Source organism: Micromys minutus (assembly GCF_963924665.1).
Source record: "Micromys minutus genome assembly, chromosome: 11".
NCBI lineage: Eukaryota > Metazoa > Chordata > Mammalia > Rodentia > Muridae > Micromys > Micromys minutus.
The window spans coordinates 31114789-31252021 of record NC_137980.1 but is presented as its reverse complement, the minus strand read 5'-3'; the positions used below and the strand labels follow the sequence as shown (position 1 = coordinate 31252021).

At 43.1% G+C, this 137233-nt stretch overlaps 1 protein-coding gene and 1 pseudogene across 4 annotated transcripts; both read right to left on the bottom strand.

Moving 5' to 3' along the window:
• Window positions 1–18152: 18152 nt before the first annotated feature.
• Window positions 18153–65409, bottom strand: LOC308427385 (60S ribosome subunit biogenesis protein NIP7 homolog; annotated as a pseudogene). Its single transcript has 3 exons — window positions 65355–65409; window positions 54169–54309; window positions 18153–18729 (listed from the first exon to the last, which is right to left on the bottom strand). The product of its transcript is annotated as a 60S ribosome subunit biogenesis protein NIP7 homolog (transcript).
• A 21317-nt stretch (window positions 65410–86726) lies between these two features.
• On the bottom strand, window positions 86727–109392 carry RASGEF1B (RasGEF domain family member 1B; the record flags this gene model as incomplete). 3 transcript variants are annotated; one of them, XM_080924856.1, is made up of 13 exons in its annotated part: window positions 86727–86833; window positions 88383–88455; window positions 89296–89419; window positions 89880–89975; window positions 94780–94875; window positions 96131–96210; window positions 98491–98593; window positions 98695–98790; window positions 100143–100217; window positions 100705–100920; window positions 107128–107265; window positions 107682–107804; window positions 109210–109392. In XM_080924856.1, the coding sequence occupies 13 exons, from the start codon at window positions 109384–109386 to the stop codon at window positions 86809–86811; spliced, it is 1422 nt and encodes a 473-aa protein (XP_080780982.1). In that variant the 3' UTR covers window positions 86727–86808. The 3 variants fall into 3 exon arrangements, with proteins under 3 accessions (XP_080780982.1, XP_080780981.1, XP_080780983.1); XM_080924855.1 differs by having other exon boundaries at window positions 100705–100917; XM_080924857.1 differs by lacking the exon at window positions 107682–107804 and having other exon boundaries at window positions 100705–100917; window positions 109210–109386.
• Between the last annotated feature and the right edge of the window lie 27841 nt (window positions 109393–137233).

Here is a 137233-nt window from a genome sequence, read left to right as displayed (position 1 = left end):
CCCCCTAGTCCTGTGTCTATGAGGAGTGGAGCTCTTTGTGAAGAGATTAGAAGGCTTGGGAGGTGGGTTCTTGTTGTAAGAAGTACATCAATGGGGGTGGGCTTTATGGTTTCTAAAGCACAAGGCAGGCCCAGTCTTACTCTGCCTACTGTCTGTGGTTCAGGATGGAGCTCTCAGTAACTGCTCCAGCACCATGCTCTCCTCTGTGATGATAATGGACTGACCATTTAAAATTGTAAGCAAGTCTCCAACTAGACGCTTTCTTTTATAAGAGTTGCCATGGTCATAGATTTTCCTCAAAGATGCTTCTTCTTGCAGTAAATAGATATTAACATAGAGTACCACAAATTTGGAGTGTTCCATGCTAAATGGGATGTCTTCATCAAAGTCTTATCCTCAAGGCTCAGGGAATCTATGAGGAAGCAGAGGCAGAAAGATAGTAAGAGCCAGAGGAAAGACACACAATAGGGCCATTGCACACAAACTCACAGAGACTATGACAGCATACATAAGACTTTCCAAGTTCAAACCAGACGAAATCCCAGCATGAAAAAGAAGTACTCAGGATGTCCCACCCCTAGCCAAAATGCTATCCACAATTAATAGTTACCAAAAGCAGAGAAATCACTTTTCTCTCCAGTGGAGTAATGCTGGTTCAAACTCCTTGAAAATTGGGTTAAGAAGAAGGGTCAGCCATAGGAGAAATTTTGGTAGATACTTTTTTTTAAAAATGAAATTAGTTGAAAGAAAAAATTAAAACTGATTAGAAAAAGTTTTTAAAAAATCATAAACTGCCCTTGGTTTATTTCGAAGTTATACTTGAGATTTGTTCTTGAATACAGTGTTGTCCTATTTAAATTTAAATCATTTAATAAAGCGGCTTTCTCCCAAAAATATGGGTTGAGTGGAACCTTTGATTGAGAGATTAAGACTGTTTGCATTCCATAACCATCCTCATGCTTCTCGTGGGTAGACCGCCAACACCTCACAGTTTAATTCCGACGAGTAAATAAAACTACACCTAGATATAAACCTAAGTACAGAGCAACCAGGAACATCAATGGCATTGATACACATGCACACGAAATGCTTACCCTCTCATGTCCCCTCCAACACCGAGGTGAAGAACCTTGTTCACCTCTGCTGTACCCAGCATTTTCCTTGATACGTGGCTTATACGATTAGAAAGCGTTCAGAGTATATGAAGAAGTGCTATGAAAGGCAAATCATGTCCTAATAAAATCAGCACTATTTCTTGCAGCAGATTACTGGCTATGGCAAATGTTACTCATAAAATACCTGTCAACAGACCAGAAAGAAAATCTAATTGTGAAATTGGTAGAAGCTACATCCATTTTGTTTTGTTTAAAGAATCTCCGTTATGTTCTGTGGAATCTTTAAGCTTCTATATAAATCAGAGTGCATTTTGTATATGGGGTACACAGAAGATAAAGTACAATCTCTCATACAAGCATAAAGGCAACCCTTGTGCTCTATTAAATAGCATCATATGTTTTTATGTTTCTAAACAACAAATAGGAAAGAACCTAAAATGTATTCTTGAATGGATAATCTTTGTTGATGCATACACAGACAGACAGACACAACTATTTATCATGAGCATATATATATATGGGAGTATACACAAATATTATATATACATATATTTGCACAATAAAGAAACACTAAACACTGCTGGTCACAGACTGTTGAAATTTGAAATCTGTGTTTATCTTCTTATTAATCTTTTCGCATCCTCATTAGCTGTGTCTACTTTTCTTATGTCTGTCACACATGGGTGTCTTTAGTCACTATGCAAACCCCTGGAGGTAGATACTGAAGCCCCTGGAGAGGTATTTCTTTGTACTTTATACCAATTAATAATTAGTATGATTTGGATCTCAGTCAGGTTTTTCTCTCATCCAAAGGAAACCATCCTTAGCAAAAGCTAAAATAATATCATAAATTAGATCTCACAGAAATATAAAACTTTTGTATTGCACAAGATGCCATTAAGGCAATAAAAATATAGATCCACAGGGAAGGGGGAGGTGTGGTGAGAAGTACCTTCTCAGAGGCAAAGGGTAGGAGGAATGGGGTGAGGAGCTGTGGGAGGGGGACCAGGAGCAGGAGACAGTGGCTGGAATGTAAGTGAATAAAAGAATAATGAAAACATGGACCCACAGAGTGGGAAAAATGTTTTTCCAATGTTGTGTTTGGTGAGAGACTCACATCTCTATTATAAAAAGAATACTAGGAACTCAGTAACAATAGGGTAGCACAGAGTTTAAATTAACTAAGACTTTGAACAGACATTTCTCTAAAGAAAAGAAATAGTGCCATATAAGTCTATAAAAAGACTGTCAACTTGTCGGTTATCAGAGAAGCTTCATTCATACCCACCAGGATAAAAATACCCCTGCATGGCTGCTGGAGGTATAAGATGGTTTAACTATCCTGAAGGGTCAGGAAAAGCCTTGGGTGGCTAAAGAGGAAGACTTACAAGGTTCAGTAACTCAACTCCTCCATATACAGCCACCCGAACTGTCCACATAAGCATGCGCACATGTTCATAGCAGTACTAGCCACAGAAGATTGTAAAATAGAAAAATGGAGTTTGAGACGGGCCTCAGTAGTTAGAGCATGTGCTGCTTTACTAGGGAACCTAAATTCAATTCTGGTACCCACATTGGGGAGCTGAAAACTACCTGTAAATCCAGCTCCAGGGAATCCAAGACAGTCTTCCAGACTCCAGAGTTATGTGCTCACACATGTGTGCACATACAACCATTTTAAAAATTTTTACACACACACACACACACATATACATAAATAACAAATTTAACATAAACATTTTTAAATGAAACCAAAATCTGGTATATCTGTACAAGGGAATATTATTTGGCAGTAAAGAGACATTAAGTACTCACAGATGCTTTAATAAATAAACCTTGAAAACACTTTATTATATCAAAGGCTCACCAAGAACTTTGTGCTCCAGGCCTCCATTTAAGTGGAATGTCAAGAATGAGCAATCTTTAATGTTAGAAAGCAGGTCAGTGATTTCATATAATGGGGGATGGGTAGTTGGAATGATGATAAAATATGCTGAAGGAATCCTCCCTGTCCCCAATGCTTCTCCCCACCCCAATCCTACTCCTCACCTCCAATCCTTCTCCCCACCCCCAGTCCTTCCCCTTACCCACCCAGTGCTTCTCCCTACCCCAATTCTCCCCACCTCCCCAAAACAGTGAGGAACACTAATTGATCAACCCAGTCTCATGGAAATCCCACATATTTGCCTATTCCTTTGTAGTGGAGAAGTTCTGAATTTAGTATCCAAAGCCCTGAGCTTTGTGTCTTAATTTTTAATTGTATGATTTTTAAGGAATTCATTTCACCTTTCAGTCTCATAAGAAATACCTCACAGACACTGATGGTCAAATATCACAGCAAGCTAAGGAGATTTGGAAGCTATAAATGAATATAAATGCATAAAATTGCAAGTGATTACTATCGTCAGTTCTATAGACCTGGAGAAGTCAGGCCCACAGAGACCTGATGTGTAAGACTCTTGTGCCACAGACATAGACACGAAAGCTTAGACCTGAACTCTCAGTAAAAATTTCACCACCAAGCAGGGGACAGTGCCACACGGTCCCCTCATTTCCTCACCAATAGATAGGGATCTGCTGGTGAAGCTCACTTATCACTTCCGAGTGGCTAAGAGAACCAGGACTAGGGGAAGACTTGACTACCCGGGAAGCATTACCATGAAGACCCAGCAATCTGATAACCACCTTGCTTCTCAGATCTGCAAGCAAACTCAACATCATTGTCTTCGGTTGAAGGCTGCTTACAAGTAACCGTAACCATTTCTGCTGCCTTTTTTTCCAGGCTCCTGCCTGAGTTTCCAAAAGTGCCTCAGCATCATCTGTCCTCTGGATTTCCACATAGCTGCAAAGAGCTGTATTGCTTACTATTTTCATCTCTTTGGCAATATACCCCAAGGAACAAGGAAAAGAGGTCCACTTTGACACAGTTTCATAGGACACAATCTGAAAGGACCAGTATCAGCACAAGACAACCCAAGACTAAGTTCTCCACACAAAAGAGGTATATTTGCTCCTAAAGACACAAAGACAGGGGGGGGAGGTTGAGGGAGAAGGGTAAAGGAAGAAGGGAGAAGAGATATTTGTCCTGGGGACAAAGGACTGCCTTTGGATAGATAAAAGACAGCTGTGGACCATAGGCAAATGATGGTTTATAAAGGTACAAAGGGAAATCCTGTTAGGACGAGGTATTTAATTTTAATTGAGCGTGTTAATTAGGTGACCAGAAGGGAGGCTTTTGATTGCTGAACTTCAGTACTTTGATACCTGGACCTTGGTGGTCAGCCACAGGAGGAGGAAGTAGCCAAATAAGGAAATAGATGCTGAAGCTAGCTTTAGGAATGTAATCTAATGGTTTTTAGCAGCACAGAGGGAATGGGGAGAAGGACAAGACCTGCCGGAGCCTTGTTTGCCAGGCCCAGGCTGGCTCAAGTTCGTTCACAATCCATCCTGGTGGGGAGGTCTGGCCGCTGAGCCATTCATGGCAGCAGGGGTATAAGAAGGTGACTTTTCCACACACTCAGACGAGAGCCAGAGGCAGGTATAACAGTCCAGCCTCGCCTCAGGGAGACCTACTTGCTCCAGCTAGCTTTACTCCTAACAGCTCTGTAGTCTCCCAAAACAGGGCTGCCAGCCTGGGAGCCCAGATGCAAGCACATTAGCCTGTGGGGAGCCTTCAAACTCAAACTGGAAGAGCCCAATTACCAGTTCCGAGCTTCTTTCACACTTAACTGTCTTTGCAGACAGATGGCTTCTCTCATGACTGTTTGGAATCCAGTCCCTACTCTCTCTAGAAATGTTGATCTAATGCAAGTGCTACGGAGAAATCTGAGCGTGTCTCTACAGAATGGCTTATTCTCTGGTCCAGTTGTCTTCCAGAATATTTTTCTGTGACCTACAGTCATTCAACTAATGTGAGTTACTACAACCACTACAGAGTCCTGCAAGAGCCCTGAGAGGCCTCGGTGGTTGGTTGCAGCAGCATGAATTGTCCTAAGGGGAAGCAGAGCCCTGGCCTCTAACCCACCTGCCTTCCTAGCATACACAGATGCCTACTTTCTAAAAACTTAGCCTTTCCCTGAATAATTTCAACAGTAGAAGAAGGAAATCTCTCTGAGCCTTGGCCACAGCATTCATTTTTAGTCTCACTAGGAGGCCTTTCTCCGACAAAAGAAATGAAGGGTTAGCAGATACATGGAATCTTCCCAGAGATGGAGACATCATTAGGAGTGCAGAATAATAGTAGAAAGAATACAGAATTTTGAGTTAAAGACACTTGTTCTGAGTTCTAGTCTGACCTCTCCTGACTAGTACATTCTGCTCTGGGTACTTAAGAATGCTGAACCAGCTGCTGTCCATGGCGACTGTGTTCCCTAAGGGTGTCCTATAAGTCAGCTACTTTTCTTGTCCTTGTGAGCAAACATTGACAGAAATAACTTAGGGTCACAGGGACTTGTCCTGGCTCACATTTTCACGGGGTACAGTCCTTTGTGACAGTGATGGTCTGGGGGTTAAGTAATGTGGCTCTGACTTCGATGGAAGGAGCCTAAAGTACAGCTTTCTTGTGTCTTGGTAGATCAGGAAGCAGAAATCTAGATCCAGAACCTGAGGTAGACATAATCCTCAAGGCTTGTCTGTTACCCTACATGTGCTAGTTCCAAGAGGGTCCATAATCTCCCCAAAGAGCACCTCCAGCTGGTAACATGTTCAATCACCAGAGCCTTTAGAGGACTCTTTGCATTTGCCCCTTAACATCCAGTTAACAGTGAAAATCCACCAAGGTAGCACGTAGCAAAGAGGTAAGCATGCTGCAAAAACATCACAGAGGATAGCTACAGTTGCTAGGACCTTTGCTTGCTCTGAAGAGACTTCTATCATCATGAATATAAAGTCAGCATTGACCTTGGCTTGCTATGAGACCTTCCAAAAGTATGACATCATAGTCATTATTTCTAAAGTAAAGGGTAACAGTCATTTTCCACATTTGAAAGGAATAACAGTACAGTGTGGTTTAAATTTGTATTAGCACACTGAATATTCTTTTTCCTAAGCATTCCCCAAAATGGGTTCAGTGCAATATAGAAGCTGAGTTGGGTTTATGGGGCAAGCTCTTAAGAAATTACCTTCTATGTAGGGAACACAAACAGTATCTGTAGAAATCTTGTCTGATCTCATCTGCTATTTTAGGAAGGAGAGAGAGAAAGAGAGAGAGGCAGATCACAGCATTGCAGGCCTCTGACTTCAAAGCCTCTTCAATTTAAACCACTGTTTGACTTGGAAAAACCATGGTCAGATGCCTGGGCTTTTTTTAACAAATCAAATAGCTCTTAAAGCCCCAGTAACTCATTGCCTGGGTTTTCAAACCACATCTTTTCCAGAAATGAAAGGATGAGCAGTCTGAGAGGTACTGTGTAATGAAACATATATAGCTAGTCAAGTCCTTTACTTGGTCAGGTGGTCTCTGTGCTAATGACACTGGACAAACAGATGAGAAGAAACGGGAATCTCCAAATAAACACCAAGCTTTGCACACTCAGAGGAAATCCGGATGCCTCTTCCAGTTCTTCTTTAGGTCATATATCAGACTCTTCATGCTCTCAGACTGGCCTTCAGATTTCAGAAACCTGCCCTAACCTCTCTTGACATGCTTCCACTACCCAAGCAAGTTGGCCCCCTATTTTCCATTTCAAACGTTTCAAACTCGTTGTTGGTAACTTTCAGAACAAGCCATTAATATCTGGTGGCTTAATTAAAGGATTTTTTCCCCACAGCTCTGAAGGCAAATAGCCATGATTAGCAGTCTTCTGGTGACAGCCATCCTCCCAGGAGGGAGAAAGATTGTAAGAGCCAATGGGTGTGGAGGGAGGGCACCACAGAAACAGAGTCTTCTAGACACAACAGGACTGATGCATGCACAAACTCCCAGAGTTTGCTGCAGCATGCACAGGACCTGCATTGACCTCATCAGATCCCTGGGGGGCCAGAGCTGAGAGGAGAAGGGGGCACAAGTCCACATTGCTAACCCAGAAGCTATCTCCAATCAATAACCACTAATAAAAGAAAAATTTATTTTTCTCTACTGGAGTCTCGAGGGTATAAAAACTACACTTAGGGCAGGGCCCATGGTCAATTAAAAACAAACTTCACGGTATTTTTGAAGGTTTTATTTTTTTCTTTGTCTCATAATATTTTGCTCGGACTTATTTAAAAAAAAGATTATCTATCATTTGCTTATATATTATGATTTGTAGTTTTATTTTCTTGTGGAATTTTCATGTGTGTGAATGCTTATTGTCTCCACTTCTCTGTCTCTGTGATTTTTTTCCTTTGGCTCTCTTTTCTTCTGTTTATTTGTTATTCTATTCTAGGAAGTTTGCCAGCAAAGAGCCTAACACCCAGGAGCAATCTCCCTCCTGAACCCACAGGCCCTCTGACCCACGAGAGAGACAAGCTCCAGTCAGAGTCAACAAGATCACCTAACATCATAGATAACAAGATGGCAAGAGGAAAGCATAAGAACCTAAGTAACAGAAACCAAGACAACCTGGCACCATCAGAACCCAGTTCACCCATCACAGCAAATAGTGGATTTTCCAACACACCAGAAAAACAAGATATGGACTTAAAATCATACTTCATGATGATGATGAAGGTCATCCAGAAGCACATGAATAACTCCCTTAAACAATTACAGGAGAACTAGGAGAACACATGTAAACAAGTAAACAAGTTTCCCTTAAAGAGGAAACACAAAAATCACTCAAAGAGCTACAGGAAAACACAACCAAACAGGTGAAAGAATTTAAAATGGAAATAAAAACAATAAAGAAATCAAAAAAGGAGACAATCATGGAGATAGGTAATCTAGGAAAGAAATTAGAAGTCATAGTTGCAAGTATTACCAACAGAATACAAGAGATGGAAGAGAGGATTTCAGGGGAAGAAGATAAGAAAAAAGATTGACACAACAGTCAGAGAAAATGCAAAAATCAAAAAACTCCTAACCTGAAACATTCAGGATTTCCAGGACACAATGAGAAGACCAAACCTAAGGATAGTAAGTATAGAAGAGTGCGAAGACTCCCAAATAAAAGGCTCAGTAAATATTTTCAACAAAATCATAGAAGAAAACTTCCCTAACCTTAAGAACAAGATGACCATGAACATAGAAGAAGCTTACAGAGCCCCAAATAGATGGGACCAGAAAAGAAACTCCTCCTAACACATAATAGTCAAAACATAGAATATTCAAAACAAAAAAAGAATACTAAAAGCAGTAAGGGGAAAGGACAAGTAACATATAAAGGCAGACCAATCAGAATTACAACAGACTTCTCAACAGAGACTATGAAAGATCCTGGACAGATGTCATACAGATCCTAAGAGAACCCCAGGTTACTATGTCCAGCAAAACTCTTAATTAACATAAATGGAGAAACAAAAGTACTCCAGGACAAAGCCAAATTTACACAATATCTGTCAACAAATCTAGCCCTACAAAGGATAATAGATGGAAAACTCCAACACAAAAAGGGTAACTACACCCTAAGAAAAGCAATAAACAAACAAACAAACAAATAATCATGCAAGAAAACCAAAAGAAGAAAAACACACAAACACAATTCTACCTCTAACAACAAAAATAACAAAAAACAACAATCACTATTCCTTAATATCTCTTAACATCAATGGACTCAATTCTCCAATAAAAAGACATAGACTATCAGACTGGATTTGCAAACAGGATCCAGCATTTTACTATATACAGGAAACTCATCTCAGAGACAAAGGTAGACACTACCTCAGAGTAAAAGACTGGGAAAAAACCTTCCAAGCAAATGGTCTCAAAAAAAAAAAAAAAATGCTGGAGTAGCCATTCTAATATTGAATAAATTAGATTTTCAACCAAAAGTCATCAAAAAAGACAAGGAAGGACACTTTTTACTTATCAAAGAAAAATCCATCAAGACAAATTCTCAATCATGAAGATCTATGCTCCAAATACAAGGGTACCCACATTCATAGAAGAAACTTTACTAAAGCTCAAAACATATATTGTACCACACACAATAATAGTGGGGAACTTCAACACCCCACTCTCATTAATGGACATATCATGAAAACAGAAACTGAACAGAGACACAGTAAAACTAGCAGAGAGGTTATGAACCAATTGGATTTAACAGACATCTATAAAACATTTCATCCAAAAATAAAAGAATATACCTTTTTCTCAGTACCTCATGGTACATTCTCTAAAACTGACCATATAGTCAGTCACAAAAGAGGCCTCAACATATATAAGAATATTGAAATATTCCCATGCATTCTATCAGATCACCATGGACTAAGGCTGGTCTCTAATAATAACAAAAATTTAAAAAGCTCACATACACATGGAAGCTGAACAATGCTCTACTCAATAATAACAATGGTAAAGGAAAAAAATAAAATAAATTAAGGATTTTTTAGAATTTAATGAAAATGAAGGCACAATATACCGAAACTTATGGGATGCAATGAAAGAGGTACTGAAAGAAAAACTCATAGCTCTGGGTGCCTCCAAAAAGAAACTGGAGAGAGCATACACTAGCAGTTTGATAGCACACCTGAATGCTCTAGAAAAAAAAGAAGATACACTAAAGAGAAGTAGATGGCAGGAAATAATCAAACTCAAAGCAGAAATCAACCAAGTAGAAACAAAAAAAAAAAAAAAAAAAAAAAAAAAAACTATACCAGGAGCTGGCTCTTTTTGAGAAAATTAGCAAGATTGATAAACCCTTAGCCAGACTAACTAGAAGGCACAGAAAGAGTATCCAAATTAACAAAATCAGAAATGAAAGGGGAGACATAACAACAGAAGCTGAGGGAATTCAAGAAATCATCAGATCCTACTACAAAAGCCTATACTCAACAAAACTGGAAAATCCAGAGGAAATGGACAAATTTCTAGACAGATACCAGATACCAAAGTTAAATCATGACCAGATAAACCATCTAAACAGTCCCATAACACCTAAAGAAATAGAAATAGTCAACAAATCCTCCCAAGAAAAAAAAAAAAACAAAAAGTCCAAGACCAAATGGGTTCATTACAGAACTCTATCAGACTTTCATAGAAGACCTAATAACAATACTCTCCAAACTATTCTACAAAATATAAACAGAAAGAACACTATACAACTCTTCCTTCAAAGCCACAATTAAGCTCATACCTCAACCACACAAAGACCCTACAAAGAAAGAGAACTTCACACCAATTTTCCTCCTAAACATCAATGCAAAAATACTCAATAAAATTCTTGTAAATGGAATCCAAGCACACATCAAAACAAACATTCACCATGATTAAGTAGGCTTCATCCTAGGGATGCAGGGATGGTTCAATAGATGGAAATCCATCAACACAATCCACTATATAGACAAACTCAAAGAAAAAAACATGTGATCATCTCACTAGATGCTGAGAAAGCATTTGATAAAATTTAACACCCCTTTATGTGAAAAGTCTTGGAAAGATCAAGAATTCAAGGCCCATACATAAAAATAGTAAAATCAATATACAGCAAACTGGTAGCCAACACCAAACTAAATGGTGAGAAACTTGAAGCAATCCCACTAAAATCAGGGGCTAGACAAGGCTGCTCACTCTTCCCCTACCTATTCAACATATTACTGGCTGGAGCAATTAGACAGCAAAAGGAAGTCAAAGGAATACAAGTAGTAAAGGAAGAAGTCAAAATATCACTATTTGCAGATGACATGATAGTATACTTAAGTTACCCCAAAAATTCCACCAGAAAACCCCTACAGCTGATAAACAACTTCAGCAAAGTGGCTAGTTATAAAATTAACTCAAACAAATCAGTAGCCTTCCTCTCCTCAAAGGATAAGCATGCTGAGAAAGAAACTAGGTAAAAGACACCCTTCACAATAGTCACAAACAATATGAAATACCTTGATGTGATCCTAACTAAGCAAGTGATAGACCTGTGTGACAAAAACTTCAACTCTCTGAAGAAGAAAATTGAAGATCTCAGAAGATGGAAAGATCTTCCCTGCTCAAGGATTGAAAGGATCAACATTGTAAAAATGGCCACCTTCAATGCAATCCTCATCAAAATTCCAACTCAATTCTTCATAGTGTTGGAAAGAGCAATTTTCAAATCCATCTTGTTTAACAAAAATCTAGGATAGTGAAATCTGTTCTCAACAATAAAAGAACTTCCAGGGGAATCACCATCCCTGACCTCAAGCTACATTGCAAAGCAATTGTGATTAAAACAAAAAGAAACATGGTATTGGTACAGAGATAGGTAAGTAGATCAATGGAACAGAATTGAAGACCCAGAAATGAACCAGCACACTTATGGTCACTTGATCTTTGACAAAGGAGCTAAAAACATTCAATGGAAAAAGAACAGCCTCTTCAACAAATACTACTAGTTCAACTGGCAGTCAGCATGCAGAAGAATGCAAATCAATCCATTCTTATATCCTTGAACAAAGCTCAAGTGCAAGTGGATCAAAGACCTCCACATAAAACCAGGCACATTAAAACAATTAGAAGAGAAAGTGAGGAAAAGCTTAGAATTCATAGGCACAGGGGAAATTTTCATGAACAGAACACCAATGACTTATACTCTAAATAAGATCAAGAATCAACAAATGGGACCTCATGAAATTGCAAAGTTTTTGTAAGGTTAAGGACACTGTCAAGGAGACAAAATGGCAGCCAACAGATTGGGAAAGGGTCTTTACCAATCCTACATCTGATAGAGGCATAATATCCAATATATATAAAAAACTCAAGAAATTAGACTTCAGAGAATAAGACAATCCTATTTTAAAAAATGGGGTATAGATCTAAACAAAGAATTTTCAACTGAGAAATAATGAATGACCAAGAAGCACCTAAAGAAATGCTCAACATCTCTAGTCATCAGGAAAATGCAAATCAAAACAACCCTGAGATTTTACCTTACACCAGTCAGAATGGCTAAGATAAAAAAACTCAGATGGCAACAGATTCTGGTGAGGTTGTGAAAAAAGAGGAACATTCCTTCATTGTTGGTGGGATTGTAAGCTGGTACAACAACTCTGGAAATCAGTCTGGTGGTTTATCAGAAAATTGGACATAGTACTACCTGAAGACCCAGCTATTCTACTCCTGGGCATATACCCAAAAGACGCTCCAACATATAACAAAGACACATGCTCTACCATGTTTATAGCAGCCTTATTTATAATAGTCAGAAGCTGGAAAGAACCCAGATGTTCTTCAACAGAGGAATGGATACAGAAATTATGGTACATTTACACAATGAAGTACTACTCAGATATTTAAAACAATGACTTTATGAAATTCCTAGGCAAATTGGTGGAAATAGAAACTAGCATCCTGAGTGAGGTAACCCAGTCACAAAAGAACATATATGGTACGCACTCACTGATAAGTGGATACTAGCCCCAGAAAGCTCTGAATACCCAAGAAACAATTCACTAACCTTATGACACTCAAAAATAAGGAAGGCCAAAAGCAGACACCTCAGTCCTTCTTAGAAGGGAGAATAAAACACTCACGGGAGAAAATACAGTGTCAAATAGAAGAGAATGGATTGAAGAAAAGATCATTTAGAGACTGCCACACCTTGGGATCCATCCCATATACAGCCACCAAACCCAGCCACTATTGCTGATGCCAAGATGTACTTTCTGGCAGGAACTAGATATGGATGCCTCCTCAGAGGCTCTGTCAGAGTCATACAAATACAGCTGAACATGCTTGCAACTAATCATTGGATTAAGCATGGGGACTCCAATGAAGGTGCTAGAGAAAGGACTTAAGGAGCTGAAAGAGTTTGCTACCTCATGGGAAGAACAACATAATCAACCAACCAAACCCTCCACAACTCCCAGGGACTAAAACACCAACCATTGAGCACTCATTGAGAGGCCCATGGCTCGAGATGCATATGCAGCAGAGGATAGCAGTGTCTGGCATCAATGTGAGAAAAGGCCTTTGGTCCAGTGAGGGTGCGTTTTCCCAATGTAGGGGAATGCCAAAGCCCTGAAGTGGAGAGGGTGATTGGGAGAGAGTGTACCTCCATGGTGACAAGTAGAGGGGGAGGGGGAACGGTAGTGTGGGGGGTAGGGGATAAAATTTGAAATGTAAATACAGAGAGTATCTAATAAAATAAATAAATAAATAAATAAATAAATAAATAAATAAATAAATTTCTAAAAATGCCATTCTACCAAAATCTACAGCAATCTACAGATTCCGTGCAATCCCTATTAAAATTCCCAGATAATCCTTAACAGATCTTGAAAAGACTATTTTTAGCTTCCCACAAAAATAAAATAAAAGAAATAGCAGGAGAGCTAAAACAATCCTGAATAATAAAATACATACTAGAGGTATCACCAACACCAAACTGAAAACATACTACTACAGAGCTATAGTAATAACTACATAATGGTATTGGCACAAAAACAGACATATTGATTGACAGAATCGAATTGAAGACCTAAACATAAATCCACATACCTATGGTCACCTGATTTCTCATAAGGCAGTCAGAAATACACTCTGGGGAGAAAAGCATTTTCAACAAATGGTGCTGGTCAAACTGGATGTTGACATGTAGATGTATCAAAATAGATCCATATTTATCACCCAGCAAACACACAAAAAAATGAACTCCATATGGATCAAAGACCTCAACATAAAAGCCAGATACACTAAACCTGATAGATTAAGAAAGGAGAGATTTTCCATTGAACTCATTGGCAGAGGAAAATACCTTCTGAAGAAAACCATTAACACAGCACTAAGATCAACAGTTCATACATGTGACCTCATAAAATTGTGTAGCTTCTGCACAGCGAAGGACACTGCCATCTTCTGTGGAACTGAAAGTTCTGTGGCTCGCTGGTCTGGCCACAAACAGCCAAAGTGTTACAGCTCTCTGTTGGGAAGCATGTGCAGGGCAGGTAGCCGGGCTACAGAGGCAGGAGTAGTGGCAGCAACTGGGGGTGAGGTGGCTGTGACAAATAGGAGGGATGGCAGGGACACGAACCTGGCCTGCCAGGCTGCCATCTATGAATGCTTCAGGAGAGAACACTCTTCCCTAACGTGTTATAGCTCAGTAAAACAGCCACTCGAGACAATTCTTGGTGAACTCGCTTGCGCACTTTATTCCATAGGTATAGGGACTTTATAAACATAGAAGAGTCGGGTGGGATCCGGGGATAGATGTTTCCCATTGGCTCAGTTTGAGATGCTCTATTAGCATGATGAAAGGCTTCAGGTGTTTCCCTTCATGACTGATTGTCATGATCCTCTCAGTAGGGTGTCATGGTTACATGGTCCAGATCAGGTAGAGTTTGGGAGGGAGCTGGCCCCATGTCTACTGTACTCCTGAGTTTCACTGGGTTAGGCTCACCCAACCTTACCAGTTTTTCTGTCTGGTGGCACTGTCTTGCCCCACAGGACACTGTTACAGACAAAGAATGGGGGAGGAAGCCTACAGAATAGGAAAAGGGTTTTAACCAACCACACATCAGTTAGAGGGCTAATATCTACATATTGACCTCTAAGTATGTGTGTCAGCACTTGAGTCTTGCATACATACTGATAGGTTAGCTAACTTATTCTTAATTGAGTCTTTTAACTTTGGTATTCATCAAGTCTAGTCCACATTCAGTCACTTTCCTTATTATTAATATCCTCACTCTATGAATGATACAGTATCTCTTTCCAGTTTGTTTTTATAATAATCTGGTTTTTGTTCCTGGATTGCCCATTTTAAAGAATGCTCCTGAGCCTGGATAGATGGCTCAGCAGATAAGAGTACTAGCTGTTCTTCCAGGAGACCCAGGTTAAATTCCCGGCACTCACATGGTGGCTCACAATTATATGAATTCCAGTTCTAGGAGATCTGACATCCCTTTTTGGCCTTTTCAGGCACCAGGCATGTATATGTTGTACAAACAAGCAAAATAACCTTACATAAAATAAGCTAGTCTTTTAAGCCAGGTGTGTTTGAGCATGCTTTTAACCAAAGCACTTGGGGGGCAGAGGCAGATGAATATGAGTCTGAGGCTAGCCTGGTCTACATAGAGAGACCTTGCCTCTAAGTAATATAATTAGGTAAGTAAAGCATCTTTGAAAGTACTTGTGCATCTATTTGGGTAAAAAAAAGAAAAAAAAAAAGAATCAAACAGACATTTTAAAATTGAGAAAAGCCATCCATGTCCTTGTTTTAATTACAAATGACCACAATACATGACAATACTCATTAACTGAAAGATGAATGGTGTATGGGATCCAGCTGAAGTGCAGAGGGGAAACAGACTGGGAATCACACAAACAAGCTGCAGTGCTGACTTGTTCCTCCTCACTGAGTCCCAGTGGGGAGAATGCTGATAGTTCCTTAGCCCCAGGGACTCAGATTGGGGCAATCAGAGACATCCTTGAATTGGGCTTAGACCACAAGAGAGAGATGCTGTCTTATCCTGGCCTGGACCCATGGAGAAAGGTTAGCCTGGAGCTCCTGGGGTCAATAGCACTAAGAGAAGAAATTATTAGTCTCAGGTGGCTGCAAAGAACAATAGCTGTGTCCTGAACTGTTCAGTGTTTGAACAAATAATTTTCCTCTAGCTTTAAATGATGTCAGAGTAAGTGTTTTCTCATTCACAGCCAGAACCCTAACTATAAATATTCCTTTATTCTTATGAAGTCCCCAAATGCCTTACTTAGTTCATAGATTCCAAAAGAAAAAGGTCTATCTCAATGTGTGTGTATTCGTGCATGGGTGCATGTGGGGGGGTGGGAAGAGAGGAGAGGAGAGGGCAGATGACAGAAGAGGAGAGCAGAGGAGAGGAGGTGAGGGGAGGTGAGGGGAGGAATAGGGAAGGGGGAGGGGAGGGGGAGGGGGGAGGAGGAGGGGAGGGAAGGGGAGGGGAGGGGAGGAGAGGAGAGGAGAGGAGAGGAGAGGAGAGGAGAGGAGAGGAGAGGAGGAAAGAAATCTTTATTTCGGGCCTTTCTGAAACAAGAACTGGGAGCCGGGCTGGGATCTCCCAGGACATCTGTATTACATTCCTCCTATATCAGATCCCAACTGACCCATATCCATTGAGCAAGCCTCTGCATTCCTCTGTCCTTGGCTCATCCCATGGACCCCTAAGTTTAATATATGGTTTTAATTAACACACTAAAAGCTCAACTCTTAGAGGACAATGACCTTCTCTAGTGGAGGACCCATGGTTCCTTGAGGAATGTATCATATTCAAAGGCCTGTTTATTCCAACACTTCTGCTTCTGAGTAGAGAAAAAAGCTAATGTTCAATGTTCAGGTAGATCAGAAAGCTGACTTGCTCACATCTCTGTAACTTGACAAATGAAGCGCCTCAGCCTCTCCTGTTGAGTTGTCCCTTCCCTTTGCCTGGTCACAAATGGTACTCTAGGACCCCGTTCCGATCTGGGCAGAATCTGTTGAATTACACACATAAAAACTGCCTTCATTCAACCCCCCCCCCCCATTTAAAAACTCTTCCTTAATTCTTTACTGGAATTATGTTTTTTTTTTTAAGTGATGATATCTGTCTTTAATTCTTTGCTGTTTTATTCTTGGTGTCTCCTGTCCCCCACAATCCACATATACATAAATTTAAAGTCTAACAAGCAGGTTATAAGGCTGGCCCAGAAAAATTATGCTTTATTTTGTTTTTACAACATTTCTTCAAATGTCTTTGCTATGTGCAGTTAATACTAGGGGGTAATACATGACAACCCTCACTTCAAGATTCTCTTGAAAAGTCAGGCTATCTGTCACGCAGGCAGAAAAATGCTAAAGCAAGGTGGTCACCAACTCTTTCCTTAACCCTGGACCATATCACTCACTTACCCATCTCCCCTCCCACTCTGAGATTCAGGAAAACAGCACCATGCAGAGTAACTTCCAGGTGGACTAGAAAGCCTTCCACAGCCTATGGCCTATCTAGAGCCCAGAATCTTGCTGTGTGGTCTTAAGCAAGGCCAGAAGTATTTCAAAATGTCAGACTTAATGAGGTCTAGAACCCATAAACTGTGGTCTATGGATAATCATGCAACCAAAGAAATGTCAGTGGATAGCTCCAACGAGCACAGGAAGGCTGAGATCAGTAATCCCGGTGCCCCATCATCCGAAGAAACAGAATCATGGGAAAGGCAAAGCTGCATCATCAAGGCTAAAGGCTAATTCTTCTAGGACACGGGGGTGAGGGCCAATCTCCCTACACCAGCCATGCTGTTCACTAGTTCCCCAGCAAATCAGTGTGGTCAACTTTTATATATTATTATCTATACATTATTTTATATATTATTATCCACACATTATTTTATACATTATTATCTATACATTATTTTATACATTATTATTTATACTTTCATAGAAATCTCAAAATATTTTTCTCAGCATTTTGCTATAGGACATGTTATTTTCTCCAATGGTTCTTTTTTTTTAAATAAAAACATTAAAATTTATTAAATTCCATATGTAAACCCACAGGCATGGCCTACTATCCTTATATAGTGGTTTCTATCTTTAATATTAATAAATAATAGAAAGCCCACTGTGCTATTATAAGCCTGGAAAACAGTGTTATCATAGATAACAGTAAGATTACTCCTGTCTTCAGTGAAGTAACTTAGAAACCATCATTCAGAATAAGTCTTCTGATTCAGACAAGGACGATGCAGATACAAAATAGAAACACTCTACAGGTTCTGGTTTGTCTGTTTTAGATTTTTGAGACAAGTCTCACTAGGTAGCCCAGGCTAGCCTTGAACTTGCCAAGTAGCCTGAGCTGGCCTTATACTTGTGATCCACCTGCTTTTGACTCTAGAGGGCCAGAAACCCTACTTCTGAGTCATTTCTGTTGATAAGATCCAAGCTGCTTATCTCGGTGTCCTCCAGATTTAACATGATGGCCTGCACACAGGAAACAAAGCTAAGTCCTCTTCTCACACAGCAAAATGTTCTTGGGATGACCATCCTAAGTCAATGTCTCTTCGTGACGTACGTACTCCCCAATGTGTGCTTGATGGAACACCACAATTGCCATGGGGTCCACTTTTCTGCAGTCTTGGGTAGACTTTGCTGCCACCCCAAAACCCAAAGGAATGTCTGCCATGGAATAAACCACTACTCCCTGGTACTGAGATGTGTTTTCAGTAATTCGACCCAAACTGGATTTCAACACATGGTTTCCATACAAGAAGGACTGCTCTGCTCCAGGCTGTATCCACACTTTATACTTGGCATAGGGTGCAAGGTAATCCAGAGCTGTAACGTGCAACCGGAACTTGTGGGTCTTAGAAAACTTTCCAAACACGTCCCCAAGGACATTAACTTATCTCCGGAGATGTTGGCGGCCAGCTTTAGGATCATCTCACTCACACAGTACACTCGGTCGCTGTGCAGCCGGAAACAGTAGGTGCCGTCCGGTCTGTCCACCAGGAGTTGTAGATTCTCTCCAATGTATTTCACAATCTTTTCAAACGTGACCCGGGTCTCTTCTTCAAAGGCCTCATTTTCCCCGCTAGCTTGGCTCCCGGGATCCTCGTGCTTCTCTCCAATGGTTTTTTACCCTCAAGAACATTTGCATGATCTCCTGACACATCTGATTACCAGAAGAATATTTTTCAAAGTGTACATCTGTATACTTAAGAATGACCTGGGCCAGTTGTTGTTTATTTTTATTATTCTACTAACAAATGACTAGTGAAGGATGCAGCTTAAAACTGCCATTCCTAGGAGACACTTAAGATCCAAACTACAGCTGTGCTAATTTTAAGGGGAAACATTGAGGTTTCATCTGATGGTGTTTATGAAGCTTTGCGATGGTCTATGGGTGATCTATGGGACTTTACTCTTAATGTATGCCTCACCCCATTCTTCTTAGGCAGACCAAAATTACATTTACAATGCCAGCCACCTCAGAACATCCCATTTCATAAGTGCCTCTCCTTTAGTTCCTCAACTGGGAACAATCATGGCACCCTATAGTTACGTGCTCAATTTAACAGAGAGGAAAGGGCTAAATAATTCCTTCTGAACTTGACTTTCCTCTGTACTACAAGGAAAGTGAAAGAGGATTTGGAAGGCGTGGATCAGGTACAATCATCACATCATAGTGGATTTATATCTGGTATGAGGTCACATGTCTCATAGGCAATGTCACCCAATCTTTATCTGCAGTTCCCTCACTTTGATGTGCTTCCCTACGAACGTTCATTTGGGAAACTTGCTGCAGTAGGAGTATGTGTTCGCTGAGTTTTCCCAGAGGCAGACCTTGAGATGAACACTGAATGCATTCAGCTGATTCTGGAACTTGGGGGTGAGATGAGACAGTAGAGGGCAGCCAGTAGGGTTGAGATGTTGAGCCTGCTCTCCTTGGACAACTAGAATTTCCTCTGAATGGGAAACTCTGGAAAAGGCATGAAGTGCAGGTCAGAGTTCTTCTGCCACTATGTTCAGTGTTGGGAGTGTTTACATGCTCACCCTCCTGAAATATAAGCTCGATCCAGGGAAGATATGCTTAATTTCTTTATAGTTCAATAAGCAAGGTGGTTTCCAGCTGCCCAAGTGCAAGTGCTCTTCATTGTTAATTGGACCCAAGTGCAGAAAGATGGTTCTAGATTTTTAAAGATGAGAGAATAGCTCTTCAAAATGCTATATCTCACATCATGCTCTAGCTTCCTATGGACATCCAAGCTGGGAGCTACCAGTCCCTTTGCATTGTTTTGGTTTGTATACAGAACCTCCTTTTTCCTGGAGGCAAAGGCTAACTGAGAACTTCATTCCCTTTTATCTCTCAATGAGGAAAACAGCTGCTTATTGACAGAGGAATTGACTTCTGTGGCATCTGTGATGTGGTATCCAGATGTGAACCTTCCAGAGATGAACTGGCTGCATCCGGAGCACCACCCCACTGTAAGAGAACAAAGATGCAAAAAAACTGAAGAAAAAAAAATGATGCAAAAACTTGCGGGATATCTTTGCTTCCGTGAAGAACCATGGCTTTGTGGACCGCTTTGATGTCAGCTCTCCTGGTTTATTGCGTGATGTTTTATTTTACAAGCAAGGGAAACATCTGGGCAATTGAAGCTGGCTGCACTTGTAAGTAGTGTTCGGGACTGTTGTTTGGAAAAGGCAATGTTCAACCTAGCCAGTGATAACACATGCCCTGGCTTTGTTTCCTAATGCTCTCAACATTGCCTCAACAAGTCTCCAAGCCAGCCCTGTGCTGCCCAGATGACCCTTGGCTACTAGCCTCCATATTTGCTCTCATCAGAAGGTGAGGAGATTGCAAGATGTCTAATGTGCTTGGATGATAGTGCTTTGTATTTAATCATTACTCAAGCAAGACAGCGCTGTTGGAATGGGACTCAGTCCAGCTGGTTTTCTTTGATCTGTAAACCTATCCTGCTTACTAAGTGCATATCATTTCATCTCCAACCGAGACCTACTTTTTTTCTAGGTTGTTGCTATTTAAGGCCTTGGTGTGGAAATCTGTATTTGAAAAGATCCTTGAGACATAATGGCAGTGATGGGACGTGCCTCTTAATTTGCTTGTCTATGTATCTGCTCATCCTAGTTGCCTTGCCTTGTGAATCGGAGTCCTTTAGGTTCGTGCAGGCACTCAACAGGTCAAAAATGCTTTAGAGTATATTTTCATGGATAAAGATTATTATATTACATTTTATTATTGCAAACCAGAAGATAGAAACTTGATTGTGATGTTAAATCATATTACTCGAAGTCAGAAGGCAGAAACTAGATTGTGATGTTCAATTTCCTTTTTCTAGATCAGAGACAAGATTGGGTTAATGTGTATTATGTTAAGTCAGAAAACAGAAACTAAAAACTCACTGGGAAGTTTAGTATCTGTATAAATTTAGATCTACAGACATAGACCAATATAAAATTAATAAATAAATAAAAATAAATTCACATTTTATATATAATCAGGGCATATAATATAGATATTATACAATATACTTTGCTTGATTCTGAAAAATCTGAAATATCTATTAGATATACAGAATATCTTTATTAATATTAAATATACTAAATTTGGGTGTGTGTGTATATGTGTGTATATGTGTGTATGTGTGTGTGTGTATGAATGCACGTGTGCACACACACGCATCTCCAGATGTATGTAGGGGGCATGATGTGCATGCATTTGTGTGTGCACGAATGTAAAACCACAGGTCAACCTCAGATGTCACTTCTTATGAACAATCCATCTTTTTGATATAGGCTCTGCCACTGGTACCTGGGGCCTGCCAAGTAAGCCAGGATGGCTGACTGGCCAGCACCGAAGGTCCTGCTCTCACTACCCCCTCCTTAGCTCCTGTAATCACCTGCTATTCACCCTCCTCTGTAGGTCAGTTCTAGGGATCAAACTTAGGTGGTTCACAACAGGTATTTTATCTTACCAAATGAATTATCTCCTCAGCCCCTAAACTAAATTTAAAAGACAGCATTTAGATAAAGTTACATTTTAGTTATCCCTCATAAAAAACATTAAACATTTAACCTGTTGTTAAAACATCACATCTTATTTGCCAATATAAATTTTTCCCCCTACTCTTTTTCAAAAAGTTGAAGATTATGCATCACCAGGTCTCTTTACGTCCAGGGTTCGTGTGCTACAGCAAGAAAGCAATCCTCCCGCAGAAATGAGAAAGCCTGTCCATTTTGCCACAGTTTACCACCAACGGTTTGCCATTTTCTATGGGGACTCAATGCTGGTAACCAATATTTCTGTGAACACACGCTGCCCTTAGCGCTCCTGCGGGATGTGAGACTGACATTCTGGAGAAACGGAGAGTTATTTACTTATTGCTCATCTAGTACTTACACATTCATGAGTGAGCACCAGCTAACGGGCAAAGGAGAGCTTGTTCTATCGTATCCTGTAGCAATGCTGGGCTTTAGTCCCTTTGCATAGCCACTGCTGACACATGACTTGGACCACAGCCAGTAGCCCTAGGAGGGACGGTGAAGGGCTAGGTGACGAAAACAACAACGAAAGGCTGAGTTCATTGACAGAGACTCTTGGGACCTTCCTTTTCCAGGTCACAAAATACTTACAATAAGAGACCTACTGAATATTGGCTCTCAGATTGTAACCACCTGCAGTATATTAGTGTGTTATTTGGTGCCCACATGTCAGGAAACTGAGGTTCCTTCCCCATGCTATTAGTACTGTTCAAGTAAGAAAGTCTGTTTTTGATCCCCAGGTGAGGCAGTTTCCGGATGACCTTTTCTTCAGTCTCTGCTCTACTTGTTATCCCTGTGTTTCCTCCCATGAATATTTTGTTCTTCCTTCTAACAAGGACTGAAGCAACCACATTTTGGTCATTCCATATGCAGTCTCCAAACCCAGTCACTATAGCTGATACCTAGAAGTGCTTGCTGACAGGAGTCTGATATGGATGTCTCCTGAGAGGCTCTGCCAGAGCCATACAGATAGAGATGACAATGCTTGCAGCTAACCATCGGACTGAGCATGGAGATCCCAGTGGAGGAGTTAGAGAAAGGACTGAAGGAGCTGAAGGGATTTGCAACCTCATAAGAAGAACAACAATATCAACCAAAAAAACCCGACCAGAGCTCCCAGGGACTAAACACCAACCTTATTTATAATAGCCAGAAGCTGGAGGGAACCCAGATGTCCCTCAACAGAGGAATGGATACAGAAAATGTGGTACATTTACACAATGGAGTACTACTCATCTATTAAAAACAATGAAATTCTTAGGCAAATGGAGGGAACTAGAAAAATATCTTCCTGAGTGAGGTAACCCAATCACAAAAGAACACACATGGTATGCACTCACTGATAAGTGGATATTAGCCCAAAAAACTTGGAATACCCAAGATACAATCCACAGATCACATGAAGCTCAAGAGGATGGAAGATCAAAGAGTAGATGCTTGAGTCCTTAGAAAGGGGAACAAAATATTCACAGAAGAAAATACAAAGACAAAGTGTGGAGCAGAGATTGAAGGAAAGGTCATCAAGATGGCCCCACCTGGGGACCCATTCCATATACAGACAATATTGTGTGGATCCAAGAAGTGCATGCTGACAGGAGCCTGATATGACTGTCTTCTGAGAGGCTCTGCCAGAGCCTTGGAAATATAGAGTTGGATGCTCTTATTGGACTGAAAACAGGGTCCCCAATACAGGACTTGGAAAAAGGACTGAAGGAGAGCTGAAGGGGTTTTAAACACAATATGAAGAACAACAATATCAACCACCCAGACCACTTCTTCCTCCCAGAGCTTCCAGGGTCTAAACCACCAACCAATGAGTACACATGGAGAGACCCATGGCCCCAGCCACATATATAGCAGAGGATGGCATTGTGTGGCATTAATAGGAAGAGAAGCCCTTGGTCCTGTGAAGACTCATTTCCCAAGTGTAGGGGAATGCCAGGGCAATGAGGTAGGAGTGGGTGGGTGGGAGTAGGAACATTTTCATAGAAGCAAGAGGAAGGGGAGGAGGGATGAAAGAGGGGAGAAAGGGGATAACATTTGAAATGTAAATACATAAAATATTCAATAAAAATCTGACTCAATTTAGCTTTGTAGAAATAAATATCACTAATATGTAAAATAATTCAAAATTTCCAAAAGGTCCTTGCTTTATAATGCTTTCTTGTGCTTAGAAGAGACCCAGAAGAGAATCAAAAGAAATTAATTAAGAACCAGAGAAATTTGTTGATCAGGACTTCCACCTAGCCCAGTCGAGATCAGAGTGCTCCTGCCTAGTGATCAACTGAGGGACAGAGACAACACCCATTCCAGATTCTGTCTCCCTCCAGAGTCAACCATGCCAAGGAGAAATGGGAGACTAAGTCATAAGGCCTTCAGAGCAGAAACCTAAGATCTGAGCCAAAAAGAAAGCCCTCAAGAGACCATCTATGATGTTGAAGGAAAAGAAAAAACAATGCATAAAGTGAAGAATTTGTTTATTCTTCTGTTTTGTTAGCAGCAGATTCCCTTCTCACTCCAGCCTACAGTGCCTGACTTGACAAGCTGCGGAGGTTCTACCTTCAGGCTTTGGCTCTGCTGTGCAAGCGCTGTAGACACACTCGGGGCCCTTTTATGGCACAGAGTGAGTCTTCAGTAGCAAGTCACTGGATGGAGGAATAAATACAAGAGATGCTTGTGGGCTTATGTGTTTAGAAGCAGGGTTTTACAAATCAAAAGGCAGTCCTCCTAGGCTACCTATCACCTTGCACTTGGATACAGCTTCTGTTAGCATCCTGTCTAGACTCCATCCCACAGTTACCTGGCAACTATAAAAGGGGCTGCTTGCCCCCTCCTCACTCTCTTGCTTCTCTTGCTCTTGTCTTCCTGTTCTTTCTCTCCCCATTCTCTTTCCCCCTCTCTCTCTCCACATGCTCATGGCCAGCATCTTCTCCTCCTCCTCCTCCTCCTCTTCTTCTTCTGCTACCCCCTCTCTCTTCCTCTCCCCCGAGACTCCCCCATACCTCACCACACCTCCACAGGAGATCTCCCCATTTTCACTCTTTATCTTTTTCATAACATTGGTGCTGAAACCCAGAACATTTCTTTATCTTTTTGTAAACACATCAGCTTCTATCTCAGCAGAGTGCTTTAAAGGGGAGAAGAGAAGCAAGAACGCTGCTGCTATTGCTCCCCTCAGCCTCACTCTCCATCCCTCCAGCATGCTCACCTCCTGCCTTCTGTATGTGAGGAGCTTGGAAGACACAGCCTACCAGCTGGAACAGTTCTTATCTGGCCTGCAGGGCTCAGTTAACTCCAACCCTGGGCAGTGGAGTTAGGGAGTACACAGGTTAGCTCAACTACATAATCATTTCTCATTTCCTCCGTCTTCTCCAGCTGTGCCCATTTACTCCTAGTCTCCATATCTCCCTTGGGAGCTTGTCTCTAGAAATCAAAAGGCTTGGAAGGCAAGATTTATTCCCCCCAGCTGTGAGCTATAGGGACACTCGAATTTACTGAGGGGCCGGGCAGCTGAAGCAAGCTTCTCCAATGAGTCATTTCATTGGAGCCTCACACCTTCTCCATGACAGCAAGCATTATCCACACATCTCGGGCGAGCAAACCACCGCTCAGAAACTTCTCATTCCTTACCTTGTGCCAGAAAGCAGTGTAAACAGTGTAAATTAAGCAGTGTGAACCAGAAACTGTGCTTAAGTAGAGATCAACCTGGCTCAAAGCACTTTCAGACCCATTAGCCCGAATGAGTAGACCTATATACCCAACAACACCCCAGTGAGTAGACTCATATATCCCATCTTATTTTGGCCTTTGGCATGTTGCTGTCCCTTTAAGTGAATAACTGGTTCCCATTCTCTTTCATTATTTCGTGGACAATAAATATATTTGTAGATTGTCCTGAAGCTGTTTGTATTTTAATATTAATTCTACTTCCTCAAGAAGGGCTGCCCAGTCAAGGTGACTTCATCTGAATCTTCCCATTTTAATTAGTAAAATTAAGGAAAGCCTGTAACTGGGCGGGACAAGAGAAGTAGAGAGAGGAGAGGTCTAAGAGGTCAGGCAGAGGTGGTGGACGTCGTGGCAAGATGGAGGTTCCCAAGGACCAGCTAGACCCAGGTGATATTAATTGGCATTAAATAACTATGAACATTAAGGATTTCATAGGTCTAGTATCTCATATAGAAGGGCAGTCTGTATCTTTGTCTATTTGATGCAATCTTGTTGTGTAGAGGGTTTGTGAATTGAGAGTTGAATATATAAACCCGTATGAAAAGCTATCAGGTTATAGAGTTGTATTTATGTGAGTTTTAGGGTAAATGAACACCTGGGACGGAGGTGGAAGGCAGGCAGATGAAAACCGCCAAGGGAAGGGAGTTTTATGGACAGGGTTGGGCCGTGAGGGCTCAGACTGGGTGGCTCAGGCCAAGCAACAGAGGTGAGCGCAACTCCGTATCAGGGTCGGGCCTGAGGAGTGAGACCTCAGGGCCAATAGAGAGATAAACTATTTTTTATTTCACAATATTTGCTGCAACACATATTAATCTAATTTTCTCTAGAGAGCCACCATGAAATCTAGGGGAATGAGGTGATCTCTGTGCATGTTTATCAAGGGAATTGAGAAAATGCATTTTTGACTGTCTACTTCTTAAGATTCTCTTCTTGCTTACTCCAGGAACTTCCACCTGCAACCCCTAAGCAGACCAAAGCCATTCTAGGCTCTGTAAAGCAAGTGACTTGTAGCTGATCCACACTCTGTGCCATGCTGACCCCTAGTGGTGAAAGTAAACTTAGCTGCTCTCTCTCTCTCTCTCTCTCTCTCTCTCTCTCTCTCTCTCTCTCTCTCTCTCTCTCTATATATATATATATATATATATATATATATATATATATGTGTGTGTGTGTGTGTGTGTGTGTATGTATATATATATACATGTATATGTGTATGTATGTATATATATATGTATGTATATATACATGTATATGTGTATGTATGTATATATATGTATGTGTGTATATATATGTATATATATTCTAAAACTGTAGGTGTTTACAGGCCCAAATACACTAATTCAATGCTTGAAAATATTAACCTGCCTCTTAATGACACAGATTCTTTCTGCCTAACAACCCAGGACTGGGATGATGGGTTCAAAACTACTGTGCTACATTTCCATGTGAAACATGCTTGTTCTGTCCGTCATTGTTATCCCATAGATCAGAACTGCAGCAGTGTCTGTAATATGTGAAGATAGGGCTGATACCATGGCAAGTGGTGTGTGCGCCACAGGCAGGGCCACAGGCAGGGAGTGACAATCTGTCAGCACTGTGGCTGCAGCACTGAGTAATTATATATGCCACAGAGGAAAAAGGACAGGCCAGTAATGAGACTCCAGAGGGTGTCTTGGTCACAATCGTTAAGAGTCACTTGTTTATTGTAGCCCATTTTGGAACTGGCTTGTGAGAAAGCCAGCAGTCATATCTGTGAGAGGTTGCAGGGATGGCCATACTGCTTAAATCAACCCGTCCTCAACTTCCCTTCTCTGAATAGGCAGTTGTTCCAACAACTCAGATGACGAGACCAAACTACACGAGGCTGGATCACGGAGCTTGCAAAAGAGCTCACACGGGTGACCTTCACTTTGAGTTGCATGCAAAGCTAGAAATGGTGAGTTTACAGGGGTGCAAAGGTAGACGCAGGCTGCTGAAGCTTCCCCTGTCTATCCCCAGAGCATATCTAAAGTCAGCAGTGAGTTCAGTCTGCTTGGGTGATGTACTACCACTCGTGAAGAGGGAGCCAGACTCAGAGATGACAAGGAGCTCTTTATCCCACCTGGAAATCTTAAACTGAAGGAAAATAAAATGGCTGAGGGAGACTGTGGCTGCTTCTCTCGGAGAGACTGAAATGCTCTTCAGCTGAAAGCAACAAGCAGATGGGGAATGGTCCCTGGGAACAACAGTTACTTTCTAATCTAAAAGATCCCTGAATCTGCAAGTGGATGTACTTCTTTAGCTGCCCAAGGTCACCACATGCATAGTTCTAGCCAATGAAAAATAGAAATGCCTGGTGAGTTTTCCCAGCTGAAAAGGTAGTGTATCCTTGGGAAGATGGGACAGTCTTCGTCTTTCTTACATCACTTTTTTTTAATAGCTGGTAAACAGTCTGAAAGCCTGGAGGTGCTACATCCACTTTGTGACCATATAGACAAGGAGCACAGAAGGGAAGAATGTGCGGGGGGAAGGGGGGGAGTCGCAGCCCACTGCTGGCTACTCATCCCTGAAACTTTTGTGAGACAAACCCTAATGTTTAAGGCGTTCTTGTACAGGTTGCCTCAAATTGAACTGTAATAACAAACTACCACAGATCGGAGTGGTGTAAGCAAAAGAACTTCATTCTCCTCTGTGAAGGCTCAACGGCTAAGACAGGAGCTGGTAGACTGTTCCTGGTGAGGCCTCCCTTCTTGCCCTGAAGACAGTTGTCTCCTCGAAATAAGTGGATGGCCTTCCTGAATGTACATACCTGTGAGAGATGTCTCTGTGTCTGAAAAATTGTCGATCCAGTTATGCAGACCTTCAAGGCCTTAGAGCCAGCCACAATGTTCCTTCTTCAAATAGCATTGCAGTGCAGCCAGGGCTCTGAGGAATCAGTGGGCCTGTACAAGCATAACACACGCACGGCCACAAATCAGTGAGTCTCGGTTAGTTCAGCAGTTGCCACTATTTGCAGTTCTTGCAGAGACCCTGGGTCTATAGCTCCAGTCCCAGGGAATTTGGTGTCGTCTTCTGACCTCTGAGAGTACCTGTCCAGTACACACACGTGTGTAAGTAAAACATGCACATAAAATATGTTTTTGTAAAAGAATTTTTCCCATTTCCCCCTTTTCTGTGGTATGCACATGATGTGCTTAGAGCTGTCCTATAAGCCTTCATACTGGGAACAGGCACAATCAGGAAGATTATCCTTGTCAAGAATCAAAGGTTAGCATTTGAGAGGGTAGAAATTTTATCAAGACTCCTCATACTAGCCTAAGCCAGGTTGAAGAAATAGAAAATAGTTTGATATTTTAAAGGGCTCGTTTAACTATTTGAGTCATAACTTCAATTCTTTGCTGAGTTCAGGATATAAACAATCAAAAGCTCATTTCTGTGTGGCTATCTGTGTTAGAGATGTATGTCACATTTTTTTTAATGACTTCTAAAGCTTATGTACTGGAGACTATGTTAACACACCAATCTCATTCTGGTGTTCAGACTCCTGACGACAGTCTTCTCACAGCATCATGGGAGGAGTGATAAAGAGGCCACTGTGTAACCACCAAACCAGCCACCCCGCCAACAGCCCTTCTAGGATGACCACAGACTGTGAAGAGCCACACCGCAGTATGATACAAGATGATTCTGTGTAAATTCCACCAGAAAGAGGGATCTGGGGGTCATTTAAAGTGAGCCACTCCCATTATAAGAGATTCATAGTTATGTAAGACTCATGATCGCAATTACAGGCCATACTAGGTCTTCTTTCATGTATGTCCTATATATAAGAACATATATCGAGCTATATGTTCTTATTTTTCTGTTGCATAAATAAAGCAGAGATTTGTAAGAGCATTTTAAAAACATTTTGCTGGACTTCTGCAATTCTTTTATTCATAACAGTTATTTTTTAAAAAGGACTACATAATTCCCCCAGCAGATCCACAAAAATCACACAGCATTATATAAGCATTCACTAGGCTTGTAACCAAAGATTTTATGTTCCATAGGAGGTTGGTCCTTTCCTTAGCATATAAGCTAACACCTTCTTACTCTGGTAAAGGTTGAATCCAGGGTAAAGGTTACTTAGTTGTTTTGGAGGATACATATCCTCAGAAACTGCATGAGGGAAGAGATTACTGAAGACTGAGACTTAGACATCTTTTTGTGAAAGCATTTTTTCCTTCCTTCCTTTTGTTGTTGTTGGGGTTTTTTTGTTTTGTTTTTGTATTTTGTTTGTTTGTTGGTTGGTTGGTTGGTTGGTTGGTTGGTTGGTTGGTTTGTTGGTTGGTTGGTTAGTTGGTTGGTTTTTGAGACAGAGTTTCTCCCTGTACCTCTGTCTGTCCTGGAACTTGCTCTGTGGACCAGCCTGACCTCAAACTCAAGTAAATCCACCTGCCTCTGTCTCCCAAGTACTAGGACTAAAGGCTTGTGCTGTGCGAAGACATTTTTTATCACCTTGAAGTGATTAAGTCAAAATATGTCACCCGGGTGTGCTGAATGGCTAATTCCGTTTGTACTCTATGCTTGGTGAATACACTACAGTCTCCTGCTTTGAACAATACCCATGAGCCTTGGGACTTAGAGAGTTTGGTGGGTGAGTCATCACATCCTCCCTTTCACCTCTCCTCATCCCCTGTGTGAAGCATCAGGAATTAGGTTGAGTCGCTACTCGAGTATCCTACAACTTCTTATTCCATGGTCATAAATGAAACTGTGCTACAGATAAACAGTAAACTTGAGCACATTTATTCTGCTTCAAAGGAATTTCAGATTCGCAACTAAAAATAATAACAAGGTTATGAGGTACATTTTTCTACATATATTTATTTTAATAAAAACCATTACAGGAGAAATACATGAAATGGAAGCTGTAAGGTGTCATTGCTGTTAAAAATATCATCCCCGTCCATCCAGATCTTTTCCAATTAAATCAAATTCACTGGGGTTTGTGATGCATGGATGTATAGTTTCAATGTGTTTTCTTCACCTGCAGAAGGATGACCACACTGGGGAGGTGTTGGGTTGTGTGTGTGTGTGTGTGTGTGTTTTTTAATTCCATGCCTGTGAACCACATTGTACTAAACACTCTAGAGAAATAAATGTATAATTTATTCTTATAACAGATACCACCTGCAAAATGGAAAACACCACAGCTCTCCACCCCTGGCCTCATCCATGGCTCCTTCTGGAGTTTCAGCACAGGCAAGGACTTGGGGGAAGGAGAAACCCTAATTTGTGGCACATAAACGTGAGATGGAATCACAGTAACTAAAGTAACTCTTACCCACATGTAAAACCAGAGGTATGATAAGGTATCCCAGTGACATTTTACACCAAGTAATATATCTGTGGGTCCCCTAACCCTCCTTCAGTCATCAGTCGTGTGCCTGTTTCCTCTTTACCCCTATATAGAAATTATATTCATATTAGTGCCTGAATATGATTGTAAACATCTGTGTATGTGCAGGCAAGACGGGAGTTGCTATAAGCATTAGAGATGTATGTTTAAGTAATTGTGAGAGATGTATGTTTAAGTAAGTGTTAACTGGCAGCTCTGGGGCCATATAAAACTAGTCTACCCATGGACTAGCAAATATTTCCCAAAGTATATTCTGCTTGCTCATCGAAGTTTAAGTAAACAAGAGCCTATATGCCATCTCCACCAAAAACAAGTTCCCTAAATTACTCTTATCTGTACCAGGGTTTGTGAGTTACAAGGTGTGGTCATTTCCTCATTTATTCATTCATTCATTTGTCCACCAAATATTTACTTAGCTTCCATTAAGTACTGGATGCTGGCTCTCTGCTCCTGCCTGTTCCCCAGACAGCCACATCTCATGCCGTGCCAGCCATATCCCTTAGATAAGATGGTGAAGGTCGGTGTGAACGGATTTGGCCGTATTGGGTGCCTGGTTACCAGGGCTGCCTTCTGCTCAGGATCTGGCAAAGTGGAGATTGTCGCCATCAATGACCCCCTCATTGACCTCAGCTACATGGTCTACATGTTCCAGTATGACTCCACCCATGGCAAATGCAATGGCACAGTCAAGGCTGAGAATGGGAAGCTTGTCATCAATGGGAAGCCCATCACCATCTTCCAGGAACGAGAACCGGCTAAAATAAAATGGGGTGATGCTGGTGCTGAGTATGTTGTGGAGTCTGCTGGAGTCTTCATCATCATGGAGAAGGCTGGGGCCCACTTGATGCCCCCATGTTTGTGATGCATGTAAACCATGAGAAATATGACAACTCCCTCAAGACTTTCAGAATGCACCCTCCACCACCAACTGCTTAGCCCCCTTGGTTAAGGTCATCCATGACAACTTTGACATTGCAGAAGAGCTCATGACCACAGTTCATGCCATTCAAAAGACTTGTGGATGGCCCCTCTGGAAAGCTGTAGCATGATGGCCATGAGGCAGCCCAGAACATCATCCCTGCATCCACTGATGCTGCTAAGGCTGTGGGCAAGGTCATTCCAGAGCTGAGTGGGAAGCTCACTGGCATGGCCTTCTGTGTTTCTACCTCCAACGTATCTGTTGTGGATCTGACATGCCGCCTGGAGAAGCCTGCTAAGTATGATGACATCAAGAGGTTGTGAAGCAGGCAGCTGAGGGCCCACTAAAGGGCATCCTGGGCTACACTGAGGACCAGGTTGTCTCCTGTGACTTCAACAGCAACTCCCACTCTTCCACCTTTGATGCTGGAGCTGGCATTGTTCTCAATGACAACTTTGTGAAGCTCATTTCCTGCTATGACAATGAATACAGCTACAACAACAGGGTGGTGGACCTCATGGCCTATATGGCCTCTAAGGAGTAAGAAATGCTGGACCACCTACCCCCCAGCAAGGACACTGAGAGCAAGAGAGAGGCCCTCAGCTGCTGAAGAGTCCCATCCCCACTCAGCCCCCAACACTGAGCATCTCCCTCACAATTTCCATTCCAGACCCCCATAATAATAAGAGGGGCCTAGGGAGCCCGCCCTACTCTCTTGAATACCATCAATAAAGTTCCACCGCACCCACAAAAAATAAGTACTGGATGCAACAAAACAACATGATAATTATAGTCCCTGTCTTCAGAGGCCTCATATTTGCTGAACTATGTTGTGCTGTCCCCAGTGGTATCTTCTGAGACATTAATGATTGTTACAAAAATGCTGAACGACCCTTTCTGCTAAATAAAAGGAAAGATATCAACAACCGGAAGATTAAAGAATGTAGACAATGTAAACATTGTTGGAGACGAGGTTTTCATTATCTCAAGGACTTGGGAAGTGAAAGGCAAAGGATAGCACCATTACCAATGCTATCTCTGTGCAGAACTGGAAGGGGTGTGGCAAGAGGAGTGGAAGTATGTAGGACAGTACCTTGGGGGCTTCTGATGAATAGAGAGGTTGCTTATTCTCCACAAATACAAAGTTAAATAAGGTACTAATTGCAACTCTCTTCAAGATGCCCTGTAATGAGACTAAGGAGACATCCCCAGGGGCTGAAGTGCTTACTGGTCAAAAATGAGGACTTGAACTTAGATCTCCAGAACCTACGTAAAGACAGGCATGAAAGCTTGTGTCTGTAACCCCAGGCCTTGGCCCTGGGGAAACAGGTGGATCACTGGAGTTCATGGACCAACTGATCCTGAAGAGTCAGTGAGCCACAAGTTTAGTGTGATATGTCTTGAAATAAGCTGAAGAGAGATAGACACATCAAGACTATAACTTCTGGTGGCACACACACACAAATGACATACCTTTAAAGGAGAGATTTAAGCCTTGTTCCTCCCATCTTCTCCTCCTCTTCTTCTGAAAGATAGGAGATACTTCAAGATCAGGTCTCACTATGTACCTCAGGCTGGCCTCATTTTTTGAGCTATTCTTCTGCCTCAGTCTCTCAAGTACAGTGTTTACAGATGTGAGGTATCAAACCCAGCTTAATGCCTATTTCCTGTGTCTGTTCCTGAGCTGTCAGCCTGGCTGAAGAGAGTTAGCAAGGGTAAGGAGGAAATGAGTGACTGCAGCTAGCCACACCCCCCACTGAGGTATCTGAGACATTGTAACAGTGAAACATTGTAACCATGCATGCTTCTCTTGCAAGGCCCACTACCTCTGGAGTTTCCAGAGGTAGGGGTCTTAAGAAGTTATCATGCAATTTAGACTAAGCCAAATTAGAAGTTCAAAGGGCACAGTGTGGTAAATATCTGACATCCAAGAAAAGTGAACCAGGGCCAAATGAGAGCCTTGGCCTATAGGTGAGTGCTTTGAGAAGTCACATGCAAGGCTCCGAAGCTGACAAGTAGTCCCCTAAACCCCACACAGCACACAATAGCATATTGATTTGCATTTCTCTTAGTTCTTAAGAAGAGAATACTTGATCCTTGTGAAACAGCATCTGGGAGTAGAAAGGTGAAGTGAGAGCTCAGGCTAAGCTCCTGTCTGTCTTCTCTGCACATCTCTGCATGGCAAAGGCATATCATAGAACATCAGAAAAGAAACCTAGGCTTTTGACTGGATTTGACCAGACCCAAGTAATTACAAAAGTACAGTGTCTGACCATAACTTTATGACGGAAGTAAAAAAAAAATTGTCAAAGTCAAAAACTGAAAATTATTAAGAATGTTCTTCACCAGCTTTACCACACACACATATAGGTATTCTACGATTAAACTGTGTTCTTTTCTCGAATAAGATTGAGATGCAAGGTGAAATAGTCTCTACACACAGACATACCTATATGGTGAAAATGGCAGTGACAGGCAGCGCACTGAAGTCTAGGGAGTAGTGTGAACAGGCTTTTCTGCTATACTCAAGTCAGTATTTCTTTGTCTTGTGTGTGTGTATGTGTTTGTGTATGTGGTATGTGTGTATGCACACCTCTGTGTATATGTCTCTATATGTAGCTGTGTGTTTGTATATGTGTGCCTGTGTGAATTTGTATGTCTGTGTGTCTAAGTGCGTGTGTTTGTGCTTGTATGTATGTGCGTACATGCACCTGTGTGTATCTATGTATGTTTTTCTGTGTGTGGCTGTGTGTTTGAATGTATTTGTGTGTGTGCATGTGTATTTGTATGTGCCTATGTGTGTCTGTGTATGTGTGTGTGTGTGTGTTTAAATGTATATATGTCTTGTTATGTCTTACAGGATGCTAATGTTCCACAGAGGACCATTTTAGAAACAAGTGCTAGGGTGAATACTATAAGATGCAATGGTTTCATGAAGCCATAGATGAAAGAGATTGCCTGTAGTATTAGATTTTAAATATTGTTTTATTGTGTTAGCATTATAGTTTGTAAAAGTAACTTTGAAAGGATTATCATTCATAAAGTAACAATAACTAATCTTTATTGTTACTGTATATCTTCTGGAGATTTGTCTAAGCATCTTACAGGTATTGCCACATTTAAGCATCTTACAGGTATCGCCACATTTAATCTTCCCAAGAGCCTTCCAAAGTAGTAACATTTATCTCCTGATTACAGCTGAAAAGATAGAAACCTGGGTCACTGCTGGATACTCTTAAGCCCATGACTGTCAGAGTTCAGCTCTGCTCTGGGCCACTGGGATATGTTGCTCTGTGTTCACGTTTTTCTCTACATTCATATGGGAAATTATCCAAACCATGATTCTAATGTTACTCATGGCCACACTGAATAATCAGCTATAGCTATGAGTCTTGTAGCAATTAAAATGATTCCATATTTTCTAACCTGCACTTGCAGGTTAAGTAACAACATAAGGGTCTGAGTAGTGAGTGTTCTATGATTTGAAATCGATATGACCTACAAGAGAAAGGCCACAGGGAGGTTGAGCAGCTGTACGCTGTGGAAATGTTAAGGTTCCTCTGGGTGGCATATTATATAAGTCCCTAGAGAGTGTGTGAGGGAGTGGAGGGCGGGCACAGGAGAATATTTATCTTCAGTATACCCTTAGCATGAGAAAATCAGTTGCAGATGGCTCACAGCTGTAAGGAATACCTTTGTTCCACTTGAAACTCAGTATAAATCTCTTTCTCAAACTACCTGCTCCCATGACTTCTAATTTACAGACTGTTGGGTAAGTCCCCGTATATGACCCCCATATATCATCATAAAAGTGGTGGGGTGGCTTGGACCAGAAACCCCTGGGAAAGTCCCTAGATTTATTGAAAGGCAGGATTGCTTGAGGCAATTTGGAGAGCTTGAGTAAAGGCTTTTATTGATTATCAACATTGTAAGAAGGAATCAATTTTTCAAGAGGGCAGTTTAAGGGAAACAAATCCTTTTTAGCTAATTGTTTTGTTCTGCTCTGCTTTGTTTGGTTTTCATCAAAAGTGCTATGTTAGAATGTACAGGCATGAATTCTGGGCCCAAGGAGAAAAAGGGAGACATGGAAGGAGAGGGCTTTGTCTGGAGTAGTTCGGAGATAGAAGAATGAAACAACCATGTAAGGACCTCAGGGTGGGGGCAGGGGGCGAGCTAGGGCCTGGGGCCTCTGATACAGGCGGGTCATCAAGGATGTTTGGCAGGGGCTAGGTGGAACTAGTCACTGAAGTTTAGGGCAAATGGGAAGACAGAGATAATAAAATTGGTAAGAGCACATTTTTCCAGGCAGGAGAAAGTAAGGCCCCACAATTGTGCCTAGAACGCAAATTAAAAGTAACAGACCCAGTATGTGTGTGTGTGGTTTATCCAAGGATTCAAGAGTCTCGGGTGGGAGCTGTTGGCATGGTCACCTCCAGGAGCTAAAGTTGGGTAAAGCAAAAGGAAAGCCAGGAGGGGCTGGTAGTGCTGCCATTCCTGGGCAAAGGCAGTAGCTTTGTAAAACTACATAAAATATGTGTTTTCAAGATATGAAAATCAAGTAGTAAAGTTTAAAAAGGGAAAACCCAGATGAGCCGAAATCTTTCTACATAAGAATAAATATGTTTTCTCATAATCAGATAAATATTTTTCAAAGACTTTTCTCATAGAAAAGTAGAGTAAATGGAGAAGGAGACTTGGAAAAATAGCAGCAGGGGGTCAGACAGCCCACAAACACTATTCATGACTGTAACTCTGAGGTTGCTCTTGGGATAAAGACTTATTGCATTTATTTTATTTTTATAATATAGATCTTATTTCCAAGTTGTCCCAAATGCTTTCCTTACCTTGCTTCCTACTAGTGTGTTTTGGTTTTCCTGGTTTAGACAGGGCTTAGTAGGTGATGTTGAGCAAGTTTCACATTTTACTGGGTTTGGAGCTTAGCTGATCTCCACCTTGGCTTGGCAGCCCAGCTCACTCTGAGCCAAAGGACTCTCCCATTCTCTTGGGCTATGAAGAACACCTGAGAAGGAAGAAGAAGGAGGAGGAGGTCATTTGATCAAAACACACCATATACTTACATCTATGAAACTTTCAAACAATAAAATCTTTTTTTTAAAAAAAAAAATGACAATACCTGAAGACCCACACCGTTCTTTTGGCACTTGGCCTCTGTTGCTTTTTATCATTTGATTTTAGGTGGGAGTTTTGTGGTGCTGTTTTGCTTTCCTAGATACCTGGGGCCTTCTATCCACTGAAGGGACAATGGAGATGCTTAACCAACAGATGTCAGCTGAGAACCCAGGATCACCCACAGGGATCTGCACTTTACAGAAGTCAGTTAACTAATTTGCTGCCTACTTGCTTTACATGGTTGATGAGGGGGTTGGAGGATCAAATGTTGAGGTGTCAGAGGAAGACTCATCAATATAAATGTAAAGATACCTCAGGAGGGGCTAGAGGTCAGTAGGACCCCAAAGACACTTTCCTGACAACTTGGGGTCATCCATGAATAGATTTGTGCAAAGTCCAATTAAATGGGCACAGAGATGGAGTGTAATCTTTATAGGGCTCTGATGCATTTGTGCCCTTGGATTTAAAATGGATGAGACTGGGATTTGGGGTAGGAATCACCTGTGAGGCAAGAGGGAAAAATAGTTAGAAAGTTCCTCTGGAACAACAGTGTAAAATGGGAGGGAACAAGTGTCATACTGGGAGGCCTTGGTTAATTGAGGATCATAAACCTGCTGGAAAATCCCGTTTATGTGAAAGAGAGAAAAACCTTGTGGGGAATGAGATCTGTAATTGAGACCATATGCATGTCTGTTATTCAGGCTTTAGGGGACTGAAGTTTGTGTATACCACCTAAGCTTGGCTTTGTACTGTCAGTAACAAACAATTCTGTGTCTTCTGTGATTGAAGTTTTTTGTTGTTGTTGTTGTTAAATTTAAGCAAGAAAGAGCTCAGGTTGACTTTGGATTTATGACTGTATGTGTGTGCTCTCACTGGCGTATACAGATGTACTTGAATGCACTTGGTGTGCTCAGAGACACAATATGCAGGTGCATGTGCACACACTCAGGTGAAGCCAGTCTCTCAGAACAGGCAATGGATGCCCGAGGACTGATGCCCACATTCATGCCATACTGAAAGAGAGGCTTTGTCACTACCCTGGACACAACCTCCAAAGGAACCTTTCACTTACCTCTAAGAAATGGCAATGCTTCTGTCCCAGACCCCTGAATACCACACAAGTTCTCCATTTACTTTGCCCAAGCCTGCTGGTAGCTCTCTTCTAAAGCAAATTTCATCTTATAATGAAGGAGCAGTAACAGGTTCCATGCTCCCAGGGTCACACTTGGCCTCAGTGTTGTGATCTATAGTAAGTCATTCTTAACCAAAACATTAACTATGTCTTCAGTGAAGTGTAGATATCATTCCTGCCCCCACAGGTTTGACATCAAACTAAATGTTAGAAATGACAACGTTCCTGCACCACCCTGAAGTCTTTATCTACACAGAGGAACAAAAGCAACTAAAGCCAACCTGATTGCACTGTGTGACATTGGGGCATGTTCCACTCTGGATGGAAAGTCCCTGATCTGAAGACGGGTGTCCACAATCTTGGCTGAGACCTTAGAAGCAACAAGTTGTAAAAGTTAGTCAATGACCCGTGGGGTAAATAATGCAGATAGTCAGCTAGGGTGTGGCTCAGTGGGAAGAGAGGTTGTCTAAGGGCTCAACTGCAAGCCCCTGATGTGAGAAATAGAGGACAGAGACCAAAGTTCAAGACCAGCTTCAGTTGTGTAGCAAGTGGAGACCAGCCTGGTAGGGTACAGAGATCCCAGACCAAGCAATCAAATGAAACAAAGACAATGTAGGTAGTTACATGGAGTCTACATGCCAGAGACCAAGAGTCGCCTAAAGACGAGAGACAGGAGTGGTGGAGAGGAAGCCATCAACACCTGGTGCCTGTTCTTCCTGCTGTTTGACTACTCCTTGCCTTGTACCCATGTTCAATTCACTGTGCTGACACAGAATTCCAATTATGCATGAAGTAATTGAAAATAAATATTTCTCTGCTAACTATCCTAATGTCCTAGATCATGCTAAACAAGGTAGGAAGAAACCCTTGGTCAATATTTAATGAACGGTGTTGCACTGAGTCTTTGAAAAGAAGATTCTTAGGAAGGTCTAAGGAGCTGAATCACCATTTTCCTGGGTACCAGACAGGCCTGCCAAAACCACTGGAGAGGAAATTTCTTTCAGGTGATAAAAATAAATAAGATACTAAATTAAAATTATAATAGATGTTGTCTCAGCCAATTTAGGACTTAGCCTCACTTTGTTCTCCAAACAAACTATTAGCCTAACAGTGTGCACAAAATAGAGCAAATGAAGACAAAAATTGTCTGAAAAAAATTATTATGAGACATGATATCTCACTAGATATTTCTGAGCTGACCTGGAACTCACTATATAGACCAGGCTGGCCTGGAACTCACAGAAGTCTGTCTCCCTTTGCCTCCCAAGTGCTTGGACCACACCCAAGTGTCACCACACCCACTCAAAAGTAGTTTTTACCTGTGCATTTTCAAAATGCAGGTGTTATTTCTGCCTTAATGTCAGAGCACAGACATCTCACCACATCTTTATTTGTTTTGGTTTGGTTATTTAACCCAAAAATGGAGTTTCCATAAATAGCTCCATTGATTCTCAAGGTTTCAGGCTCAGACAAAATGATATCTCTGGCTTCTCTGAGTTCTAGGTTTTCAGAAAGCAGATCAATTTCCAATGATTGTGCAAGCCAGTCCCTCTGTGTTTGATGGTTTCACGGCAACTTGACACATGCTATAGTCAACTGAAAGGAGGGAACCTCAATCAAGAAAAATGCCTCCAGTAGATCAGGCTGTAGGCAAATGTATAGGGCATTCTCTTAATTGTTGATTGATGGAGGAGTTTCTAGAACATGGTGAGTGGGGCCATCCATGGCCTGGGGTCCTCAGTTCTATAAGAAAGCAGGCTGAGCAAAGCATGGTAGCAAGCCAGCAAGCAACCCTTCCATGGCCTCTGCATCAGCTCCTGCCTCCAGGTTCCTGCCCTCTGTGAGTTCCTGTTCTGGTGTCCTTTGTGACTATGATGTAGAAGTGTTAGCTAAATAAACTTTTTCCTCCCAACTTGCTTTTGGTCACAGTGTTTCATCACAGAAATAGTGACCCTAAGTAAGATGCCCTCATAGTAAACATGTCACTTGATCAAGTAAAGGGATCAATACCCAAGTCTTTGCCCTCAAAGTTAATAAGTTAATGGGAGAAACAATGCAGGAATACCAATACACTATGTCTAAAATGTTTTTTAAATTGTACTGTGAGAAAAGTGTCAAAGTTTATAGTATAAAATACCAGAGGCCATGGCATTTAATGGAGGAGACAAGGAGGTATATAATCAAACTTAATGTCTGCACAATCCAGCTGATGGTGTTGACTTTGTGTTTCCCACAACCATGTGTCTGTATTCCAGTGATCATTCATTCATGAATATTGTAGTAGACAATGCTTCTTTTTCATTATTAGTAAGAGAAAGACATTGTATCACCATGTGTATGTGTGTGTGTGTGTGTATGTGTGTGTGTGTGTGTGTGTGTGTGTGTGTGTGTGTGTGTGTGGTGTGTGTTTATAGGTCAGGAGACAACTTTGAGGCTTATGTTCTGTTGCTGTGCTTTTATGTGGCTTCTGGGTCTTCATAGAAAATGTCCTTACCCATTGAGACATCTTGCAGTACCCTAGACATCATGTCTAAACACATTGATAAAGATGGGTCATTTCTCGGATGTATAAGAAGTCTTTTGCTAATAACCATTTAAACAACAATCCTCTTCTTCCACCTCTTCCTTTGTCTGTTAGAGAATGTGCAAGGTACTCCACTCATCACTTACATGAGTTTCTATTTACTTGGCTGAGAGAGATAATGTATCTGTTGTCTGTCTGGGAGGCCAAGCTATTGCACAAGCTCCAGCTCCCATTTTCACAATGGCTCTGATGTTTTTAATCTCAACATGCTGCAATTCTGTTTGGTTCAGGGATTCTGTGGTTACTACCAAGCATTTCTGAGTGAGTTAGAAAACAGGGGCACTTGTGTGAAACATGAAACGTGCTGCTCAAACGATTCAAGACCCTACCATGCCTTGCCAGTGACCACTCCAAACATCCCTGCACCTGCCAGGACAAATTCCCAGAGTTCCTTGCTTTGTGTACCCCCTCGTGTTTGGAGATATGATTGTTGCAGTCCTCTAAGCCCCAGTGGGTAGTTTAGGACACAGGATCCAGCTGACGGATGTTGCTCTAGGGTTAGGTCTTTAGGGCTATCTGACCTTGGCCCCATTCTATCTCTTTGCATGCTGTCCACCACGTGGCAAGCCTCCACACCACCACTTCCAGGCCCTGATGGATTGTGACCCTCTAAAACCACTAACTAAATGACTAATTCCAGCCTTTCCATTGTTTTCCCTAGGTATTTGATCACAGGGACACAAAGTAACTAATCTGTGTTCCCTCAGTTGTGCTGGGAGTATCTTCATTCACTACAAACAGAAGTCTGGGACATTTCAAGGGAAAAGCCTGGTTCTCCTGGTTAAGGGCTGAAGTTTTGTCCTGTGGTAGAGATTTTGCAATTGGACAAACCATATTGTTTCTTACCCAGCAACATCAGTGTCACCAACCAGAAAGGAGAACTGGAGCAATTAGCACCGAGGCAGGGAAGGGCTGAGACCTGGAAAAACTTCCCTACTATGCTCCGTACCAACACGCAGTCAGGAAAGTACTTCTAGGTGCCTCCAAGAGGAATAGTTCCTACTGTTGAGATGGATTGTACACATTACATTCCTTCTGTATTCCTCAGTACAATAGCAGATTGTCCATCATAAAACTCTTGAACTGTGTTTAGGCCATGCTTCTCCTGAACACCTTCTCCCAGGGGACATCTGTCATTAAAGGATTTGTTATTTGCGTAGCACTCATATTCTTGGCAACAATTTAAGGAACACCATGCAGATTATTCTCCACCCTTAGACATGCCCGGGTTTGTGGGCTCTGACCCACAGCCCACCACTGATAGACCAAGGCCAGCTTTGCCTTACAACAGTAATGTCTGGAAGGCTTATATGGTACTAAACTCAAGCGTCCAACAATCTTCGGAATTTGTTTGATAGTAAGACTAAGAAAATCCCTTGAGCAATTTCTATAAATTTTCAAAAAGGCTCCTCTCCATTTTATACTGGGGATTGGACCTTATGCATGGCCAGCAAGAATTCTACTATTAAAGTATACCTCAGAAAGTAAACATCTTTGAGAAACTGTCCTTATAATCAAGCATCTCTGCTGACTTAGTATAGAAGTAGTCATATATGTTCTGTGAATGGATGAATAATGAATGTGGCTCTGTTTCAATAAAACTTTATTTACAAAACTGGGCAAATGACAAAATTGCTCTTATGGGTTGTAGTTTGTCATGTCTGGTTCTAAGAGGGAAAAAAAACCCTAAAAACAAACAAAAAGCCCAACAACCAAAAACATAGACCCAGAAATATTAGGTGAGATTAACAAATTAATAGAAATAAATAAATGGGACTCTGCACTAGCCAACTCTATAAAAAGAAAAACGAAGCCAGGGCAGAGAGGACAAGAAAATTCCAAACAGCAGTAGAAAGGCTGCAGCAGGAGAACAGGAGGAGGGACTTTCCACTAAATGTCCCAAGACATTTAAAATTAGCCTTGCTCCAGCTACTGCCTGGAGACATCTGGGGACTAAAAGCCTAATGACAATTGTTTGGCTGAGAACCAAGTAGCTATCACTTCAGTAGTATTTTTATCTGATAAGCAGAACTGTCTACTTGGGCCCAGATTTGAGACTAGATCATCAGCGATTCATGGTTTGGGGACTAGAGACCTCCCAGCTCTGGGTTGGCTTGTGTTTGGGATTCCTTCACTCAAGTCTTGTAGATGTTTTCAATTAGGAGACAAGTGAAACCTGGAGAGAGTATAGCTTTAACCCAAAAACCTCCCCCTTCATATAACTCCCCCCCCCCCGTGAATGTGACTGTGAGTGTGTACTTGTGTGTAAATGGCTGAGACAGCTGCGTTACACAGGTGACATCCTAAGCAGTAAATAACACAAATTTTATAGATGGCTTGAGACACGCGGTCTTGAAACAATTAATTTTACCACTTACACATTTGACCTAAGAGCACTGTTTATCAAGGCAGGAATTTCTTATCAAATTCTCAGGTGCATGTACCGTGTAAACACTTCAGAGTCTTGTGGACCTCGTGGGTGAGGTGGCTAGTAACTTGAGAAGAGATATGGTTTGGGAGAAAGAGAAAAATAAAACGCTGACCCTCCCTCCAAGAGACAAACACAGATAGATATTCAGCCGCACCCTCTAGACCTGATTGCAAATCATTGCCCAAACATGGAGCTGGACGTCAGCCACCAGGGTGAGCTGTTGTTTTGTGGTAATGAATAAATAAATAAATGTACTAATGAGTCAACACTGTGAGTGAAGGATACAGAGTTACAAGAATCTTATTGCATCTGGAAAGCATTGGTAAAAATGGCCAGATGGAGGACAACGGAGTCACCCTGCTTATAAATAGGGGCTATGGAATGTCCTACAGAGAGAACTACCCAACAGGAGTACTTCAGAGAAAAAAATACACAGGAAGAAAACGATATGCATATATGCAAATGTGCACCCTTACATCATCTCTCTCTGATGCTGGAGACAATCAGCTTTATTGGTTCATAAGTTATTTAGCTACGGAGAATTCTCTGTCCAACTGTCTCCATCTTATTAAACAAAGAATTGTTCTACAGAGACACAGGATCTGAAAATTAGAGGTTCTGCCAGGGTTTGTATTTTGGGTACCAGATTTTGGTTTGTTTGGCTGGTTGGTGTTGGTTGATTGGCATTCAGTTTTTTTCCCCCGCTTAGCAGCTGCTGGTCCATCAAATCTTCGTTTAATATCCAACAAGGAAAGAGGGAACTACTACAATTATATTTGAGATCCATCAGAATCTTGACAGTGCCTCTAGTTCAGTACATTTTCTCCCGAGAAGTGAATTCACAACTCACCAATGGTCATAGTGATCGCACATTCGAAGAGCATCCATTTGCTTCTGACCCAACAGGCTCTACTGACATGCAAATAGTGTAGCCTAGAATAGAGCAGGGGTCCTTGGAAAGAGGAGTACATTAAGGAAGAGAAGTCTCACTATTCTCAGTGTGAGTTTTGTGTGGAATCACTAGCTTACAGACTTAAAATCTCTGTTCTGTGTAGAGAATATTGTATTTTGCTCCTCAGTGTCTCCTTCTTAAACTCATGTGTTATTATTGTGCCTCTTATTCCCACTTCACATCAGAATAAAATTGTTCTGGTGTCTTCCTAGGCCCAAGACTCTGATGTTGGTGACTGAGGGCCTAATCTCCTGGAAACTGTGGTTGACAAGGGACACACATGACATAAACACAAGACCAATTAGAAGTCAACAACGTCCCAAAGCACTCAGTGATTCAGGTCTCTTTCCAGGAAAAACACTGCCGTTTGTTTAAGCCTGATCTGTCTGCTTCAAGTATTATTCCATTATTTTTTCTCAAATGTCTGAAATGTTTAACACCTCATGAGTCTCAAGTGACTCCCACTCTTTGAAAGGGAAAACCATAACACATTCTTTGTTAAGAAGTAAGTGCTAGTAAGACAGGCATGCCAGGATATTTTGGATCTAAATGTTCTTGGGCATTTGTCCCTTCTCTGGAGATTGTGAGTGAGTGTGAGATTTACATCTTAGGGCTATAGATGTTAGTTAGGAGTGGGGACCCACACTCTCCTTTGAACTAGGAAGTCACAAGAGCAGCTTATAAATCTATTTAATTTAAAAATTAAAGGATGGTAGGATGTTTCTAAATCTAGTGCACTAGACTTAGAAAACTGGGAAATGCTACAGGTCAGGCCCTTCATTTTGCTGGAGACCTCTCCAGTGGTTAGTCAGAGCATCACTATGCTAGATCTTCATGCTTCTCTCCCGCCCCTTGTGCTAGATTCAATCCTATCAGATCACCATGCAATTGAAATTCTACTCATGACAAACAAAAAAGTATAATTATTTGTTGTCATTGGATAAAAGGTAAAGAAGGAAACTGGTGTTACTCAGTCTGTGATCAATAGCTTTTTCCATTTTAAAAATACATTTGTTCATATATAGTAATACAGCTTACATGTATGATGACAGTATAAAACGATTTGATACAGTTTTAAACAAAAGAATAAATTACAAGTTACAAAGCCCGTCCTCCTAAGACAAAATGCCTCTGTTTAAAACTGAGAGATGGCTCAGTGGTTAAAAGCACTGACTGCTCTTCCAGAGGTCCTGAGCAACCACATGGTGGCCCACAACCATCTGTAATGGGATCCAGTGCTCTCTTCTGGTGTGTCTGAAAATAGCTACAGTGTACTAATATATATAAAATAAATAAATCTTTTTAAAACCATATCAAAGCATTCTATCACAATATTTTTGATAAGTAATAGATGCTACTATGCAAGATAAAATGTGGTTTTACTACATATATATAAGAAAAAAACTTTAAAAATAAAGTCACCTCAGTTTAAAAAGAGCTCATTTATTGCAATACTATATTGTTATTGTACTGCATTAAACCTAGGACACTGTTGATTTAAAGATCTACCATTATAGCATGCTGTCATGCAACAGTTTCCTGTGAGATTAAAACTTTTCATTCATTATCCATTTTCAACTCAAAATCGCTTCAGGAAGTCCCTGAAACTGAGCAGTTTAACTAGGCTCCTCCCCCTACCCATGAGTAACAAGTCAAATTGCCAAGAGTCCCAAAAGTAAACAAGAGTGTACAGAGTCTCTCAAATACAAGCTGCCAAAAAAAAAAAAAAAAAAAAAAAAAAAGCCTCTGAGACTAGAGCAGTTGTCTGGAAGAAGAAGCAGAAACCACCTAAGCTGCCTGGAAGAGGTACCAAGAGCAAATGAGCTACCTGGAAAGGATACTCCAACCTGCTGAGTTGCCTACAGGCTTTGCAATGTGCTACAACTTCCCACCTTTGTGAGATGTTGCTCAATGCCAGGGTAGGCTTTGGTGATGAAGTTGTCTTTGAATCATTTCCACTCCTGCAAGTAAACCCTCATCCATATTCCTTGTAAGTAACCTCCCCCAAAAATCATTGGTTTTCCAAGTTGGACTTTGGTGGTATCTATATATCTATACTTTTATCTGGCATGGGAGTCTCTATCTGCAATCAGATGCTCCAGTAAAAATCCCAGGACATTTTGATTTCCTTTGCCCTAAGATCCTACTTTATAGCCCTAAATGACTTTTAGCACTGGTGAAAAATAGCTATTTGTCTTAGGGTTTCATTGCTGTGAAGATTCACCATGACAAAGGCAACCCATATAAAGGTAAACATTTAGTTGTGTCTGCCTTACAGTTTCAGAGGTTTAGTCCATTGTATCACAGCAGGAGGTGTGACAACGTTCAGGAAGAAGGTGCTGGAGAAGGAGCTGAGAGTTCTGCATCTTGATCCAAAGACAATGAGAAGAGACTGGCTTCCGCAGACAACCAGCAGGAGGTCTCTTCTGCTTGAGATGGAGCCTGAGCTTAGGAAGAGACCTCCAAAGCCCACCCCCACAGTGACACACTTCCTAAGGGTGCCACTCCCTATGGACCAAGCATGTTCAAACTACTACAGTAGGTCAATGTGTTTTCTCAGAAGGAATCGCTGGAAGGGCTCCGCTTTGGACGGTGTACGTACCTGGCTTCCTACTCTCCCAATCATAATTCTGATTCCAGAGACAATGTTTCTACACGAGAACTAAAAGGCTTAGCAACAGAAGGATAAAGAACATAAAGCTAGGTGGGCCTCATAGGCGCTCCATCCTGACCTGCAATGTCTCTTTCCTTTTACTATATCTTTCACTCCTAAATAGTAAAACCAATGACTTGAAATGGTGAAATCACTTCTCAGGTAAACCCCACAGTTCAAAGAAAAACAGACAGTAGAATTAGAATTGAGGAAACGTTCACCCACATGGTATCTCGCTCAGAGAGAGTGAGAAGTCCATTCAGTACCCAATTAACAATCGCTGTTTTCTCTGTGTAGGAACTGTCAGTATGTAAGTTTCAGGATACCATGGTAAGAGGGAAATGAAGTGGCCAGTGTATTCCATACATCAGAGAAAGGAGAGACCAAGAAGGGGAGGAGATGTGCTAACCTAAAGCCTGCAGTGGAAAAGCAGTTGCCCCTACTCTGGGACCTAGTAACTTCAGGGTGCCATGGGAGCACTGCCCAGACTTTCTGGACAGGAGAGAATTTGAACTGGGCTTAGAAATATGGTTAGACTTCCATCACACTGGAAAATGGAAGCTTATTTCAGGTAGAGGTAATGATTAAAAGTAAACAAAGATGGACAAGTGGAAGATGGACAGGCCCCATCCGGGAATCTACATAAAGGAGAGTACTGGTGGGCAGGGTCCGCTGACAGAAGTATCAACAACGATGGGGCTGGTCCTTGCATACTGTTGCCTATTCCTGCCATTCCTTTTCTATAGCCTCCTGCCTACTGCTTAAAGTCCACACTCGTCAAAGAAATCCAGAACTTTCCGAAGAACAGCCTTAATCGGCTTCCACCAAAGACTGATGTTCCTCAGGCATCCCTGAAGGACACCTTTCAGCCCCACTCTATGGGAACAGCCTCCATTCTGTCCATCTGGCTGAACAGCCACTGCTGTGAGGCCTCTCAGCCTGCTCTTCTGCTGTGACTACAGACTTGGTGGCTTCCTCCTCTTCGCATGTACTGACACGTGTACACGTGTGTGATTCTCCCACAGTGATTCTTTATGTAACCAGACTCTGTCATGGTTGAATGGCTTGAGCACCAGGCTTTTCTATAAAATCTGGAATTACATATGTGTTTCATAAACATTTACAACATTGGTGTGAAGTTTCGGTGAAGATCAGCCCATACATTCACAAGTTTGTGAAGTTCCTGAGCTGATTCTCTCAGAAAGGCCAGTTTTACACAACAGCACTAGGAAGCCAGAGCCAAAGAGTATATTCTGGGTTGAGTATATCTGCAGTATATAAGAGGATATTCTGGGTTGGGTATATCTGCAGTATATAAGAGGATATTCTGGGTTGGGTATATAAGAGGATATTCTGGGTTGGGTATGTAAGAGGATATACTGGGACTGCAGTGGGAGCTGACCTCCAACTATCACTGTGTGTGGAAGGTGATGGAAGGGGAGAGGACTTGCCCCAGTGATTGTGAAGCTTCCAGCACGACTTGCCACAATGTACAAATTCTGTACTCAAGTGAACACGCTCTGTGTGTCTGATGTGAAGCAAGGGTTATGTTGTTTGAGTCCCTTAGGCATGTTACTCTTCCCTCTGTTATAAAGAACAGACCAAGGCAGCTATTGTTCAGACATGACCTGACCCCCTTTCCTAGGCTCATATGCTGTCTTTGCCTTCATGGTGCTAGGATCCAGCAGTGGAGGAGACATAAGAAATATTTGCCTTACCCCCCCTCCTCACTCTGCATTCATACAGATCTAGACCTTGTCCCTTCTTGCTCTCTCTGTTCAGGGAATTTCTGATCATAGATGCCCATAGGTTTAGCCTGACAAAGACAATCATATGGAAGCTGTCTTAGTCAGGGTTTCTATTCCTGCACAAATCATCATGACCAAGAAGCAAGTTGGGGAGGAAAGGGTTTATTCAGTTTACACTTCCACATTGCTGTTCATCACCAAAGGAAATCAGGACTGGAAGTCAAGCAGGTCAGGAGACAGGAGCTGATGCAGAGGCCATGGAGGGATGTCACTTACTGGCTTGCTTCCCCTGGCTTGCTCAGCTTTCTTTCTCATAGAACCCAGGTCTACCAGCCCAGGGATGGCACCACCCACAATGGGCTGGGCCTTCACCCCTTGATCACTAGTTGAGAAAATGCCTTACAGCTGGATCTCATGGAGGCATTTCTTCAACCGAGGCCCCTTTCTCTGTGATAACTCCAGCTTGTGTCAAGTTAACATAAAACCAGCCAGTACAGAAGCCAAAATACAAAGAGAAAAAGCTAAAAAGGATTGAGGCACAGGGAACACATTCATCTGGGTTTATTCTCTGCATAATTTCTTCTCCATGTGTGATGGTTGGAATATACTTGGCCCAGGAAGTGACACTATTAGGAGGTGTGGCCCTCTTGGAGTGGGCTTGGCCTTGTTGGAGGAAGTGTGTCACTGCTAGGGGTGGGGGTGTGAGACCCTCCTCCTAGCCACGTGGGAGACAATCTTCTCCTGTTTGCCTTCAGAACAAGATGCAGAACTCTCAGCCTCTCCTGCATCATGGATGTTATCATGCTTCCTGCCATGATGATAACAATCTGAACCTCAGAACTGGTGAGCCAGACCCAATTAAATGATGTTCTTTGTAAGAGTTGCCTTGGCCACAGTGTCTGTTCACAGCAATGGAGACCCTGACTATGACACCATCCAGTATACATAGCTATGCTTATAAAACTAATGCTTGGGGTTTTCTGCAAACTCAGACTTCAGTTTTGTTGAGTAGACTCCTGGGCCAGACACATAGGGTTCCAGGCATTAAAAAAAAAAAAAAAAAGTGACTCCAAATAAGCATCACACCCCCTTCTTGGCCATCAGGAACTTACCGGGCACTGTCAGAGCTCCCTAACTTGAGTGCAATAAACTACTTGAGATACAGAGCAATGTATATGGCTATAGCACTAGATGCACTAAGCTGTGTACAAAGTGTACAGTTGTCTCTAAAGCTGTATTTGTATTATAAGGAATATATCCACCAGTTTAGAGATGAACAGAGAAGGTCTGCAGGCAAGGGTATGTGTTGACAAGTATTGGCTGTTCTTCCAGAGGACATGAGTTCCATTCCCAGCCCCTATAGTGCACCTCAGGAATCTCTGTAACTCCAGTTCTAGGGGATTCAGCGCCCTCTGCAGGCCTCTGCAGGTACCAAGGGACTGGTGACAGTAAATGACTCATTCCTTTCTTGTTCCCTGGTTTCCTGCCCAGAGACAACAACACCTCCTTCACTCTTTGTCCATCTTGCAGATCCACTGTGCACACATGTTCAGACAAGTGGACACATCATGCTTCTTAGTCTGGTTATCAGTATTTTCATGGGGAAAAAAACGAAGGCAACTCCTCCAAATAAAAACAAGTAACAGTCATTCGATACCCTCCAGGGAATTATCACTTGAACAGGCACTATGACTTCTTCAACTAAAAGCTGGATTACTCAAGGGAAGAAATTCAGGAGCAGATAATCAAAGATAAAGAAAATATAATGTTGTGATTTCAGATTTCATTGTCTTAAATTCTTTCCCCAAACACATCTTCTCATGAAAAGCCTCTTCGCATGCTTAGATGATTAAGGAAGCCCCACAAAGCACTGTCCCTTCTGCTCCTCTCTGCCTACACCTGCCCCTGGGGGTGGGAAGCAAACAAGGTCTCACTGGAATTTTGAATCCTGAATAATGAGTTTAATGTGAGCATCACCACTATACCTGGACAAACATCTTCTTGAATGACCATAAAGTCATCATGCCCAACATAGTCAATAATGTCTTGGTCTCAATTTAATACTAAAGTAATTTAAAATTTATACTGCTATTTCATAATTATTTAAAACAAAACCCACACACCACATTCGATCACTTCCTTTAATGAGGAACAGGTACTTGCCCACTGTGGATGTCCACTGGATTGTCTGTGTGTGTTTTCTCGTGGTAGCGTTTAACTTGTTTCCTTTTCTTATTATCTGGGTTTTAGTTTTAATTACACTAAGTTCAGTGTTTTTGGTGGGTGGGTAGGCAAAAGACTGTTTTATAGAGACAGACATGGAGGTGCAGTCCTGAAATACCAGCTGCTCCACAGGGAAGGAGATCAAAAGTTTAAGGTCTGCTTGAGCTCCAGGAGTTAAAAGTCAGCTAAACTTTGTAAAACCATCTAAAGAATACAAAGTAAAAGGGAGGGCTTGAGGGAGGGGCCTGGAGAGAAGACAGTTCAGAGCACTGTGAGCATTTCCAGGGGACCTGGGTTTGGTTCCCAGTTCCCACCTGATGGCTAACAGTTGTCTGTATCTCCAATTCCAAGGAATCAGACGCCCTCTTCTGGCCTCTGTGGGCACTGCACACACCTGGTACACAGAGACATGCAGACAAGACAGCCATACGAAGAAAATAAAATGAATGCTTTTAAAGAGAGGGCTGGGCACAGGTGTCAGTGGTACAGTGCTCACCTACTGTGTGTGAGGCCCCAGTACAGTCAAAAGCTGAAACCAGAAAGCCTTGGGATTGGTGCTGTGCAGCTCCAGCATCAGTCAGTGTACAATGCTGACAGGTTACAGCCTCCCTGTGGTGGAACTCCGGTGTTTCAAACCGTGAACAGAATTCAGCCAGCTGAAATTTTTTGTCAATAAGCCATTACTGGAATCTCTATGCTCATATTGCCAAGGAGTGCTTTGTACTATAATGGCTGAGTTGTGCAATTGCGATAGAGACAGTGTGGTCTGCCAACTCTAAAATATTCATTATCTGGCTCTTTGCAGAAGGAATTTGTGGATCTCCAGCTTAGAGCTTTCAAATAAGAATAACCTTGTCCTTCAAATGAGGACTGGGGGAGGGGGGCTCTAAATAACTAACTGACATCGTCAGTAAACGGAAGTCAAAGGGCCCACCTGGCCTTTGCTCCCACCCCCACCACCCTGTCTCTCCTGTCCATTTTCTCTCCCACTTAAGCCATTAAGTGTTCTAAAATTCAAGTAGTCACACAGTACTAAAAACTTCATCCTGTTCCTAGCGCGGCCCACCAGCATCCGACTAAAATAGAGCTGAGATACCTTAGTGATGTGCAGAAAAGAAGGAAGCCAAAGCTGGTGGCTGTAGCCCTAAGTGATGGAAAAATCAGAGACCCAGCTTAAAAGCAAAACTTACAAGTTCTGGTAACAGGAAATCAATGGTGCCCTCGGGCCGGGTTTATAGCACTGGGAGTGCCACTCATCACTATATTGATTTCATGCTCAAGTTGGCTCCTCCTGATTGCAGAGAGTGGCCAAGGGTAGTCAGAGCTGCATGCATCCTTGCTGCCCCCAGAATGGGCTGAGAAACTTGGCATCCAAAATGGCCTTTGGTCCTTTCCTTTGCTATGATCAGGCCTGCGTGTCCATCGGTGGACTGAGACAACCCCAGGAGAGTCACATTCATGGTAAGGTGGTGCTAGAAGTAGAAAGACACTTGATTCTGTCAAGAGGGAGGGAAAGAGGAATGGAAAATTGGGTTTGGAAAAACTGCGCTTACGATCATTGCGGACTAGTAAGTACTGACAGAAAATTAAAAGATGTCCCAGCTAGAGGAAAAGACATTGTAACTGAAGTCATAGTCTTCAATCAACGATGTTAATTGTTAGCATACCAGAATAAAAATTGGTCTCAGGATGAAGATATTTGATGATATTCTGATGGTGTTAGCTTATAAATCCAAAATTATTTCATATAAAAACTACAAGTCCCCATCAAAAAATCAAACGTTTATGAAATAGTTTTAAAATGTGTTTCTAAGACATTTGAACTAAACCGTACTTAAAAGATGAAGAATTATTGATTATTTTTCAAATATTAATTAATATCTACAGTAAGTGAGGTAAAATGATCAACAAGAATCAAAATTATATGACTTACTGACTTGTTTTCTGTCAACTTGACACAAGCTTGAATTATCACAGAGAAAGGAGCCTCCCTTGAGGAAATACCCCCAGGACATCCAGCTGTAAGGCATTTTCTCAACTAGTGATCAAGGGGGGAGGGCCCAGTTCATTGTGGGTGGTGCCATCCCTGGGCTGGTAGACCTGGGTTCTATAAGAAAGCAAGCTGAGCAAGCCAGAGGAAGCAATCTAATAAGCAGCATCCCTCCATGGCCTCTGCATCAGCTCCTGCCTGTGAGGTCCTGTCCTGACTTCCTTTGGTGATGAACAGCAATGTGCAAGTGTAAGCTGAATACAATTTGCTTTTCTTTCCTCCCCAATTTGCCTCTTGGTCATGATGATTGTGCGGGAATACAAACTCTGACTAAGACAATGACATATAGGACAATATTCTGAACGTTAAAAAAAAGCTGAAAAGGTGTGATTTTATGTTTACCCTACTAACTGAGTAACAAGGTAACTTTAGATGCTTCAGTTTAGAGTAAGGAAGCCAGGAACATCAACCTTTTGATATTTATCTTACAAGAAGAAAATAAGAGATGAGACTTTGTCTCAGGGTTTTACTGCTGTGAACAGACACTGTAACAAAGGAAACGCTTATAAGTACAAACATTTGACTGGAGGTGGCTTACAGGTTCAGAGGTTCAGTCCATTGTCATTAAGGTGGACGCGTGGTAGTGTCCAGAGAGGCATGGGACAAGAGGAGTTCATTTTGTTCCAAAGGCAAACAGGAGAAGACTGACTTTCAGGCAGCCAGGATGATGTTTTTAAAGGCCATACCCACAGTGATACACTTCCTCCAACAGGGCCACACTTTCTAATAGTGCCACTCTTTGGGCCAAGCATATTGAAACCATGACAGGCCTCATAAGATGTAGTTTAGTACCTATACCTTATGGTGTCCTGAAGGATTATGTTTAAAGAAGAAATTCTGGTTTAACCAGGATGAGGATTATATATATATATATATATATATATAATTACCCTGTAGCTGTCTTCAGACACACCAGAAGAGGGCATCAGATCCCATTACAGATGGTTGTAAGTCACCATGTGGTTGCTGGGATTTGAACTCAGGACCTCTGGAAGAGCAGTCAGTTCTCTTAACCACTGAGCCATCTCTCAAGCCCACATCCCTATTTCTTAAAGATGCATAAAGTATGCATCCTCTTAATAATGTACCTATGACAGATAACAAAATTGATTCCCAATACAAGACAGGTTCAAGAAACAACCTAATGAAATCAAGTTGTGTTGATAAAGCTAAATTTGCCTAGCACATGAGGTGGCACCTGGAGGTGATCACCTCTCGTCCCTGTCACCTGGACCAGGCTCTGATCACTATTATCACTAGATTTCCAGCGATGTTTCCCCTCTCCCCGTTTTCCTGAGTTTTTGCTATTTGCTCTTACTGGTGACATTTTCTCAGGAAGTAAGAAAGAATTCTAGGTGGCTGGGCCATGTGCCGCTTGACTTCCCGTAACCTTATGTTATCACTGATTAAAAAATGGAAACCGTGGCCTCTGTCTAGGAATAGGGTGAGGATTTCTCTGCATGTCTGACTTCTCGGACCTCCTGCTCTTTAGTCAGTGTTTAGCTGTCAGCTCAAAGCATGTTGGTGTGGAGCTCCGGGAATTAAATCGACCGGGTTTTTCACCTACCATGTAGACCCTTCGTTAGCCAGTCTCCTGTGACAGACACAGCAGAAGCCCTCCATCTCACAGGACAAAGGGACCACATGTAACTCAGAGGCTTGGTGACTGCAGCTACTACACCATTGTTATCCAGAGCTGCAGAAATGCCTGAAACACAATCACACCAAGAAAGGTGAACCCATGTGATCAGGACTCATGAAAACAGCTTTCTGAGCCTCAGAAAGTAATATTTGGAAAGCATTTGGACCACCACACACACTATATAAACAGGTTTTATTGGTTTGGACCTGTGGGGTTTCCTACTCTTTTTCTTTATTGGGGTACCACATATGCGCCTGAGCACATCCCCCGGGAGAGCCTCGGGCATTGGCTGTCATCTGTAGGAGCATCAAGTGTGCTGCGGCTCGTGTTCACTTCCTTCGGGATCTACACATCTTCTCCCACTTACCATCTGCCTTCTGCTTCTTACTCCCCCCCCCCCCCCCAGATGGCGGCTGCTTGAAGATCAGAACAGACCCGACCTTGGGCTTCTTTCAGATCCTATCCATCCCAGATCCTGGTGTGGCTCAAAGGTGATCCCATCCCATCAAGCAAATAAAGGCAGTAGAAGCTGAAATAGACTGTAATGTCTCAGCAGAAATATTCAGAGCAATTGCCACAGTGAGACAGAGTCATTTCTAATGAATACAGTTCAAGAAACGAAAACAGCAGAGTGGGAGGAGCCAGTGAGCATCCAGGTAGTAACTGCTCTTCCCTTAATCTTCCTCTTCCTGAGATAATTATCACCACCAGCTCACAGTGAAGTCCTTGAGCTGGTTTTGCTCTGGTGTGGTTTCTTTCACCTTTCTGGTGTTGTGAATTTAAACCAGGACCTCATGAACACGAAGCAGAAACTCTACCATTGAACTCAAAGCCCCTGAAACAGGGTTGAGAAGGATTCCAGCCCCTAACACCAATGGCTGCTCCTCCAGAAAAACCAGGGTTTGATTCCAGGCACCCACATGGAGGCTCACAAACATCGGTAACTCCAGTTTCTGGGGATCCAGCACCCTCTTCTGCCTCTTCTGTGTACAATGTACACAGGTATATGTGCAGGCAAAACATTCACATACATAAAAATACATAAATATATATTTATAGTATTACGATATTATATAAAAACAGCATATATTATGTAAAACATGTATAATTATTTATTTAGATAATATATCTAATACATTTCTAGATATTATATATTTATATATAACATATGTTTATATATTATACATAATATGCACTTATAAATATTGTATATGTTATTTCATGTATATGATGTGTATGAGAAAGAGAACATTGTATGTCCTGAGGTATTTCTAAAGATTACTTTATATGAGTTGCAGTTAAAACACCATACATGCTAAGAGAAGATCAATAGAAGATCAATTTCTCCCAGTGTACAATGTGAAACCCTTCCAGTCTAGAACAGAGTATTTGCAACAGGACCCTGTCGATAAAGAGGTAGCAGTAGGGTGAGCCATTCGGCAGTGCTGAGCACCTACAACAGGGTGGTTGTTCAAGCGTGTTGAGTACCTACAGGGTAGTCACTCGGTCCTTCTGAGTACCTACTACAGGATACTCATTCAGCTGTGCTGAGCACTTGACCCCACTGGACCCTTCTCAGTGTTTATGACGGCAGCAGTCAAAATCAGAGGCTGACAATCCCAGACCCAATAGCTATAAGACACATAAGTTCTCAGTTTTGTTTGCTACCCTGAATTTAACATTTCTGTTCCCTAAGAACAATGACGGATAGTCCTTACAAATAGCCACAGAAGTATCCCTCTTTTTATTTTAAGTCTATCCAGGAAAATAATAAGACTCGTCTTCCCCAGAGGTAATTGCAGTCCTTCCGAGAACATGGGACAGAAAGCACTGAGAACAGTTTTAAATGACAGTGTTCTTACTCTTTAGAAGGGTCCAAACTGGGGCACTTAGCTGGAGTCTCCTGCTCCAGGATTACCTCATACACTGTCTCCAAGGAATGAAGAGATGCAAGGAGGTTGACGTGAGTCAGGCAGCAGAGGGTGTCCTGTTAGAGGTGACTTGGGGGATGGGTATCACTCAGGTGTCCGGAAACTTCTACAGAAATGTTAGGTGACATTCAGTCTTTGATAAAACCAAGTGAGCGAACTGAGGTCCGTAATGTGGGAGATGAAGTACCACTCAGAGTCTCCAAAAGAATCTCCAGAAATGGGCTCCCAGTAGACACCAACTCAAGAGTTATTCATAAAGCTGAGGAAACCATGTCTGAGGCTCCAGAGCCTAGTCTAGTAAAATAGTAAGAGATGACAATTTGGAAAGGCAAGACAGTAAAAGTTGCCTATGTTAATCCTTCCAGACTCCAAGAAGTTCAGTGAGGAGGGAGACAACTCATTTTGAGGTGGAAAGAAAAATTAAGCCCACAAATCCAGGCCTTTGAGTTGAGGTTTGGTACCAGGCTCACCACTGTGAAGCCCAGTGCTGGGTGGAGTTTCATGTTCCCTGTCCCCAGTCTGTCACAACAGACCAATAAATGTAAATAAACCATTTTCAGGAAGAGACTTATAAATAGCTAGCAGGTATCATGAGATAATAAACAAATGCTGCAGATCACAAGCGACTAGGAAAATTAAAATCAAAATGAGATGTCACCTCACTCGAGGCAGACTGACTAATTATCAAAAAAGCGACCAGTTTGTATGCAAACCTGAAGAACCAGAGAACAGTGACCCTCCACACACTTCTGGGAATGCAACCAAGCTGCTGGAATTGAAGATGTTCTAATGGGATCGTGTTTTTCAGTCTCACTATGAGACCATTGAAACAATGAACCCCCAAAGAAATGAGAACTGCCCCAGGAAGGAAAAGACCAGAGTGGGAGTTTGTCTCCCAGAAACATTTTACACAGGTCTGTCAGACCACCTTACAGGATGAGACTGAAATCCAGGCAAGGATAGGTCAGTGGTGGGTGGGGTCATACCTCAACCGGAGGGGGGAGGGGCTGGGCCATCTATTTAAATCTGATCTCACATCAGGTCCCCAGGACAGACTTGTGTGTTCATTGAGCCTCTCTGTTCCACTTCCCAGTGTGACTACACTCCCATATTCAATAAATCCCTTGTTTGTTTGTTTGTTTCTGCTTTCATTTTTAATTTGGCCCTTTTACTTGGATTATTGAGGATGGGTAACCAGACTGACTGGACTTGGAGCACAGATTTTGAGCCTCACTTTTGATAACAGTATAAGCATTATGGGTAATAATATGGGAATTTCTTAAAAATAAAAATGCCATATGATCCATCAATCTGATTACCAGGGACAGGACCAGTGTAAATACAATCAGCAAATCCAAAGGGTAGCCACATGCCCATGTTTATTGCAGGAATATTTATAGTAGCCAAGAGACAAAGCGTAGGTCCACCAAAATGATCAGGACTGGATACAGCAAAAGGAGGAACACATATACCATTAGATATTATTTGGCCAAAGAGAGAGGATGAGGGAAAAAGGAATCCTGTCATTTGTGACACTGTGCATGGAACTAGAGATCACTATTCAGGGAAGTGGTACAACCACAGAAGGTGCCAGCTGATCTCATCTACATGAAGAACCTAAAACTGTTGGTCTCATAGACGTGGAGACAAGGATGCTGGTTGATAGAGGCCGCCGAGAGAAGGAGGAAAGGAGAGAGGCTGAAGAAGCATTGGTTAGTGGGTGCTTGGTTAAACATGAAGCAGAAATTCTGCTGCGCATCTATTTGCCTGACAATAATATGTATTCCAGACAGCTGCCAAGAAAGGAATTTAAATGTTTCACCACAAAGAGATGATACAAATTTTCTTTGAGAGGATAGACAAGTTTAATCTGGCTTAGACATTATGGAATGTACGTTATGTGTATAGAAAGATAATGGGTACATACATATGTACAAGTTTTCTATTCTTATGTATACATTTTATAAATAAATTTAATTGAAATGTAAAATTAAGAAAGCATTCACTTCACAGACCACGATCAGGGCTCTAAGTTTCCTGGCAAAGGTTCGAGGCACTCAATTTACCATGCTTGTGAAATGAGTTTCAGGTTGCCTTCTCTCCCAGAGGAAGGTCAGAGGAAGGCTGTACGTCTGGGCCACACTGGAAGGCAAGAGTCCCCATGGTCTTGTGGAGTCACTTGCTCACTCTGCTGCGTCCGTGGAGTCTCGTTCATTCAGCTGAACAAAGGAAATAGTTTTCCAGGGAAGATTAATCAAGCTGTTGCTGCACTTGGTGAGTTCGCCTCTTTGCATGCACATGATAGGTTTTCGCCTTTCTGTGGATGATCTGTAGCTCAAAAGTTGCCCACTTGGGAAAGTCCTGTCTGGGGTCTAGTGCCTGGTTACAAAAGCAGATGTGCAGCAGGCTGCACAGCTTTGCACACCCACTTGGCCCTGTGTGGTAGGAAAGCTGTTTCTACTTTGCTTAATGAGTAGATGAGGCCTGAAGGGATGTGATGCAGCCAGGGGTCCCTTCCCCCCACACGGCCAGATCTCATTCCTCAAATGCAGACATTCAGCAGCTTTTACACCCCGAACAAGTGTTTCCTAATCGCCAAAGTGGGACCACAGGTGTGTCGTCCAGGCAGCTAAGACTCTGTGGTTCTGAATCTGGGAACAACCCATCAGATGAAATGGAACCTGGCCCCAACAGTGGTCATGAGACTGCACATCGGGCATGTGAGGCCTCAGTCGAAAGTTACACGTAGAGTATGTAACACAGCTATAAATTGTTTTGGTTTTGTTGGGCAAGAGCCTGTCTCTGAATGAAGTAATGCTTCTTTCATGGAGCTTCAGAGAATACAAGTCTGGAATCTGGCCTACAGTTTAACACTTGTTAAGTGTGATCATTTGAGTCCCTCGGGACACTGCTGTGGGACTTCTGAAAGTCTTCATTCTCACACTTGAAAAGTGTCCACTTGCCCTTAGTCGGCAGTACAACCTTGAGTGGGCTCTGTCACTGGACCACAGAGAAGCTAAGTCACACTCACTGTCTGAGAGGATGGTATGGAACTGAGGAGCTATGATAAGGCCTATTCCTCAGAGCTGCTAGAAAGCTTGAAGTTCTCTGAATACCACTGATACCAGTATGTAGTGTCTTCTTAATTCAGAATTGAGAGAGGTTCAAACTGTCGCTGTGGTAACAGCATCACCAAGAACAAAAAATGCAAACCTAACAACATTCTCCTAGAGCAGTGGTTGCCAATCTCCCTAATGCTGTGAACCTTTAATACAGTTTCTAGCCATAAAGTTATTTTTATATGAGGAATTTACAGACTATTCCTCAGGTTAACATCTCTATCCATGATGTCACCTGTCCTGACTGAGAGCCGTGATTAGAGAAACCAGATTCCAGAGCAAGCTTTCGTAGCAAGCCTGGGCTAATAAAAACAGCCTGTGGAGTCTGAGCGATCGGTTTCAAATGCCAGACTTTAATAGAGTCTTGGCTTTGATATTAGTTGCTCCTCAAGCCTCAGGTTGCATATCTGTGAAATGGGCATGATGTCTTCAGCATCAGCTTCTTTGTCCTTTATTTGACAGTGAAAGTGTCAACTCTAGTACAGGAGACATTTTCTATAAGTAAGCAATGTTTCCAAAGACAGGACAGTGCATTGTGCAATGAATAGGAGTAAGAACCAAGGGAACCCTGATCATCGTCCATCCTCCAAGGACACATTGCTCATAGATCCAAAGAAAATCACATCTCCTGGGCCAGAGAGTTTGCACTGTGGTTAAAGTGCTTGTTCCTATTACAGGGACCTGAGTTCGAATCTCAGTGCTCTGCAATCATCTATAACTCCAGTTCCAGGGGTTCCGGTGCCTTCTTCTGACCTCTTTGAATACCAAGCATGCTGCACAAGTTGAACATACAAGCATGCACATACAAAATACACACAGAACAAAATAAATAAATCCGACTTTAACAAAGCAGAACGTCTAAAAACATCAAGACACCCAAATTTTAGATGAATTCATAGGGGTCATTTAAGGTCATCTGAAAATGTCTGATTTCACAGCGAGCAATGGTCCATCAATAAATAGAACAGAGCAGGCAGATGGTACATCTTCTGGGAATCTCATCCGAGCCAGCGTGATTCCTGGATGCGTTGCCTGCCAGCTTTGTGGCCTCCGTCAAAGGCATTGAGAACAGAGTCGGGCTCAAGAATAGCTGAGAGGTGCATTTTATTGGGTAGAAAGACAACATTCAAACTGTGCCCTCGAGTAAAAGAAGGCTTAAGATGAGCTGGAAGAAACCGTAATGGCAATAGACCTCTATCTCAGTACAAGCCGTCCTTCTTTCCCGAGTCATTGTCCTTGAGGCTGGTTAACTCATAGACGGAAAGAGTTCACAGTTTCACACGGAGGTCAGAAATCCAGGAGAGGGTTGTCCCATGGTTTTTCCTCTGCTCTGCTGGGAGCTGAATCACAATGTGACTGATAGCATTCTGGTGACCGATGGCATTCTGGTGCAAGTATGTTAGACAAGGACAGGACACAGCGCAGGGCATGAAATCCAAGATGCAAATGCTCTCTTATGTGAACAAATCGGGGTTCCTGGGAACTATGTCAATCCATCCCAAAGACAGAGCCCTAAATGACCTAATCACTCCCCATTTCACCCCTTCTCTTTACTGTCCCACTTCCTTTAACATTACCCACACTAGGGACCAAGCTTGAAACACTACAAAGCCGTGGAGGATAAATCACCTCCAAACTGTAGCATCTCTGTGACTTTGACTCCACGTTCACACCACCCTAGAAGATCAAGAAGATCACAAAGTGCTTGCAGACAGAAGCCAGAAATAGGTAGTCAAGGGAGCGACGGCCAAAGGATTTTTTATTGGAAATAACTGGAGGGCTTTGTGGCTTCTCTCTGTGTCCCAACCCTTCATCCTAGACTTGACCCTTTCCTCTTAAGGTCACTAAATGGAGTGTGAAGTTGGTCCTAGAGACCTTTATAATGGCACTTTAGGAATCATAGGAAGAAACCCTTGGAAACTGCATCTCTCTAAGGACTGTCCTTGCCTTCTCTCCAAATCCAAGTCAGAGAAAAAGTGACTAACTACAGTGTGAAGGACTCTGGCCAGTATAAGCATGGCAAACATGGCCCTGGCAGGCCTTGCCTTTCTTCCCTTGTCCCTCTGCCTTGCTGAAGGCCATTAGAGTATGCTCCTAAAGCTGCCACAAGATTCCTACCTTATGTGTCCCCTTGCTCCTCCTGAGGCTGATTTCCAAGGTCTAGCTATCAGAGTATTGAAGTTCAGCAATCCAAAATCCCCTTGGGCTCACCTAATGAACAATTAAAATGAAACACCTCATCCTAACACAGGGGTTCCCCCTTTACCTTTATAAACCATTATTTGCCTCTATCCAGAAGCAGTCCTCTGTCCCTCTTGACAAAGATCCCTTCCCCATCCTCATTGTTCTTTTTGCCTTCTTCCTCATCCTCTATCTCTTGTTTTTGTCTCTTATTCCCTGACCTTTGTCCCACTGGGGCAAATAAATCTCCTTTGAGCTGAGAACTTGGACTTTGGGTGCCTTGTGCCGAGACCTTGCCAAGGTCTTGTGGGTCTTTTCACAGTGTCCACAAACCAAATGAAGCAACTAATCCTGAGACTCACAAAGCTTAACTCAGAGAGCAAAATGTTGAAAACCCAAGGAATCATAAGTCCAGGAGGGCCTGCTGTAACCCCAGAGCCACAGTGTCTGTACATTTGAGCATGTCAGGACAATGGCTGTCCTTCAGTTCCTCCAGCACCACCATTTTGCTTTATCTCTGTGTATGGGCAGCATATACCAGATAAAAGTAGCTGTCTGTCACAAGCAGATATTTCAGATAGTCTGTTTGCTCCTTAAGAGAAACACCAAAAAAGGAGGAGGATGAGGACGAGGAGAAGGACGAGGATGAGGACCTTAACTAACTGGAACCAGGAGTCAGGTGGGTATATTAGAGCCTTCACTGTCTACTAATTGCTTCAGTACCAGGAGAGAGCTGGGAAGAGAGGAAAAAACAAGAGGAGACAAAGCTGACAGCTGGAGAAACTGGCTTACTGGTTAAGAGGGCTGGCTGCTCTTGCAGAGGATCCAGGTTCAATTCCCTGGACCCTATGTGTATATGTGTGTCAACTTGACACAAACTTGAGTCATCAGAGAGGAAGGAGCCTCAGGTGAGAAAATGGTTCATGAGATCCATCTGTAGGGCATTTTCTCAATTAGTGTTCAATGTGGGTGGGCCCAGCCCATGGTGGGTGGTGCTATACTGTAACTGCAGGGGTTTTCATCTGCACCCCAATTCCAAAACAACAATTTTGAGACTTATTATTTATGAATAAATGCTTAGGCCACCAGCTTTGGATTATTCCCCAAGTAGCTTGCAACTGAATTAACCTATTTATTCTATTCTATGGTGTCACATGGCTGGTTACCTTTCTTCAGTTTCATGTGTCTTTCTCCTCAGAGTTTGGGGTAAATTTCATCACGCACCTGAATCTATCCCGGAGTTCCTTTCTACCTATTGAAACTCCCACCCTCTATTTTTTGCCTCAGCTAATAAGGCATCAGCTTTTTATTGACAGGTGATACTTCCATACAGGACACACGAGACTGTTTCTTCTACACCATCCCTGGGCTGGCAGGCCTGTATGCTAGAAGAAAGCAGGCTGTGAAAGCCATGGGAGGAAAGCCAGTGAGAATCACCCCTCCATGGCCTCTGCAACTGCTCCTGCCTCCAGGTTCCTGCCCTGCTTAAGTTCCTTTCCTGACTTTCTTTAGTGATGAACAGAAATAGGTACTAAATAAAGTCTTTTCTCCCCAACTTGCTTTTTGGTCATGGTGTTCATTGAAGAACCAGAAGCCCTGACTAAGGCACCATGGTGGTCACAACTGTGTATATCTCCATCTCCAGGGAATCCAGTGACCTCTTCTGGTCTCTGTGGGTACCACACATCCACATGGTGCACGTACATTCAAGCAAAGCACTCATATGCATAAAATAAAAATAAATCCTAAAGAAGGAAAGAACATGCACACAGAGAGACAGTCAGGCAGACAGACAGGCAGGCAGGAAGGCAGGCAGACAGACAGACAGACAGATAGACAGGCAGACAGGCAGGCAGGTAGACAGGCAGACAGGCAGGCAGGCAGGCAGACAGACAGGCAGGCTGGCAGGCAGATAGACAGACCGACAGACAGACAGGCAGACAACATACAGACAGGCAGACAGACAGGCAGACAGGCAGGCAGGCGGGCAGAGACACAGAATGCATGTGTGAGAACCTTTGCTGGAGAAGCATGAGAATCTAACTTAGGGTCTAAGCACTCACATATAAGCTGCACATGGTGATAAATGTCTTTAATTCTCATGATGGCATAAGGGATGGGCAGAGGAGGTGGATCCCAGAAGCTCTCTGGTCAGCTGGTCTAGCAGAAACATTGAGCTTCAGGTTCACTAGGAGATGCTGACTCAAAGGATAAGGCTAGAGTAATAAAGCAGCGTACCTAATGCCCTCCTCTGGCCCCTGCATAGGCACACAGGAGCATGTACCACAGAGAGAGATTAAATGAAAATAATAAAACTTTCCTAAAAGAAAAGAAAACAAAGAAATGAAATAGAAATAAAGATTGCTTATTCTAGGACAGAAAGACACAACAATGGTTCACTGTGTGTGTGTGCATGTATGTGTGTGTGTAGTATGGTATGTATGTGTCTTAGGGTTTTATTGTTGTGAGCAGATACCATGACCAAGGCAAGTCTTTAAAAGGACAACAATTAATTGGGGCTGGCTTACAGGTTCAGAGGTTCAGTCCACTATCATCAAGGTGAGAACATGGCAGCATTCAGGCAGATATGGTTCAGGAGAAGCTGAGAGGTCTACATCTTCATCTGAAGGTTGTGAGCAGAATACTGGCTTCCAGGCAGCTAGGATGAGGGTCTTAAATCCAACTACAGTGACACACCTACTCCAACAGGGTCACACCTCCTAATAGTGTCACTCCCTGGTCCAAACATATTCAAACCACCACAGAGGAGAGGGAAAGAAAAAGACAAAAGGAAGGAAGAAAGGAAAGAAGGAAAGAAGAAGGGAAGGAAGGAAAGAAGGAAGGAAGGAAGGAAAGGAAGGAGGGAGGGAGGGAGGAAAGGAGGGAGGGAGGACAGACAGCAAGAGCTACAGCAGACTCTAGAAGAATATTTATCTGCTCAGCACAGCTTTCATTTGTGGACAGTGACTATAGGCTGGGTGTTCCTGAAACCTGGTTTTTCCAAATCAGTTTGAAATCCAAACCTTTTCATGAATCACTGCAAATTCTAAGCATTGGTAAAGCGCCATTCCTCATTTAAAATGCATCTATCTACAGGACACATTTGAACCAAGACCAAGCCTGTCTGTCGAGGAAGGGGCAGCAGAAGAATCGCTAACAAGATGAAGGACAAAGGAGCCAGAGAGCTGCTAGCAGAGCCAAGCGGGACAATCGGTGCACGAGGGAATGGCTGGGACATTTTGGATCTAGTAACACTAGCTTAGAGCTCAGTCAGCTTTGGCTGTATTTGACCTCTGCAGTCCTTTGACTCTCGTCTGTGAACAGAGAAATAATAATGACCTTATATAGTTGGTGAAATCATTGGAGAGGCTGCCCCATAGGAACATGGCTGGTTGACAGAGTTGGGTCTCGGGAGAGCATGGATATGGCCTCCTCCTCCAAGTTAAGGAGCCAGTTTGAGAATATGAGTTTATCATTGATGGCCTAGCCATTAAAGTGGGTCACTCTGAAGCTTCAGGAAATGAACAAAATTTTTTTCAGTACTCTGGCCATAGGGGAAGCCCCACTTTCTAAAAAAAAAAAAAAAAAAAAAAAAAAAAAAAAAAAAAAAAAAAAAAAAATTGTTGCCATCTGTTGACTTTGGAAGCAAAAATCAACAGCTTTGCTTCTTATTCATATTTTAGGAGAGTATTTCCCCTAATATTTTTCCCATTGATCTATTTTCTCCTCTTCAGTGTTCACTGTAAAGAAGTAGAAGAAATGTATCATAACTAGATGTTCAGATCTGTAAACAGATAAGATTTGGACTATGTCCTTGGGCTCTTTCTGGAAATCTTGGAAATTAGTTTATTTTACAGACTCCACTGAACTCACCACATACCTGTGAACAAGGGACGGAGTGTCTGCTCAGTGAGGTCTGTGGGGGCAGGAGGCATGGCTTCAAATGGGAACCAAGTAAAATAAGTCTTCAGTTTGAATTTCTGAATTCCTTGTTAAAAAAATAAACCATAGAAATGAACCCCAAAAAATAAGGTTTTAAAGTCATACTCTGTAGTTAAAATGTTCTTTGCACCCCTTTATTATTGAACCGACAATTTTGGTTTTGTTTGTTTTGTCTTTTATTTATTTAAGTTATTAAAAATAGCTCTCCACCCAAACATATTCTGGTTTCCCCTCCCTCTACTCCCGACAGCTCCTCCCCACCACACCTCCCGTCCAGATCCCCCACCTTTCTGTCTCTCATTAGAAAACAAACAGGATTCTAAGGAGTAATAATAACAAAACAGAATATAAGGTAATAAGATGAAACAAAAGCTAACACGTTGGAATAGGACAAAAATAAACAGACAGATGGACAAGAGCCCAAGAAAGGGCACAAGAAACAGATACAGATGCAAGGCCCGCTCCTTTGCACACTCGAGAATCCCATAAAAACACAAGCCTGGAAGCCATAGTCTATGTGCAAAGGACCTGTAAGGTTAAAAATAGAGAGAATAAATAAATAGATAAATTAATAAAGAAAGAACGCATTTGAATAAAACAAAGATAAAGTGGGATGGAAGAGCCCTGACACAATGAGAGAAGGAGCCACCAAAGATGCTGCTGAGTTCCTTTCCTGTTGGTGTCTACGGCTGGGGATGTGAACTACCCATAAAAGTAGCTTCTTTCTCCAGTGAGACTCCCCTGGGGAAAAGTAAAATTTTCATTTGCCAGTGGCTATGAATTGGAGATAACCTCTGGGTTAGGGATAGGGACATGATCTACCTCTTTGTTTCAGCTCTAGGACTTCCCTCAACCCCGAGAGGAGGATTTTGATGAAGACATTCCATTTAGGACCAAATGTTCCAAGGTCTCTCACTGTCTGCATATCCTCTGGCTGGGGGTATTTGTTTCCATTGCTGCAGAAGAAAGCTTCCCTGTTGATGGTAGACACTGATCTAATATATAGGAGATTGTCATTAGGGATCATTTTACTGCTATGGTTCTGTTTTTTCTCCCTCTCTCCCTTCCTCCCTCTCTTCCTCCCTCCCTCACCCCCTCTCTCTTTCTTTTTTCCTGTAGACAGGGTGTCTCTGTCTAACCCTGGCTGTCCTGGAACACACTTTTTAGACCTGACTGACTCTAACTCACAGAGATCCACCTGCCTCTTCCTCCTGAGTGCTGGGATTAAGAGTATATACCATCACTGCCCTGGCTGATCTGTTCTTTTAGTAAAAGAACCTTGAATTGTAATATTTGGTTTTACCATAGGTCTCTAGTCTTTCTAGTCTCGGTTTCTTGATTATCCAGCTTTGTGCTACCATTGTGACAGCATATCTTACAGACAGAACACCACCTCAGGGCCATAGGTTTGTGGCTGGGTTGGTGTTTGCTTTTCTCTTTGTTAGAGTGCTGTCTTAGTTGGAGTTTTGAGTTTTGCAATGGCCAAACAGCACATTGGGGAGGACAGGGTTTCATTGGCTTACACTTCACAGTCCATAACTGAAGGAAGCCAGGACAGGAACTCAAACTACACGAACCTGGATCCAGGAGCTAATACAATGTGGTATTCATGTGGTATCTGTGTTGGGGGTTCAGCTGTGGTTTCATGTCCTCTATTTCATCCCTCTCAGGGTGTCTAGATGCTGCTGTATACCAGGCTAGAACCATGTATTGAAATACCAACTGTGTGGGGTCTGCAAGATTCCAATCTGGCTAGGAGTGAATGTGTAAAGGCCTTCCCCAAGAGTCTTCAATGAAACAGCTTTCTAAGACAATCTTAGCTTGCGTTCATACCTTTGTGCTGTGTTTATATGTATGAATACACTTTCTTGGGGTGAAACAGGGCTGTGTGTGTGTGTGTGTGTGTGTGTGTATGTGTGTGTTTGAACCTTGGAGAGTGGGAAGGGATTTTTTTTAGGGTGAACTTTCATTGGCTGATGCTTAGGTATTAGAGATTTCTCATTTGCATAGAAAGGCATTCCAGGAAGTTGAACCTGGAATTTCCCCATGTTGATAGAGTGAGGGGGTTGGGCTCCCTGGATCAGATGAGGGAGTCCTGCATTTTATGCTGAGCTCAGGAAAGCTGTCGGGACACGGTAGACCATAACCTCAGTAGCAAGATGAACAACACAGAGGCCATGATGTGGGGCTGCTTACTTGCACCTCATGGCTTGCTCCATTTCCATGAATTTGTAAACTTCCTGTTGTTGATATCCAGCTTGGTGGTGGTATTTCAGTTTTCTCCTATCTACTGAAACTTGCTTTGTGTCTGAGTCTGAGGTTGATTTTGAAGAAAGTACCATGAGGTACAGAGAAAAGGGTATATTCTTTTGTGTTTGGGTAAAATGTTTTACAAGTACTATTAGACCCACTTGCTTTATAATGTCTGTTAGCTTCAGTATTTCTCTATTTAGTTTTTGTCTGGATAATCTGCCTGTAAGGGAGCTTCTTGGAGTCTGTACAAAACACACCCAGACACCAAGTTCTCAGCACAAAGGCGATTACCCTGAAAAGGCAAGCTGCTGGGAGGCAGGGAGGACAAGACAGGACTGAGAAGCAGGGAAGATACTGCATCTACATCAGACAAAGATAGAAGCTGGTGGTTTTTTAGAAGTGTGTTTTAAGGAAAAAAAAATAAGGAAGCATGTGCTAGAATGAGTTGGGAAGTTCCAATTAGACAGGTTAGCCAGTGGAGCCAAAGAATAAATGTTGATTGCTGAATCTTGGCGCATTGAGAGCTAGACCTTGGTGATCAGTCTCAGAGACAAGTCAGTGCCCAAACAAGGGAACGATCCTTGGACTCAACTCAGGAGCTTCAGGATTGTTATCTAAAGGGTTAACAAGAGCAGGAAGGAGAAAGGGCAAAGTGTGCCAGTGCTGTGCCATGTTTGTCGTGCTCAGCCCTGTTAGGCAAGAGATGGGCATTGCAAGCTCCCACCATCAGTGTGTGAGGTTCAGTACTCGATGGAATCCTTTTATGAACTTGGGTGCCTTTGAGTTTGTGTCTTAGTCAGGGTTTCTATTCCTGCACAAAATACCATGACTAAGAAGCAAGTTGGGGAAGAAAGGGTTTATTCAGTTTACACTTCCACATCGCTGTTCATCACCAGAGGAAGTCAGGACTGGAACTCAAGCAGGTCAGGAAGCAGGACCTGATGCAGCGGCCATGGAGGGATGTTACTTACTGGCTTGATCCCCCTGGCTTGATCTGCCTGCATTCTTATAGAATCCAGGTCCACCAGCCCAGGGATGGCACCACCCACAATGAACTGGGCCCTCCCCCCTTGATCACTAGTTGAGAAAATGCCTTACAGCTGGATCTCATGGAGGCATTTCCCAAACTAAGGCTCCTTTCTCTGTGATAACTCCAGCTTATGTCAAGTTGACACAAAACCAGTCAGTAGAATTGACCCCTTGTCAACTTGACATGCAAACAAATCAATATTAAGCTTCAACCCTTACTTTTTTTGTTTATCCCCAAGATCTAGATAACCTTAAGAGTCCCACAGTCTTTACCAATTCTAACATTTAAAATTTTTAATACCTTTAAAATATTCAGTCTCTTTAAAAACATCAAAGTCTTTTTACAGTTTAAAGTCTCTAAACTATGGACTCCTTTCTTCAAGAGAGAAAGATATCAAGGCACAGTCACAGTCAAAGCAAAATCAATCTCTAACCATCCAGTTTCTCAGAATCCACTTACGAACTTCTGGGTTCCTCCAAGGGCTTGAGTCACCTCTCCAGCTCTGCACTTTGTAGCACACACTTAGTCTTTTAGTCTTCTAGGCTCTAGCTGCCTGTTCTCCACTGCCACTGCTGTTCTTGGTGGTCATCTCATGCCACTGGCATCTCCAAAACACCACTGTCAGTCCTAGGGCACTAATTGCCACAGAGGATGCACCTTCACCAATGGCCTTCCATGGCCTCTCACAGTGCCGAGCCTCAACTGCTCTCCATGACCCCTTCATTCCTTCAAAAACCAGTACCACATGGGTGACTCCTACACATTACCAATTCCAGCCACAGCACAAGGTACAACCTTGGCTATCTCTGGAACACATCCTCTTTGTGCTCTCAGGAAACAGTTCCCAAAAGATTTCACCTCAATGATCCTGGTCTCTTCTTAATCAGCACGAATTTCTTAGCTCCAGCTGACCAGCATCAATAGTCCCAGTAAGGTAAAGGTTTTGCTTTAGTAATTCTGGTTTCTTGTTAACCACAACTGATTCTTCATCGCCAGCTAACCAAAACCACAGAATCTTCACAACCAAATCAGCAATAACCCTGATCAAAGAGTCTTTAATCTTCCCTCTGAAATTTCCCAAGCCAGGCCTCCATCTTCTGCACTGTTCTCAACATTATCTTCCAAGCTCCTACAGAACATCACACAGAGCTCTTAATATGCCAATGGCTCTTCTAGCTCAAAGTTTCAAAATCCTTCTACAGTCTTCCCTAAAACATGGTCAGGTTGTCACAGGAATACCCCACTATGCTGGTACCAATTTGTCTTAGTCAGGATTTCTATTCCTGTACAAAATACCATGACCAAGAAGCAAGTTGGGGAAGAAAGGGTTTATTCAGTTTACACTTCCATATCGCTGTTCATCACCAGAGGAAGTCAGGACTGGAACTCAAGCAGGTCAGGAAGCAGGAGCTGATGCAGAGGCCATGGAGGGATGTTACTTACTGGCTTGCTTCCCCTGGATTCCTCAGCCTGCTTTCTTATAAAACCAAAGTCTACCAGCCCAGGGATGGCACCACCCACAATGGGCTGGGTCCTCTCCCCTTGATCACTAGTTGAGAAAATGCCGTACAGCTGGATCTCATGGAGGCATTTCCTCAAGGGAGGCTCCTTTCTCTGTGATAACTCCAGCTTGTCTCAAGTTGACATGAAACCAGCCAGTAAGTACAGTTTGCTTCATAGTTGTTAAGAATTGCAATGTCCTCTTGGAGGATTTTTCCTTTGACAAGTATGTAGTGTCCTTCCCTGTCTCTTTCTGATTATTTTGATTTAAAGACTATTTTGTTAGATATAGCAATGGCCACACCAGCTTGCTTCTTGGGCCCATTGGCTTTGGATAGTTTTTTCCAGAGAGCTAATGGCTCTGAATCCATTCCATTCAAGGTGCCTTGGGTTCTTCTGGAAGAAGGATGTCCAGGTTTCTGGACTCTAGTGGAGACACATTGTCCCAGCTGTTTTTTATCATCTTTTTATGCTGACATTTGGACATCTGGGTTTTGGAGGATTATAATTCTAGATGTTTAAATCTGCTTTTATCTTGTTGGATTGGTGTTTTAGCCATTGGTTTCTGTCACCTTCTCTGGTTGGCTGTGTAATATCTAGTGATTACTTCTGTGGGTTCCTGCCAGGTTTGACCACTAGGGTTTCTGGGTAAAGTGTGTTCATAGGTACTGGGATTAGACACTGAGGAATGGGGATGAACTAGAAGTCAGAAGGCCCCAGTATATGAGAAGGCCCCAGTATATGAGAAGGCCCCAGTATATGAGAAGGCCCACAGAGGGAAGAAAGAAGTATTGCCTGCTAGGATCTGTTTAGTCCTCTGAGAACGGGGGCAGAGAGTGAGGAGAGGCCACAACAGGTAGTCTTTTAGGGACCTGGGGTGAGACCAGAGGATGCATGTGGAGGAGAGGAGATATATCTGAAGCTCATCTACCTGCTTCTCTGGTTTATTTGCTTCTCTGTAGGCTTGACTGGCAGGTTGCCAGGGATGCCTGCTGGAATTGTGGGCTGGGGGAACAGGATGAGTGATGGGGAAAGATGGAGGAGACCCAAGTAGTCTCCTGACAGTGGGGGGCGAGGAAGAGGGGGAAAGTATGAGTCAGCATTGTTGAGATGGCCAGCACTTAATAGACACTTAGTGTGAATTCAAGTATGCTGGAAACTTTTTCCTCTTGAAGGCATGGGGAAGTACAAGAAGCTTTGGCAAGAAGTGTGTGTGTGTGTGTGTGTGTGTGTGTGTGTGTGTGTGTGTGTGTGTGCGCGTGCACCTGCCTGTGTGTTGCTGATGTAGGTGAGGCTGAGAAATCTATACATTCACACAGAAATGACCAAACTACAACTCTAAAGTCGCGTGTTCCTTTTCTCTATGAGAGGAAGGTATTTTTTCTTTATTTTTAATTAGATAGTTTATGTATTTACATTTTAAATGTTATTCCCTTTCCTGGTTTCCCTCTCCAATCTCCTTCTCCCTGCTTCTATTAAGGATGCTCCTTCTCCCACCCACCCACTCCCACTTCATCACCCTGGCATCCCCTACACTGGGAAAAGGAGCCTTCACAGGAACAAGGGTTTCTCCTCCTATTCATTCCAGACAATGCCATCCCAAGAGGAAAATATTAATGTCAGTGGTTAATTGGACTGGAGTCACCGTTTCCCCTAAGGATGAATTTTTACTTTGAAAGTCCTGACTTCTCAGAAAGCTGACAATACCATGTCTTCTCACATGGTTCTTCTCACAATCCCCTCAAGATGGCAGCATTTCACCAAAGATGGCCCTCTCGTTGCCTACAAGAAGTGGAAATGAATAGAGGGCTAGTTAAAGCAGAAAGGGCTCACAATAGTTCCAAACTCTGGTGGTCGTCCAATTAAACAAAGGCCTTTAACTTGCGCAGTTGCCTTTTAATATCATGGCTTCCTGCCTCCGGCCACTTAGAACAAGTCCCATCTGATGTTCCAGCGCTAACCCCGTGTTCACCACATGAGGGCAGTGAGGGCCCTTTCATGTCAGAGGGTTGATGGTTCTGAATGCTTTGAGTTCTGGGACTGGAAGGAGGATGTTCAGTCACCTCTTGGCGCCATGGGAACAAGTACAGAACCACAGACCCACTCACCCTTTCTCCATTACCAGCCTAATCAAGTTGATCATTTTCTGCCTTCAGCCCCCATGGCTCCACAGCTGATTGAACCTTCTTGAACTCTTCTTCAGGCTTCTTCTGAGCTCCCAGTTCAGCCCTATTTGATCTTATTTGATATCCAGAGAAGGGGGGCTTACTCTCAGTACCTGTAGTGAGTATACCTGGAGATATACGCAGATGTTCACAAGGTGGGTGACAAAGAAAACATGGGAGGCAAGTCATGATTTTGGTGTTGCGTACCGTGGTGGTAGAGAATGGTCTTCCCTCTCTCGGATGGTATGGCTCCAGGATCAACAGTAGCTATGATGTCAAGGCTGTTGTGGATTCCTCTCACTCCGCCCTCCCCCACCAGACATGTTAGCTTTCACTCTTACCCTGGAACATGCTATTGCTTTGACAATCAGCTCTTAGGTCAACACTGCTAGAAAGAAACATCAAGGAGGATTCAGGGAAAGCATTTAGGAAATGAAGCAAAGCAAGAAAAGAGGTTTTCTGAGGTATAAGTAGCTGGACGTTTATTGGGGAAAAAAGGGGGGGGGGGGTAAATGGGTGGGTGGGTGAATGTTGTCCTGAGAAAGGAAGTAGGCTTTGTAAAATCGCTTAAGTGTCTGTCCCTTTGTAGCCCACTCCCCTTGTAATTCAGGATGTTGTCTGTCTCTGTCTGCCTCGCTGCTTCTCAGACTGTATCTTGGTGCTGAATGAGGCAATGCCTTGTTGGCACTCCCGGCCTACACACATGGTGTTTTCAGACAGTTATCATATCATTAGTCACTGCCTAGCAAGTCCTGCTTTCATGTTTCCACATCTGAGTCCCTCCCACCCCCTCAGCCATGTCTGCCCGGCTCTCTGATCTCCTTCCAACACTTCCTTCTTCCTCAGACCCTGGAGCTCTTCACCAACAACTTATTGTCTCAGGTAAAAGAGATCAAAGTTATCAGAGGATGGTAGGGGCGTGTTAAGTGGACTCCTTTTCACAACAATTCTAAAGTCAGAACCAGAATCAAAGAAACTCCATTACTGGCCACCCCATGTGCACAAGATGTCTAAAATCTTTTTGAATGATATGACTACTACATCATTCAGAGACTTATACATTTTGAAAGCATACCTCTAAAATGGGTTGAACCCATTTAGTGCTTTTCTTTCTCCTCATTAGAGAAACGTCCATTATAGAAATCATGAACTTTTGTAGGACAAAGAGAAAGGATGAGGATCGCAGGAAGAGACCTCAGCCTTGGGCCAGACAACTCCATGCTCTAGGGCCTTGGCAAGCAGTCATGCTAGGTGCAGACAGAACTGGTTAGAAAAGAGATGGGGAGGAGGTGCAGGAAGATGGGTTTGAGCTGATAAATCTGTTGTCCTTCATTATCTCTGTGAATCAGGAGATGAGAGAAGACACTAATGAAGTAGATCTGAGGAAAATCAGAACAGCACAGCCTAAAGGAGGAGCATGCACAGCTCAGCACAGTGGACACCCACAACCTGCTGGACTTTGATCTGAAAGTCCTATGCCCCCACCTAACATACAGTGATATCTTCCATTTGAGTTCATGCTGACTATTCATGCTCTAGGTTCTGCCCTCTCTCCCCAGCCCAATACACATCCTCTTGCTACAGGGCCATCCATCCCTTGTCTTATTGTCTGCAGTGTCACATAGTGTGACATTGTTCCCCACTTCCCACCCCAGGCACAGTTCTGTACCGAACCTCACTCTATAACTCCATGGCTAAAACCTCCTCAGTGATGTCTTTGACCATGAGGCAGAAATCACACTGCTCGTTTTGATTCCTAAGACCTTTGATAAATTGAAAAATAGCAACTGAATTTTTTCATTATATATACAGTGTGGTGGCTTGAATAAGAATGGCCCCTGTAGACTCAAATATTTTAATGCTTAGTCTTCAGGTGCTGGTGCTACTTGACAAAGATTAGGAGGTTTGCCTTGTTGAAGGAAATGTCTCACTGAGTGAGGCCTTTGGAGTTTCAAGTAGTAAAGCTAGGCCTAGTCTCTCATTCTTTCTCATTCTCTGTCTCTGTCTCTGTCTCTGTCTCTGTCTCTGTCTCTCTCTCTCTCTCTCTCTCTCTCTCTCTCTCACACACACACACACACACACACACACACACACACACACACACACACTTTCCAGCAAGTTTAGAAATGCATTTAGGATGCAGAATCCCTGTGAGCCTAAGGTCAGCTTTGTCTATAGAGTAAATTCCAGGTCAGCGAGGACTATACAGTGAAACCTAAGAGAGAGACAGAGAGGCGGAGATCCACCAGATTCTTGACCTTAATATTTAAACAAGAAAAAGAAAGGATCTACCAAAGATCTACCAGTAACAGTCTATAATGTTCCACCTATAAAACACCCAGGTCAGGAGGATGCTGGATTGCACTCCAGAAACTGTCTCCTGTAGCATCACAGTGCTGTCTTCTCCCCTCTGGGATTTCCATGAGATTGCTGTGTCCCTCGAACTTGCTTCCTGAGGGATTTTACCTCCCACCAGTTAGGTCTTGGCCTCTTTCCTGCTTTTGTTCTTTCCATCTTTTGAGTTTCTATGAAGCTGCATCTATCCCTCTGGGTATGTGTTCTATCCGATTAGTTGCTTTGAAGGAAGACTCTCTCCCCATCCCCCATGAATGGTGCTGTTGATGTTCCTCCCAGATGACATCATTTATAGCCTTCCATGTCCTGCACCCATCCTCTAAGCTCTGTCTCCGTGCCTACACATACCGACTCCAGAGAATTTCAGCACCTGCCCCGCTAGAGGTCTTCCATCTTCAGCCTTCCTCCATCAAAGTAGCTCATACCAATTTAGATGGTTTCGAGCACAAAATCCAGGCAAATTCTGGAGTGTACCATATGCTCCAGGGTTCCCTTGGGAATCAAGCTGCACCTGGAACTTCCCTTAAAGCACCCCCTTGTTCAGCTTCTTCCAGTTCTTGCACTCAACTCCCTTCTGGTTCCTGTTAAGAACAACTTTGTAGCATTTATTCTCTAGAGAAGCTCTTACTATGTTTGTTAATTATTTTTAATTACCCTTTCTATAAAGTGTCCCTGACCACCTTGAAAGGGAGAGATAATCATTCCTTTTGCAGGCCACTGCTGATGTTTATTCATATTGATGCCAATTATTACAAGTGAGTCAATCAACATCTGTAATTGACAAACTTCCCTTCACAGATCAGTGAAGAGTGTGGTTGTTATTATCTACTGGTATGTCTCCCCAAACCACTAGAGATTAAGAACATATTTGTTGATTAGAAAACCATTGGCACTGACTTGAAATCTGCCTCTTTCTAATATTTTTGCTGGTAGCAATGCCTTCCTTCTCACGTGATAAAGTTAATTTCCCATCAAGTTGTAAGTATGACAACTCTGCATCTAGAGAGTCTCTTGAATGCTTTTGGTTTACAAGATTTCCTGTCTTCTCGCTGTTCTAAATTCTGTCAGTGTCCTCCAAGAGCCTAACAGCCAAAACTAGAAACATTGAAATGATAAGAAATGAATCTGTTTAACAGTCAACCGACTTCTTCATCAAGGCACATCTGGTTTTGTTGGTTTGTTTGCTTGCTTGCTTGCTTCATTGAGACTGAGGAAAATACAAGGGTGGTGTCACACTGAGAACTCTACATGAAGAGAGCAATCAGCTAGAACCACCAAGCTCCCTCACGTGGACTTTTGGAGACTGGTTTTTCTCTTCCTGAATTAATGACATCCCTTGGGTTTGAAGCTAAACTGAAGGCTTAGCTTCAGCCTATCAATCTTCAGCTCTTGATCTTGTCACAGAAGAAACCGCTTTTCCCAATAATGATGAGACAGTTTTGCAACTTGTTCAATCATTTTTTCTGACTGATAAGAAAATAGAGGGCAGAGCCAGATGCCTGTCCTTTTGTTACACACCTGTATCTATGAAGCCTGTCCTTCCTTGCACTGGTATCTAGGTAGACACAAACCTGTTGGTCTCCATCCTGTCAAGACCCTAGTCCTGCAAGTTTAAAACTCTAATTGCTATAAAGCCATCTCAATTTAGTTTCTCACAGAGTACTTACTTTAAGCATTGCCAAAATAAAATTTTAATGTGCATTTGAAATGTTCCAAATAAAGAGAAAATTATACAGCGATTGAGATCATAATCTCAAGGGTCAGCCTAAGATGATATCTTTATTCAGGAAGGCAGGTACAAGTTAAAACAAGGCCTGTCATTGGACAAGAAAGCAAAATGCACAGGAAGAAAGTTTTAGAAAGAGAGAAGGAGCCAGAGGGAGAAGAAGGAACTGGGAGCAACATGGAAACAGATGTAGACATTCTCTGTGTATAGGTGCAGGTTGTTATGAATATTTTATAATGGATGGGTGTGTATGGCACTTGTGCTTTCTAGATGGGAAAATTATATCATATCAATTAGATCAGAGGTGATTGTGTGGTGTTTTCCTTATGGTGACTTGAGTTCAAGAGACGGTGCAGTGGTGGGACACACCAAACCTGCCATGAAATTGGAATGCCTGGGGTGGTAACAACTCGCCAAGAGAATTGTGAGTGGGTGCAGTGTGGTAAGGTGCCATGCTAGAATGGCTCACAGACTGCCTGGGTCAGAGAGTACCCTGGGGGCCAGTGTGGAGCTGCTGAGATAAATTAGTGCAAGTAACATATGGCCCAACGGTGGCAGAACTATTGTGGGAGTGACTTCCTGGGGCCAGAGAGAGCAGGGGGAAGGGCAGTACTCATGGGGGAACTAGTCATGCCCTGTTTTATATTTACTACAACAGGTCAGAGTCAGATAAATATGAGTACTACTACTCCACCAAGTTTTGCAACCTTAAGCAAATGTTAATATAGCTAAGCCATAGTTTCTTTATTCCTTTCATAAGAATAATTATGGTTTCTGTTTCATAGGAAAGCTGAAGTAAATGAAATTAACCAGTAATTTAAGAGATATACAACCAGTCTAGATGTCCATAAACAAATCAAAGGACAAAGAAATGTATGATATATATGTGATTAAATTTTATTCTGTGATTTAAAAAATGAAATTTTCAGGAAAATAGAACTAGAAATCATTATATTAAAATAAGTCAGACTCAAAGAAAAAAGACACAATAAATACTATTATCTTTCACTGCATAATCTCTATTTAAATCTGTAGAGATGTATATACATGCAGATGCACACTACATAGACATAACACAAAACACAAAGAGGAATTGACTAGAGAACTTAGGACGTAATTGTAACATTTTGTCTTATTACTCCAGAGTAGCAGGATGCTAAGGAGAGATCAACTGATGACGGTCAGAGGCTTCATGGGGGAGACCTTTAAGCAGAGAGCTGATGACTAACAGCAAACAAGGCTGGTGTCCCAGGAAGAACACTTCAAGCCCAGAAAGTGGAAACAGCTCAGCGTGGTGTGTCCACAGACTACCAAAGACAGCAGATGTATGTGACAGGACCAGGGACATAGACAACTGTGAGAGGGACCACAAGGGAGAGAGAAGATGAGGCTAGAGAGGCAGCAGGCATAGATCTCATGCAACCTCAGACCTCACTCTGAAGAATAACAAACTATCCTCAGAATACGAACAATGATATGCAATGCAATGTAAATGAATTCTGTTCTGAATGACCACCCTCGCTGTTATGCAGTCAGTGGGCCATTAGAAATCAAAGCCTGGGCAGCTACGATAGGAATTTGACAGAAGATGGTGCTGTCTTGAGCTAGTAACACTGTTGGGTGTGGTGAGCAGTGGTCAGTTTCTAGATACTTTTGAAGAGGTAGTCTTCAAGATGGCCGATGAGAGATGATCAAGGAGAACTTTGTGATTTGACAGATTTATCTACTAATATGAAGAATTCACAGGAGGGACGGACCTGAGAGGTATACCGTTCAGCACAAGCTAGCTTATGCTAACAAGCAACCCCTGTGTTTCAGTGGCTTAATCCACACAAATCTCTTTTCTCACGCTCAGCTCCATGTCCGGAATGAATTAGAATGCTTTTCTGCTCAGGGTTTTCCCTGAGAAACCCAGAGTGTCTAGGCTGTTGTTCTGATCCTCTATCACAGCATAGCCACAGCCGACCCTGAAAGGTAGAGACTGGCTTACAAAGCCTCTGCTAAGAAGTGGAGTCACCCCCTCTACCATGTCAGCTGACAAAGGAACCACAGAGCTCTGCCTGACTTCAAAGAAGGTAAGAAGGACAACCTACACTCGGCCTAGACATGAGTAGGAACGATTTGCATGTTGACATTGGGAGAGTAAGAAGTGCAGAGTGGCACATGCTTGTAAATCCACAACACTGGCAGGCAGAGGCAGGAGGATTGCTGCAAAGTCACTGCCATCATGGTCTTAATAGCGAGAACTTGGGGAATCCAATGTCTTAAGATTGATGAATAATTGTCAAGGGACATTCAGGAGCCAATGGTATACATTTGATAAGAAAAATAGTTTTCTCTTTCATTTGACTTGTACCTGCTCTCCTATAGGCTTTTGTTGTCACCACAACCCTTCCCTAAAACTGCTGTAGGATGGCATCTCAAGCATGCCACCAATGAGCTACATTGGCAGTTTTCTGCTCTCTTCACTTCACACATCTGTATCCCATCATGGAGGCGACAAGGAGCATCAGACAGTCTGAGTTCCAAGATGACATTAACCTTTTATCAGGGCAATAAGAAGGTACTAGGATCACGCTTCAGCTCCTGTCCTCTCACCACTTCACTAAATCGCATGCACAAGGTCACATAAACTCTCTGGACCTATCTTGACATGCCTGGCTACAAAACAAAGATGCATCAATTTTTTGCACCCTCTGAAGTTCATCCTGAGAAGGGCTGGTACTCAGGAATAGATAATACTAGCTTCTAAGATGATTGTTTAGCTGCATTCATTGAATTGAGAGTCCAGCTCAAATTCCCATTCACTTCTTAAGATCTGATATAACTGAATGTGACAAATAAATCCAGCCTTTAAAAAAAAATGTTTGGCAGCTAACTGGAATTGCCTGAGAAAAGGCAGCCTCACTGAGGAATTGCCTCTATCAGATTGGTCTCTAGGTATGTCTATGGGTAATATCTTGGCTGCCAGTTGATATGGGTGGGCTTGACCCACTATGGGCAGTACTATCCCTAGGCTGGTGGTCCTGAGATATATAAGAAAGTTTGATGGGTAGCAAGCTAGTAATTAGAACTCCTCAATGGTTTCTGCTTCAGTTCCTGCCTCCAGCTTCCTGTCCTGAGGTTTTGCCTTGGCTTCCCTCAATGATAAGAGTGCAACCTATAAGCCAAATAAGCCCTCTCCTTACCAAGTTGCTTTTGGTCATGGTGTTTTATCAAAACTATAGAAAGCAGAGTAAAACACAAACCCACTCTTCAAAGTAAAGACCTAATGTGGAAATAGCATGGGATTGTTCAAGCTTTAGTGGACCATTTGTGTGGGTTGAAGTGAAGGGGAAGACAAAAGAGAAAAGGGTAATGGAATATGCCTTAGTTAGGATTTCCATTGCTGTGAAGACACCATGACCAAGGCAATTCTTATAAAGGGCAACATTTAATTGAGGCTGGCTTACAGGTTCAGAGGTTCAGTCCAGTATTATTATGGTGGGGAAGCCTGACAGCATCTAGGCAGGCATGATGCTGAGGAAGAAACACAGAGAGAGATCTACATCTTGATCCTCAGGCAGAAGAAGGGAACTCTATTCCACAGCAGGTAGAGCTTGAGTATAGGAGACCTCAAAACCCACCCCAACAGTGACGCACTTCCTCCAATAAAGCCACCCCTCCTAATGGTGCCATTTGCTATGGACTAAGCATTCAAACACACATCTAGTTTTATAACGAGGAATGCAAGTCTGTTACCAAAATATCCCTTCTTATAGAACACCTATGTTTAGAGAGTTCCACTCATACAATAAGCAATTCTTTGATTTTTTTCTAGTTATTTTTCAGACAACACCATCTGTTGGAGGAAGTGTGCCACATATACATGCACACAAAAGTAAAGCCTAAGGGAAACTGGAAGCCTCCCAACCAAAATCTCTAGATGAAGACCTGCCATTGTTTCCTCCCTTGAGAGTTCATCCAGTTGAGATGGCCATCATTTAACCAAGAGACCAACTCTCAGGGAGGTGAATTTACCTTAAAGCATGCTCAAGCAACCAAAGAAACAATAAGCCCTCTAGTGAGACCCTCTCCCAAATCCCTGCCCACTAGCACAGTCTTCCTCTAATGGGGCTGTCCACCTTTCTGAGTCCTGAATCAGAAAAGCTTAACTTTCCCGTGACTTCTCTTCTGCCTCTTTCAGGTACTGAACAGAGCCAAAGTATACTTTTACATGTTCTCTGGGACTCCCTATCCTTTCTCCGAAGCTCTCCTTCCTAACAAATATAATCCATCATCTGGTTTGTCTCTAACTCAATCATAACAGTTCTCTTTCTCTCTCTTAAGCTCCCAACTATGCATCTATAAAAGATTGTTCTCACCTGTGATCTATGGATTTCATCCCTTGAATTCATGAGACAAGAACCTGGAAGTTGCTGGCTTGGCTGGCCAGGGTTTCCTGGCCCTGGCTCCCTAGAAAGGTGTTGTTCTCAAAAGCATTTTCGTTTAAATGAGGAAAACCTAAGAATCTCTTGGCTTATTCTGTTTCCAGCTCCCAGTGCTCTTCATCACGGCCTTCTTAGGTTTGGGCTGTGTAGAAAGCAGCTTCAGATAATGTACTTCCTGGTATTTTTACAGAACTCACAGGGTCAGTTCAATAAGTTACTATAGCTGAAAATAAGCCTCTTAAGTTATCCAATTCACTTACCTAACACCTAATCTAATCATGACTCATTTGTGGGTTCCAAGGGAATCGGTTTCTTGGCTCATTGTTTTCTCATTAGGTTTAAAATGAGTTTGAGTGTTTCAGTTGCTCAGACACTTGGTGCTTCACCTCTTCTCAAACTCTCTCTCAGCCAAAGCTCTCTGCCTGGCTGCGTACATAGCCTCACCATCACACTCAGATCTATGCTTGTCTTTTTCCACCTTGGGGTTGTCCTCCGTTGCCAAGTCCACCTGGGTTACAACTCATTGAGTACTTACCCACAAGGAAAGCTCTCATCATCCATGGATGATGTATCTGTTTCCTTTCTGATTCCCTTTGGCACAGGACTTTGTCTATCACGCATGTCACCTTCAACAGCCCACCTCCCCCTTGTCTGAATGGCTTTCAAAGGAGGCCATAGTGTGTCCCCAAAAGGAGGCTGACAAAGACAGAATAGCACTGGGGTCATCCCTTCCTTAAATCTTGGTAAGCCAAAGCCTGACTTTCATAAACGGTGAGGTGGGAAAAGTCGTTTTAGGACCTTTCTATACATCTGTATTAGCCAGCGCAGTTGTAACAGCTGTTGGGACAAAGATGTAGTCTACACAAAAAAGTCTTTGTGTGGTGCTTATCCCTTCTCGATCTAGAACCTTTGGATTTATGTAAAAACAACTCACATAAGTTTATTTTCAATGTCTGGGCTAGGTGACAACCACTCTTCCCTATGAAGAACCATCTTGTTTTGTGGCACAAGACTGGAGGAGTGAACTGAGCTTCTGTCAGGCATTCATCTGCTATTAGCCTCTTACCCCTTTTCCTCCATAAACACAATGAGACAAAACACAAAGGATTCTGGGAGACAATGGCAGCACACAAACAGGATGCTGCATGAACTTGCTAATTCACCTTTGACTCTCAGCAAGCTGAGAAAATCGGTTCTAATGCTGAAGACCTTCACATTCCACTCCTTTTCAGTTAGTGCAGACCCACTACAAAGAGCCAGAGAAGCAGTCCCAGGAAACGGGGTAGACTGAGGCTTAGCAACCGGTTCTTACTCTGAGTGTAGTGGGGTTTTTTTTAAGAATGCAGTTCAGACCTATCCCATGTCCCCAAACCATGCCAATCACTGTGCTGTGTATTTATATTATCATTGAAGGTAGACTTCCTGTCATGTACTACAGATGTGTATTCCTAATTTAATAACAATTAAAAAAACACAGTGACTTAGGTTTGTTTTTGTTTGGTTGGCCTCAGTAGGGACAATGCCACCCATGGTTGTTTTATTAGAATCACTTTGATTTCTTTAGTTTCCTAAAACCAGATATGCTCATTATTTTACTAAAGACAATGAAATTTGTGACTACTGGGAGATAAGCAATCTATTGTCTTGCTCACATGTTTTCCAAGCACACACTATCTTCTTATCTCCACCAAGCACTTAGGATTCGTAATCACTTGAAAGACAAAGCAAAACAAAGCACAATGTGGGTCCTCCAACCACTTTGTCTCAACTACATTGACAACACATTCTGCTAAACCGACTTTCCCACAGTGATTCATCAGGAGAAAAATGAGTTCATACTAACTTTCATTTCCCCCAAGCCAGCGTAGGTGGAAAGGGAGAGAAAGCAGGCTCAAGCAGAGGTACAAGGCTTGTCTGGTGCTTCGTCAAGGGGCATGAAGTTTGACTCTTCCTTCTAATTGGTATCTGCCTCCTTCAGTCCCTAAATTAGGATCTCTGCACTTTTCTCTACAAGTGCTAAGTTGGACAACTCGGATACCCAAAAACATGCTGACAGTTAACACTACTCATACTGCCCAGAGTGACTACACATAAAGTATGGACAGAAAGAAGCAAGGCAGAGGCTCACAGACTGCAGTCAAACCTATGGATGGTCATAAGCACCAAAGGGAATTAGCTACCTGGGAATTTCTGCATTGAATTAAGTGAAAAAAAAAAAGAGGGGAGAGAGATGGGAGGGGAAGGAGGAGGGAGTGGAGGGAGGGGGAAGAAAGCAAGAAACCACTAGAAGAAAGGAAGGAAGGGAGGGAGGGAAAGGAGGGAGGGAGGGAGGGAGGGAGGGAGGGAGGAAGAGAGGAAAAAGAAAGGCTGGCTGGAGAGATGGCTCAGCAGTTATGAGTACTGGTTGCTCTTCTAGAGGTTCTGAGTTCAATTCCCAGCAACCACATGGTGGCTCACAACCATCTGTAATAGAATTCAATACCCTTTTTTGGGGTGTCTGAAGACAGCTACAGTGTACTCATATAAATAAAATAAGCAGAAAGAAAGAAAGAGAGAGAGAGAGCAAGAGAGAGAGAGAGAGACAGACAGACAGACAGACAGAAAGAAAGAAAGAAAGAAAGAAGGAAAGAAAGAAAGAAAGAAAGAAAGAAAGAAAGAAAGAAAGGAAGAAAGAAAAAAGGAAGGAAAGTGAATAGGACTTGCTTCTTAAGTACAGAATTGGGGCACTGTTCTACTTTACACAGAGCCAGTCTACAGCTTTGAACGACAGTCCCTAAAGCATATTAAGGCTTAGAGACAAACCTCCAACCCCTACATCCCTGTCAACCCTGAGTGGAGTCAAGTGACCCTGACCACATGAAGCAGAAAACTGGGGCAGTCTTCAGTCCACAACAAAATCTTCAGCCTGAATCATCCAGGACAAGGCCACCTTTCCACCCATCATTGGCAGCCCCACTCTGGCAAAAGCTTTGCCTTAAAAACTTGCAAAGAGTAAATAAAACCAAGGGACTCAGCACTGTCCTATCTTTGAGTTTTATGTTTAGTTAGTAGTTAGGAGATTCCAGGTCACTGACCACATTCTCATCCAGGAAACACATTCAAGAATTCCTTTGAACCTTGGCTACAGCAGAAAATTGGCCTGAACTGCTTTATTCCCAGCCAGCCACTCTCCTTCCCTTAGAACAATGAGACTGGTTTTGGAATACAGGCAAGCAATGCCTTGTATTGAGAGCCACGGGGTAAGTAAAAAACATCCGTGAATCATGGGGGCCACTCGGAATCCACAGCTCAATGTCTAATGCCATAGTGTAGGTGAGAGTTTATACACAGGAGGCAGGTGCTCGGCAGAACGGGACTATACCAGAAGAAAGTGCTAGAAGGCAGGCAGACATGTGGACAGCAGAGGTTCCAGCCAGGTGAATGGCAAGATGAAAATGTAAAATGTCCAAAGACAGAAGTGACAGCAGTTTTAATTGTGGGATCTTTGTTAGCTATGGGAAGCAGGCAATCAATATGTTTACTTTGCCATGCCTTTCTTGAAGAAGTCTCCCATAGGGCAGAGCTTCTGCTTTTCTTCTATTTCTGCCTCCTGTACCTAGTGGACCTTCTGGTCCTTTACTGCTGTGCCCTGTCCCCTTCTTTCAAGAAATGTAAGATCTCTTCCAGTGGTGCTGCCTCCCCTGTGCCATTACTCAGTCACTTCCATTAAATTCTCCAGGTACAAATGAGACAAGAAAGCAGGTGCCTTAAGTTGGATCCAGGAGCTCAGCATCACATGAGCCCCACTCCAGTCCTGCAGGTGAGAAATCTGCAGGGAAACAAGATTCCCCCGGATGTCTGTCAGGCCACAGAAGCGTGAGATGCCCTGTATTAAAGCCTCAGAAGCTTGAGCTCTAGATTAAAATGCCTACTGAACCCCTGTGCCTTGCATTAGCTCTGTGGCTTCCATCAAAATATATCCACTCCTCTTCTGTATCTGTGGGTTTCAATATGCTCGGCCCATAAAAAGTGGCACTATTAGGTGTGGCCTTGTTGGAGGAAATACATCACTGTGGGGGTGGGCTTTAAAGTCCTGTGCTTAAGCTCCACCCAGGATGAAAAAAAGTCTTCCGGCTGCCCTCAGATGAAGATGTAGAACTCTCCTTCCAGGACCATGCCTGCCTGGACACTACCATGCTTACTCCTATGAAGACAATGAACTGAACCTGTAAGCCAGCCCCAATGAAATGTTGTCCTTTGTAAGAGTTGTCTTGGTCATGGTGTCTCTTCACAGCAAGGAAAACCTAACTAAGACAGTAACTAAGGGTGGAAATGTTAGAATCTGTGCCTACAGACCTTAGAACGTGTCTGAGAAATATTAGTGACTGAATGTTGCCGAGGATTTCTTCTTGGAACCCAAATGTGCATCTATGCCTCTTTCCTAAGGCCTTTCTCTCGAGCGCGCACACATTTTGAACTAGATGAACAACTATGGCTATGAGCCAAACCATCCTCCCACAATTCCATCCAGAAGGCAAAGGAAGACACCACAGCAACTGGCTGCAGAGTGTAAAATGTATTGACATTGTGAAGGGACAACTTGGAGACAGGTCAGGCCTGTTGAGATGATGCACAGTTAAGACATGCTGATTCTCAGGATGGCGTCAGAAGGGTTAACAAACGCGGCTGGAACTTGGCCTTGTGCATTTCCATTAGCAGGGTCACTACTCTAATGTTTCTCCTAGAGTATCAAAATGGCTGCTTGCAGAGCAACTACAGACCTAATTTAGATGTTAAGATTGATCAGTTATCAGCAACCTGGTTTTCATTTGGTCACTCTATGGGGGAAGAGGTAACTTTTCTTAATGTACTCCTTGTTTACATGTTTAGCCACCAACTGACTCCAGAGAATAATGAAAAAATAAGTTAGTGAAAAACAGCTGTGGGTAGGACATGGATTTTCCCCCCCAAGACCCTTAAAAGTCATAGCATTTACATTTATGGGGATGGGACAGCATCATGGAAAAGTAAATTAACAATGACCACAACAAAAATAAAACCTACCGAAAAATACATCTAGAGGACACAGTGGTCAGCTGTAAACAGCTCAGAAGGGTAAAGAAAACACGGTCCCTTCCCACACTGGGAATCCAACAGTGACCCTTCCCGCAGACGGGCAGTCCAACACTGACAAACTCTGCCTTGGTTTTCCCCCTAGAGGCTATTTTTTCCTCCCACAGTGTTGCACTTCATTATTATATTAAATAACTTATATGGGTAAGAAGGAGTTTGCTAGCCAGCAGCCAACTCAAAGCCTCAGAGGAAGAGGGGTGGAGGAGGGGTGTTTACAATACTGCCCAGGATAAGGGGATGTCTGCAGTAGAACCCCACCCAGTCTTTACCCTCGATGGAATACTGTTCAAGCTGAGGTCTGGGATTCAAATTGGGGAGGGGTGGTGGAAGGGGTCTCCCCTCCCTCCTCTCCCTTTTTCATTTAAATTAACAGTAGAAACATAGGCTTCCACAGAGCCAGCACTCAGCTGGGTAAGTTCCATTAGCAGCAAATGTTCAGGCCAAAAAAAAAAAAAAAAAAAAAAAAAACCAAACAAAAGAAAACTCCATCCAGGTGCAGAACTGTGATTCACATGGAAATTCCAGAAGATGAATCATGTGCAGAGCCGGGACTTTTAGAGGATTCTTTCTCAAGTGTCTTCAGTGAAGATTTCAGTCTCAAAAAAAAAAAAAAAAAAAAAAAAAAAAAAAAAAAAAAAAATCCAAGTCAATCTGTCAGCTGTGGGAAGTGAATTCCCCATCCTGCTCTACAGCTGGGCTTGCTTGCAGAGTCTGGGAGGCGGTTCCTAGTACTGGATGCCAGAAAACAAAGGCCAGCCCCTCCAGGGTCGGACTGATGCAGCAACAGCAGCAGCAACAACAGCACTGTCACTTTCCATGTGTTAAACTCTGCCCAACAGGCTGGACCTGTGGAATAAAGGAAACCACGTAAGTCAAGAGGCAGAGGTGCAGTAGTATTGGCTCCGAGCGCCTTGCTCAATGTTCATGTCTCCCATGTTCTAAATGTATTTTTACACAGTTGAAATGATGGGGTAGAAATCCAGGACTGGCATCTTAGGAGTAATTCAGGCGGATTGTTGGACCCGTAAGCAGTTATTCATGGAGACAACAAAGACTCTCTAGAGTTACCACTCAGGATATTTATATTAAATCAAAGCGTGAACACCATTAATGACAACGAACTTTTCTGTATGTGTGGCATGTGTATGATACATAGGTTTACGTCTACAAGGCCTCAACTGCCATGACAAAATACAATGACCACAAGCGACTAGAGGAGGAAACGGTTTATTTGACTTACACTTCCACATCACAGGCCACCATCAAAGGAATTCAGGGCTGGAGCCCGGAGGTCAGACTTTGATGCAGAGGCCATGGAGGAGTGCTACATCCTACCTAGCTCACTTCTCATGGCTTGGCCAGCCTGCTTTCCTATAGCCCCACAAAGGATGACCAGCACAAGGTTCCCTCTGTCCACATGGGCTGGGTCCCCCCAGGTCAATCATCAATCAAGAAAGTGCATCATGGGCTTACCCGAAGGCTAATCACATGGGGGCATTTTTTTCAACTGGGGTTTCCTCTTTCATAATTATTCTAGCCTGTGTCAAGTTGACATAGAATGAGGCAGTGCAGAGAAGCCATGATTATGATTATGGGAAAGGCTGAGCTCAGGGCTTAGATAAAAGGAGAAACCTGTTCCTTAAGCTTCCTTAGAAGATCATCTTAACATAGAAACTAGTCCTCTACACCAAAGAATGCCTCCCAGTGTGTGCAGAATGCCTTCTCCAGCCACCGCCTCAGCAGCAGCCCCTCTAGTTACTGTTCTGCAGATTGAGTTGTGATTTATAGCCCAGGATGGCCTCAGATTCACTCTGTAGTTCAACCACACTCAAACATGTGGTTCTATTACATCAGCTTCCCAAGACCTAAGATTTTAGGTGTGTTAATGTGCCTGGTTTGCAACTCTCAAACACGCTCTGACCAGAAAAAAATTATTACTGAGTTTATACAGCTGTCAACAGATTCCCATATGCGTGTCTGAATTCAGCCAGTACATGGCCTTTCCTACACCCCTTTCTAGTTCCACCATTAAAATCTTTGGTTAAATCTTTGGGTTACCATATACTGTATACAGTGCACAGAGCCCTGGGGAGTTACACAATTCAGTGTTTCCCGTCAAATCTTGGATTTGCAACCCAACTACTGATCTGCACCAGAACAGAGTAACTATAAAGAAATTATGGGTAGGCTTGGGTTTTTATATGTCCAGATTCCATGAATAATTCAAATACGAAGTATCTTGTAGAACCAATCTGTCTACTTCTCCACAGCAAGGTTTCAGTTACTAGGCGTCTTACCAAAGGCCCCACTTGTTTGGGGGGGAAAACAAGAGGGTGATTACAAAGAGGAAACACGGCTAAGTTCCCCCTACAATAAAAGAAGCATTGAGACTCACCTTAAAGACTTCCATCTGTCTTTCTCTATATTATTTTCAGGTCCTTCACTCTCATATGAAGCCAAGTAGAGAGCTACAATCAACCAAAGGAAAAAAAATTACGATTGAAGCTGATACCATTAACCCCACTGCTGGAAAGGCCTGTTCAGCTTGAGCCCAAGCTCCACTACTAAGTCAACCTGAAGAGACAGAGCAGCACTCTGCTTCTGATTAGGCATCGACTAGCCCCATGGCTTTGAGCTGAAAAGGCCCTTAATTAATCAAGAATCTATGAGGCAAGAAGCTTTCAAAATGCAAAGCATACAGTCCTACTGTACACTCAAACTCAGCTTCTTTCCGAAAGGAAGGGCCATGGCTCTTTCCTGGCGCCCCCCAGCTCTGTAGGTTGTTTAAATCCAAAAGAAAATCATCTCAAGATTATAAACGTTGTTTTTCATCTTATTTATAGAGATGAATCAACTGCTTTCTCCCTCCCCCAAACAGGAAATATGAATTTAAAATGTCTGCCAGTCACTAATGCAGACAACCATCAATAAACCCTGGGGATGTAACAAATCTGTAGGTAAGCCCCCTACTAACTATTCTACAGACTTCCAATGAATTGTCCGACCCAGAACCAGGCATTTCCCCTGCTTCCATTGCCTGGTGCTCAAACAGGTCAAGACTGCCCACACCTTTGTGAAATGTCTAATAGCTTCTTTCCATGTATGCGTATCATTTAGTAGGACAGGCATTGGGAAAGATGTCTAATGTCCTTTGTGTAGCTGATTCCAAAGTGAAAACATCTTAGGGGTAAACTGTAAGACTTTCTGTGCACCAGAACGAAAAGGTTGGATCAGTTTAGAGGCTGGCATATAGCCAGGTACACGAATGTATCTGGGGGCATCTGGGACAGGTGCAGGCTGAGACTCACCATCTTCGCTGAACACGGGCACTGAGAGCAAGTACTGTAAGACCTTCCGGTCCCGCTCGAACGGACACTCCACCTGTTTCCAAGTCATAAATTCACTCACTTGTTTGGCCAGCTCCCAAAATTTCTGAAAGAGAATTAAAGAATTTTAAGGGGATTGTCAAGAATGACCCGGCCTTGGGACCCAATTCAATTTTAAAAGTACCTAGTGTGGGGGCTTCAGAGTCATCCTCTCGTCTTACTTGATACACATTGTATTTGCTAGCTAGGGAAGGGAAGGTGACTCATGTTCCTGCGGGTGACAGTGCCAGGGTCTGGGGGACACCGCTGTGCTACTTGCTGCTGTCAGTTCCTAGAGACAGTGGGCCAGTAACAAGTTTGTTCTGAGCTGCGGAGTCTGCCTGGCTGCTAGGCTGGGGCACTGACAATGAACCCCCGCTTTTATGGTTTTAGTTTGTGAGACACACTGCCTGCCCTAGAATTCACTACGCAGACCAAACTGGCCTCAGACTTGTGGTAATCCTCCTGCCTCTGCCACCATGCCTGATCCCTGCTCTGATATTCAAATTCTGCTCTGTGACACTCACCTCAAAATTGACGTGGCCATTTGGAAGACGGTTGACGCAGCCCTCGTTGAGGAAATAAATGTCTTTGATCAAGAGACTGAAGAACGGTATCACAATCTAGAAAGAAAATGATGCAGGGTTGTCTGGGTAAATGCACATTTAGCACCTTGTTACAGATACGGGGGACGAATGAGCAAGGTCAACTCGGGCTGCACGGAAGGCTGCAGTAAATCACGGTGCACTGCTCTGTACACCCCGAGATACACACTCGCTACCTCCTGAGGCTTACCCTAGAATGCAAATGTCACCAACACCTAGTACCATAGGAACTAGCACTGTTGGCAAATGGATGGGTAAATCCTTTCTGTTCAATTTTTTTTCCTATTTTCTTCAATGTTTACTTTGATAAAATTTAAAGGTTCCTGCTGAAATGAAAGTACCCGAAAGAACTCTGTACGTTTAGGAAACCCCCTGGTACATGACCTTGTTATATTTCGTATCATCCCACCATTAGATATCTGTGTTTTCAATGAGTGGGGCTTCGTTTGTTTGTTTGGCTGTTTTTATATTTTCCTCTTGAAGCCACTTCTCAAGATAAAGTGACAGCTGAAGGTTTCGAGCAATCGTTGCTAGAGTTTCCTACTGAGGAGGCCTGGCTGTGTGAGAGAAGGAGTCTCCACATGCCAAGGGAAAAGCCCCTTAGAAGAACCTGGCACTGTCTGTTGCCAGACAGGTGCACTCGGAGTGAGGGAGAGATGAAAATGTGTGAATTAAAATTAAACACTTCAAAAACCAATACGCTTCTGTAATGATACCTTTGTGGCCTGGGTTCTGTGGTTTGATGAGGTCGTGCTTCCCTGACTCTCCTAGAGGAGCAATCTTCTAAACTATGTTGGACTACTCCCATGTCACTCAGAGATCGAAGTTTTGATACAGTCATTTTTATTTTTCTCCCCAATACGATGTGTTTGAAAAAGTTCTACACTGTAAACAACGCATCCAACAGATTATCTGGGAAATTCTGAAAACACCAAGATCAGGCCTTTGAAGTCTTCTAAGTGCATGACTCATGAATGAGAAAACAAACATTTTGGCTCACACACAAAGAGTGAGTCGGTTCAATTCTAGAGAGAAATTCAGGTCTTTTCCCTGAAGTCTTTTTCAGAAAGTCAAATCACACTTCATTAACTTTGTTTCCTTGATCCTTGAGAATTATCAGAAGTATCTGAAGCACCCCTGACTACCTTGTTTTTGCTCTTGTCTGCAGAGCCCCTAAAGCAGAATTAGCAAAGGACTTCCTTCTCCCTCCACGTGTTCTGGCCCTCCTACACTAAACCGTGCCTCTTTCAAAGAGCACTCATGGTGGTGGGTGCTAGGCTATGAACCCCCTCACACATCAGCTTAGAAACTGGCTCTACAGCTGGCTAGTACTGAAAGCTAGGGGGTGGCAAAATGTAAGGTCTTTGTGCTCCGTTTAGCTTTAAGTATATGTTGTTATTCCTAGTATAGCCTAGGAGACGCATACTTTACATTTTTAAGTGGCTGGTGCAGGGCATTGAAAGAATAATACTTGAGGGTGCATGAAAAATGTGACATAGAAGTGACAGTGGCCACAGAGTTTCACTGAAGCGTGGCGACGCTCATTCATCCAGACACTGTTCTCTGCTACGACCCAAGTCCGAATGTGCTCAGAAGACAATAAACGCGCATCCTGGGACAGCCCCAGGTAGTTTACATGGCAACAGCTTTTAAAGGAGAGACTGCTGTGCTGCCCTAGTGGGCCATCCTAGTCCTCAGGGCTGGGCTGTGGGGGCTGGGCTGTGGGGGCTGGGCTGTGGGCCTCATAAAGTCTCCACAGTTCTTGTCATGGCCATTAAACCAAGGGAGGCAGAAGGACTCCTTCCGGGGGAGTTTTGCATTCAGTGTCCCTACAAGATGCTCCCTCCACTACTGAGTCATCCTTCCAGGACCATGGGAACACAGCCAGCCTAATGTGGGGCACTCATTGCTCTATTTCTCATGCTCATGACAAGAAGGGAATCGCAGACTTTAACCCCTCAATCACTTCGGAGAGTCCCCATCAGTTTTGCACAATAATTAGCTGGTGCAGAATGTAAGAACTGAAGGATCTTGTGAGAAAAGTAAAGGGAACATGCTTGTTTCTATTAGGTCTTGCCACTATCATTAGTGGGAGAACTTAGTAGCTATATAAGCAAATATATTACATACACATATATTAAATAGTTATATATTCTATAGCCATATATAAACTAGAATATATATGTTATATGTATGTGTGTATGTATGTGTACATATATATGTGTGTGTGTGTATATATGTCATATATGTAGAATCATGTATTCCTCCTGACTGGCCCTCCAAATCACTATGTGGCCAAAGATAATCTTCTCCTAAGTGCCTCATGTAGTTCTGGGAATAGCTGGAGGCTGAACTCCACTCTTTTTGTGTATCCTAAGCAAGGACTTCACCAACTGAGCTACAACACAAATTTCCCCTTTAGACATATTCTGAATGATGGGGATGGACAGATAGCTCAGCAGTTAAGAGCACAGGGGCACTCAGTTCAAATTCCCAGCGCCCACATTGTGGCTCACAGCCATCTGTAATGGGATCCGATGGCCTCTTCTGACATCCAGGAAAACATGCAGACAAAACCCTCATATACATATACGTAAACATAAATAGAGAGAAATCTTAATATAACAATATATATTCAGAATTCTGAATATATACTCTGAATTCATTTATGCCTGATAATCCCAGCTACTAGGAAAGCCAAGACAGGAGGGTTGCAAGGTGAAGGCCTGCCTGGGCTACTTGGTGAATTCTTTCTCAAAACTAAACCAATGCAAACCAATGAGCGGACAGCTGGGATATATCAGAGATGAATGGTAGAGTTCCGGGTCGGACCCCCAGTACTGTAAGTGTGAACTGCTGGTAATTCAGAAGCGACCTCTGTACTTTAAGGCACCATCCGTTCTGTGTCTAGAAACTTATGCTAACGATGAGGACCATGTTTACAGAAACAGACAGAGGATAGTTGAAGGGGTTGAAAGTCATGTCATCATAGGAGGCATGGTTAAAGACAGAGAGACTCTGAGCAGGCTGAGTACCCACCGGAAGGGGAACTATTTAGAGAGCACTTAAGGGCTCCTGCATGGAAGACAGATTTGATTTGCACCATAATCAGTACCTGGACATGCACTGCTCTGACCACATAAACTAGAGATTCGGAAAAGATCAAAGACCATTATTTGAGATGTACTGCCAAGGAGACTGTAAAATGGACGGTTACTTTGGAATAATAAAGTACTCCCTCAGCTCAAAATAAAGAAAACAACCTAATTTTTTAAGATGAAAGGATAGATTTGACCAGACATGCTTTTATTTCTTATCTCTTGAGGCCAAGTATGAAAAAGGAACGGTACACTTCTTCAGATGGCTGTAATTACGGTTGGTCTGTCAGCTACAGACACAACCTATAAGTTTACACAGAGCTGCCCTTTATGAATAGAGCAGGACTGAGTGACTAAGTGATGTAAAGTATAAATGATGTTTCCTGTCTGGGAACAGCTGTTAAAGGTGCACAGGTGACAGTGGCTTCTCTTGGTGGCAGTGGGCAGAGCTGCAGCTCTCTGACAGACAGGACTCCACAGCAGCCTCCTGCTCTCACCATGTGGGAGGTGTGGGGTGGTCTCACAGCTTCCCTGCACCCCTCGCTCAGGGTGTCGGGGGTCCTCCCTCCCTCGTAAACCACTTCAGACTGGCTCTTCTCAGCAAAATATCAAAGCTAGCAAAGTGCCGGGCATCTGGAAGTTCCCTCGGTTAAAACTCAAAAGTTAATACACTCGCATTGTTTCTCAGAGGTCACCAGGGCTGGCGGGAGACATGTCACATCTTTAAAAGGGATTTGTGTCATAGCTCATTAATCCTGATGATTCTGGAGGAAGTGACTTAGAAGTCAGGGAACATGTTTCTCCTGTTTCTGCAAACTGGCTGAAAATACTGTTTAACGTAGGGGCAGAATTTAAAAGTTGATAGCCGTCACTAAAAAGCATTCATAGTTGGAGAAGTGGCTCAGCAGTTAAAAAGACTGTGTGCTCTTCCAGAGGGCCCGGGTACAATTCCCAGCACCCATGTGGCAGCTCACAACTGTCTGGAACTCCAGTTCCAGGGGATCTGACACTCTCACACAGACACACATGGAGGCCAAACACCAATGCACATAAAGTAAAAATACATAAATCTTAAAAAGAAAAAGAAGTCAGCATTAGCTGTTATCGTAATTGAACATTTACTTCTCAAACATCATGACAAACAATCTGTCCTTCCTCTGAGAGGAACTAAGACAGAAATGTGTCTGAGTCCAGAGCTCATGGTATAATGGGGGAAAGGACCGGATCGTTAATTTTTTTTAAGATATTGCCCCTGTATTTTTTGTGCCACCTACATATCCAATTAGTCACAGCATGCCTAATGCCATAGCAACTAACCTACTTTCTGTGAATAAATGGCTTAACTGTGGGAGGTAAGCTAATTCTTTTGAAAGAAAGGTTACATTAAGTGAACCACCTTATGCGGAGCTTAAATGTCTTTTTCCCATTAAACCAAATTACTCTCTAATGCTATTAGTCACCATATCATATTAACTAACTGCCTGAAATACAACTAAGACACACTACAGAACACATCAGAAGTAGAATATACAAATAATGCAATACACAACTGCACAGTTCCACCCACGTCACTTCTCTTTGTCCATGGCCAAGTTCCTCTTCCTCCTGAGGGATGAGAGCTCTAAAAGTGCACCTGTCTTAGGTCTGAGGGGTAAAATCAACTCCAGGTAGTAGTTTACATCCCAACAAGTCTAAGATAACAAGTGACACTTGTCACAGCATACCTTCTCTCTGCTACTGTGAGCAGTTAGGGATCTTTGCGCTGCCCCTCGGAGAGCTGTTCTGTAGTTGTAGAAATTGCTTGATGGATCCATCTGATGCTGTAGGAAGAGAATACAGTAAATTAGGGAATTCATTAGAAGTACGATGTATCCATTATACACACACAAACACACACACACACACACACACACACACACACACACACACAGCCGCTGCCGCCTCCGCTGCCACAACACAATCCTTCCTGAGGTTTGGTTTTCTTTAGAAGCTATGTGAGCTTTAATAATGTCAAACCTAAATCAACACGTTTAAGCTACTTGCTGAATTCAGACCTAAAATGGATGTGAGTGGTCCAAACCTAGCATTAGAAAAGTTTCTGGTACCACTTGATGGTCTGTGGGCCAGGTCACAGGCACTCATATGACGTAACACCTAAAGAGAATTTGCTTTCTGCAGTTCCGAACTATTACTCACAAACCATGAAAACATGCCAGCTTAAAAAAAAAGCCAACTTTGTTTCAAATCAATCAAAATAAAAGGACATATATACCTGATGTTGGGCAATTTGGGTGAAAGAAAGTTTATTATTTCCAAAGGATTGAGATGAGAGACATTAACACATCATTAACATAGTAAGGTAACAGGAAAGTGAACACTATCCAAACACACACAGACAGACACACCACACACAAACACACACACACACACACACACACACACACACAGAGAGAGAGAGAGAGAGAGAGAGAGAGAGACAGATAGATACACACAGAGAGACATACAGACACACAGAGAGACAGAGACAGAGAGACATACAAAGGCAGACACATACACACACACACACACACACACACAGACACACACACACACACACACACACACACACACACACACACACACGAGCGTGCACACGTATAACCTCAGAGTTATACAGGTATGGTTGTTTGGATTAATCAACTTTGCTCAAAAAGTGGTGAATGAATATTCTAAGGAGATAAAGACATGGGCTAGTAGTAAAAAAGTCAAACTGGGAAGCAGACCTCTCTCTGCCATTCAGGATTCCAGTTCTATCCTGGCATATAAAATGATGTGACTGAGAAGTCCACATTTCTTCCATCAATTACTCCAAAATGTCCCAAACCGACCTAATTTTACCCTCTCCAGTCTGAGTCCCTTCCCTACCTCCCAGTCCCCAAACCTCCTCCTTTGATGGAGAAGCAGCATCATACAGCTGAGTTCCATCTTCCAGGTACCTTGCTACCCACCCCAGGCTGCCCTAAAACTCAGCCTCCTGCGTGCTGGTACCACAGGCAGGCTCAATCCCATTAACATGAAACCATCTCTGTCACATACCTCAAGAATGTCAAACTTTGCAGTCTTCACTTTGGCCCAGGTTTTCTTAAGTCTTGAGACTGGGCTCATGTTCATACCAGCTTCCCATTGAACACAGACATGAAGGGAAGAGAATGGAGACAGATGTAAGAAGTCATTGTAGCTTGTTCTCCTGTGGTGCAATGTCACTAAGCACCGGCAACCAAGTTCTCCAATTGAGATTTGACATTTCCTTGCTAACTTTTCCTCAGCTCAGAAGCAGTACAGTGGTGAACTGGGCTAAACACATTTCTTCGGGTATGTAGGTCATACTGGGGGACTGAGACCCTGCCATGCTGTGGTGTGTGGTAACTACAGCCAGGGTAAAATTGTTCTTTCTTCTTTTCAGTCAACTTCAAAATATTAGAAGTCTAGCTTATTGGCCATCAGAAAACAAAATGGAACAGTTGGTGACTGGGCCACAGGTTGTTCCTTGCTGAGCTGTTTCCTGTTACCTGTCATGCGTGGTTCCCATGTATTCCCTCACATTGCTGGCAGAGATCACACAGATGTGGTTATATTTACCCACAATGCCACACTGCCTGCCCCAGTGATGACCTACATACCACAGCTACCTGGCACCACATTGCTGTGGAAAAGGAGTCCACATGGCCCTAAATGAGTACACATATTCATCCCCTGCCACCAACAGTCCCATGTTTAATAACTTCAAGAGATTTCGAATCAAGGCAAAACACAGACACAGATCTTAAGTGTTCAATGTGGTGGATTTGATAGGTGTACAAGGTCATATATCGCCATCCCAATCAGGTTATGACAGAACTTTCTACCATCCATAAAGCTCCTTTGGAACCACTTCTGGTCAGTTTCCACCTTCTCCAGAAATGGCGACAGTGTCAAGAGTCGCCTATCAGCAGACATTAGTTATTTTGGGTCTGTTCTAGCCCATTTACATGAGAGATCCCACTGCACATGCCTCGTCCTGCCTGACCTGGTAAAGGCTCAGCACGAGGATTGTGACACTCATCCAGCTTAGATATGTTTCAGTGACTCATCTCTCCTGCTATGGTATTTCTTGTATGAATACGCCACAGTTTGTTCAGTCAATTACTTGCAAATGGGCATTTGGGCTCTTTCCAAGCTGGGGCTATTAGGAATAAAGCGCCATTTATAGTTCTAGCACAAATCTTTCTGCAGGCGTACCCACTTGTTATGGGGCAAATATGTCAGTGCTGGAACTTCTGGATTACAGGGCAGGTTTCTGACTAGCTTTATAAGAAAGTTCCAGTTGCTAAAGCCATAAAACTATTCAAACTCCCTCTGTTCCCGTGTAACACATTTCACGTACCCTTTACCCTGGACGATAGTCGGTGCTATTTTAATTTGATATTTTGGTGAGATGATTTTTCACTATGACTTTTTTTGCATTTCTAATGGTCCTTTTATGTACGTATTATGCCCTGGTTGTTCATCTGGTGCAACTGTATGGTTATGTAGGGGTCATGGATACAAGCTCTGTGTTGGCTGCATGTTAACATGTTCCTCTGTCCTGTGGCTTGCCTTGGCATTCTCTAATTGGAAGGAAGCCAAGTCATCCTCTATCACTGAGGATGCCAGCCTTTCAGGTCTCTGGCCTTAGATGACCACTCTGTCCACTGTTTTCATGGAGTCAAGCATAGCCAGCATTTTAATGGGGGAAAACACAGACAGACAAAATAGAAAAAAAGGGGGGTTTACTGAAGAAATCTATCAGGGTAAATATTAATAAACTAAATTGAGAAGATTTTCTAGCTTCAAAGTGACCCAACTCTTCTTTTTCTTTTACACAACTATTTTACTGAGTGCTGGGCCACAAAGATTTGCTTCTGTATTGTGCTAATAAAATGAGTAGAATGAAACATGGTGTCAGTGATTAAAATCTGCACAACCCTCCTGTGGACAGACCTAGAAGGCTGCGATAGTGAGCTGACATTGTCTCAGAAGCAAGGGCAAAAGGAAAGGCTTGGTTTCTTAGGCCATCCTCAGACTAATGCTAAGACTTTATCTCGGGCCCGGTCATTTCTGTAATGCCTGGTAGTCAAGCTGCCCAAATACCTGAAGGAGTTTTTTATTTAGACAAGTGTTTCAGCTCAGCATTCAACTGAGCACAAATGAACTGAAGACAGTGAATGAACTCAAGCCCATGAAGGACAGATTATATGGACTTGCACTAACGTGGGTGCATAAATCGTTCTGAATGCTCCGTAGTAACTGGATTAAAGAGAGTACAGTTTTCAGAAAAGACAAGAGTTTCAGTGGATACATTCTGCAAGCCCCATCAAACTAGTATACACACACACACACACACACACACACACACACACACGCACACACATACTCACAGATGATTGCCATTAAAGAATTGAAGTTTCCAATGTTGAAACACTCTCGAGCCACGTCGATGAAATATTCAATCATCCTCGCTCGGTGTTTCTTCTTCACAGGCTGTAAGGAAAATGGCTGTGAGCAGTCAGAACCCAACACCCAGGCCCAACAGATACAAAGGAAGCATGAAAACTGGACGAGGGGAAAATGCATCATCTCACCATGCAGATTTCTGTAGCAACCAAGTAGCTTAGCCGATTGAACCATTCTACGTAAGCTTCTAAGTTCCGTGTTTTCTTCCGTTCTCCGTAGCAACTCTGCAGAGGAAGCAAAGGGGGCAGATGAGGTCTGTGAATACACATGGATGTGCTCACAAAAGTGCCCTTCCTTCCCTCCCCGAGAAATGGGGGCATTCTCTGGGAGGCAAGCGCCCTCAGACCCTCAATTCCAAAGAAGGATTTGCTGGTTCCTTTGAAGTGTTAACTCGACAAGCTAGCTTTACACGGGAAGAGCAAGTTTGTGGGAGACTGTCTTGATTGTTAATGGGTGTAGGAAGGCAGGCCTGGCTACACTGGCTTCTCTCGCCTCCCTTCACGCCTTTAAAGGTCAAAGTTTTGTTTCTGAGGAACTTGTCGTTTTTAGAGAGAGCTGCATAAGAAAGGAAAAATGTCCCGCTGCCCTCACCCTGGGAGTAAACCAGAGCATAAAATTCTTCTTAAATCCTGACATGTTTCTCTCTGCTCATGACTTGGATGTGACTAGCTGCTTGGGTTCCAATCTTGATTTCCCCTCTACAGTGGCCTGGAATCTGGAACTGTGAGCCATACAAGTTATCATCACAGTAACAGAAATGGAACTGGAGCAGGGCTTCGTCCACAAACAGCCTTGGGACATCCATACCAACTGCCATAAACAAGCAAGGAGCAGCTAAGAGGCAAAGGACTACTTCGGACAGTACGGTGGGAAGACAGAGTTTGGGAGCACCATTTACCCGAAGATAAATGGAGATCATTGAGTAGGGTGAATACCACACTGTTCAAAAGTAGTTCATCTTATCTTGGAGTTCAAAACCAAACTTGGAGAGGTTCATTAACCCTCTTTCCTTCCTTTCTGAAGAACACACAACAGTCCGCTCACTTCCTATTGAAAAACACAGTCTTCGCTTCCCACACTGAGAGAAGCTGGGCCGAGGTGGGAAACAGCTGTTGGCCTGCCTCCCAGAGAGACCTTCATCAGTAGATGTAGCAGCTATAGATAGCCCAGCAATGCCACTCTAGAAGAGGGGAATATGTTCAAGTGTTCGTGAAATGTATAGTGTATGTCCAGTACCATGTTCTTTATATGTGTGCAGATTCACTTACAGAAAGGGGCCAGACCAACAAGAGCTCTGCTGTGCACACTGACTGGACATCCCGCCTCTCCTGCCCCTGCTGCTGAATCACAGGCAGACCGTTCTCTCTGCTTTTCTTTCTGTCTTAATCTGCTAAAACCATTACGCTTGTATCTTCTTTGACTAACACCATGTCTGCTTGCCAGGAAGGGCTTATTAAATTCCCCAAAAGGAGGAAGTGATGAGGTATGACTATTATACTCATAGACCAGCCCAAGAAAAGCTACAATGAGCCACAAAACAACTAATGAAAAACACAAACAACTTGGTGCTGATTACCTTATCATTGTCCAAAGGGTCCTTCTGCACAAACGCCTGAACAAACTCTTCCGGGCCAATGTAATTGAGTCTTTCCTGAAATAAAAGCCGACACTGTTAAAGAAGATGAGAAGAAAGCAGATGCTCGCTTCCCTCTATTAATTTTGGCACTACCCCGAATTTCTTAAAGCAGGTTACAAAATGAGCTTTTAACCCTGAATACTTTCATCAGCTTCAAGATATGAAGAGAGGCAATTCTCTCCTTAGGTCAGTGTTGCGTAAGACATTTGAAGAATGAAAGAAATAATAGGAAAATAACAGGAAAATGATTAAAGGCAGAAGATAAAGAGACCATTAAACCCTCCCTGCCTTTCTATCCTGGTTAGTATGTGTTTATGAGTAAATTCCCAGGATATCAGAAACATCCATATTCAAATGCCCAAACAAAACATGCTCTAGCTGTTTGGTGGATGGTTTCCCTTTATTCTGACCTCTCTCCTCATATTACTATCAGCAAACAGTCTGGTTGCCAAAGCACACCGTCTGTGGTTCTGTCAGAGGGCAAAGACGATTAGTGCCTTACCAGCTCAATGTGAGTCAGTTGCTGGGCCAACGTGTAAGGGTCGCTGCAGACGGTCATGATGTCCCTCTGTATGGCCTGGGGCTTGGTCTTCAGAACCGTGAGTCTGTCTGTGGCTGTGGAGCTGAGTTTAGCCAGGACTTCCTCATACTGGCTGAGGGCGGCGAGTTTTCGGATCAGACACTGCATCATCTGCTGGACATTCTTCCGGTACGTCTGCTAGCAAGTAAGGGGAGAATGGCATTCTTGCTTTGCATGTCTTCTCCAGTGCTGTGAGGCCTCAGATGTCCCTTCTCCAAATGCTCTGAGCCTTGTCAGCTAAAAACTCAGGTTCACTAGGTTGTTCTCTCAGGTTGCTTTTGAAAATGCAATTCAGGCTGGGACTTGAAAACACCTCAGGAAAAACCCTCGAGGCGACCCGGTGTAATAAACACTACACGCCAACTAAGCGTGCTCTAGTAAAACTTATGTTAGACTAAGCCACATGAATCTATCTCAAGGCAGATCTTCTCCTCTCTGTGTTTTTAGTCACCTATGTGGCTGTTCTATGCCTATAATTGCCAGCCTTCCTCTGCTGCGTGCATGGCAGCCATGTGACAAGAGCCCACCATCGCTGTCCGCCCCACCTTCCTGATCCTTCCCATCTAGTGTGGAATTAGGGATTCACTCTTGTCGCCTGACCTCTCTTGACTCATGTCCATTCCCTCCCATGCATGTGTCAGTACTGATGTTCACCGCCACTGTCTCACAGGGCAGCTCTCGTCACAAGGCTACTACCAGATGCCACCTCGCTCATGACTGCACCATGCTACACTACTCTTAGGTCGCTGATTACAGAAGTATTCCCTGTATTATAGGTAAATGTCAATCGCTTGCCTTCTAAAACACTTGTTAAAGCAAAGAAATGACTTCTAGTCAACCTACCCACCCTTCCTCCCTCCCTCCATCCCTCCCTCCCTCCCTCCCTCCCTTCCTTCCTTCCTTCCTTTGGGTATACTTATTTGGCATAGGGTTATTCTGGTCCTTCTTTTCTGGTCTCCAACTGCTAGGTAGGTAAATTATGGTGCTCATGTTGGCAAGAACTATGCAGACTGACTCAGTGGCAGCTGGGCACTTAGGCAGACAGCTCCACAGCAGGACAGACGCAGGGAGTCTACAGCTTAGGGCAACCCTATGCTATGCTTCTGCCTCAGCATTGTTGTCTTTTTTGTTTGGTTTGGTTTGGTTTGGTTTGGTTTGGTTTGGTTTGGTTTTTAAAGGTGCCTAGTAGCATCTGCCAAGATTTGAAATTTGAAAATTGTAATCCGCAAAGACATATTTTTTTTCTAATTTGGCTTGGAGTATGTTTATTTAAAAAAAAAAAACACCCTCTAGATGTGTACATTAAGGAAATTACAAATCTGAAAATGGCTAATTCTCAAAAAGACAAGAGATAAGGGCAAGCACAGCCTTCTCCATCTTTTTTCTTCTCCACCTGGCAATGCCAGCTCTTAAACATTTATGTAACATCTTCCCCAACAACAGCTGGAGTGGAGCATGAGGGTTAGTGCTTCACCAGAGGGAGCTCCATGCTAGCCGAGATACCCAAAAGGCAGCCTCAAAGAAACAAACAACGCCCCAGCCCGGAAAAAACAAAAACAAACAAAACCTTAAACAATCTATCTCCCACAGAGGATTAATGTTGGAAGTTGTTATTTATTTGGTAATGTACCGCTCGAAGATAAATGTGTCTTTCTTTGGCATCCAAAAGGGTCCAGGCTAAGTAATGTGCTATTTTATACATCCCAAACTCATTTTCTTTAGAAACATTGAGATACACCAGAACTAACTTGTGATGTTTACTCTTCTACCAAACGTCCTATACATCCCCACATGCGTGTTCTTACTACTTCTTAAAGTTATACAATAGTCCCCAATATATGAGTCTTCTTGAGACACTTTAGCTACACCATGTGTCATCCTGAGGAGAAAACATGCTGCATTTTCAGTCATCACAACTTATTTACAGGGGCTGCAAAGATGGTTTAGTGGTTAGCGTACTCGCTGCTCTTCCAGAGGACCCAGGTTCAATTCCCAGCACCCACATGGCAGCTCAGGACATCTGTGACTCCAGCTCCAGGAGCTCCAACACTTCCACACAGATCCACATGCAGGCACAACACCAATGCACATAAAGCAACAACAACAACTGTTCACAAGATTAAGCCACAACTGTCATTCCTAACATATAAAGCATAGTTTGGTGTGAATAAGGAACATATTGGTCAAAATTTTCTGAGAAGAATCAAAAATTACTAAACATAAACTGAATTCTCTAAACCACCGTTCCTACGCGTGTGTGTACCCACCCATGCCTGAGTACCGAGCCAAGGAGGCATTCTGGAAGGTTCACACAAATTGGACACTGTTTGGTGCTGTTCACAGGACTGGCATTTTTACTTTGATTAAACTTTCTTATTCGATAGTCAGAACAGATTCCTACACTACTCGATTTATTTTAAATAAAGTGACAGCCAGTCCAGTGTTTTTTTTTTTTTCCAAATGACATGTGCAAAATAAAGTTCTTTTCCACTTGGAAAAGTGAAATGCATCTTTAAAATGGTCATGGCCTCTCTTCTACATCTCACACCTCACCTCTCAACCTTCTCGGGATCCCTAAGACAAGAGACTTTCCTACTGGTCAGCACCTGAAGGTCCCTGCAGAAAGAACAGTGGGTTGACAGTGTGGGGCATTTCTGACGAGCTGGGAAGACAGTCTGATAGCACACTACAAATGCACCTCAGGTGACTCCCACAGGCGGCAACGGGTAGGAAGCAGAGCTCTCCTGAAATTCCATCAAGTGGAAGACTGTGTTCTCCACTTAAAAAAAAGTTATCTTTGGGAAGGGTGGAGGAACTGCAGGTCACAGTGAGCAAAAAGCAACAGCAAGAAAGAACACACAAAAAAGTACACAACCAGAGTGTTGAATCGGTGTGTGGGGAGGGGTACTGTGACCCTTCCCAAAGCTCCCCTGCCTTTGCTTGGTTCTATTTGGGAACTCAGGTTCTGAGGAGTTAAGCATGCTTCCTCATTGAGTCATGAACTGCTAAATATGTACTTATTCCTCTTTATAACCTCGCTGCCAGCGACAGTAATTACCTGGCAAATGAAGGCTGCAGTCCTTATTACAAAGGCCAACCCCTTAAGGGAAGGAAATTGCATGCCGCCCACTCTGGACGTTTGTCATGAAATCCAATCATTAGTTTCATTTCATGTTTCTTCCAGGTGTGTCCTAATAAACCACTTCATCTGGGGCAAATCCCCGGGGAGAAGCATATTAAGCCAAATTATGTGGAACTGTCCTAGCAGTTTCTAAAGAACCTGACTATATACAGGGCACACCTGGACTGATAGCCAAAGGGAAAAAAAGAAAAGAAAAGAAATCCCCTGGAGTCAGAGGCAAGAAGCAACAGGTCCCAATTCAAACCCAGGCATCTTCCTCTAGGAGGAATGTTTCCTCATTCTCGTAATTTACTTGCTTGTTCGTTCATTTATTCATTCATCCTTCTATCTGCCCATCCAATTATCTATCTATCCACCATCCACCCATCTACTATCTATCCATCCATCCAATTATCCACCATCCATCCATCTACCATCTATCCATCCATCCAATTATCTATCTACCCACCATCCACCCATCTACTATCTATTCATCCACCCACCATCCATCCATCCATCCATCCATCCATCCACCCTTCTACCTGCCCATCCAACCACCCTCCATCAATCCATCCATCCACTATCCACTCATACATCTAACCATCCATCCACCATCCATCCATCCCTTCAAACATACTGGGAAACAAGTACATGCCCATTATTAGATAGGAGTTAAAAAAATTGTGAACAAAGAAAGTGGGCATAATCTAGAGTCCAGTGGAGCAACAAACAATGAACTACAAATCCCAGAGTGCCAGGAAATGAAATGCATGAAAGTCAAGAATGGGCGGTCTCTCTGAGAAAGGGAATTTAGGTAGGTGATAGCAGGGAGCCTGCCAAGACTGTAAAGTGCAGCAAGGGCCTTTAACATAGCACAAGGCAGTGTCATGATTTATGGAATGAGAAGGGAGTTAGGAATTTAGGGGACTAGCCAGAGCACACCCAAATCAAACAACTGTTATGTGTGGAGCCAATTCCTAAATTCTGAATAAAAGCAGCCAAGAAGTGGCAGCTTCCCAGAAGCCCTTGACAGTGAAGGCAGACACAGCCTCCACTTACCTGAGTTTAGTATATTCCCCAGTAGGTAAATCTTCTTTACCTAGCAATAATGTCTCTGCCATACCATCTAAAGTCAGCTGACCTCTTCATGTGCTTAACACAAGAGTGTCAACGAGAAGTCGGGGTCAGAAGGATGTCTGTCCCTTTCCTCCATCTCCCCAGTCCCTGAAGCCTCGACCTTGTTATAAAGACCAGACCTCAGTTGGCAAACAAAAGAAAAGGACCACCATTTTTATTTCCATGATAAGAAATACCAAAAGCATAGATTCAGCATTTTCAAATCACTACATTTTATCTTAAAATAATGATAATGATGATGATGATAATTATTAATAATAAATACAGGCTTGGGGGATGGCTCAGTGGTTAAGAGCACACAGACTGCTCTTCTAGAGGTCCTGGGTTCAATTCCCAGCAACCACATGGTAGCTCACAACCATCTGTAATGGGATCTGATGCCCTCTTATCAACAGTGTACTCATACATAAAATAAATCTTTAAAAATCATAATAACTCCCAGGTGTCCCTTTTTGGGAAAGAATCAAGTTTAGAAGTAACTTCTCATTCCTCGGTATAAAAGGCAGCAGAGAAGGATGGGCTGGCAGCATCAATAGTGCCACATAATTGAACTGAACTAAAAACCTGGCTGTGACTCAGATCTCAGCCCTGGGATAGCGCTCATCCTTCAACCAGTTTGCCCTAAGCCAAAGCCACTGAGCTGGCACTGGCCCTGCCAAGCAGCCAGCAGCAGCCATTCCTAACGGACGCTTACAGCAAACTGTGCTGTTGGACATTCACCTTTGTGGGTGTCCATCTGCATCAGGAAGAACCTAAGACAGGCAAACGGACCAGAAGAGTCACAGCCAGTGGGGGAGTTCCATGTGACGTCATAAAGTAAGCATGGAAGCATTAATTCCTGGGTGGAATAGCACTTGAGAGAGCAAAGTGCTCGAAAGAGCTGGTTTTGCCTCTTGTCATGGTGACAGGACTCAGGATGGGTGTCTTGAGCTGCTATCTCTGAAGCATGGAGCTGAGAGAACTTCCCCAGGGAGCTGTCATGGAGGCCCAGCGCATCTTCTCACTGTTGAGAAGTTGCTCGCTGCCAGGTGCCTAGGCCTCCTCTTGCTAGGTGACAGCATCACATCTGTGCCAAACTCATTCCCAGAAACTTATCTGCCGCACGGAAACTACAAAGCTCTCTGTGCCCAACAAGCTTCGACACACAAAGTTAGCCCTCCAGGCTGCTTCCAAGGACCAAAAATCTGCTGAAGCAGGTTAGCACCTGCCTATCACAGGCTCAGTTGGGGGAACGTGATATTTATGGAGTATGACCTAAGAGACTTTGAATCTCCACTTATTCTGCACTCTACCCTTGAAGTAACTTCCGGCTCCAGAATACTTGGACTGTTTCGTGAATGCTGCCCCCAGTCCCAGGAGTCACCTTTGCTAATAATACAGCAGTGAACCCTCTCTCTTTTACCAAGGACAGTTCCCAGTAAACACTTCGAAAGGCACGTTAAGCCTCCTGCTGAAATCCCTCCACGGAAGGCTTTGGTTTCTGATTCTCTTGTAAGACATCACGCTGCCTTATGTCTGCCCAGTCAATGTGCTACCAGCCCCAAATTTCTAAGTTTTTCATTTACTGCCTGGAATAATCAGCATGTTTTTTCACTCCCCTCTCTGTAAACAGCTGTATTTCCCTTTTATCTGAAACTTACAAACAACAGCAGTCCTTGCCAGCTACACTCACAATAAAACACTGGCATATGTGTTTTCCCCTCCACGGCCTGGACTGTCTATTTCTAATTACAAGTTAATATGCTATTTAGCTGTATCTAAGTGTGGGCAGACACACAGAGATTAATGTGTGAGCTGGGTCACACCTTAGAAGACAGACTGAAGCCCAATAAAATCAAAACACACCCGGCACCATGAATTAACACGGACACCGCCACCAAATAACCACATAAAACTGCGGTTCACATTCATGTGAAGTGGTCTGGAAAAATTATTCCCCACCTGACCTGCTAAAAGGCCAATGTAGGCTACATAGAGGGCTGTCTGAAGTCAACACAAAATGACATTGCTGAGTTCTGTGGCAGTCCAGCCCCCACCCCACCGCCCCACCCAGGCTTCATCTGGACGTGCTGGTGTCAGCGACCAACCTCCTCGCCAGTGGCCATCCTGTGTGCCAGGTCCTTAAGGTTCCTCATCATTCTCTCGTCCCGGAAGTCATACGGAAATGTTTCTGTCCACTCTGTCAAGAGCTGAAGAATCTTAGGTGCGATTTTCCTCATCTGGTTCTAGGGAGAAGAGGAACTCTGCATCAGAAATATCCATCACCGTGGTCTGCACTAAGAACCAGTAACTGGTATCAAACTCTCTGGGGAGGAAGAGGCAGCTGCCACCTCCGTTGTCAACACCAAGTACAGTCAAGAAGGGTAGGACTGAGGGTCCTCTGTGACTTTCACACTGTCCTTTGGTTTATTTTTATTTTATTTTAATTTTGCAGTCCTGGGAATCTAACCCAGGGCCCTATGCACAGGAGGTAAGTAGTCTATCACCGAACCACTCCCTGAGCTCTGTGTCCTGAAACGCACGGTTGTGGTGCCATCTAGGTACATCAGCCTGGGGCTGAGCTAGGTTACTTATGGAGATCACAAAACCTAAACCAGAGCCAGCCGGTCTAATGAGAACAACCATTCAAATGTCCCCTTACCTTATCCCCATCCCCTTCACTCAGTCGCTGGTGCTCCACACACAAGTGGCAAACCTTGGCCATGAGTTCATAGGGATGCATGAATAACCGAGAACTGAGCAGGAAAGTGAATATGTATGTCCTCTGCAGTAAGAGAAAGAGAAAAGAGTCATCACTCTCTACCTGGAAGTGAGCAGGCTGCAGGTCGGGGTAATCGCTTGCCAGTAAAACAGCGTAAGATCATTTCCCTCCACCAGTGCCTTATCTTTTCCCCGAACACACACTAAAAATAACAGGATAAATTCAGCTCCTGAAATAATCCAGAGGACACTTCCTTCTCTGTTTGTCATCGGGAGTTAGGATGTATTCATTTTTCGGCATAATCAAGAAGAATAAAATTCAGCCCGGAGAGGCAAGACTGTCTTAAATATGTTGCCCATATCGAATAAGGTTATGTGTCCAAATATCATCTACTGTAACTGATAAAAAAAACAAACAACCACTCCTGTGTCTTCAGTGCAGAGCACCCAGTATGTGGATCACAACATTCAAAGGCCGACGTGCCACCATCCTAGTGGCCCGCTCGGCAGCTGGGTAAAGAGGGACACAACACTATGGACTTCTCTCCAGCCACACCGTCTCCTGAGACGCCGGTGAGGACATTTCCAGGCTCTAGGTGAAAAGAGGAATTCCATGGATTCTTTGCTTCCCCCACCCCTCCTTCATTAGTGCTTCATAAACACTTACAGAACAGAACAAGGGATTCTTTTGACTTTTGAGAACAAGGCTGCCCCGGGTAGGAGCATATGTGAAAATGCTGTAAAGAATCCACAGAGATAGGAACGCTATGGTGAATTCCCATTGGCGGCTGCATGCTCTGCTTTGCACAACGAGGTTATTACTGTATTTATAAAAGCTAATAAATGTGGTCTCTAGGTAGTTCCATGAACTCGCTATCAATAACAGCCGCCTAGTAAACTCAACCTCCTTGTCCTTCCAAATTCAAGACACAGGAGGGAAGGTGAACTCGCTTGGCCCAGACAAGAAACCAAGGAGTAAACATGTGTTGAACTTTGACCTTTGTCTACCGTTCCTGCTTCTTCAAACAGAGACTGAGATGATACACACTAGGTTTCCTAGCTTAGAAAATGCCTTATAGGCTATCAAGGGAAAGCTGAACCAAGCCAACATCTGGGTAACTGGTCTCTTTCTGTGGACTTTCCCTAGTTACGTTAATGTCATATTAATTATAGGGCCATCCAATCATCTCTCTGATGGCATTTTTATTTACAGAGCGAGATGCAGGCATGGAGTAAGTCTACGGGCATCGATTCATTTAGGCTGCCTACACTGAGGAGGAGGACCGAGAAAAAACCGGATAAGGGGACTTTACCGCAATCCTGTCCTTTCCCTGGGCTCAATGTAGTCCTAAAACTTTCAATAATTACTACAGATTTTCTTCTTCGAGAAAATTCTTAGCAACCTGCATAGTGCCCCGCAGTTTCTAATCCATACAGGTGATGGGGTTTAGAGGACCAGCAATACCTACGTCAGGATAGTAATCCACATTGGGTACTAAGTGTTGGATAAGTGCTTCCAGAGACCCCGAGAGGAGGTTGTTGTCATGGTAGCACAAGCCTCCGCAGCTGTCCTCTGCAGACTGGTAGAGGTTTCGGTTGTACCCACTGCTGTCAAACATGGCCGAGAAGGGAGGTGTCTGAGGCATACTTTCCTAAAAAGAATAAAAGACAAGAACACAGTGATCAGTGACATGCAGCATCAAGAGGTAAGGCTTCGTCAGTAATTCTTATAATGGAAGACAGGCGAGGTAAGGAAAGAGCCAAAATGCTCTGAGTTCCACACCCGAGCCTACGTTCAAGCAAATATGAAAAGGCTAGATCCAGTCCTGATGCGCACTGGGCTTTTCCCACTCACACCTTTACGGTCACTTGTGAGCAGAAGAGGAACCAGTTGCTTTCTGTCGCCAGGTCAAGGGTTTTGCAGGCAAGACCTTGCTGGGATGAATTAGATAAAACTGGACAGGGGTGGGGGGCGCTGGACATGTGGAAGAGTAGCAAAGCTGAAACTGGTAAGACTGTAATTTGCAAGAGACCTGGGGTTAAAGTGCGTACTTTGTGTCTTTGTGTGTGTGTGTGTTGAGTGTGTACAGATGTTTGCACATATCGAGAGACTTGAGGCTGGCTCTCCATCTTTACTAGACCGTCAGATAATTATTTGACCTTTGCTCCTCTCATCAAATCTGCGATTTGGGGTGCTGTGTGTGTAGTGTGTGCAAAGCCTCTGACTTTGAGCAGACATTTTATGTTTAAGAACAAAGAGTACTGCCCAGCCTAGATAAGTTGCTCTTGCCCATTGGTGTGTTTTGCCATTCACAAAGCCTCTATCAGACGCTGCTCAATGCAGGCCAGAAGCCTTTAAATTATGACTTGGATTTTAGGGGACCTAGAGCCGGGCCTTCAAGAGGATTCGGGTTTCTGGCTGTGTGTCTGGACAATGGAGACATTCAGGACTTTGGAACCAGGGACTCATAGCTGGAGGAAAGCCAAATGCTGTGCCCAAGACAGAAGCTTGGCTCCCGACTGACTGGGAGCAACTTGTGGAGGGTGCAGGAGGACACAACCTGGGCTAATCCTTCTTCTCAAGATGCTGAAAGGCACTTGTATCCCAATGAGGGGTGGAGCTCAGTCCTCCCACAGCATCCTCCCACCCAGGGATATGGGGGATGAGCTAGGAGCCTTATAACATGGTGGGGTGCATGGGGTTGAGTGGGTGAAGTCCATGGGATGGGGTGTTGAAAAAAGGTCTATAAAGCCAACATGGCAAATGAAAACAACGTTTAGGAAAAACAAGAATAAAGAACAATATAGAGATATAGATGTGCAGGGCTTGGTGGTGCATACTGTTAACCTGAGCACTCTGAAGGCAGAAGCAGGCAGGTCTCTGTGAGTTCAAGACCAGCTTGGTCTACAGAGTGAGTTCCAGGATATCCAGGGCTGTGTAGAGAGACCTTGCCTCAAAAAGAAAGACACAAAGATAGAGAGAAAAAGGCTTCACGTTGTGACCTTGTGCCCAGTTGAAACCAAACAACTTGGTGTCCTGGTATGCCGGTCTGACACACCTATAAATGGGGACCAGTGACTACTTCCAAAGCTTTAGCATATAAAAGCACACAGGTAAGTCCTGGCTTGCTTCACAGCTAAATCAAACACCAAGGGTTAGCTCCCTTGAAAAAAGAGACTTGTATGAGATGTATGGAAACAGGTTGACTACTTAAATCACCGTTTAACATACAGTGAAGGCTGGGAAATAACTCTGACTCTAGGGGGTCTCATTTCTCTATTGGTAGCTTCAACCCACATTCTAGTCAGCTAACAGCACAGGTATATTCTTATACATATATCTACACACACATGCACACGCACACACACACTCACACACACACTCACACACACACACTCACACACACACTCACACACACTCACACACACTCACACACTCTCACACACACACACACACACACACACACAGGAAGCTGTTCTGTACAGAATTTACATATTGTGTGTCTACTCCAAAGCAAGAAGGTAGGATGGATTAGCAGAGAACCTTCTTAGAACACACTTTAGGACCAACTCCTTATAAATCGTGTGTGTGTGTGTGTGTGTGTGTGTGTGTGTGTGTAGGGGGTGTACCAATTCAACTGAGCTAAAGACAATAATGATATGTCTTTGAGGCAGAATTCCTGAAATAGGCTCCCTGCTCCTAATAGGGAATCACTCTGGGTAGACAGCATAGTAAGACAACATGAAACATATATTTATTTTATAAAACAATAAAATACCTTTCTGGACACTGAAATTGGCCCACAGATTATAAATCGTGCTGGAAAAGCTCCTGGGAAGAACGAGACACACCCAACCCAGGCAGAGAAGATGAATATTTCTTCTTAAAATTGATTTGGTAAGCTGAACTCAGCTGTCAGACATCTTACAGGAGCTGTTAATCTGGGCACAAAAATAGATCATGTTCTTCCAAGGACCCTGAGGAAGTTTGGCCTGACATTGATCCCTAAGCAAGGGAGCAGGCTGTGGTGATTTACGAGGATGAATGGCTCTGAAAGGCATGCCTAATGGCTTCAGACCAGCCAAAGCTGCAGATGAAAAGCCGCCTTTCCCTGGATGGCAGACCGAGTTTAAATTAGCAACTGTTTCTGCACAGTGTTACTTATGACCAAGCAGGTGCACATGTGGGGGGGGGGTGAGGTGGTTTCAGGTGGTAACTCAAACTGGGAAAGGGGCGGGGCGACGCAGATGAGCTGGGGGGGGGGACATCAAAAGCCATCCTTTCCTTCTGTGGCTGATGCTTTGCAGATCTTTACTAGAACAGCATGTCAGCGTCTCCTTCACTCTCAAGAGAAGACAGAAACACTTCTCGGCTGCATGCCTTAACAGGACGAGGTGTTTACAACGGCTCCACACTGATTAAAGCGTTTTAGCAGCAGCCTAAATTCGAGACAACTGTCCCAATTTAAAGAAGTAGGCAGAGGTCTCTCCTCTCAGCTAACCCCTGCAAGCGCATTTGTTAGTGGGAAGAGATCTCATTTAATACCTGGAACTCGACCTTTCTCACTTCCTGTCTAGATTCCTAAGGGACTTCGCACCTTGCACATTCAACAACTCTCTGTTTCCTCCGCTGACACTGCAGACGCCAGGTTCAAATTCCTGAATCCTTTTAGCTAATGCTCCAGACTGACAGCTTCCTTTTGGTGACACCAGACTCGGGAATGCAGACTGACCAAAGATCCAGGTGACAGCGGATCTGAGCCCAGCTGAATGGCTGGAGTCAAACTTCTGATGCTACCTGAAGTCAGTGTATTTTAAACTTGGAAATGTTGAGATGTCATCTTCTCCTTTCTTCCCGTAGCCTTGCAGCAGAGACCTCAGAGAGCATCTGTGGAAACTGCAGACAGGCTAAACCTCCACTAACCCTCTTTAGAAAAGAGGCATTTTGTTCAAGAAGGCAGGCAGCTGAGAGTAAAAAGGCAGAAAACACAGAAACACCTCTGCAATATGCAGCCTTTAGAACTGAATCCAAATGCTCCACAGGGTTCCTGGTTAAGGGAGAAAGATGTATTTATGTTAATGTGTAGGTGGGGTGGCACCCGAGAAAGCCAGAAGCGGGGGTAGATCCCCTAGAACTGGAGCTATAGGAGTCTATGAGCCAACAGGAGTGCTGGGGACTGGACCTGGCTTCCCTCTGCAAAGGAATGGGGACGTTTCCTGATTTGTTACATGCCCCCACTCCCACTTACACACACACACACACACACACACACACACACACACACACACACGGCAATTTACATTTTGCTTTATCAGCCCTTAAGTTACCTAGAATTTTTCTTTTTCTTTCTTTTTTTTTTTTAACTAATCTGTAATTGGCAAAGGAAAAGAATTTTGAATCAACTAGTTAACTTTCAGTTGGAAGAAAAAGGTTAGATTTATGAGCTTTTGTCATGGGGTGGTATTAGCAATTTATTAAAGCACAAAATGACATTTTGGTACATGGAAACTATTAATAGACTTGGAGTGTCACTGAAAACCTTCCTATAGGCAATGGAAGCCAGAACATGCAGACTGACTTCATGCCGTTTAAAAAAAAAAAAAAAAAAAAAAAAAAAGCCTTTACCTGCTACAGTGTCCTTGCAATTCTCGATCCGAGCAGTAGGTGGCGCTCGGGTCTCTGTCTTTGACAGAACTGGTGCTTTATAACACTGTTAACAGCTGGTTTTCAAAAACAAGAAAAGGGCAGCTACCATAAAGGGGGTGTGAGGGCCTTAGTCTACGACTGACAAATAAGACATAAATTAGTGGAAGGTGCCCATCCTCTTTATTTCCTGATGCCCCAGATGCCCATCTGTGATGAGACTCAATTATTTCACTGAGAATTGTAAGACTGATCTCCCAAATCACCATTACCTAATCAAGTGTTGCCACAAGGGCTGGAATCCTAAGAGAATAGCCTCTTCCTCATTGTCTGGTAGTCACTACAGGCTGCAGTGACTGTGTGACCTAACACTGGTGGGGTGGCTTGATGGTACAGCCCCTGCATGGCACGTAGAAAGCTGGGCTCCATCCCAGCACAAAAGAGATGGGCAGAAAAAAAGAGGGAAAGAGACAACTGGGAAACCAGTAATTTTGTTCAACTTAAGCATCTTTACGTTTCAATATCTCTATGTGGCTAGAAGGTGTCCTATCCAACAGAACCGATGAACTGCAGATTGTGAAAAATTTATGATAGATCTGAATTTAAATCATCAAGTATCGCAGGGGTATAACGTTTATTAAAATACTTTATTTTTCTGTGTCTAACTCACTTCACTAGAGAAATGGTTCAATACTCAGTAGAGATGTTTGTAAAAAGCCAAGATTACTTTTTTTGTACTTTATTATGTAACATGGTAAATGGGACAATTTAATTTGGGGAGATGAAAAACTATGTTTTTCTCCCTTCGTTTTTTGTCTTTTAGACACGTTGCAAAAGGCTAATGGTCTTAAAGTGTTTTCCTCTTTCCATGATTAGGTCTTTTTGTGTCCAATTTTCACACCAGGGTTCCCTAGCATGATCTCAATCAACTGGGTCATTTCTAGGTGTATATTCACCTTAAGAGAAGACAATATATAAGACCCATGAAAATGTATTGATAAAAGAGAAATCAGCATTTGGTTGACAAGAATGATGAGTTTATAAGCTGAAATGTTTATCTGACCCCACCTTATCGATCATCAGTAACTTTTAAAATATTCTTGAAATGAAGGAAAGGAAAAGACAATCCAAGAAAATGCTAAATTCCTATCTAAATTCACCAAATTAAAAATGCTGCTCACCCTTTGTGTTCCCATGTGCTCAGAAGACACCTGCCCGTGTGACAGGTTGCCTTCACCCTGGCTTGGCCCACTTTAACCGTGGATGGAGGGAAGAGAGTGCAAAGAAATAAAGCAGCTACGGAAACACAAAGGGCCCACAAGCCGTCTCCCTTACCATCCTCTGTCCACTTCACAGATAATACAGCTACATAAAGAAGGCAGGACTCTCGCTAGGGCTCTCCATCTGCCCAGACTCATTCCCAGGGCAGAGGTCTGCTAAGCTACAGCAGTCACCTTAGAATAAGCAATGCCTATACGTATCTAAGTTTTGTAGGTTTAAGTGATGGACCAATAAAAGTACAGACAACAGTATATACTTACATAGTTCTGAGAAAACAGCATAGGCATAGAGACAGACAATATGTAAATTCAATTATGCGCCCCCCCTACACACACAAAATCCTTAACAGGACAATCAGCCAATGCAAAGACTTCGCAAGATCTCTTTAACGCTTTTCCATTTGTTTTCTGATAAATTCTGCCACCAGAATTAAGCTTCTCCTCGACTCTTGCTTTGAATTCCTGGTTCTTCTTCCAGGCGAGGCTGAGCGACTTTCCTTTCCCTATCTCCTCCCCAGTGCTCTCCTTGGAGGTCATCCAAATATTCCAAGTTCAGTTCTTCTAGGAACCCCTGGAGAGTGAACAGGGTGTTCCCATGGTTTTCTGTATGATACGGGGAACCTACCTGGCCACACAGGTCCCCCTGGTCCACGTCTTTCTCTGTTTTCTTACCTATTTTCTTCCCTTTAGAGAAGTGGTATTTAACTGGTTCGTTTGCCTACAGGGCTCTGCAAACAGTGAGGTTACTGTTATAAGAATGAGATGCTAACGACAGTAAAAAGAATATTGTGCTCAACAATGAACTCAGTGATACTCTGCTATATATACTTTGGAATATATTAGATCAGATGCTAAGGTTGGGGAAAAGGCAATGCAGATACATTCTGATGAGGGTCTTTGCACAAAGCCAGGTATGAAGCATGACAACACAGACACCGTGTGTAGCACATGACAGGGAGCAAAGCTGAAATAAGTAAGTCCTAGGCCAGGATTCTGAGTAGCCAGAAGGGCTGGCACCTCCAGGAAAACAACGCCTTGACTGACACAGGGAAGCAACTTGCTCACCAGAGGCTGATGCTATCACCCTTGCCAGCAAATCTGCTTGAGAGGGAAAAGCAGCCAGTTCTGTTGGTGAGCCCTGACTTCTGTCAAAAGTGCCCTGGTCCTCAGTGGCTCAAACATTGCTCCCTGCCCCGAATAAAAAAATTAATGGATAATACTGTTTAACTGGCTGTCATTTCTCTTCTACGAATCCTCAACAGCCAAACGTTCTTATTCCTTTTAAGAAACCAGTTCCCCACGCACTTTGAACCCCATAGGACCAGCTATTCTCTCCCAAATCTGCTACACACCAGGACCTCTTTCTAAACCTCCTTGTTTAATCCTCTCCGCACAGGCTGACCACCCTGGTCACAACTATGCTCCGATTAAGGTACAGTCATCACAAGCCACACTCCAGCTACTGTGCTCCTGAGGAAAGAGTAATTATTCACCCTCTGAATCTGAGTGTGCCAGACATCAGTCAGGAGCTCTCGATAACCTTATCCCTGGATTCTTCCCCCTTTATTCTCCCAGCTCAAGACCCGTCCTCCCATTGAGACACCATCACGGCTAAATATAGATCTGCGCACACCAGCAGTTCCAGACCATTGTCACATGGCGCTGCTGAGGAAGGACTCCTAGGAGACGCGTCCACCCAAACATACATACACAGTATGCGTGCATATTTGTACATATACACCATAAGCCCTGAATTTATCGGCAAACAGGCATGTTTACATTCACAAGAGAAAACTGCAGCCTAGATGCTCTCCTTGCATTTCCCACACTGTTCAAGAGAACATCTCCCTGCACTGTTAGTCCCTTAGCCTGAACTGCACCAATCTGGATGGGGTAAGATGGGTCTTTCTCTCTCTCTCTCTCTCTCACACACACACACACACACACACACACAGAGAGAGAGAGAGAGAGAGAGAGAGAGAGAGAGAGAGAGAAGAAAAAGGAGCACACCTTCGTTTCCGCGATAACCCTTTTCTCTTATACTGTGCTGAAGTTCCCGGAGGCTCTCCAATAAAGAGGAACCTCCTTCACGCGCGCTCAGCCCAGGAGGCTACCAGGTACCCCAAGCCACGTTAGTACCATCCGGGCTAGTGTCGGAAGGCAACTCACCTGGATCACAAAAACAAAACAGGCTACTTGTTCAAGTTTGCATACGACCCTGGGGAACACACAAGTCTTGTTTCCCTGTCTGTTCCTAAGAGTCAGACCTTAAATTACAAGGAAACTGCAGCAAAAAGAAACAACTACCTGAACACTCTCAAGCACCCTAGGAAACTGGCCAAAGTACATGGAAACAATCCAGGTGTGCACAGGAAGCTTAGAGGGAAAGCAAAAAGGATGAACGAGACTCCAACTCAGACAAAACCTCAAGATCTAAGATCTCCAAACAGAAGGCCTGGCTGGGGCAAGGCGCAGCACGGCGTCCCCAGATCCTCGGGTCCATAGGGCTCAGCCCCGCACTTGAGAACGCGGCAGCCCGGGGCACGGAAGCAGCAAGCGCGGGAACTCCTAGGTCTCAGGCTCCGCCAGCGCTCGCCGGCCAGGGATCTCCCGCCGCACCGGGGCTCCGAGCAGCCCCGGGGCTCCGCGCAGCCCGCTCCCGCCATCCCGCCACGGGGTCCCCTGGAGCACCTACCCGCACACTGCTCCGAGCCTCCGCCGCCTGGCTGCCGTACCGAGGCGCCCCCAAGGCGAGCTCAGGACTAGGAAGGGTCGAGCGCAGGAAGAAAGGGAAAACCCGCCGAGCCAGTCGGGGTCCTTGTTTATACTGAAACTCCAGCCGGAGCCGCGCACACCCCCTTGCTGGGGAATGCCCGCCTCCTGCCGCAGGCCACGCCCCCACCGTAGACCACGCCCCAGCCCGCGCTGGCCAATCACGGCGCAGCTCTCCGCCTACGCCGCCCTGCAGCGGGCGCTCGGGGACTTGCCCTGGTCCCGGCCAGTAGGGACTCCCGTGACGCTGCGGCCGTACCCACCCACGCTGCAGAGGCCAGCTTGCTGGCGCAGCGGGTCTCGGCAGCCAGGGCCGGGCCCAGTCCGGCGCGCGCTTCCTCCTTCGTGCCGCTGCCCGCGGCTGTTTGTGCAGTCATGTGTCCCCGAGTGTGTATTCATTTGCCTTGTGTGCTCTACCTGTAAATACCGGCTCGACTCGTTGTACAGTATCTATTATCATAATTATGAGCTGTAGGTTACTGTCCGTGTAACTTTCGGAGGAGATCTGAGAGGACCCACGAAGCCTTTGCTGAGTGTTGGGTTATTGTAATAAACGCTGGGGGCACACTGGTGGCCGCAACCCGCTGGTCCCAGAAAGGTACTGGAGGGCTAATGCTAAGTAAGCTGCCACTCAATCCACATATAAAATTACAGGTGTTAGAAGCTTTGCAAAATGAAAGGAACATACTCTAATATGTAAGGCTGGTCCTCAGTGAAGGTTGTTTTTATCATTGCGACCACAGACTTAAAACTACCATTGAATACCTGATAGCTATTTCAGAAAAAAAGGGGGGCGGGGGAACAAAAACTCAAGACTCTATACATATAATAGAAAGGCAAGGGAAGAAGCTGAAATAAAGATACCCACGGGGGAAACGTACATGATCTGGAGACTTTGCAACTGTGACCCTGAGTAAGAAAACTAGGCTTTGTGAGCTTCCGTTCATACATAAACACTGTAGGACCAGCCTATGGAGCTGTTACTAGACTAATTAAGATGGAGCGATAAAGTCCCTCCTCTAAGGTCCCTGCCTCTCCTTCCTGGGATGGAAAGAGCCACCATTAGCCTAACATTCATGTTCATTGACTATTCTTGGCTGATCCCTGTCTCTCCCATAATCTCCTGTTTCACTGTCTGTGCAGGCCTACAGATGGGTCTCCCTGGACCAGCAATTTATTCCAAAAAAGAAAAAGCAAACAAAAACAAACTGAGACTTTTGTTTAACTCTGGTGTCTGCGCTGTGAAAGAAAATGGATTCAGACAAGAGGCCACACTGAAGGTCCTGCAGTTGTGGCTGAGCCTTCCATCCTGAAACTATCAACAAGTAGACCATGTGACACTGGGTAAGTCACACTCTTCCTGCTCAAGTAGCAAGAAACTAAAGGGGCTGGACTAAACCAGAACTTTTTAGTAGTGCTACCAGCAATGCCCTTTGTGATGTCTGTGAGCTCTCAGACCATCAAGAAGGCAACCCTCATACTTTCTGAAGTATTTCCCACTAAACAAAAGACAAAGTTCACTTTAGACTCTAAAAATGTAAAGCAGATGCCACTATGACATTTATGCGATGTTTTCTTTCCCAAACCATGTGCCAGCCCCTGTTCTGACTGGCCTCTCAGGGCCCTTCCAGCCCCAATGTGACAACTATTATTTGTGGATACCCCTTAGGAGCCAGCATTCATAACCATGGCCCTCAATCACAGATACCTGTGAAACTCTCCTCAAGGTCCTGTAGGCCTCTGAGACCCTGTTTACTCACATGGTGAAAGGAAAGAACTGTTCTTCAACTTCACACACACACACACACACACACACACACACACGGCTGATTAACACGGAAATGTAAATATTACTAAACTCAACAGTCAAGTTGAGGTAAATAAAGGCCTCAGAGTAGAACCTCGTTTCGGTGCTGAAGGACAGTGCCCTGTGTTACACACACAGGGACTGTACAGATATGTAAGGAAGGGTTGTTCTTCCTAAGCCTCTTCTTGTACTCGGGCACGTAAATGGTACAAGACCAACTTCCTTTCTTTTTGGACACTTTCATTTCCAAGGGGGAAAAATCCCAGCTTACATCATACCATTCAGAGTATTTTTCAACCCAGCTTTCGGGAACAATAATGCCATTGACTGACAGGTCCTATGAGTTGTTTACCTCCATGTCAATGTGCAATCTCTATCGTGATATGTGTGTGTGTGCGCGCATATGCACGTGCTCACATGTTAAAGCAAGGGTATGGAAGCCTGAGGACAGCTTTTGAAAGTTCCTTTCTGAGTTCCAGCAATGGGACAAAGGGTGAGGTTTCCATAGCACGTGCTTTTACCTATTGAAGCATCTCACTGACCCAACTTACAGTGTTTTAGCTTTCTTTCTTCTCTCTTTTAGATTTAGTTTTAATTTGTGCTCGTGTGTGTGTGTGTGTGTGTGTGTGTGTGTGTGTGTCTGTGTGTGTGCGTGCATGAGTGTGGTCCCTACAAAGACCAAAAGACTCCATGCCCTGGAGCTAAAATTACAGGGGCTGGGAGCAGTGAACGGCTTGGTGTGACTGCTGGGATTTAAACTCCTGTCCTTTGCAAAGGTGACAATCTCTCTTAAACATGGAGCCATCTCCCCAGCCCATGAACTTGTGTTTTTAATAATCCATCCATGTTAGTCTGGGGCCTGGGGACATTTTCCCCATCCATGCTGACACTTCCATTTGTACGCTCTTGTTTGGGTCCCCACAGTGTTGAACGTGCATGAGTGCAGCCTTCCGATCATGCCGAAGACCGTGTCTCTCAGCAGTGATCTGGGTCCTCTGGCTCTTACAAGTTTTCTGTTTCCTCTTCCCCTTTTGGTCCCCAAGCCTTAGGTGCAAGGTGTCCCAGGCTCACTTCCTGGAGCCTTCCGTCTTCTGTCTCACGCCTTTTCAGAAGCAATGGGAAGATGAGTTACTGCACCAACGTCTTGGGGCAATGACAATTGCTTGGCTCCAGACACCAGAGAAAATCCTTACTTACTTCCTGGCTCTTCCAAGTTGCTTCCCATGAGTTCCTTTTCTTATTGTCTGAGAACCTAAGCAGAAGGGGAAGGAGGCATAGCTTGGCATGCTTGGTTCCCACTTTGACCTAAGAAAAGCCTGCCCATGACCAACCTAGCTTACAATGTGGCTATGTTGGAATTACGTAGAAATACACGGGTAGGGGCTGGGGAACTCCAGCCATTCACAATCTTGGAGCATGGTAAAAAAAACAGGGAAGGAAGGCGGAATCTAAAATTGTATTTACTTAGGATCCCTACTCCCTGATAAGTACCATCCATTCCTTGATGACTATAAAATGAACCCTGTTACTTTTGAGAAGATTCTGTGTTGAGACAAATGGCCAGGGTAGCCTTGGGCCGAGCGTCTCGACACTTACCAATATTTGTCAGTTTGCAAAATTCTTTCCCATATCCTGAACTGCCTTGGGAAGGGCACTGAGAATCACTCAGTGTAAAAGCGGCCATGACACAAGATAGACAATTCACTCTCTGGAGCAGTGAAAGATCATATCCAGCCTGCTAAGGAAGACTTCGTTCCTGTGAGGAAGGACTTGAATACAGATCACTTCAGGAAGAGTCATTTGCAGTTCCTGGCCTTGTCACTCTGCATTTCAAAGGCCCTAATGTTCCACAAAGAATGTAACAACTTCATGAGAAATTCCACCCTGCAAAGGATAGTCTATCACTTCCTTTACTGCATAAGACAAGAACTGCCAAAAGGTAATGCTGCGATGTTCCTTTAATAAGCATTTTACTTCACTTACAAGTTCATCTGTATCTGCAGGGAATGGTTATGTGTGACACAGGACAATGTCTCTCTCTATAGAGTAAAAGTTGACCTGACATGATCACAAGGTCATGGAGCACGTATCTCTGTTGATCATGTAACATACAACAGCATACTTTTCTGACAAAATACACCTAATAATGTGGGTCCTTCATTAAAGTATAGCAACACTTTAAGCTAGAGTGAACTATGCAGGAGCCCACATGGATTTTCTTCATTGACTATTTTAGGTATATTTCTCTATTTGTAACTTTTGTGCTGGCAGTATTTGTCTGGGTTTTGTTTGTTTGTTTGTTTGTTTGTTTGTTTGTTCTTTTGTTTTCTTTTTTTGTTTTGTTTTTCTGAATGAGGTGACTTAAAGTGAATTAAGACAAAAATACTTTTACATTGTTTTATTTGGAGACAGGATATCACATATCCTAAACTACATTAAACTCTCCACAAGACCAAGGATGACAAGAGTTTTATATCTGAGATACTTTCAGCCTTTTACAATAAGCTTTCTTATTTTTCTAGAAGGTCCCTTTCTTTTTAACTAATTATCACTCTATGTCCTAGAACACTGAGTAAGAAGAAAGAAAGGAGAAGATGAATAATAGAATAAGACATTTTTAGAGCTGGGAGGAATATTAATTATCATCTCTTCTAATCTTTCCTTTCCTCATGCCACCAGTCAAAGCATTTCAGAGATGAAGAAATTGAGTCCCAGAGAGAATAAATGATCTCTCCAAGGCTAACAAGATAACAGCAAAGTTACACTTGTTCAAGACTCAGATATAACTCAGGACTTCAAATACTACCTGATTTGACTAACTGATTTTGTCCCTGCGGGGCCAACTCTGTGAGGCTACCTGGACATTATAGGAGGAAAATTTGTTGTCAAATGCTGAGGACAGATAGTCTAAACTCAGCACTTTTGATGAAATGACACAGTAGAATTCTCTAGATACTGCTGACACTTTGAAATTTTCTAAATATTGGTATTACTGGTAATTTATGATCTTATTTAATGTCTAAGGCAATAAAGAAATAAATTATTTAATACCTTTACCAGTAAACTAATAATTTTTAGTCAATCTTTAGTCAGACCTTACAAAATTATGGTGGTCAAAGGGCTCTTCAATTAACATTTGCTGTTGTCATGAAAGCACATAGGACTCACCTCCCTCATAGTCAGATATATAATCACAACGTTACATCATCTTTTAAATCAATTAGACTATCTAAAGCACTGACTTCTAGGTGATTCTGAGAAGTTAAATCTGTGGAAATGCCCAAATATTCATTTTGACATGTGGTTACACATCATTTCAGCAATAGAACCAGCATCCACCCAGTAAATCTGGATGATACTTTGTATAGAAAAGCACAGTGCTGAATGTGTTTCACACACTTAGAGACACAATCCCACACACTCACTCACAAGTCACAGGAACAGATACTAGAATCCACCTGCATTTCTCTAGATGGCTGAGAGAATTCTTGTTTCTGGGACCAGTTGAGCTTGGGTATGGGAGCCCAGGAGGGCTTTAACTTAATCTGAAAAATTCGGTTCTTCTCATTAAGGAAGACTTAGCAGATTTGACAATGTATCTATCATGATTATTTGTTTGGCAGGTAAATGGATACTCCCTTTTAATTTTGTAAAGTCCTTTAAAAAATCATCAAAATTGGATTTTTTTCATATAGGTATAATACATAACCTTAAACTTTTACATTTACTTAAACACAATTATTACTGATGAGGTTATAAATTTCTCTTATTTTGTTTGTATCTATAGATTGATCACATTTATAAAGTACCTATCAGTAGTCCAGAAAATTGTATTGAGTCGGACCATATAAAATGATAGTACATGTGACTCAGTTTGTTAAAGACTATGGTGACTCTCTTGTGATTTATAAAGCTAACCGCCTCCTGCATGTCCATGTGACTGTGTGGACCCCACTCTGTGACGGGCACCGTGACACACAGTTAGCACATGAATAAGCTTGGGTTCTTGACTGAAACCTGTTTAAAAGTCACACTATTAGCATATGATGAATGTTTCCAAGGCCTGGAATTAACTGGTGATAATTTTAGAATCTACAATTACCCACACAATTGTCTCTAATTAGCTGTCTCTGAAGAGCGGTCAAGAGTGGGAAGAACTGGAAACCGACTCTGGCTCCCTGAGTATGGGGTGGAATGGGGTGCGCTTGAGATCTGTTCCAACAGCGAAGGAGGTGTTTGGTTTTAGCATACGGGCAGGAGGGCCATGGCTCCCACAGAAGCAGAGCTTGAGAAGAGTGTGGACCAAAGAGAAGACAAGTTTTCCAAGCCAGACCAAGGCTCTGTGGATTCAGAGATCCTCTACATGTCGAAGGAGACCCAAGGCATCCTCTCCTCAGGTAGGAATTTAACACCTCTCGCAGCAAGACAAAATCTCCCCATCTAGCCTAAGTCCCACAGATAAATAAAACATATGCCTTATGTTCTGTTTGTTTTATAAAAACTCACATCAAATTCTTCTCCTAAATACCCTGGTTAAAAAGTCAAACACCAGCTGTTACAAGTCATAAGCCCATTTTTTTCCCCCTCTGAATATCCAAAACACTAGCAAGCTCCATTTTTCTCCAAAATGTTGAACTAGGGCATGGTGTTTTGAAAACATCTCTAAATAGAGGTTGTTTGTTTGGCCCTAGCTCCTCTCACTCTGAAGCTAACTATAACCTTTTGATTTAGGGTACACTACAAAATAAAAATGAATAAGAGTTTTGTTCTTCCTCTTGATGTGACAAATGACTGTGGAAACCATCTCTGTACAGTGTTTCCTAGAACAGCAAATGAGGAAAGAAAGTCTCACAGTCCAGGGGCCTACGGGTTTCTTAACATTACAGAAAAACTTCTCTTCTTCTGAGTCTCTCTGTCTCTTTCTCACTGTCCCCTCCCCCATCTCTCAGTCTTTTCCACTCACCCCAGCCCCTTTCTGTGGAAATCAGGCTGTGAAGAAGGCCCAGTGGGCCAAGGGCTTGTCTCCCAATCATAGAGCCCTGAGCTTGGACCCCCAGAACCCTAGTAATGCCTGACTTGGTAACTCACACCAGCAACCCCACTGCTCCAATGGAAAGGTGGGAAGTAGAGACCACAGGGTTCTCAGTAGCAGTAGCCCTCAGGGCAATCAGCCCTTTGTGCTCAGGGGCAAAAGGAACCCTGCCTCAAACAAGAGTGAAGGCAAGGACACACACCTGAGGTCCTGTACTTTGGCTTCTCTCCCCCCTTCCCCCCTTCCCCCTTCCTCTCTCCTTTCTTTCCTTTCTCTCTCTTTCTTCCCCCTCCCTCCCTCCCTCCCTCCTTCTCTCCTCTCTCTCTCTCTCTCTCTCTCTCTCTCTCTCTCTCTCTCTCTCTCTCTGTCTCTCTGTCTCTCTGTCTCTCTCTCTCTCTCTCTCTCTCTCTTTCTCTCTCTCTTACACACACACACACACACACACACACACACACACAATTTGAGAACTAGAAAATAATGAAACAAATATCACAAGCAGTCATTCATGTTTTAAGGAAGAGAAAGGTCTAGTCTGCTAGATACCAGTGCTTTGGGGAGATAACATGGCAGTGGTCATTTGCACAATGACTTGTAGAACTTGTTCTGGAGAGCTATGGAGAGAAGCAGTTCAAACCAGGAGGGCCAGTGAGAACCAGGGAAGGCAGCTGGGCTCACCTGGAGAACCTTTGGCAGTGTTTCAAAAGGACTCCATCAGATTAGAACAAAACCAGCCATCTTAGAAAAGACTGTCTCAGATCCTTAGAGATCCATACAGAGGTAAAGGTTGCTGCTGGCAAATGCTGCTCCTTGGGAAGACTGGCTTGTTTATTTGTTTATAATTGATTTCTTTGTTTACTTGCATTTTATTTTGAGACAGTCCTCATGTAGCCCAGACTGGCTTCCAATTCAATACACAACCTGATTATAAACACATAATCCTCCTGCCTCCACATACCACTGCTAGGACAGTTGCTCTGTGGCACCTTGGACAGTTTATGTAGCCAGGCAAGCATTCTGCCAACTGAGCTACGCAATCCTCTCTCACTGCCTGTTATCCATAGTTGTTAGATAGAGATATGGCATCGTCAATAGCCAAGTGGCTTTGGGAGGGACATATTTGCTCCAGCCCAACTACTGTCAGAAAGAAGGGCGCGTTTGTCGCTGAGCCCATGTCTGCCTGCTTACCCTGATGAGACTCTTAGTCTGTGCCCAGGAATCTGCTCTCACTTTTCCTCATGGCCCTGGCCATGACCAACAACAAAAAGCAAAAACAAAACTGTGGTTCTCACCTCAAAGGTTTGATACTATATATTGGAGCCAAGCATAAGAGACAGTGGTCCGGGAACACAAGTTTAGATTATTCCAGCTCCTGTGTCCCGATGTGGCAGCAGTCCAGTGACTTTTTTATAGTACCCAAACAAAGTAAATCATAAGCACTTTTACAGGACTCTGGAACAGAGAAACTCCTACTAGAGGCCTTAAAGGTATCTGATAATGCTTAGTTTTTGGTTGCTGGAAGCTAGGGGTCTGTCCAAAATGATTTACCTAATAGCCACAAGGATGTTGGTCATACACAGAGATGGGCAGCAAAGAGCCATTGTAGGGTCTAAGATAACCCAAGGAAATCTAGCTATGGACAGGCAACTTTCCCACTGTCTCCATCACTGACAGTTAGCTGGTCTTGTAGAAGGCAGGACAAGAGTGGGGCATTTTTCTGGGATGTTAATGTAACAGTTCTGCTCTATATGACAGCAGGTGACTCAGACTCACTCTACAAGGGCACAGTGTCATTTCTGCTTTAGGCTGGTTAGAACACAGTGAAGATAAAGTGTTCCATGAGAGACCGTGTAATGTCACATTCATCCTGTATTCAATTCATTTACATGTCAGTCAGGTAACTGTCCTACTCGGTCTGGGACCAGCCAGGTCTTAATATCGAATTTCATGTCTTAAAAAAAAAGCCAAAAAAAAAAAAAAAAAAAAAAACCAAAAAACCAAAAAACAAAAAATAAATCAACATGTTTTTTCTTTATTTTTTGTTGGTGAGTGGGCGCTGGCATTGATGCTCATATGGAGGGCACAAGACACTTTGTAGGAGTTGGTACAAAGTGTGTGAGCTCTGGGGACCAACTTGGGTTGTCAGGCTTAAACCAGGTACCTTTTCTATGGGGTCTCTTTCCTGGCACTAGGGTAAACATTTAGATGTGGGTAAAAAGGTGAGGTTGATCCCTAAATTGAGATGTTACTAAAAAAAAATTAAAATTAAAAACTAAAAAAGTTTGTAGGACAGGCCCTTGAGAAAGCATTAACAAAAGCCACTGGGGACAAAACAGAAGGTGGTTCCCATCATGAAGTAAACACCTAGGAAGGCAGGGCTAATGGCATTAGAGATCTAGATAAGTAGTCCTCATGGAGCTGCCCACTCCTGGGATAGAGATGTACTCTCCAGAGGTGTTCTTCAATAGCCTGGGAATGCCTGTCTTTTGGACCTGAAGTATAAAAGGGAGCTAGCAATGAATTTTATCAGGATAGGGTCATCTGACTTCGTTTTTAAGTATCAAAAGTATTATAGGATCCATGAAGGATACTAAGTCTCTCTAAAATTATACCTATTTTTGATCTTCTATTAGAAATAAATTGAGTAAAACTCTTGAGGCAGAGATGTAGTCCTGTTGGAAGAATGCTTTCCTACCATGGAGAAAGTTCTTGATTTCATCCCCAGTGCCCACAAACTGAAGATAAGAGACTCAGAAGTTCAAGGACATAGTCATCTATATAGGCAAATCAAGGCCAGGATGGAAAAGGAGAGAGGACAGGGGGTGGGGTGGGATATATATTAGCATAATCTTAATAGAACAATTAGAAAAGGCACAGGCTAACAATAACTTTATCTGTACTCTGCCCTGATGCCACAATACATGTCATATAGTAGATGCTCAATGTTAAATTAATATATGTGAGTTAAAATATTATTGCGTTTTTATATATTATGTTTAAGCCCTAAATTTACTTTCCCTGAATAGTTTCTCTCTTCTCAACCAACCTATTCATAAGTCTGAAGTAATTATAGATCAAATGGATTATGGGTTAACCAGTTGGCTTCACACTAGAGGTATCCAGGGCCAGACTATAGCTTCAAAGACACACTTTATATGCCTTTGCCTTTGCCTTGTGCCCACATGTTAAGTGCTCTGCTACCTAAGCTGGGGTGAGATCTGTTTCTGCTTTAAGCCCTGTGCATTAGGATGGTCTGGCTCTAAAGATGAGTTGTAGGACTTGTAGGATGATCAGTGTTAAGAAGGCACGGAGTTGTGGTCTGACAATTCCACTGATTGCATTAGGGGATGTCTTTCTGCTCCTGGAAGAACTTCCCTTCACTTTCTTCCTTCTGACCACTCCTCTTTCTTGACCACACTTTTTTCTTGACCACTCCCCTTTCTTGACTACTCCCCTTTCTTGACCATGCCCCTTTCTTGAAAGCACAGGACCTTGACCTCAATGCCTACATCAAGCCCTCTCCCCCTTCTTCTTTCTTCTCAGGGTGTCTCCTGTTTTCTCTTGCTGTTTCTGGCCCCACTGCATTTTGAGACAAGTGAAACTTGAGCCTACCGGATGGCTATCTCTCCTCAGGGACAGACACACATGTGATTTACTTCAAGGACAGAGCATCTCCCATGTCTGCTGTGATAGAAAGCAGAGTCCTTCCTTTGCTTCACAATGAACAATAGTTCACTATGCTTAAGCAATTTGAACCCTCAAGTTTACCTATTTTTTACATTTTCTATACAAAAACTCATGTGAGTAGATTATTGACCTGTGGGGGAACGAACCTGCCTAAGTTTTCTCTCACAATGGCTTTCCTCATACAGTTTTACATATCCAGGATGAACTTTCAGAGCCCACTGTCCTTTATTTTTTATTATTTTCATTTTTCACTTACATGTATGTGTGTGCCTGTACTCTCAGATGACAAAGAGCATCAGATCCATGGAGCTGGAGTCACAGGAGTTGTGAGTCACCATGTGGGTTTTGGGAACTGGGTTCAGGATCTCTGCAAAAGCAGCCAGAGGTTCTTAACTGCTGAGCCACTGTTGGAAATCTATTGACAACACCTTTATCTTCAGTTGTTACATAAAATTTTTAAATAGTTGCCATAGACTAATAAATAGATTATGACAGTTACCACTAACAAACACAACTTTCTGTACATCCGTTGAATTCTATAGTAGATTTTAAGGGCTTAATGATATAATCCCTGGTGTCAAGTTGACATGCTTGTAGGGCCCAGCACTGCAATCCCTTTAGCATGAGGATTTTTTTTCTTCATGTATAAACAAGAGTTCTCTGAGGACATTCAGGTTAAGATTTAAAGAGAGGTAGAGAGAATGGCTAATATTTATGAACATTTTTGTTGCATGGTTTTCTAAAATATGTTCTTAAACTTGTGACAATCATATACAACACCTAGTGTTGTCTCCATCATCATGGAGGTGGAAAGTGAAGGAGAGGGAGGTTTTACTTCGTTGAATAAGAACAGCATCTCACAGAAGAGCCGAGATGTCGACCCAACAAGACCTTACTCCACAAAGCATGCGTTTTGTATCATAAGCACAGTTCATAGAACAGACACACAAACACTGGCCGACTTTCAAATAAATGATATAACAAAAGCGAAACAGAAACCACGTGCTTTCCACTAAGGCTTGGGACACACGATATTACACAATGAGCAAGATCGCCCACCACAGAAAGAGGAAGAACCTGCATACAACTCCCACTTAGAGCTGACTTGAATAGACTCTCAGTCATTCCAGGCCTCACGTCTAAGACTTGTCCACATCTAAGACCACAGTGATGCTTGTTTTGAAACTGAGGTCATTAGCACAAATTCTGGAAAACGGAACTCAATAATGGAAATTAATTAAATGTAATTATTACAACTATTCAGCAGCCTCTCCGATGCCTCATACCTCAGCCTTTCCCAGAGTCCTTTAGAAGTCAGGGGATCTCAGCACTCAGAAGGAGGGTACAGGAGGAACAGAGGTTCAAAGCTAACCTTGGCTACATAAAGAGTTTGAGGTCACATCGAGAAACAGATGTTATCTCAAAAAGCACACACACACACACACACACACACACACACACACACACACACACACAAACGTGACTAGCCAGTCATGATGCTGAACACCTGTCACCTCAGTTCTTGGGATGCTGAGCACAAAGGCAGATTACTGAAAATATTGTTAAAAAACTATTTGAAAACTATAAGCATCCTTAAAAGACTCTTTCTTGTATCTTCTAAATAAATATGTCATTACTATATATAAACCACTGTATATTACCCCTGAAGAATATCCAATAATAGCCCCTATCATCTAATTTCATATTTACATTTTTCTAAGTGATTCTCAAAACTATCCCCAAGAATATTTTAAGCTTTGTCAAGAAACTAGACAAGTTGTGTGGGAGAAAGCACTGTTTTCTGTAAGTTATTTTTAATTGTTTATCCAACCTTTGTGTTACCTATAATGCTGAATGTAAGTCTTTGATTTTACTGCTTATCACTTGAACACTGTGGTGAGAATGTTTTAAAGTCAATATTACGTAGACATCATCAAACTTTCCATGACCACTTCCCTTTCCAAACACGCTGTGGCTTCCTCGCTTTCTCTAAGGTATGGCCAGCCCGGTGGTTTTCAACCGTGGCTTCGCTTAGAGAACATCTACAGTTTTTAAAAATACTTGTTTCTGAACAACAGCTCTAGACTTGAATAAAGGGATTGTAAATCTCCTTAGGCCATTTTCATGTGCAACCTAAACAATGAGTAGTTTGGACTGCACAAAGTCAGAGGTCTATTTTCTTTCTTGTTTGCTAGCATTCTCGGTGTTAGGCAAAATGCCTGGCTCACAACTACTTCTTAACAAGATGTGGATTTCAGCAGAGAGATAACTACAACCTCCCTTCATGTTCTGGCTTTTTCTTTTTTTTTCTTTTTTCTTTTTTTTTTTTTTTTACCAAATGTATTCTACAGAGCTAATGGGTTTGAGGGAGGGAAAACGTGAGGGTTTGTCCCAGTTGAAGCTGCCTACTTCAAGCATACTGAGCCATGCTCAACCATAGAGAAGAAAGCTAGGACTTTGGATGGCTGGTCCTCAATGTGCTCAAACTCAATTTGAGCCAAGTCTTACAACAGCATAAGCAAGTGTAGGATTAATCAGTGCTGGCCACCTATCCGCTCACATACGAAGGTGGTAGAAATGGCCTCTTCCCCTAAAGAAGGCTGTGCCCGGATCAACTCAGGAAGTGGCTTACACACTCGCTTACAACCTGAATGAAGTGAAAGCCATAAATGACCCAATGGGAAACCCATGAAGCACAAAAACTGCCCTTTATATCTGAAAGGCTTCCACATAGAAGAAAAACGCCACTCTGGCTCATAATAGCAAAACTTACGGTTTGCTCTTGAGATTGGCAAAAATCTTCTGTATTGTGAAGGGTTACAAAGAAAGGCCCTACTTTGCTATTTTGCTTGTTTTGTTTTAAGACAGGATCCCACTAAACAGGTCAAGCTGGTCTAGAACTTACTTTGTAGATCAGGCTGACCTGGAACTCTTGACTCTTCTGCCTAAACCTCCTAGCGTCAGAACTAGCATTGTGGACACCATGCCCAACTGACACATGTATCAGTTGAGAAATTCCAACTAAGGAATGAGCCCACAGATACACTGCTCTTGTCCTGTGAAATAGCACACAAACAAACTTACCCCTTCTCTGAGGGTACAAGATTAAAAGAAATAGACATTAACTCAATGTCTGTTAGCAGAGAACTGATAGATACAATCTGAGATGCTTATAGCAAGGGAGAGAGAGAGAGGGAGAGATCTGTATGTATGAATTTATGTACACACACACACACACACACACACACAAAACACAGAAATCACCTTGGGGGTGGGAAAACAAAAAACTAGAAATTGGTTATCTGGAGGGGAAGGATCTAAGAAGAAGAGACAGGGGAAATTTTCACAAGGTATCTTTTCACATTTCATCCTGTTTGAACTATGTCAATAGATCACAGATTCAAATTTTCTAATATTTTAAAAAGTCTTATTATACATTATTGGAAATACATACATTTTAGTTTTAGATGAAACTATCCCATGTGTTTATACAACCCTTGTTGTGGCTGTAGGGTCCCAGGAACTAATCACAGTTCTTTCTAGTTTCACTAAAATTGGAAGTGAAACTTTGCATATTTCCCATACTTAGGCCTACATGTGGTTCAGAGAAAAACTTCTTCTGCTCTTTTCCCTGGACCTTGGTTGTTTTGCTCCTTTTAACAGTTCAGAGTTCATGCCTGTATGTGGTTCAGTCTCTCTGAGGCTAGTGTTCACACTGAGGTGATGGTGTTGAAGTTAATTTTTTCTCTTCAGAAGCATCTCTTAGGCCCCATAAGAGACAGAGTGGGGAAAGAAATTTTATATAAGAAAAAGGGGGAGGGGTCCTCCAGAAATAAATCAACAAATTCAAAAGTTCCATGCCTGATTTACTGGCATCTGGGCATCTACCATTCTAGGTTAGGATTTATACTGTGCATGTATTCTCTAGTAGAAAAAGAATGGGACTTCTGCCATAACCCTGCCTTTTGCCCAGTGAAATACATACAAGTGCGCCTTAGGAGTCTGACAGACCACGGCCTCTAAGCCCCTTCCAACTGGATACCCCCCTATGTGTTCACTCACATCATAACTGGAAAAGGAGTGAGGGAACCTACTTTGAACATACTGAATTTTCATATGGGGACCAGTCCCACAAGTATGACAGGGATTTGAAAGTGAACATTGAAAATAGCTCAGGTACTTCTGTGATCATGACAAGGGCATCGACAGACAAGACAGAGGAGGATCCTGGGAAACGAGCAAAGGAAACTGATGAAGGTCAAAACAAATCCTGACCAACCTCAGTGAAAACCGAAACTTGTCAGAAGCATGAGCAGAGGCCAGTTTCCACCCAGATGTTTTAGCCAGCTGCCACGTTTCCTTGATCCTTGTCTTCTGTTGCGTAAGCTTAGAGGATTCATGGGAAATGTGAGGAAAGAGAGGATCTCTAAGGACTCTGGTCTCCAGAGGCATGGAGACTCACTGAAGAGGAAAGTAGAGAAGTCACAGAGGACAGTGGAGTGTTGGTCTTGGCCTGACTGGAGCAGTGTCAGTAGAATGGAGTGGAATGTGTGTTTTAGTAAACTTGCCTAAGGGTCTGTGATCTGCCAGGGTCGTTAGACATTTATATCTACCCCCATTTAACCATCGTGGATGTAATTAATGTCACCTCCAGTTTATGGTTTAAGAAATAAGACAAATTAAGGCTAGTAGTTCCCAGAGCCTTGATTTACCCTGATATGATATGAACCTGGTTTAACCCCTCGGTCTAACTCTGTCCACAGTTACTGACAAAGGCTGTGGACAATGTGGCCCAAAGGAAGAGAATTAACAAACAGTTAAGGGGATATTGATAGTGTATGTTTGAAGTTCAAAAAATAATTTATCTTTGCTGAACATTTCTTTTTCTGAACATGAAGGGTTAATAAAAGTGTACAGATACCAAGATGAACTGGTTTTGATGTATTTTCTTTCAGATAGAGAGTTAGCCTAAAGTTCTTTATGATGGTCACCTTCAAAATACTCTATCAGAAAAACCAGAACAGAGCTTAAAGATGTTTAGTAAGCACAGCCACCCAGCACTGTGTGAGCTGGATTAACCAGGAACACCCACCTCTCTATGCCGAGAATGCTTCAGCAAAACATACAACGCACATACAAGGTGGGTGTTCTTGGTTCCATGCAGCATTCCGAGAGACGGGATGAACATGGGTTCCCCCAACTATTTGACATGCTTACTCCTAGCTCCATTTTGAAGACAAGGACAGAGAAGTTTAGAAACATGTTCCATCTGCTGAAAGTGGTGGGGCTGGGATTCCAACTCAGGCAACCTGGGTAGAACAGCTCCATATTGCATTATTACACAGCACTTCTCAGAATCTGTCACCTAGAGCTGAATTTCAAAAGTAATTCTGCTGCCTAACCTAAAGCTCTGTGTTAGACAGATAGGAATTCATTTATCTGCACACTAAGTTATTCCATTCCTCATGTGTCTGTTATTATTCCAATCCTGTTCTGCAATGGTCTTAATGTTAGCAAAAACAGACATGATTTCTGTGACCCTTAGAGTTTATACAGGTGATACACTTAAGCCATTATGCAAGTGAACATAGATCATACATACTCATGAATACTTGGAAGGAGCGATTCAAGATGTTACAGTGGGGGCTGGAGTGAGGGCTCAGCTGTTAGAAACACTGACTGATGTTCCAGATGACCCAGGCTTGATTCTCAAGCACCTGGACAATGACTCACAATCGCCTACAACACCAGTTCCAAAGGATCAGATGGTTTCTTTTTGATGCCTCTATGGAAAACAGGTATACATAGGTACACATGAAGGCAAGACACCCATACACACAAAAGTTGCCATTAAAAAGGATGCTAAAAGGTAAGATTTTCAAGGCCTCTAAGTAGGTATAAGGCCTTGTAGAGAGCTGTGGGTCCAGAAATAACAACCTTTGATTATAATCTAGGTTCCTCTCAAAGGCTTTCGTATTTCAAAATCTCTATCCTAGCCTGTAAAATATGGCTAGTGGACAGTCTCTGAGTCACCAAGATGATAGCAATGCTGGAGGGCATTCCAGGATTAAGGGACTGCTGCTGTGTTTCCCATTGCTGTGGGCTAGTATCCAGCGGAAAACAGGGAAAAAGACTTAGAAATGGCAATAATCAGACACTGGGAATAGGGAAAACGCAGAGTACTTCAGAAATTGTGGAGATTTTGTTACTGTAAAAAATACTGATTTGGCGGATTCTATCCTTTTAATGGGGTTATTCAGTAAAATGAAGAGCATATAGCAATCTGGAACATAGCTGTATATGGGGAATCTAAAACTGTTTAGCATTCTGTCTACATATCCTGAATTCTGTCATGAGACTGACTACAGTGACATGGATTGCCATCCTTCCCAGTATGTAAGAGATCCTTCCAGCACAGATCTGAGGCTGGACCATCTGCTAACCAGAACATACACCGAGGCACAGTACGGAGACCATTGAGGTGGGCTGTAGCAGGGTGTTCAAGGGAAGTGTGTTAGTGATGAAGAACCTATAGCTTCCGAGCCCCTCACAAGGTTTTAACCCGATTGCTTGCTGCCTCAGCTTAGGGAGAAAAAAAAGGCAGACGGCTTGGTGAGTTTGTCATCACAGAAAAAGACTTTTCTGAACCGTGAGTGTCTTGGGAGGGATCTGTCGGTTACGAGGGTTACATCCTGCTGTATTTTTCCAGCAGTGTGTGCTTGTGTGCCCTTAGAGAGAATACTTCAAAGCGACTTCAGGAGCTTTGTACCATCCATCCATGACTGGAGCTCCACTGATTGTGGACCGACCGAACTTCAGGAACCTTGAGCACATAGCCAGACCAGCAGGCAGAGGCGTCATACACAGTTGCTTACTCAGAACACCAACTCCACCCCACTGTACAGAGGGAGAGGGAGTGGCTGTGTGTGAGGCTCTCTGATATCTGGGCAGGGGGTCTCCTTGTCTAGGTTAAGTCTAGACTTCAGCTCCATTCCTCATTTAACTTCCAGCTTTGTCTCCACAGTTCAGACCAGGCCAGCAGCAGCTTCTAGGAATTCTGTGAACAATTACCCTGCCTCTTGCTACTTACTGCTCTTGACTACCTCTCGTTAACATGTTGACTTTTCTTTAACTAGTCTTAAACAGAGTAAAGCAAAACAAGATAGAACAATGTGTCCAACTTCCTCTTCTTGATTCCTTCTGGGAGAAATTCTAAAATTAAAAGGGAGCTGCTGTATTATATCTGGAGATATGGGACACTGTATCTAGGCAGTTCCAGGAAGCCCGTTTTAATCACCATGAGAGAGGTTGCCATATTCTCTCCAAAGGAGGTCCGTTTTTACTGTTGTTATTAATGGTGATGGTGTATGTAGGCCCCTCCTTTTCCATGCACACATATATTGATGCTGAAGGAATGAATGGGAGCTACATATGCCACTAAATCAATGTGCTAGGTCAAGTGTAATGGCATCTGCCTGGAACCCAGCATTCAGGAGGTTTGCTTAAGAAGGCTGTGGTTTAAGGCTAGTCTATGCTTTACAAGAAGACTTTGTCTCAGGAAAAAAAAAAAACAGAAAACAAACAAACAAACAAACATATAGAAAGAGAGGGAGAGACTTGAGAAATGGAGGGAAGGAAGGGAGAAGTGAGGTGAAGAGAGACTGACAGACAGACAGAGAGCAAAAATGAGAGGAGAGAGAGAAAGGGGGGGGGGGGAGAATACAGCTGTTCAGGCATAAAGACTTAAAATATATCCAGAGGAAATAGAGCTTAAGTTTCTAAGTACAGCCCAGCTCCTAAGTCTTCAGTAACACTTAGCACACAGGCAAGAACAGAGAGAAGAATGCACTTAGACAGAGGGGCTTCCATTCAGTCAAACTTAGTCCTAAAACGGTGTAGTGGATGGGGCATCATTCCCTCCCTCTGGCACACCTAATGTGTTTTAATATGGTAGATCCCCATGGGCACCTCAGTCAAGCTTTCTAACCTCTCCTACAATACAATAGATATAAATACATAAAGTATGGAGAAGCACATGTCTCTTAGGAAACCGATACCTACTTCTACATCAGAAAAAGAATCGGATTGTTCGCCTACCATCGAGAGACAAAAGGCCCTTTGCCACCCTGTTCTTCTATCTCAGAGACAGAAAACATCTCCTGTTTATTCCATGACCTATGACTGCCATACCTAGACTTTAGCTCTAGGAATAGAAAGAAGAGAAAAATATCTCCAAACAGGATTTCAAAGAAGGGGCCCTCCTCCCAGGCTGTTTGCTGTCACCCCCTTTCTTCTCTGCTTCCTCCCTTTCAGCTTGACATCTCCTCAAATGCTACCTGACAGCCTGCCGCCATCCCCCGTGAATGTAAGTAATTTCCTTATTGACAGCCTCTCATTCTCTCTGACATCTGCAGTACTCTCTGACACTTGAATAAGTATAAAGACATTAACAATCTGGCGCAGGTTGCAAGGCTGGAATTGTAATGCTTGGCAGGCCTCCTGCACCGAGCCACAAGCAAAGGACCCCACTCATTCAAGCCCCAATGTCCTTCTGCTTGGAAGACGGCAGAGCCGGGAGTAAATGCTGATTACGCGCTCCAGTGCGCTGGCATTTTGGTGTCTCCTTTGGCAGGCCAGATTAGACATTAAAGGAAGAGAGAACGAACACACACACACACACACACACACACACACATATGCACACATACAAATGCCGGTTTCTGAGGTAGCATGAGGAGCCAGCCAGATGAAGAGGCAGGTCACTGTTTTCTGGGATGAGTTAGTATTTTAAAGGGGTTGATTTAGAAAAGGGGGCAAAATCAAGCTCCCCTAACTTCCACACAGAATGTTTGCATCAGACTTCCTTCTGATAATAGCAGATCCATCCCACATACCAGAGCTGACAAACGCGCTATTCACGCCAAGGATTTTTGAAAGCAAATATGTCATATCAACATGACGACGGTCAGAAAATGATTAGGGAAGAACACCCTGGCAGTCTTTGTTGCTAGAATCTGTTCATGGGCAAATGGCAAAGCTATTCACACGGAAGACATTAAGCCAAGTCACAGTGTGTGTGTGTGTGTGGGGGGGGGGGGTTACCTTAATTCTTTTTCTAAAGAGAGCTTGTTTGGGATTGATCAGGAACCTGTAATCCACTCAAGGAATGCTAAAATTAACCTTAAAATAGAGAAGCCGAACCTTGGATGAGTAAGACACTTTCTTAAGTCAAAAATGACTCACTGTGACTGCAAGAGGAGATTAAAAAAAAAAA